Source organism: Pantherophis guttatus, chromosome 16 (assembly GCF_059756535.1).
Source record: "Pantherophis guttatus breed Tessera chromosome 16, ASM5975653v1, whole genome shotgun sequence".
Lineage (NCBI taxonomy): Eukaryota > Metazoa > Chordata > Lepidosauria > Squamata > Colubridae > Pantherophis > Pantherophis guttatus.
This window is the reverse complement of record NC_142078.1, coordinates 17,449,847-17,592,457: the sequence shown is the minus strand read 5'-3', so window position 1 is coordinate 17,592,457 and position 142,611 is coordinate 17,449,847.

Genomic DNA, 142,611 nt, shown 5'->3' with positions numbered 1-142,611 from the left:
CATTTGGTTTCAAAAAAAAAAATTTGGCTTCAAAATACATTTTGGTTCCTGGGCAGGATTTTTCCTGACCGTGGAGTAAAGCCTTTTCTTCTCCTGGCACCGAAAAGGCTTGATTTTTAAAAAGTTGAAGCAACACCATTTTTAGACATGGAATTTCATCCTGAAACTCATCCTGGTGTCCGTTTTTGCATTTGGTTTCAAAAAAAAAAATTTGGCTTCAAAAAACATTTTGGTTCCTGGGCAGGATTTTTCCTGACCGTGGAGTAAAGCCTTTTCTTCTCCTGGCACCGAAAAGGCTTGATTTTTAAAAAGTTGAAGCAACACCATTTTTAGACATGGAATTTCATCCTGAAACTCATCCTGGTGTCCGTTTTTGCATTTGGTTTCAAAAAAAACATTTGGCTTCAAAAAACATTTTGGTTCCTGGGCAGGATTTTTCCTGACCGTGGAGTAAAGCCTTTTCTTCTCCTGGCACCGAAAAGGCTTGATTTTTAAAAAGTTGAAGCAACACCATTTTTAGACATGGAATTTCATCCTGAAACTCATCCTGGTGTCCGTTTTTGCATTTGGTTTCAAAAAAAACATTTGGCTTCAAAAAACATTTTGGTTCCTGGGCAGGATTTTTCCTGACCGTGGAGTAAAGCCTTTTCTTCTCCTGGCACCGAAAAGGCTTGATTTTTAAAAAGTTGAAGCAACACCATTTTTAGACATGGAATTTCATCCTGAAACTCATCCTGGTGTCCGTTTTTGCATTTGGTTTCAAAAAAAAAATTTGGCTTCAAAAAACATTTTGGTTCTTGGGCAGGATTTTTCTTGACCGTGGAGTAAAGCCTTTTCTTCTCCTGGCACCGAAAAGGCTTGATTTTTAAAAAGTTGAAGCAACACCATTTTTAGACATGGAATTTCATCCTGAAACTCATCCTGGTGTCCGTTTTTGCATTTGGTTTCAAAAAAAAAATTTGGCTTCAAAAAACATTTTGGTTCCTGGGCAGGATTTTTCCTGACCGTGGAGTAAAGCCTTTTCTTCTCCTGGCACCGAAAAGGATTGATTTTTAAAAAGTTGAAGCAACTCCATTTTTAGACATGGAATTTCATCAGGAAACTCATCCTGGTGTCCATTTTTGTATTTGGTTTCAAAAAAAAAAATTGGCTTCAAAAAACATTTTGGTTCCTGGGCAGGATTTTTCCTGACCGTGGAGTAAAGCCTTTTCTTCTCCTGGCACCAAAAAGGCTTGATTTTTAAAAAGTTGAAGCAACACCATTTTTAGACATGGAATTTCATCCTGAAACTCATCCTGGTGTCCGTTTTTGCATTTGGTTTCAAAAAAAAAATTTGGCTTCAAAAAACATTTTGGTTCCTGGGCAGGATTTTTCCTGACTGTGGAGTAAAGCCTTTTCTTCTCCTGGCACCAAAAAGGCTTGATTTTTAAAAAGTTGAAGCAACACCATTTTTAGACATGGAATTTCATCCTGAAACTCATCCTGGTGTCCGTTTTTGCATTTGGTTTCAAAAAAAAAATTTGGCTTCAAAAAACATTTTGGTTCCTGGGCAGGATTTTTCCTGACCGTGGAGTAAAGCCTTTTCTTCTCCTGGCACCGAAAAGGCTTGATTTTTAAAAAGTTGAAGCAACACCATTTTTAGACATGGAATTTCATCCTGAAACTCATCCTGGTGTCCGTTTTTGCATTTGGTTTCAAAAAAAACATTTGGCTTCAAAAAACATTTTGGTTCCTGGGCAGGATTTTTCCTGACCGTGGAGTAAAGCCTTTTCTTCTCCTGGCACCGAAAAGGCTTGATTTTTAAAAAGTTGAAGCAACACCATTTTTAGACATGGAATTTCATCCTGAAACTCATCCTGGTGTCCGTTTTTGCATTTGGTTTCAAAAAAAAAATTTGGCTTCAAAAAACATTTTGGTTCTTGGGCAGGATTTTTCTTGACCGTGGAGTAAAGCCTTTTCTTCTCCTGGCACCGAAAAGGCTTGATTTTTAAAAAGTTGAAGCAACACCATTTTTAGACATGGAATTTCATCCTGAAACTCATCCTGGTGTCCGTTTTTGCATTTGGTTTCAAAAAAAAAATTTGGCTTCAAAAAACATTTTGGTTCCTGGGCAGGATTTTTCCTGATCGTGGAGTAAAAGCCTTTTCTTCTCCTGGCACCGAAAAGGCTTGATTTTTAAAAAGTTGAAGCAACACCATTTTTAGACATGGAATTTCATCAGGAAACTCATCCTGGTGTCCGTTTTTGCATTTGGTTTCAAAAAAAAAATTTGGCTTCAAAAAACATTTTGGTTCTTGGGCAGGATTTTTCTTGACCGTGGAGTAAAGCCTTTTCTTCTCCTGGCACCGAAAAGGCTTGATTTTTAAAAAGTTGAAGCAACACCATTTTTAGACATGGAATTTCATCCTGAAACTCATCCTGGTGTCCGTTTTTGCATTTGGTTTCAAAAAAAAAAATTTGGCTTCAAAATACATTTTGGTTCCTGGGCAGGATTTTTCCTGACCGTGGAGTAAAGCCTTTTCTTCTCCTGGCACCGAAAAGGCTTGATTTTTAAAAAGTTGAAGCAACACCATTTTTAGACATGGAATTTCATCCTGAAACTCATCCTGGTGTCCGTTTTTGCATTTGGTTTCAAAAAAAAAAATTTGGCTTCAAAAAACATTTTGGTTCCTGGGCAGGATTTTTCTTGACCGTGGAGTAAAGCCTTTTCTTCTCCTGGCACCAAAAAGGCTTGATTTTTAAAAAGTTGAAGCAACACCATTTTTAGACATGGAATTTCATCCTGAAACTCATCCTGGTGTCCGTTTTTGCATTTGGTTTCAAAAAAAAAAATTTGGCTTCAAAAAACATTTTGGTTCCTGGGCAGGATTTTTCCTGACCGTGGAGTAAAGCCTTTTCTTCTCCTGGCACCAAAAAGGCTTGATTTTTAAAAAGTTGAAGCAACACCATTTTTAGACATGGAATTTCATCCTGAAACTCATCCTGGTGTCTGTTTTTGCATTTGGTTTCAAAAAAAAAATTTGGCTTCAAAAAACATTTTTGTTCCTGGGCAGGATTTTTCCTGACCGTGGAGTAAAGCCTTTTCTTCTCCTGGCACCGAAAAGGCTTGATTTTTAAAAAGTTGAAGTAACACCATTTTTAGACAAAATTTCATCCTGAAACTCATCCTGGTGTCCGTTTTTGCATTTGGTTTCAAAAAAAACATTTGGCTTCAAAAAACATTTTGGTTCCTGGGCAGGATTTTTCCTGACCGTGGAGTAAAGCCTTTTCTTCTCCTGGCACCGAAAAGGCTTGATTTTTAAAAAGTTGAAGCAACACCATTTTTAGACATGGAATTTCATCCTGAAACTCATCCTGGTGTCCGTTTTTGCATTTGGTTTCAAAAAAAAAATTTGGCTTCAAAAAACATTTTGGTTCCTGGGCAGGATTTTTCCTGACCGTGGAGTAAAGCCTTTTCTTCTCCTGGCACCGAAAAGCCTTGATTTTTAAAAAGTTGAAGCAACACCATTTTTAGACATGGAATTTCATCCTGAAACTCATCCTGGTGTCCGTTTTTGCATTTGGTTTCAAAAAAAAAAATTTGGCTTCAAAAAACATTTTGGTTCCTGGGCAGGATTTTTCCTGACCGTGGAGTAAAGCCTTTTCTTCTCCTGGCACCAAAAAGGCTTGATTTTTAAAAAGTTGAAGCAACACCATTTTTAGACATGGAATTTCATCCTTAATCTCATCCTGGTGTCCGTTTTTGCATTTGGTTTCAAAAAAAAAATTTGGCTTCAAAAAACATTTTGGTTCCTGGGCAGGATTTTTCCTGACCGTGGAGTAAAGCCTTTTCTTCTCCTGGCACCAAAAAGGCTTGATTTTTAAAAAGTTGAAGCAACACCATTTTTAGACATGGAATTTCATCCTGAAACTCATCCTGGTGTCCGTTTTTGCATTTGGTTTCAAAAAAAAAAATTGGCTTCAAAAAACATTTTGGTTCCTGGGCAGGATTTTTCCTGACCGTGGAGTAAAGCCTTTTCTTCTCCTGGCACCGAAAGGCTTGATTTTTAAAAAGTTGAAGCAACACCAGTTTTAGACATGGAATTTCATCAGGAAACTCATCCTGGTGTCCGTTTTTGCATTTGGTTTCAAAAAAAAAATTTGGCTAAAAAAACATTTTGGTTCTTGGGCAGGATTTTTCTTGACCGTGGAGTAAAGCCTTTTCTTCTCCTGGCACCGAAAAGGCTTGATTTTTAAAAAGTTGAAGCAACACCATTTTTAGACATGGAATTTCATCCTGAAACTCATCCTGGTGTCCGTTTTTGTATTTGGTTTCAAAAAAAAAAATTTGGCTTCAAAAAACATTTTGGTTCCTGGGCAGGATTTTTCCTGACCGTGGAGTAAAGCCTTTTTTTCTCCCTGCACCAAAAAGGCTTGATTTTTAAAAAGTTGAAGCAACACCATTTTTAGACATGGAATTTCATCCTTAATCTCATCCTGGTGTCCGTTTTTGTATTTGGTTTCAAAAAAAAAAATTTGGCTTCAAAAAACATTTTGGTTCCTGGGCAGGATTTTTCCTGACCGTGGAGTAAAGCCTTTTCTTCTCCTGGCACCAAAAAGGCTTGATTTTTAAAAAGTTGAAGCAACACCATTTCTAGACATGGAATTTCATCCTGAAACTCATCCTGGTGTCCATTTTTGCATTTGGTTTCAAAAAAAAAAATTGGCTTCAAAAAACATTTTGGTTCCTGGGCAGGATTTTTCCTGACCGTGGAGTAAAGCCTTTTCTTCTCCTGGCACCGAAAAGGCTTGATTTTTAAAAAGTTGAAGCAACACCATTTTTAGACATGGAATTTCATCAGGAAACTCATCCTGGTGTCCATTTTTGTATTTGGTTTCAAAAAAAAAATTTGGCTTCAAAAAACATTTTGGTTCCTGGGCAGGATTTTTCCTGACCGCGGAGTAAAGCCTTTTCTTCTCCTGGCACCAAAAAGGCTTGATTTTTAAAAAGTTGAAGCAACACCATTTTTAGACATGGAATTTCATCCTGAAACTCATCCTGGTGTCCGTTTTTGCATTTGGTTTCAAAAAAAAAAATTGGCTTCAAAAAACATTTTGGTTCCTGGGCAGGATTTTTCCTGACCGTGGAGTAAAGCCTTTTCTTCTCCTGGCACCAAAAAGGCTTGATTTTTAAAAAGTTGAAGCAACACCATTTTTAGACATGGAATTTCATCCTGAAACTCATCCTGGTGTCCGTTTTTGCATTTGGTTTCAAAAAAAAAATTTGGCTTCAAAAAACATTTTGGTTCCTGGGCAGGATTTTTCCTGACCGTGGAGTAAAGCCTTTTCTTCTCCTGGCACCGAAAAGGCTTGATTTTTAAAAAGTTGAAGCAACACCATTTTTAGACATGGAATTTCATCCTGAAACTCATCCTGGTGTCCGTTTTTGCATTTGGTTTCAAAAAAAACATTTGGCTTCAAAAAACATTTTGGTTCCTGGGCAGGATTTTTCCTGACCGTGGAGTAAAGCCTTTTCTTCTCCTGGCACCAAAAAGGCTTGATTTTTAAAAAGTTGAAGCAACACCATTTTTAGACATGGAATTTCATCCTGAAACTCATCCTGGTGTCCGTTTTTGCATTTGGTTTCAAAAAAAACATTTGGCTTCAAAAAACATTTTGGTTCCTGGGCAGGATTTTTCCTGACCGTGGAGTAAAGCCTTTTCTTCTCCTGGCACCAAAAAGGCTTGATTTTTAAAAAGTTGAAGCAACACCATTTTTAGACATGGAATTTCATCCTGAAACTCATCCTGGTGTCCGTTTTTGCATTTGGTTTCAAAAAAAAAATTTGGCTTCAAAAAACATTTTGGTTCTTGGGCAGGATTTTTCTTGACCGTGGAGTAAAGCCTTTTCTTCTCCTGGCACCAAAAAGGCTTGATTTTTAAAAAGTTGAAGCAACACCATTTTTAGACATGGAATTTCATCCCGAAACTCATCCTGGTGTCCGTTTTTGCATTTGGTTTCAAAAAAAAAAATTTGGCTTCAAAAAACATTTTGGTTCCTGGGCAGGATTTTTCCTGACCGTGGAGTAAAGCCTTTTCTTCTCCTGGCACCAAAAAGGCTTGATTTTTAAAAAGTTGAAGCAACACCATTTTTAGACATGGAATTTCATCCTGAAACTCATCCTGGTGTCCGTTTTTGCATTTGGTTTCAAAAAAAAAAATTTGGCTTCAAAAAACATTTTGGTTCCTGGGCAGGATTTTTCTTGACCGTGGAGTAAAGCCTTTTCTTCTCCTGGCACCAAAAAGGCTTGATTTTTAAAAAGTTGAAGCAACACCATTTTTAGACATGGAATTTCATCCTGAAACTCATCCTGGTGTCCATTTTTGCATTTGGTTTCAAAAAAAAAAATTTGGCTTCAAAAAACATTTTGGTTCCTGGGCAGGATTTTTCCTGACCGTGGAGTAAAGCCTTTTCTTCTCCTGGCACCAAAAAGGCTTGATTTTTAAAAAGTTGAAGCAACACCATTTTTAGACATGGAATTTCATCCTGAAACTCATCCTGGTGTCCGTTTTTGCATTTGGTTTCAAAAAAAAAATTTGGCTTCAAAAAACATTTTGGTTCCTGGGCAGGATTTTTCCTGACCGTGGAGTAAAGCCTTTTCTTCTCCTGGCACCGAAAAGGCTTGATTTTTAAAAAGTTGAAGCAACACCATTTTTAGACATGGAATTTCATCCTGAAACTCATCCTGGTGTCCGTTTTTGCATTTGGTTTCAAAAAAAACATTTGGCTTCAAAAAACATTTTGGTTCAAGGGCAGGATTTTTCCTGACCGTGGAGTAAAGCCTTTTCTTCTCCTGGCACCAAAAAGGCTTGATTTTTAAAAAGTTGAAGCAACACCATTTTTAGACATGGAATTTCATCAGGAAACTCATCCTGGTGTCCATTTTTGTATTTGGTTTCAAAAAAAAAATTTGGCTTCAAAAAACATTTTGGTTCCTGGGCAGGATTTTTCCTGACCGTGGAGTAAAGCCTTTTCTTCTCCTGGCACCAAAAAGGCTTGATTTTTAAAAAGTTGAAGCAACACCATTTTTAGACATGGAATTTCATCCTGAAACTCATCCTGGTGTCCGTTTTTGCATTTGGTTTCAAAAAAAAAATTTGGCTTCAAAAAACATTTTGGTTCCTGGGCAGGATTTTTCCTGACCGTGGAGTAAAGCCTTTTCTTCTCCTGGCACCGAAAAGGCTTGATTTTTAAAAAGTTGAAGCAACACCATTTTTAGACATGGAATTTCATCCTGAAACTCATCCTGGTGTCCGTTTTTGCATTTGGTTTCAAAAAAAACATTTGGCTTCAAAAAACATTTTGGTTCCTGGGCAGGATTTTTCCTGACCGTGGAGTAAAGCCTTTTCTTCTCCTGGCACCGAAAAGGCTTGATTTTTAAAAAGTTAAAGCAACACCATTTTTAGACATGGAATTTCATCCTGAAACTCATCCTGGTGTCCTTTTTTGCATTTGGTTTCAAAAAAAACATTTGGCTTCAAAAAACATTTTGGTTCCTGGGCAGGATTTTTCCTGACCGTGGAGTAAAGCCTTTTCTTCTCCTGGCACCAAAAAGGCTTGATTTTTAAAAAGTTGAAGCAACACCATTTTTAGACATGGAATTTCATCCCGAAACTCATCCTGCTGTCCGTTTTTGCATTTGGTTTCAAAAAAAAAAATTTGGCTTCAAAAAACATTTTGGTTCCTGGGCAGGATTTTTCTTGACCGTGGAGTAAAGCCTTTTCTTCTCCTGGCACCAAAAAGGCTTGATTTTTAAAAAGTTGAAGCAACACCATTTTTAGACATGGAATTTCATCCTGAAACTCATCCTGGTGTCCATTTTTGCATTTGGTTTCAAAAAAAAAATTTGGCTTCAAAAAACATTTTGGTTCCTGGGCAGGATTTTTCCTGACCGTGGAGTAAAGCCTTTTCTTCTCCTGGCACCAAAAAGGCTTGATTTTTAAAAAGTTGAAGCAACACCATTTTTAGACATGGAATTTCATCCTGAAACTCATCCTGGTGTCCGTTTTTGCATTTGGTTTCAAAAAAAAAAATTTGGCTTCAAAAAACATTTTGGTTCCTGGGCAGGATTTTTCTTGACCGTGGAGTAAAGCCTTTTCTTCTCCTGGCACCAAAAAGGCTTGATTTTTAAAAAGTTGAAGCAACACCATTTTTAGACATGGAATTTCATCCTGAAACTCATCCTGGTGTCCATTTTTGCATTTGGTTTCAAAAAAAAAAATTTGGCTTCAAAAAACATTTTGGTTCCTGGGCAGGATTTTTCCTGACCGTGGAGTAAAGCCTTTTCTTCTCCTGGCACCAAAAAGGCTTGATTTTTAAAAAGTTGAAGCAACACCATTTTTAGACATGGAATTTCATCCTGAAACTCATCCTGGTGTCCGTTTTTGCATTTAGTTTCAAAAAAAAAATTTGGCTTCAAAAAACATTTTGGTTCCTGGGCAGGATTTTTCCTGACCGTGGAGTAAAGCCTTTTCTTCTCCTGGCACCGAAAAGGCTTGATTTTTAAAAAGTTGAAGCAACACCATTTTTAGACATGGAATTTCATCCTGAAACTCATCCTGGTGTCCGTTTTTGCATTTGGTTTCAAAAAAAACATTTGGCTTCAAAAAACATTTTGGTTCCAGGGCAGGATTTTTCCTGACCGTGGAGTAAAGCCTTTTCTTCTCCTGGCACCGAAAAGGCTTGATTTTTAAAAAGTTGAAGCAACACCATTTTTAGACATGGAATTTCATCCTGAAACTCATCCTGGTGTCCGTTTTTGCATTTGGTTTCAAAAAAAAAATTTGGCTTCAAAAAACATTTTGGTTCCTGGGCAGGATTTTTCCTGACCGTGGAGTAAAGCCTTTTCTTCTCCTGGCACCGAAAAGGCTTGATTTTTAAAAAGTTGAAGCAACACCATTTTTAGACATGGAATTTCATCCTGAAACTCATCCTGGTGTCCGTTTTTGCATTTGGTTTCAAAAAAAACATTTGGCTTCAAAAAACATTTTGGTTCCAGGGCAGGATTTTTCCTGACCGTGGAGTAAAGCCTTTTCTTCTCCTGGCACCAAAAAGGCTTGATTTTTAAAAAGTTGAAGCAACACCATTTTTAGACATGGAATTTCATCAGGAAACTCATCCTGGTGTCCATTTTTGTATTTGGTTTCAAAAAAAAAATTTGGCTTCAAAAAACATTTTGGTTCCTGGGCAGGATTTTTCCTGACCGTGGAGTAAAGCCTTTTCTTCTCCTGGCACCAAAAAGGCTTGATTTTTAAAAAGTTGAAGCAACACCATTTTTAGACATGGAATTTCATCCTGAAACTCATCCTGGTGTCCGTTTTTGCATTTGGTTTCAAAAAAAAAATTTGGCTTCAAAAAACATTTTGGTTCCTGGGCAGGATTTTTCCTGACCGTGGAGTAAAGCCTTTTCTTCTCCTGGCACCGAAAAGGCTTGATTTTTAAAAAGTTGAAGCAACACCATTTTTAGACATGGAATTTCATCCTGAAACTCATCCTGGTGTCCGTTTTTGCATTTGGTTTCAAAAAAAACATTTGGCTTCAAAAAACATTTTGGTTCCTGGGCAGGATTTTTCCTGACCGTGGAGTAAAGCCTTTTCTTCTCCTGGCACCGAAAAGGCTTGATTTTTAAAAAGTTAAAGCAACACCATTTTTAGACATGGAATTTCATCCTGAAACTCATCCTGGTGTCCGTTTTTGCATTTGGTTTCAAAAAAAACATTTGGCTTCAAAAAACATTTTGGTTCCTGGGCAGGATTTTTCCTGACCGTGGAGTAAAGCCTTTTCTTCTCCTGGCACCAAAAAGGCTTGATTTTTAAAAAGTTGAAGCAACACCATTTTTAGACATGGAATTTCATCCTGAAAGTCATCCTGGTGTCCGTTTTTGCATTTGGTTTCAAAAAAAACATTTGGCTTCAAAAAACATTTTGGTTCCTGGGCAGGATTTTTCCTGACCGTGGAGTAAAGCCTTTTCTTCTCCTGGCACCAAAAAGGCTTGATTTTTAAAAAGTTGAAGCAACACCATTTTTAGACATGGAATTTCATCCTGAAACTCATCCTGGTGTCCGTTTTTGCATTTGGTTTCAAAAAAAAAAATTTGGCTTCAAAAAACATTTTGGTTCCTGGGCAGGATTTTTCTTGACCGTGGAGTAAAGCCTTTTCTTCTCCTGGCACCAAAAAGGCTTGATTTTTAAAAAGTTGAAGCAACACCATTTTTAGACATGGAATTTCATCCTGAAACTCATCCTGGTGTCCATTTTTGCATTTGGTTTCAAAAAAAAAAATTTGGCTTCAAAAAACATTTTGGTTCCTGGGCAGGATTTTTCCTGACCGTGGAGTAAAGCCTTTTCTTCTCCTGGCACCAAAAAGGCTTGATTTTTAAAAAGTTGAAGCAACACCATTTTTAGACATGGAATTTCATCCTGAAACTCATCCTGGTGTCCGTTTTTGCATTTAGTTTCAAAAAAAAAATTTGGCTTCAAAAAACATTTTGGTTCCTGGGCAGGATTTTTCCTGACCGTGGAGTAAAGCCTTTTCTTCTCCTGGCACCGAAAAGGCTTGATTTTTAAAAAGTTGAAGCAACACCATTTTTAGACATGGAATTTCATCCTGAAACTCATCCTGGTGTCCGTTTTTGCATTTGGTTTCAAAAAAAAAATTTGGCTTCAAAAAACATTTTGGTTCCTGGGCAGGATTTTTCCTGACCGTGGAGTAAAGCCTTTTCTTCTCCTGGCACCGAAAAGGCTTGATTTTTAAAAAGTTAAAGCAACACCATTTTTAGACATGGAATTTCATCCTGAAACTCATCCTGGTGTCCGTTTTTGCATTTGGTTTCAAAAAAAACATTTGGCTTCAAAAAACATTTTGGTTCCTGGGCAGGATTTTTCCTGACCGTGGAGTAAAGCCTTTTCTTCTCCTGGCACCGAAAAGGCTTGATTTTTAAAAAGTTGAAGCAACACCATTTTTAGACATGGAATTTCATCCTGAAACTCATCCTGGTGTCCGTTTTTGCATTTGGTTTCAAAAAAAACATTTGGCTTCAAAAAACATTTTGGTTCCTGGGCAGGATTTTTCCTGACCGTGGAGTAAAGCCTTTTCTTCTCCTGGCACCAAAAAGGCTTGATTTTTAAAAAGTTGAAGCAACACCATTTTTAGACATGGAATTTCATCCTGAAACTCATCCTGGTGTCCGTTTTTGCATTTGGTTTCAAAAAAAAAAATTTGGCTTCAAAAAACATTTTGGTTCCTGGGCAGGATTTTTCTTGACCGTGGAGTAAAGCCTTTTCTTCTCCTGGCACCAAAAAGGCTTGATTTTTAAAAAGTTGAAGCAACACCATTTTTAGACATGGAATTTCATCCTGAAACTCATCCTGGTGTCCGTTTTTGCATTTGGTTTCAAAAAAAAAATTTGGCTTCAAAAAACATTTTGGTTCCTGGGCAGGATTTTTCCTGACCGTGGAGTAAAGCCTTTTCTTCTCCTGGCACCAAAAAGGCTTGATTTTTAAAAAGTTGAAGCAACACCATTTTTAGACATGGAATTTCATCCTGAAACTCATCCTGGTGTCCGTTTTTGCATTTAGTTTCAAAAAAAAAATTTGGCTTCAAAAAACATTTTGGTTCCTGGGCAGGATTTTTCCTGACCGTGGAGTAAAGCCTTTTCTTCTCCTGGCACCGAAAAGGCTTGATTTTTAAAAAGTTGAAGCAACACCATTTTTAGACATGGAATTTCATCCTGAAACTCATCCTGGTGTCCGTTTTTGCATTTGGTTTCAAAAAAAACATTTGGCTTCAAAAAACATTTTGGTTCCAGGGCAGGATTTTTCCTGACCGTGGAGTAAAGCCTTTTCTTCTCCTGGCACCGAAAAGGCTTGATTTTTAAAAAGTTGAAGCAACACCATTTTTAGACATGGAATTTCATCCTGAAACTCATCCTGGTGTCCGTTTTTGCATTTGGTTTCAAAAAAAAAATTTGGCTTCAAAAAACATTTTGGTTCCTGGGCAGGATTTTTCCTGACCGTGGAGTAAAGCCTTTTCTTCTCCTGGCACCGAAAAGCCTTGATTTTTAAAAAGTTGAAGCAACACCATTTTTAGACATGGAATTTCATCCTGAAACTCATCCTGGTGTCCGTTTTTGCATTTGGTTTCAAAAAAAAAAATTGGCTTCAAAAAACATTTTGGTTCCTGGGCAGGATTTTTCCTGACCGTGGAGTAAAGCCTTTTCTTCTCCTGGCACCGAAAACGCTTGATTTTTAAAAAGTTGAAGCAACACCATTTTTAGACATGGAATTTCATCCTTAATCTCATCCTGGTGTCCGTTTTTGCATTTGGTTTCAAAAAAAAAATTTGGCTTCAAAAAACATTTTGGTTCCAGGGCAGGATTTTTCCTGACCGTGGAGTAAAGCCTTTTCTTCTCCTGGCACCGAAAAGGCTTGATTTTTAAAAAGTTGAAGCAACACCATTTTTAGACATGGAATTTCATCCTGAAACTCATCCTGGTGTCCGTTTTTGCATTTGGTTTCAAAAAAAAAATTTGGCTTCAAAAAACATTTTGGTTCCTGGGCAGGATTTTTCCTGACCGTGGAGTAAAGCCTTTTCTTCTCCTGGCACCGAAAACGCTTGATTTTTAAAAAGTTGAAGCAACACCATTTTTAGACATGGAATTTCATCCTGAAACTCATCCTGGTGTCCGTTTTTGCATTTGGTTTCAAAAAAAAAATTTGGCTTCAAAAAACATTTTGGTTCCTGGGCAGGATTTTTCTTGACCGTGGAGTAAAGCCTTTTCTTCTCCTGGCACCAAAAAGGCTTGATTTTTAAAAAGTTGAAGCAACACCATTTTTAGACATGGAATTTCATCCTGAAACTCATCCTGGTGTCCGTTTTTGCATTTGGTTTCAAAAAAAAAATTTGGCTTCAAAAAACATTTTGGTTCCTGGGCAGGATTTTTCCTGACCGTGGAGTAAAGCCTTTTCTTCTCCTGGCACCGAAAAGGCTTGATTTTTAAAAAGTTGAAGCAACACCATTTTTAGACATGGAATTTCATCCTGAAACTCATCCTGGTGTCCGTTTTTGCATTTGGTTTCAAAAAAAAAATTTGGCTTCAAAAAACATTTTGGTTCCTGGGCAGGATTTTTCCTGACCGTTTAGTAAAGCCTTTTCTTCTCCTGGCACCGAAAAGGCTTGATTTTTAAAAAGTTGAAGCAACACCATTTTTAGACATGGAATTTCATCCTGAAACTCATCCTGGTGTCCGTTTTTGCATTTGGTTTCAAAAAAAAAATTTGGCTTCAAAAAACATTTTGGTTCCTGGGCAGGATTTTTCCTGACCGTGGAGTAAAGCCTTTTCTTCTCCTGGCACCGAAAAGGCTTGATTTTTAAAAAGTTGAAGCAACACCAGTTTTAGACATGGAATTTCATCAGGAAACTCATCCTGGTGTCCGTTTTTGCATTTGGTTTCAAAAAAAAAATTTGGCTTTAAAAAACATTTTGGTTCTTGGGCAGGATTTTTCTTGACCGTGGAGTAAAGCCTTTTCTTCTCCTGGCACCGAAAAGGCTTGATTTTTAAAAAGTTGAAGCAACACCATTTTTAGACATGGAATTTCATCCTGAAACTCATCCTGGTGTCCGTTTTTGCATTTGGATTCAAAAAAAAAAATTGGCTTCAAAAAACATTTTGGTTCCTGGGCAGGATTTTTCCTGACCGTGGAGTAAAGCCTTTTCTTCTCCTGGCACCGAAAACGCTTGATTTTTAAAAAGTTGAAGCAACACCATTTTTAGACATGGAATTTCATCCTTAATCTCATCCTGGTGTCCGTTTTTGCATTTGGTTTCAAAAAAAAAATTTGGCTTCAAAAAACATTTTGGTTCTTGGGCAGGATTTTTCTTGACCGTGGAGTAAAGCCTTTTCTTCTCCTGGCACCGAAAAGGCTTGATTTTTAAAAAGTTGAAGCAACACCATTTTTAGACATGGAATTTCATCCTGAAACTCATCCTGGTGTCCGTTTTTGCATTTGGTTTCAAAAAAAAAATTTGGCTTCAAAAAACATTTTGGTTCCTGGGCAGGATTTTTCCTGACCGTGGAGTAAAGCCTTTTCTTCTCCTGGCACCAAAAAGGCTTGATTTTTAAAAAGTTGAAGCAACACCATTTTTAGACATGGAATTTCATCCTGAAACTCATCCTGGTGTCCGTTTTTGCATTTGGTTTCAAAAAAAAAATTTGGCTTCAAAAAACATTTTGGTTCCTGGGCAGGATTTTTCCTGACCGTGGAGTAAAGCCTTTTCTTCTCCTGGCACCGAAAAGCCTTGATTTTTAAAAAGTTGAAGCAACACCATTTTTAGACATGGAATTTCATCCTGAAACTCATCCTGGTGTCCGTTTTTGCATTTGGTTTCAAAAAAAAAATTTGGCTTCAAAAAACATTTTGGTTCCTGGGCAGGATTTTTCCTGACCGTGGAGTAAAGCCTTTTCTTCTCCTGGCACCGAAAACGCTTGATTTTTAAAAAGTTGAAGCAACACCATTTTTAGACATGGAATTTCATCCTTAATCTCATCCTGGTGTCCGTTTTTGCATTTGGTTTCAAAAAAAAAATTTGGCTTCAAAAAACATTTTGGTTCCAGGGCAGGATTTTTCCTGACCGTGGAGTAAAGCCTTTTCTTCTCCTGGCACCGAAAAGGCTTGATTTTTAAAAAGTTGAAGCAACACCATTTTTAGACATGGAATTTCATCCTGAAACTCATCCTGGTGTCCGTTTTTGCATTTGGTTTCAAAAAAAAAATTTGGCTTCAAAAAACATTTTGGTTCCTGGGCAGGATTTTTCCTGACCGTGGAGTAAAGCCTTTTCTTCTCCTGGCACCGAAAAGGCTTGATTTTTAAAAAGTTGAAGCAACACCAGTTTTAGACATGGAATTTCATCAGGAAACTCATCCTGGTGTCCGTTTTTGCATTTGGTTTCAAAAAAAAAATTTGGCTTTAAAAAACATTTTGGTTCTTGGGCAGGATTTTTCTTGACCGTGGAGTAAAGCCTTTTCTTCTCCTGGCACCGAAAAGGCTTGATTTTTAAAAAGTTGAAGCAACACCATTTTTAGACATGGAATTTCATCCTGAAACTCATCCGGGTGTCCGTTTTTGCATTTGGATTCAAAAAAAAAAATTGGCTTCAAAAAACATTTTGGTTCCTGGGCAGGATTTTTCCTGACCGTGGAGTAAAGCCTTTTCTTCTCCTGGCACCGAAAAGGCTTGATTTTTAAAAAGTTGAAGCAACACCATTTTTAGACATGGAATTTCATCCTGAAACTCATCCTGGTGTCCGTTTTTGCATTTGGTTTCAAAAAAAAAATTTGGCTTCAAAAAACATTTTGGTTCCTGGGCAGGATTTTTCCTGACCGTGGAGTAAAGCCTTTTCTTCTCCTGGCACCAAAAAGGCTTGATTTTTAAAAAGTTGAAGCAACACCATTTTTAGACATGGAATTTCATCCTGAAACTCATCCTGGTGTCCGTTTTTGCATTTGGTTTCAAAAAAAAAATTTGGCTTCAAAAAACATTTTGGTTCTTGGGCAGGATTTTTCTTGACCGTGGAGTAAAGCCTTTTCTTCTCCTGGCACCGAAAAGGCTTGATTTTTAAAAAGTTGAAGCAACACCATTTTTAGACATGGAATTTCATCCTGAAACTCATCCTGGTGTCCGTTTTTGCATTTGGTTTCAAAAAAAAAATTTGGCTTCAAAAAACATTTTGGTTCCTGGGCAGGATTTTTCCTGACCGTGGAGTAAAGCCTTTTCTTCTCCTGGCACCAAAAAGGCTTGATTTTTAAAAAGTTGAAGCAACACCATTTTTAGACATGGAATTTCATCCTGAAACTCATCCTGGTGTCCGTTTTTGCATTTGGTTTCAAAAAAAAAAATTGGCTTCAAAAAACATTTTGGTTCCTGGGCAGGATTTTTCCTGACCGTGGAGTAAAGCCTTTTCTTCTCCTGGCACCGAAAAGCCTTGATTTTTAAAAAGTTGAAGCAACACCATTTTTAGACATGGAATTTCATCCTGAAACTCATCCTGGTGTCCGTTTTTGCATTTGGTTTCAAAAAAAAAATTTGGCTTCAAAAAACATTTTGGTTCCTGGGCAGGATTTTTCCTGACCGTGGAGTAAAGCCTTTTCTTCTCCTGGCACCGAAAAGCCTTGATTTTTAAAAAGTTGAAGCAACACCATTTTTAGACATGGAATTTCATCCTGAAACTCATCCTGGTGTCCGTTTTTGCATTTGGTTTCAAAAAAAAAATTTGGCTTCAAAAAACATTTTGGTTCCTGGGCAGGATTTTTCCTGACCGTGGAGTAAAGCCTTTTCTTCTCCTGGCACCGAAAACGCTTGATTTTTAAAAAGTTGAAGCAACACCATTTTTAGACATGGAATTTCATCCTTAATCTCATCCTGGTGTCCGTTTTTGCATTTGGTTTCAAAAAAAAAATTTGGCTTCAAAAAACATTTTGGTTCCAGGGCAGGATTTTTCCTGACCGTGGAGTAAAGCCTTTTCTTCTCCTGGCACCGAAAAGGCTTGATTTTTAAAAAGTTGAAGCAACACCATTTTTAGACATGGAATTTCATCCTGAAACTCATCCTGGTGTCCGTTTTTGCATTTGGTTTCAAAAAAAAAATTTGGCTTCAAAAAACATTTTGGTTCCTGGGCAGGATTTTTCCTGACCGTGGAGTAAAGCCTTTTCTTCTCCTGGCACCGAAAAGGCTTGATTTTTAAAAAGTTGAAGCAACACCAGTTTTAGACATGGAATTTCATCAGGAAACTCATCCTGGTGTCCGTTTTTGCATTTGGTTTCAAAAAAAAAATTTGGCTTTAAAAAACATTTTGGTTCTTGGGCAGGATTTTTCTTGACCGTGGAGTAAAGCCTTTTCTTCTCCTGGCACCGAAAAGGCTTGATTTTTAAAAAGTTGAAGCAACACCATTTTTAGACATGGAATTTCATCCTGAAACTCATCCTGGTGTCCGTTTTTGCATTTGGATTCAAAAAAAAAAATTGGCTTCAAAAAACATTTTGGTTCCTGGGCAGGATTTTTCCTGACCGTGGAGTAAAGCCTTTTCTTCTCCTGGCACCGAAAAGGCTTGATTTTTAAAAAGTTGAAGCAACACCATTTTTAGACATGGAATTTCATCCTGAAACTCATCCTGGTGTCCGTTTTTGCATTTGGTTTCAAAAAAAAAATTTGGCTTCAAAAAACATTTTGGTTCCTGGGCAGGATTTTTCCTGACCGTGGAGTAAAGCCTTTTCTTCTCCTGGCACCAAAAAGGCTTGATTTTTAAAAAGTTGAAGCAACACCATTTTTAGACATGGAATTTCATCCTGAAACTCATCCTGGTGTCCGTTTTTGCATTTGGTTTCAAAAAAAAAATTTGGCTTCAAAAAACATTTTGGTTCTTGGGCAGGATTTTTCTTGACCGTGGAGTAAAGCCTTTTCTTCTCCTGGCACCGAAAAGGCTTGATTTTTAAAAAGTTGAAGCAACACCATTTTTAGACATGGAATTTCATCCTGAAACTCATCCTGGTGTCCGTTTTTGCATTTGGTTTCAAAAAAAAAATTTGGCTTCAAAAAACATTTTGGTTCCTGGGCAGGATTTTTCCTGACCGTGGAGTAAAGCCTTTTCTTCTCCTGGCACCAAAAAGGCTTGATTTTTAAAAAGTTGAAGCAACACCATTTTTAGACATGGAATTTCATCCTGAAACTCATCCTGGTGTCCGTTTTTGCATTTGGTTTCAAAAAAAAAAATTGGCTTCAAAAAACATTTTGGTTCCTGGGCAGGATTTTTCCTGACCGTGGAGTAAAGCCTTTTCTTCTCCTGGCACCGAAAAGCCTTGATTTTTAAAAAGTTGAAGCAACACCATTTTTAGACATGGAATTTCATCCTGAAACTCATCCTGGTGTCCGTTTTTGCATTTGGTTTCAAAAAAAACATTTGGCTTCAAAAAACATTTTGGTTCCTGGGCAGGATTTTTCCTGACCGTGGAGTAAAGCCTTTTCTTCTCCTGGCACCGAAAACGCTTGATTTTTAAAAAGTTGAAGCAACACCATTTTTAGACATGGAATTTCATCCTTAATCTCATCCTGGTGTCCGTTTTTGCATTTGGTTTCAAAAAAAAAATTTGGCTTCAAAAAACATTTTGGTTCCAGGGCAGGATTTTTCCTGACCGTGGAGTAAAGCCTTTTCTTCTCCTGGCACCGAAAAGGCTTGATTTTTAAAAAGTTGAAGCAACACCATTTTTAGACATGGAATTTCATCCTGAAACTCATCCTGGTGTCCGTTTTTGCATTTGGTTTCAAAAAAAAAATTTGGCTTCAAAAAACATTTTGGTTCCTGGGCAGGATTTTTCCTGACCGTGGAGTAAAGCCTTTTCTTCTCCTGGCACCGAAAAGGCTTGATTTTTAAAAAGTTGAAGCAACACCAGTTTTAGACATGGAATTTCATCAGGAAACTCATCCTGGTGTCCGTTTTTGCATTTGGTTTCAAAAAAAAAATTTGGCTTTAAAAAACATTTTGGTTCTTGGGCAGGATTTTTCTTGACCGTGGAGTAAAGCCTTTTCTTCTCCTGGCACCGAAAAGGCTTGATTTTTAAAAAGTTGAAGCAACACCATTTTTAGACATGGAATTTCATCCTGAAACTCATCCTGGTGTCCGTTTTTGCATTTGGATTCAAAAAAAAAAATTGGCTTCAAAAAACATTTTGGTTCCTGGGCAGGATTTTTCCTGACCGTGGAGTAAAGCCTTTTCTTCTCCTGGCACCGAAAAGGCTTGATTTTTAAAAAGTTGAAGCAACACCATTTTTAGACATGGAATTTCATCCTGAAACTCATCCTGGTGTCCGTTTTTGCATTTGGTTTCAAAAAAAAAATTTGGCTTCAAAAAACATTTTGGTTCCTGGGCAGGATTTTTCCTGACCGTGGAGTAAAGCCTTTTCTTCTCCTGGCACCAAAAAGGCTTGATTTTTAAAAAGTTGAAGCAACACCATTTTTAGACATGGAATTTCATCCTGAAACTCATCCTGGTGTCCGTTTTTGCATTTGGTTTCAAAAAAAAAATTTGGCTTCAAAAAACATTTTGGTTCTTGGGCAGGATTTTTCTTGACCGTGGAGTAAAGCCTTTTCTTCTCCTGGCACCGAAAAGGCTTGATTTTTAAAAAGTTGAAGCAACACCATTTTTAGACATGGAATTTCATCCTGAAACTCATCCTGGTGTCCGTTTTTGCATTTGGTTTCAAAAAAAAAATTTGGCTTCAAAAAACATTTTGGTTCCTGGGCAGGATTTTTCCTGACCGTGGAGTAAAGCCTTTTCTTCTCCTGGCACCGAAAAGCCTTGATTTTTAAAAAGTTGAAGCAACACCATTTTTAGACATGGAATTTCATCCTGAAACTCATCCTGGTGTCCGTTTTTGCATTTGGTTTCAAAAAAAAAATTTGGCTTCAAAAAACATTTTGGTTCCTGGGCAGGATTTTTCCTGACCGTGGAGTAAAGCCTTTTCTTCTCCTGGCACCGAAAACGCTTGATTTTTAAAAAGTTGAAGCAACACCATTTTTAGACATGGAATTTCATCCTTAATCTCATCCTGGTGTCCGTTTTTGCATTTGGTTTCAAAAAAAAAATTTGGCTTCAAAAAACATTTTGGTTCCAGGGCAGGATTTTTCCTGACTGTGGAGTAAAGCCTTTTCTTCTCCTGGCACCGAAAAGGCTTGATTTTTAAAAAGTTGAAGCAACACCATTTTTAGACATGGAATTTCATCCTGAAACTCATCCTGGTGTCCGTTTTTGCATTTGGTTTCAAAAAAAACATTTGGCTTCAAAAAACATTTTGGTTCCAGGGCAGGATTTTTCCTGACCGTGGAGTAAAGCCTTTTCTTCTCCTGGCACCGAAAAGGCTTGATTTTTAAAAAGTTGAAGCAACACCATTTTTAGACATGGAATTTCATCCTGAAACTCATCCTGGTGTCCGTTTTTGCATTTGGTTTCAAAAAAAAAATTTGGCTTCAAAAAACATTTTGGTTCCTGGGCAGGATTTTTCCTGACCGTGGAGTAAAGCCTTTTCTTCTCCTGGCACCGAAAAGGCTTGATTTTTAAAAAGTTGAAGCAACACCATTTTTAGACATGGAATTTCATCCTGAAACTCATCCTGGTGTCCGTTTTTGCATTTGGTTTCAAAAAAAAAATTTGGCTTCAAAAAACATTTTGGTTCCTGGGCAGGATTTTTCCTGACCGTGGAGTAAAGCCTTTTCTTCTCCTGGCACCGAAAACGCTTGATTTTTAAAAAGTTGAAGCAACACCATTTTTAGACATGGAATTTCATCCTGAAACTCATCCTGGTGTCCGTTTTTGCATTTGGTTTCAAAAAAAAAATTTGGCTTCAAAAAACATTTTGGTTCCTGGGCAAGATTTTTCTTGACCGTGGAGTAAAGCCTTTTCTTCTCCTGGCACCAAAAAGGCTTGATTTTTAAAAAGTTGAAGCAACACCATTTTTAGACATGGAATTTCATCCTGAAACTCATCCTGGTGTCCGTTTTTGCATTTGGTTTCAAAAAAAAAATTTGGCTTCAAAAAACATTTTGGTTCCTGGGCAGGATTTTTCCTGACCGTGGAGTAAAGCCTTTTCTTCTCCTGGCACCGAAAAGGCTTGATTTTTAAAAAGTTGAAGCAACACCATTTTTAGACATGGAATTTCATCCTGAAACTCATCCTGGTGTCCGTTTTTGCATTTGGTTTCAAAAAAAAAATTTGGCTTCAAAAAACATTTTGGTTCCTGGGCAGGATTTTTCCTGACCGTTTAGTAAAGCCTTTTCTTCTCCTGGCACCAAAAAGGCTTGATTTTTAAAAAGTTGAAGCAACACCATTTTTAGACATGGAATTTCATCCTGAAACTCATCCTGGTGTCCGTTTTTGCATTTGGTTTCAAAAAAAACATTTGGCTTCAAAAAACATTTTGGTTCCTGGGCAGGATTTTTCCTGACCGTGGAGTAAAGCCTTTTCTTCTCCTGGCACCGAAAAGGCTTGATTTTTAAAAAGTTGAAGCAACACCATTTTTAGACATGGAATTTCATCCTGAAACTCATCCTGGTGTCCGTTTTTGCATTTGGTTTCAAAAAAAAAATTTGGCTTCAAAAAACATTTTGGTTCCTGGGCAGGATTTTTCCTGACCGTGGAGTAAAGCCTTTTCTTCTCCTGGCACCAAAAAGGCTTGATTTTTAAAAAGTTGAAGCAACACCATTTTTAGACATGGAATTTCATCCTGAAACTCATCCTGGTGTCCATTTTTGCATTTGGTTTCAAAAAAAAAAATTTGGCTTCAAAAAACATTTTGGTTCCTGGGCAGGATTTTTCCTGACCGTGGAGTAAAGCCTTTTCTTCTCCTGGCACCGAAAAGGCTTGATTTTTAAAAAGTTGAAGCAACACCATTTTTAGACATGGAATTTCATCCTGAAACTCATCCTGGTGTCCGTGTTTGCATTTGGTTTCAAAAAAAAAATTTGGCTTCAAAAAACGTTTTGGTTCCTGGGCAGGATTTTTCCTGACCGTGGAGTAAAGCCTTTTCTTCTCCTGGCACCGAAAAGGCTTGATTTTTAAAAAGTTGAAGCAACACCATTTTTAGACATGGAATTTCATCCTGAAACTCATCCTGGTGTCCGTTTTTGCATTTGGTTTCAAAAAAAAAATTTGGCTTCAAAAAACATTTTGGTTCTTGGGCAGGATTTTTCTTGACCGTGGAGTAAAGCCTTTTCTTCTCCTGGCACCGAAAAGGCTTGATTTTTAAAAAGTTGAAGCAACACCATTTTTAGACATGGAATTTCATCCTGAAACTCATCCTGGTGTCCGTTTTTGCATTTGGTTTCAAAAAAAAAATTTGGCTTCAAAAAACATTTTGGTTCCTGGGCAGGATTTTTCCTGACCGTGGAGTAAAGCCTTTTCTTCTCCTGGCACCGAAAAGGCTTGATTTTTAAAAAGTTGAAGCAACACCATTTTTAGACATGGAATTTCATCCTGAAACTCATCCTGGTGTCCGTTTTTGCATTTGGTTTCAAAAAAAACATTTGGCTTCAAAAAACATTTTGGTTCCTGGGCAGGATTTTTCCTGACCGTGGAGTAAAGCCTTTTCTTCTCCTGGCACCAAAAAGGCTTGATTTTTAAAAAGTTGAAGCAACACCATTTTTAGACATGGAATTTCATCCTGAAACTCATCCTGGTGTCCGTTTTTGCATTTGGTTTCAAAAAAAAAATTTGGCTTCAAAAAACATTTTGGTTCCTGGGCAGGATTTTTCCTGACCGTGGAGTAAAGCCTTTTCTTCTCCTGGCACCAAAAAGGCTTGATTTTTAAAAAGTTGAAGCAACACCATTTTTAGACATGGAATTTCATCCTGAAACTCATCCTGGTGTCCGTTTTTGCATTTGGTTTCAAAAAAAAAAATTGGCTTCAAAAAACATTTTGGTTCCTGGGCAGGATTTTTCCTGACCGTGGAGTAAAGCCTTTTCTTCTCCTGGCACCAAAAAGGCTTGATTTTTAAAAAGTTGAAGCAACACCATTTTTAGACATGGAATTTCATCCTGAAACTCATCCTGGTGTCCGTTTTTGCATTTGGTTTCAAAAAAAAAATTTGGCTTCAAAAAACATTTTGGTTCCTGGGCAGGATTTTTCCTGACCGTGGAGTAAAGCCTTTTCTTCTCCTGGCACCAAAAAGGCTTGATTTTTAAAAAGTTGAAGCAACACCATTTTTAGACATGGAATTTCATCCTGAAACTCATCCTGGTGTCCGTTTTTGCATTTGGTTTCAAAAAAAACATTTGGCTTCAAAAAACATTTTGGTTCCTGGGCAGGATTTTTCCTGACCGTGGAGTAAAGCCTTTTCTTCTCCTGGCACCGAAAAGCCTTGATTTTTAAAAAGTTGAAGCAACACCATTTTTAGACATGGAATTTCATCCTGAAACTCATCCTGGTGTCCGTTTTTGCATTTGGTTTCAAAAAAAAAAATTTGGCTTCAAAAAACATTTTGGTTCCTGGGCAGGATTTTTCCTGACCGTGGAGTAAAGCCTTTTCTTCTCCTGGCACCAAAAAGGCTTGATTTTTAAAAAGTTGAAGCAACACCATTTTTAGACATGGAATTTCATCCTGAAACTCATCCTGGTGTCCATTTTTGCATTTGGTTTCAAAAAAAAAATTTGGCTTCAAAAAACATTTTGGTTCCTGGGCAGGATTTTTCCTGACCGTGGAGTAAAGCCTTTTCTTCTCCTGGCACCAAAAAGGCTTGATTTTTAAAAAGTTGAAGCAACACCATTTTTAGACATGGAATTTCATCCTGAAACTCATCCTGGTGTCCGTTTTTGCATTTGGTTTCAAAAAAAAAAATTGGCTTCAAAAAACATTTTGGTTCCTGGGCAGGATTTTTCCTGACCGTGGAGTAAAGCCTTTTCTTCTCCTGGCACCGAAAAGGCTTGATTTTTAAAAAGTTGAAGCAACACCATTTTTAGACATGGAATTTCATCCTGAAACTCATCCTGGTGTCCGTTTTTGCATTTGGTTTCAAAAAAAAAATTTGGCTTCAAAAAACATTTTGGTTCCTGGGCAGGATTTTTCCTGACCGTGGAGTAAAGCCTTTTCTTCTCCTGGCACCGAAAAGGCTTGATTTTTAAAAAGTTGAAGCAACACCAGTTTTAGACATGGAATTTCATCAGGAAACTCATCCGGGTGTCCGTTTTTTGCATTTGGTTTCAAAAAAAAAATTTGGCTTCAAAAAACATTTTGGTTCTTGGGCAGGATTTTTCTTGACCGTGGAGTAAAGCCTTTTCTTCTCCTGGCACCGAAAAGGCTTGATTTTTAAAAAGTTGAAGCAACACCATTTTTAGACATGGAATTTCATCCTGAAACTCATCCTGGTGTCCGTTTTTGTATTTGGTTTCAAAAAAAAAAATTTGGCTTCAAAAAACATTTTGGTTCCTGGGCAGGATTTTTCCTGACCGTGGAGTAAAGCCTTTTCTTCTCCTGGCACCGAAAAGGCTTGATTTTTAAAAAGTTGAAGCAACACCATTTTTAGACATGGAATTTCATCCTGAAACTCATCCTGGTGTCCGTTTTTGCATTTGGTTTCAAAAAAAAAATTTGGCTTCAAAAAACATTTTGGTTCCTGGGCAGGATTTTTCCTGACCGTGGAGTAAAGCCTTTTCTTCTCCTGGCACCAAAAAGGCTTGATTTTTAAAAAGTTGAAGCAACACCATTTTTAGACATGGAATTTCACCCTGAAACTCATCCTGGTGTCCGTTTTTGCATTTGGTTTCAAAAAAAAAAATTTGGCTTCAAAAAACGTTTTGGTTCCTGGGCAGGATTTTTCCTGACCGTGGAGTAAAGCCTTTTCTTCTCCTGGCACCGAAAAGGCTTGATTTTTAAAAAGTTGAAGCAACACCATTTTTAGACATGGAATTTCATCCTGAAACTCATCCTGGTGTCCGTTTTTGCATTTGGTTTCAAAAAAAAAATTTGGCTTCAAAAAACATTTTGGTTCTTGGGCAGGATTTTTCTTGACCGTGGAGTAAAGCCTTTTCTTCTCCTGGCACCGAAAAGGCTTGATTTTTAAAAAGTTGAAGCAACACCATTTTTAGACATGGAATTTCATCCTTAATCTCATCCTGGTGTCCGTTTTTGCATTTGGTTTCAAAAAAAAAAATTTGGCTTCAAAAAACATTTTGGTTCCTGGGCAGGATTTTTCTTGACCGTGGAGTAAAGCCTTTTCTTCTCCTGGCACCAAAAAGGCTTGATTTTTAAAAAGTTGAAGCAACACCATTTTTAGACATGGAATTTCATCCTGAAACTCATCCTGGTGTCCGTTTTTGTATTTGGTTTCAAAAAAAACATTTGGCTTCAAAAAACATTTTAGTTCCTGGGCAGGATTTTTCCTGACCGTGGAGTAAAGCCTTTTCTTCTCCTGGCACCGAAAAGGCTTGATTTTTAAAAAGTTGAAGCAACACCATTTTTAGACATGGAATTTCATCCTGAAACTCATCCTGGTGTCCGTTTTTGTATTTGGTTTCAAAAAAAAAATTTGGCTTCAAAAAACATTTTGGTTCCTGGGCAGGATTTTTCCTGACCGTGGAGTAAAGCCTTTTCTTCTCCTGGCACCAAAAAGGCTTGATTTTTAAAAAGTTGAAGCAACACCATTTTTAGACATGGAATTTCATCCTGAAACTCATCCTGGTGTCCGTTTTTGCATTTGGTTTCAAAAAAAAAATTTGGCTTCAAAAAACATTTTGGTTCCTGGGCAGGATTTTTCCTGACCGTGGAGTAAAGCCTTTTCTTCTCCTGGCACCAAAAAGGCTTGATTTTTAAAAAGTTGAAGCAACACCATTTTTAGACATGGAATTTCACCCTGAAACTCATCCTGGTGTCCGTTTTTGCATTTGGTTTCAAAAAAAAAATTTGGCTTCAAAAAACATTTTGGTTCCTGGGCAGGATTTTTCCTGACCGTGGAGTAAAGCCTTTTCTTCTCCTGGCACCGAAAAGGCTTGATTTTTAAAAAGTTGAAGCAACACCATTTTTAGACATGGAATTTCATCCTGAAACTCATCCTGGTGTCCGTTTTTGCATTTGGTTTCAAAAAAAAAATTTGGCTTCAAAAAACATTTTGGTTCCTGGGCAGGATTTTTCCTGACCGTGTAGTAAAGCCTTTTCTTCTCCTGGCACCGAAAAGGCTTGATTTTTAAAAAGTTGAAGCAACACCATTTTTAGACATGGAATTTCATCCTGAAACTCATCCTGGTGTCCGTTTTTGCATTTGGTTTCAAAAAAAAAATTTGGCTTCAAAAAACCCTTTTTTTTCCTGGGCAGGATTTTTCCTGACCGTGGAGTAAAGCCTTTTCTTCTCCTGGCACCGAAAAGGCTTGATTTTTAAAAAGTTGAAGAAACACCATTTTTAGACATGGAATTTCATCCTGAAACTCATCCTGGTGTCCGTTTTTGCATTTGGTTTCAAAAAAAACATTTGGCTTCAAAAAACATTTTGGTTCCTGGGCAGGATTTTTCCTGACCGTGGAGTAAAGCCTTTTCTTCTCCTGGCACCGAAAAGGCTTGATTTTTAAAAAGTTGAAGCAACACCATTTTTAGACATGGAATTTCATCCTGAAACTCATCCTGGTGTCCGTTTTTGCATTTGGTTTCAAAAAAAAAATTTGGCTTCAAAAAACATTTTGGTTCCTGGGCAGGATTTTTCCTGACCGTGGAGTAAAACCTTTTCTTCTCCTGGCACCGAAAAGGCTTGATTTTTAAAAAGTTGAAGCAACACCATTTTTAGACATGGAATTTCATCCTGAAACTCATCCTGGTGTCCGTTTTTGCATTTGGTTTCAAAAAAAAAAATTGGCTTCAAAAAACATTTTGGTTCTTGGGCAGGATTTTTCTTGACCGTGGAGTAAAGCCTTTTCTTCTCCTGGCACCGAAAAGGCTTGATTTTTAAAAAGTTGAAGCAACACCATTTTTAGACATGGAATTTCATCCTGAAACTCATCCTGGTGTCCGTTTTTGCATTTGGTTTCAAAAAAAAAATTTGGCTTCAAAAAACATTTTGGTTCCTGGGCAGGATTTTTCCTGACCGTGGAGTAAAGCCTTTTCTTCTCCTGGCACCGAAAAGGCTTGATTTTTAAAAAGTTGAAGCAACACCATTTTTAGACATGGAATTTCATCAGGAAACTCATCCTGGTGTCCGTTTTTGCATTTGGTTTCAAAAAAAAAATTTGGCTTCAAAAAACATTTTGGTTCTTGGGCAGGATTTTTCTTGACCGTGGAGTAAAGCCTTTTCTTCTCCTGGCACCGAAAAGGCTTGATTTTTAAAAAGTTGAAGCAACACCATTTTTAGACATGGAATTTCATCCTGAAACTCATCCTGGTGTCCGTTTTTGCATTTGGTTTCAAAAAAAAAAATTTGGCTTCAAAAAACATTTTGGTTCCTGGGCAGGATTTTTCTTGACCGTGGATTAAAGCCTTTTCTTCTCCTGGCACCAAAAAGGCTTGATTTTTAAAAAGTTGAAGCAACACCATTTTTAGACATGGAATTTCATCCTGAAACTCATCCTGGTGTCCATTTTTGCATTTGGTTTCAAAAAAAAAAATTTGGCTTCAAAAAACTTTTTGGTTCCTGGGCAGGATTTTTCCTGACCGTGGAGTAAAGCCTTTTCTTCTCCTGGCACCGAAAAGGCTTGATTTTTAAAAAGTTGAAGCAACACCATTTTTAGACATGGAATTTCATCCTGAAACTCATCCTGGTGTCCGTTTTTGCATTTGGTTTCAAAAAAAAAATTTGGCTTCAAAAAACATTTTGGTTCCTGGGCAGGATTTTTCCTGACCGTGGAGTAAAGCCTTTTCTTCTCCTGGCACCAAAAAGGCTTGATTTTTAAAAAGTTGAAGCAACACCATTTTTAGACATGGAATTTCATCCTGAAACTCATCCTGGTGTCCGTTTTTGCATTTGGTTTCAAAAAAAAAATTTGGCTTCAAAAAACATTTTGGTTCCTGGGCAGGATTTTTCCTGACCGTGGAATAAAGCCTTTTCTTCTCCTGGCACCAAAAAGGCTTGATTTTTAAAAAGTTGAAGCAACACCATTTTTAGACATGGAATTTCATCCTGAAACTCATCCTGGTGTCCGTTTTTGCATTTGGTTTCAAAAAAAAAAATTTGGCTTCAAAAAACATTTTGGTTCCTGGGCAGGATTTTTCCTGTCCGTGGAGTAAAGCCTTTTCTTCTCCTGGCACCGAAAAGGCTTGATTTTTAAAAAGTTGAAGCAACACCATTTTTAGACATGGAATTTCATCCTGAAACTCATCCTGGTGTCCGTTTTTGCATTTGGTTTCAAAAAAAAAATTTGGCTTCAAAAAACATTTTGGTTCCTGGGCAGGATTTTTCCTGACCGTGTAGTAAAGCCTTTTCTTCTCCTGGCACCGAAAAGGCTTGATTTTTAAAAAGTTGAAGCAACACCATTTTTAGACATGGAATTTCATCCTGAAACTCATCCTGGTGTCCGTTTTTGCATTTGGTTTCAAAAAAAAAATTTGGCTTCAAAAAACATTTTGGTTCCTGGGCAGGATTTTTCCTGACCGTGGAGTAAAGCCTTTTCTTCTCCTGGCACCGAAAAGGCTTGATTTTTAAAAAGTTGAAGCAACACCATTTTTAGACATGGAATTTCATCCTGAAACTCATCCTGGTGTCCGTTTTTGCATTTGGTTTCAAAAAAAAAATTTGGCTTCAAAAAACATTTTGGTTCCTGGGCAGGATTTTTCCTGACCGTGGAGTAAAGCCTTTTCTTCTCCTGGCACCGAAAAGGCTTGATTTTTAAAAAGTTGAAGCAACACCATTTTTAGACATGGAATTTCATCCTGAAACTCATCCTGGTGTCCGTTTTTGCATTTGGTTTCAAAAAAAACATTTGGCTTCAAAAAACATTTTGGTTCCTGGGCAGGATTTTTCCTGACCGTGGAGTAAAGCCTTTTCTTCTCCTGGCACCGAAAAGGCTTGATTTTTAAAAAGTTGAAGCAACACCATTTTTAGACATGGAATTTCATCCTGAAACTCATCCTGGTGTCCGTTTTTGCATTTGGTTTCAAAAAAAAAATTTGGCTTCAAAAAACATTTTGGTTCCTGGGCAGGATTTTTCCTGACCGTGGAGTAAAGCCTTTTCTTCTCCTGGCACCGAAAAGGCTTGATTTTTAAAAAGTTGAAGCAACACCATTTTTAGACATGGAATTTCATCCTGAAACTCATCCTGGTGTCCGTTTTTGCATTTGGTTTCAAAAAAAAAAATTTGGCTTCAAAAAACATTTTGGTTCCTGGGCAGGATTTTTCTTGACCGTGGAGTAAAGCCTTTTCTTCTCCTGGCACCAAAAAGGCTTGATTTTTAAAAAGTTGAAGCAACACCATTTTTAGACATGGAATTTCATCCTGAAACTCATCCTGGTGTCCGTTTTTGCATTTGGTTTCAAAAAAAAAATTTGGCTTCAAAAAACATTTTGGTTCCTGGGCAGGATTTTTCCTGACCGTGGAGTAAAGCCTTTTCTTCTCCTGGCACCGAAAAGGCTTGATTTTTAAAAAGTTGAAGCAACACCATTTTTAGACATGGAATTTCATCCTGAAACTCATCCTGGTGTCCGTTTTTGCATTTGGTTTCAAAAAAAAAATTTGGCTTCAAAAAACATTTTGGTTCCTGGGCAGGATTTTTCCTGACCGTGGAGTATAGCCTTTTCTTCTCCTGGCACCAAAAAGGCTTGATTTTTAAAAAGTTGAAGCAACACCATTTTTAGACATGGAATTTCATCCTGAAACTCATCCTGGTGTCCGTTTTTGCATTTGGTTTCAAAAAAAAAATTTGGCTTCAAAAAACCCTTTTTTTTCCTGGGCAGGATTTTTCCTGACCGTGGAGTAAAGCCTTTTCTTCTCCTGACACCAAAAAGGCTTGATTTTTAAAAAGTTGAAGCAACACCATTTTTAGACATGGAATTTCATCCTTAATCTCATCCTGGTGTCCGTTTTTGCATTTGGTTTCAAAAAAAAAATTTGGCTTCAAAAAACATTTTGGTTCCTGGGCAGGATTTTTCCTGACCGTGGAGTAAAGCCTTTTCTTCTCCTGGCACCAAAAAGGCTTGATTTTTAAAAAGTTGAAGCAACACCATTTTTGGACATGGAATTTCATCCTTAATCTCATCCTGGTGTCCGTTTTTGCATTTGGTTTCAAAAAAAACATTTGGCTTCAAAAAACATTTTGGTTCCTGGGCAGGATTTTTCCTGACCGTGGAGTATAGCCTTTTCTTCTCCTGGCACCAAAAAGGCTTGATTTTTAAAAAGTTGAAGCAACACCATTTTTAGACATGGAATTTCATCCTGAAACTCATCCTGGTGTCCGTTTTTGCATTTGGTTTCAAAAAAAAAATTTGGCTTCAAAAAACATTTTGGTTCCTGGGCAGGATTTTTCCTGACCGTGGAGTAAAGCCTTTTCTTCTCCTGGCACCAAAAAGGCTTGATTTTTAAAAAGTTGAAGCAACACCATTTTTAGACATGGAATTTCATCCTTAATCTCATCCTGGTGTCCGTTTTTGCATTTGGTTTCAAAAAAAACATTTGGCTTCAAAAAACATTTTGGTTCCTGGGCAGGATTTTTCCTGACCGTGGAGTATAGCCTTTTCTTCTCCTGGCACCAAAAAGGCTTGATTTTTAAAAAGTTGAAGCAACACCATTTTTAGACATGGAATTTCATCCTTAATCTCATCCTGGTGTCCGTTTTTGCATTTGGTTTCAAAAAAAAATTTGGCTTAAAAAAACATTTTGGTTCCTGGGCAGGATTTTTCCTGACCGTGGAGTAAAGCCTTTTCTTCTCCTGGCACCAAAAAGGCTTGATTTTTAAAAAGTTGAAGCAACACCATTTTTAGACATGGAATTTCATCCTTAATCTCATCCTGGTGTCCGTTTTTGCATTTGGTTTCAAAAAAAAAATTTGGCTTCAAAAAACATTTTGGTTCCTGGGCAGGATTTTTCCTGACCGTGGAGTAAAGCCTTTTCTTCTCCTGGCACCAAAAAGGCTTGATTTTTAAAAAGTTGAAGCAACACCATTTTTAGACATGGAATTTCATCCTTAATCTCATCCTGGTGTCCGTTTTTGCATTTGGTTTCAAAAAAAACATTTGGCTTCAAAAAACATTTTGGTTCCTGGGCAGGATTTTTCCTGACCGTGGAGTATAGCCTTTTCTTCTCCTGGCACCAAAAAGGCTTGATTTTTAAAAAGTTGAAGCAACACCATTTTTAGACATGGAATTTCATCCTGAAACTCATCCTGGTGTCCGTTTTTGCATTTGGTTTCAAAAAAAAAATTTGGCTTCAAAAAACATTTTGGTTCCTGGGCAGGATTTTTCCTGACCGTGGAGTAAAGCCTTTTCTTCTCCTGGCACCAAAAAGGCTTGATTTTTAAAAAGTTGAAGCAACACCATTTTTAGACATGGAATTTCATCCTTAATCTCATCCTGGTGTCCGTTTTTGCATTTGGTTTCAAAAAAAACATTTGGCTTCAAAAAACATTTTGGTTCCTGGGCAGGATTTTTCCTGACCGTGGAGTATAGCCTTTTCTTCTCCTGGCACCAAAAAGGCTTGATTTTTAAAAAGTTGAAGCAACACCATTTTTAGACATGGAATTTCATCCTTAATCTCATCCTGGTGTCCGTTTTTGCATTTGGTTTCAAAAAAAAAATTTGGCTTCAAAAAACATTTTGGTTCTTGGTCAGGATTTTTCCTGACCGTGGAGTAAAGCCTTTTCTTCTCCTGGCACCAAAAAGGCTTGATTTTTAAAAAGTTGAAGCAACACCATTTTTAGACATGGAATTTCATCCTTAATCTCATCCTGGTGTCCGTTTTTGTATTTGGTTTCAAAAAAAAAATTTGGCTTCAAAAAACATTTTGGTTCCTGGGCAGGATTTTTCCTGACCGTGGAGTAAAGCCTTTTCTTCTCCTGGCACCAAAAAGGCTTGATTTTTAAAAAGTTGAAGCAACACCATTTTTAGACATGGAATTTCATCCTTAATCTCATCCTGGTGTCCGTTTTTGCATTTGGTTTCAAAAAAAACATTTGGCTTCAAAAAACATTTTGGTTCCTGGGCAGGATTTTTCCTGACCGTGGAGTAAAGCCTTTTCTTCTCCTGGCACCAAAAAGGCTTGATTTTTAAAAAGTTGAAGCAACACCATTTTTAGACATGGAATTTCATCCTTAATCTCATCCTGGTGTCCGTTTTTGCATTTGGTTTCAAAAAAAAAATTTGGCTTCAAAAAACATTTTGGTTCCTGGGCAGGATTTTTCCTGACCGTGGAGTAAAGCCTTTTCTTCTCCTGGCACCAAAAAGGCTTGATTTTTAAAAAGTTGAAGCAACACCATTTTTAGACATGGAATTTCATCCTGAAACTCATCCTGGTGTCCGTTTTTGCATTTGGTTTCAAAAAAAAAATTTGGCTTCAAAAAACATTTTGGTTCCTGGGCAGGATTTTTCCTGACCGTGGAGTAAAGCCTTTTCTTCTCCTGGCACCAAAAAGGCTTGATTTTTAAAAAGTTGAAGCAACACCATTTTTAGACATGGAATTTCATCCTTAATCTCATCCTGGTGTCCGTTTTTGCATTTGGTTTCAAAAAAAACATTTGGCTTCAAAAAACATTTTGGTTCCTGGGCAGGATTTTTCCTGACCGTGGAGTATAGCCTTTTCTTCTCCTGGCACCAAAAAGGCTTGATTTTTAAAAAGTTGAAGCAACACCATTTTTAGACATGGAATTTCATCCTGAAACTCATCCTGGTGTCCGTTTTTGCATTTGGTTTCAAAAAAAACATTTGGCTTAAAAAAACATTTTGGTTCCTGGGCAGGATTTTTCCTGACCGTGGAGTATAGCCTTTTCTTCTCCTGGCACCAAAAAGGCTTGATTTTTAAAAAGTTGAAGCAACACCATTTTTAGACATGGAATTTCATCCTTAATCTCATCCTGGTGTCCGTTTTTGCATTTGGTTTCAAAAAAAAATTTGGCTTAAAAAAACATTTTGGTTCCTGGGCAGGATTTTTCCTGACCGTGGAGTAAAGCCTTTTCTTCTCCTGGCACCAAAAAGGCTTGATTTTTAAAAAGTTGAAGCAACACCATTTTTAGACATGGAATTTCATCCTTAATCTCATCCTGGTGTCCGTTTTTGCATTTGGTTTCAAAAAAAAAATTTGGCTTCAAAAAACATTTTGGTTCCTGGGCAGGATTTTTCCTGACCGTGGAGTAAAGCCTTTTCTTCTCCTGGCACCAAAAAGGCTTGATTTTTAAAAAGTTGAAGCAACACCATTTTTAGACATGGAATTTCATCCTTAATCTCATCCTGGTGTCCGTTTTTGCATTTGGTTTCAAAAAAAACATTTGGCTTCAAAAAACATTTTGGTTCCTGGGCAGGATTTTTCCTGACCGTGGAGTATAGCCTTTTCTTCTCCTGGCACCAAAAAGGCTTGATTTTTAAAAAGTTGAAGCAACACCATTTTTAGACATGGAATTTCATCCTTAATCTCATCCTGGTGTCCGTTTTTGCATTTGGTTTCAAAAAAAAATTTGGCTTAAAAAAACATTTTGGTTCTTGGTCAGGATTTTTCCTGACCGTGGAGTAAAGCCTTTTCTTCTCCTGGCACCAAAAAGGCTTGATTTTTAAAAAGTTGAAGCAACACCATTTTTAGACATGGAATTTCATCCTTAATCTCATCCTGGTGTCCGTTTTTGCATTTGGTTTCAAAAAAAAAATTTGGCATCAAAAAACATTTTGGTTCCTGGGCAGGATTTTTCCTGACCGTGGAGTAAAGCCTTTTCTTCTCCTGGCACCAAAAAGGCTTGATTTTTAAAAAGTTGAAGCAACACCATTTTTAGACATGGAATTTCATCCTTAATCTCATCCTGGTGTCCGTTTTTGCATTTGGTTTCAAAAAAAAAATTTGGCTTCAAAAAACATTTTGGTTCTTGGTCAGGATTTTTCCTGACCGTGGAGTAAAGCCTTTTCTTCTCCTGGCACCAAAAAGGCTTGATTTTTAAAAAGTTGAAGCAACACCATTTTTAGACATGGAATTTCATCCTTAATCTCATCCTGGTGTCCGTTTTTGTATTTGGTTTCAAAAAAAAAATTTGGCTTCAAAAAACATTTTGGTTCCTGGGCAGGATTTTTCCTGACCGTGGAGTAAAGCCTTTTCTTCTCCTGGCACCAAAAAGGCTTGATTTTTAAAAAGTTGAAGCAACACCATTTTTAGACATGGAATTTCATCCTTAATCTCATCCTGGTGTCCGTTTTTGCATTTGGTTTCAAAAAAAACATTTGGCTTCAAAAAACATTTTGGTTCCTGGGCAGGATTTTTCCTGACCGTGGAGTAAAGCCTTTTCTTCTCCTGGCACCAAAAAGGCTTGATTTTTAAAAAGTTGAAGCAACACCATTTTTAGACATGGAATTTCATCCTTAATCTCATCCTGGTGTCCGTTTTTGCATTTGGTTTCAAAAAAAAAAATTGGCTTCAAAAAACATTTTGGTTCTTGGGCAGGATTTTTCCTGACCGTGGAGTAAAGCCTTTTCTTCTCCTGGCACCAAAAAGGCTTGATTTTTAAAAAGTTGAAGCAACACCATTTTTAGACATGGAATTTCATCCTTAATCTCATCCTGGTGTCCGTTTTTGCATTTGGTTTCAAAAAAAACATTTGGCTTCAAAAAACATTTTGGTTCCTGGGCAGGATTTTTCCTGACCGTGGAGTATAGCCTTTTCTTCTCCTGGCACCAAAAAGGCTTGATTTTTAAAAAGTTGAAGCAACACCATTTTTAGACATGGAATTTCATCCTGAAACTCATCCTGGTGTCCGTTTTTGCATTTGGTTTCAAAAAAAAAATTTGGCTTCAAAAAACCCTTTTTTTTCCTGGGCAGGATTTTTCCTGACCGTGGAGTAAAGCCTTTTCTTCTCCTGGCACCAAAAAGGCTTGATTTTTAAAAAGTTGAAGCAACACCATTTTTAGACATGGAATTTCATCCTTAATCTCATCCTGGTGTCCGTTTTTGCATTTGGTTTCAAAAAAAAATTTGGCTTCAAAAAACATTTTGGTTCCTGGGCAGGATTTTTCCTGACCGTGGAGTATAGCCTTTTCTTCTCCTGGCACCAAAAAGGCTTGATTTTTAAAAAGTTGAAGCAACACCATTTTTAGACATGGAATTTCATCCTGAAACTCATCCTGGTGTCCGTTTTTGCATTTGGTTTCAAAAAAAAAATTTGGCTTCAAAAAACATTTTGGTTCCTGGGCAGGATTTTTCCTGACCGTGGAGTAAAGCCTTTTCTTCTCCTGGCACCAAAAAGGCTTGATTTTTAAAAAGTTGAAGCAACACCATTTTTAGACATGGAATTTCATCCTTAATCTCATCCTGGTGTCCGTTTTTGCATTTGGTTTCAAAAAAAACATTTGGCTTCAAAAAACATTTTGGTTCCTGGGCAGGATTTTTCCTGACCGTGGAGTAAAGCCTTTTCTTCTCCTGGCACCAAAAAGGCTTGATTTTTAAAAAGTTGAAGCAACACCAATTTTAGACATGGAATTTCATCCTGAAACTCATCCTGGTGTCCGTTTTTGCATTTGGTTTCAAAAAAAAATTTGGCTTAAAAAAACATTTTGGTTCCTGGGCAGGATTTTTCCTGACCGTGGAGTAAAGCCTTTTCTTCTCCTGGCACCAAAAAGGCTTGATTTTTAAAAAGTTGAAGCAACACCATTTTTAGACATGGAATTTCATCCTTAATCTCATCCTGGTGTCCGTTTTTGCATTTGGTTTCAAAAAAAACATTTGGCTTCAAAAAACATTTTGGTTCCTGGGCAGGATTTTTCCTGACCGTGGAGTAAAGCCTTTTCTTCTCCTGGCACCAAAAAGGCTTGATTTTTAAAAAGTTGAAGCAACACCATTTTTAGACATGGAATTTCATCCTTAATCTCATCCTGGTGTCCGTTTTTGCATTTGGTTTCAAAAAAAAATTTGGCTTAAAAAAACATTTTGGTTCCTGGGCAGGATTTTTCCTGACCGTGGAGTAAAGCCTTTTCTTCTCCTGGCACCAAAAAGGCTTGATTTTTAAAAAGTTGAAGCAACACCATTTTTAGACATGGAATTTCATCCTTAATCTCATCCTGGTGTCCGTTTTTGCATTTGGTTTCAAAAAAAAAATTTGGCTTCAAAAAACATTTTGGTTCTTGGTCAGGATTTTTCCTGACCGTGGAGTAAAGCCTTTTCTTCTCCTGGCACCAAAAAGGCTTGATTTTTAAAAAGTTGAAGCAACACCATTTTTAGACATGGAATTTCATCCTTAATCTCATCCTGGTGTCCGTTTTTGTATTTGGTTTCAAAAAAAAAATTTGGCTTCAAAAAACATTTTGGTTCCTGGGCAGGATTTTTCCTGACCGTGGAGTAAAGCCTTTTCTTCTCCTGGCACCAAAAAGGCTTGATTTTTAAAAAGTTGAAGCAACACCATTTTTAGACATGGAATTTCATCCTTAATCTCATCCTGGTGTCCGTTTTTGCATTTGGTTTCAAAAAAAACATTTGGCTTCAAAAAACATTTTGGTTCCTGGGCAGGATTTTTCCTGACCGTGGAGTAAAAGCCTTTTCTTCTCCTGGCACCAAAAAGGCTTGATTTTTAAAAAGTTGAAGCAACACCATTTTTAGACATGGAATTTCATCCTTAATCTCATCCTGGTGTCCGTTTTTGCATTTGGTTTCAAAAAAAAATTTGGCTTAAAAAAACATTTTGGTTCCTGGGCAGGATTTTTCCTGACCGTGGAGTAAAGCCTTTTCTTCTCCTGGCACCAAAAAGGCTTGATTTTTAAAAAGTTGAAGCAACACCATTTTTAGACATGGAATTTCATCCTTAATCTCATCCTGGTGTCCGTTTTTGCATTTGGTTTCAAAAAAAAAATTTGGCTTCAAAAAACATTTTGGTTCTTGGTCAGGATTTTTCCTGACCGTGGAGTAAAGCCTTTTCTTCTCCTGGCACCAAAAAGGCTTGATTTTTAAAAAGTTGAAGCAACACCATTTTTAGACATGGAATTTCATCCTTAATCTCATCCTGGTGTCCGTTTTTGTATTTGGTTTCAAAAAAAAAATTTGGCTTCAAAAAACATTTTGGTTCCTGGGCAGGATTTTTCCTGACCGTGGAGTAAAGCCTTTTCTTCTCCTGGCACCAAAAAGGCTTGATTTTTAAAAAGTTGAAGCAACACCATTTTTAGACATGGAATTTCATCCTTAATCTCATCCTGGTGTCCGTTTTTGCATTTGGTTTCAAAAAAAACATTTGGCTTCAAAAAACATTTTGGTTCCTGGGCAGGATTTTTCCTGACCGTGGAGTAAAAGCCTTTTCTTCTCCTGGCACCAAAAAGGCTTGATTTTTAAAAAGTTGAAGCAACACCATTTTTAGACATGGAATTTCATCCTTAATCTCATCCTGGTGTCCGTTTTTGCATTTGGTTTCAAAAAAAAAAATTGGCTTCAAAAAACATTTTGGTTCTTGGGCAGGATTTTTCCTGACCGTGGAGTAAAGCCTTTTCTTCTCCTGGCACCAAAAAGGCTTGATTTTTAAAAAGTTGAAGCAACACCATTTTTAGACATGGAATTTCATCCTTAATCTCATCCTGGTGTCCGTTTTTGCATTTGGTTTCAAAAAAAAAATTTGGCTTCAAAAAACATTTTGGTTCCTGGGCAGGATTTTTCCTGACCGTGGAGTATAGCCTTTTCTTCTCCTGGCACCAAAAAGGCTTGATTTTTAAAAAGTTGAAGCAACACCATTTTTAGACATGGAATTTCATCCTGAAACTCATCCTGGTGTCCGTTTTTGCATTTGGTTTCAAAAAAAAAATTTGGCTTCAAAAAACCCTTTTTTTTCCTGGGCAGGATTTTTCCTGACCGTGGAGTAAAGCCTTTTCTTCTCCTGGCACCAAAAAGGCTTGATTTTTAAAAAGTTGAAGCAACACCATTTTTAGACATGGAATTTCATCCTTAATCTCATCCTGGTGTCCGTTTTTGCATTTGGTTTCAAAAAAAACATTTGGCTTCAAAAAACATTTTGGTTCCTGGGCAGGATTTTTCCTGACCGTGGAGTAAAGCCTTTTCTTCTCCTGGCACCAAAAAGGCTTGATTTTTAAAAAGTTGAAGCAACACCATTTTTAGACATGGAATTTTATCTTGAAACTCATCCTGGTGTCCGTTTTTGCATTTGGTTTCAAAAAAAAAATTTGGCTTCAAAAAACATTTTGGTGCCTAGGCAGGATTTTTCCTGACCGTGGAGTAAAGCCTTTCCTTCTCCTGGCACCAAAAAGGCTTGATTTTTAAAAAGTTGAAGCAACACCATTTTTAGACATGGAATTTCATCCTTAATCTCATCCTGGTGTCCGTTTTTGCATTTGGTTTCAAAAAAAAAATTTGGCTTCAAAAAACATTTTGGTTCCTGGGCAGGATTTTTCCTGACCGTGGAGTATAGGCTTTTCTTCTCCTGGCACCAAAAAGGCTTGATTTTTAAAAAGTTGAAGCAACACCATTTTTAGACATGGAATTTCATCCTTAATCTCATCCTGGTGTCCGTTTTTGCATTTGGTTTCAAAAAAAACATTTGGCTTCAAAAAACATTTTGGTTCCTGGGCAGGATTTTTCCTGACCGTGGAGTAAAGCCTTTTCTTCTCCTGGCACCAAAAAGGCTTGATTTTTAAAAAGTTGAAGCAACACCATTTTTAGACATGGAATTTCATCCTTAATCTCATCCTGGTGTCCGTTTTTGCATTTGGTTTCAAAAAAAACATTTGGCTTCAAAAAACATTTTGGTTCCTGGGCAGGATTTTTCCTGACCGTGGAGTAAAGCCTTTTCTTCTCCTGGCACCAAAAAGGCTTGATTTTTAAAAAGTTGAAGCAACACCATTTTTAGACATGGAATTTCATCCTTAATCTCATCCTGGTGTCCGTTTTTGCATTTGGTTTCAAAAAAAAAATTTGGCTTCAAAAAACATTTTGGTTCTTGGGCAGGATTTTTCCTGACCGTGGAGTAAAGCCTTTTCTTCTCCTGGCACCAAAAAGGCTTGATTTTTAAAAAGTTGAAGCAACACCATTTTTAGACATGGAATTTCATCCTTAATCTCATCCTGGTGTCCGTTTTTGCATTTGGTTTCAAAAAAAAAAATTGGCTTCAAAAAACATTTTGGTTCCTTGGCAGGATTTTTCCTGACCGTGGAGTATAGCCTTTTCTTCTCCTGGCACCAAAAAGGCTTGATTTTTAAAAAGTTGAAGCAACACCATTTTTAGACATGGAATTTCATCCTGAAACTCATCCTGGTGTCCGTTTTTGCATTTGGTTTCAAAAAAAAAATTTGGCTTCAAAAAACCCTTTTTTTTCCTGGGCAGGACTTTTCCTGACCGTGGAGTAAAGCCTTTTCTTCTCCTGGCACCAAAAAGGCTTGATTTTTAAAAAGTTGAAGCAACACCATTTTTAGACATGGAATTTCATCCTTAATCTCATCCTGGTGTCCGTTTTTGCATTTGGTTTCAAAAAAAACATTTGGCTTCAAAAAACATTTTGGTTCCTGGGCAGGATTTTTCCTGACCGTGGAGTAAAGCCTTTTCTTCTCCTGGCACCAAAAAGGCTTGATTTTTAAAAAGTTGAAGCAACACCATTTTTAGACATGGAATTTCATCTTGAAACTCATCCTGGTGTCCGTTTTTGCATTTGGTTTCAAAAAAAAAATTTGGCTTCAAAAAACATTTTGGTTCCTAGGCAGGATTTTTCCTGACCGTGGAGTATAGCCTTTTCTTCTGGCACCAAAAAGGCTTGATTTTTAAAAAGTTGAAGCAACACCATTTTTAGACATGGAATTTCATCCTTAATCTCATCCTGGTGTCCGTTTTTGCATTTGGTTTCAAAAAAAAAATTTGGCTTCAAAAAACATTTTGGTTCCTGGGCAGGATTTTTCCTGACCGTGGAGTAAAGCCTTTCCTTCTCCTGGCACCAAAAAGGCTTGATTTTTAAAAAGTTGAAGCAACACCATTTTTAGACATGGAATTTCATCCTTAATCTCATCCTGGTGTCCGTTTTTGCATTTGGTTTCAAAAAAAAAATTTGGCTTCAAAAAACATTTTGGTTCCTGGGCAGGATTTTTCCTGACCGTGGAGTAAAGCCTTTTCTTCTCCTGGCACCAAAAAGGCTTGATTTTTAAAAAGTTGAAGCAACACCATTTTTAGACATGGAATTTCATCCTTAATCTCATCCTGGTGTCCGTTTTTGCATTTGGTTTCAAAAAAAACATTTGGCTTCAAAAAACATTTTGGTTCCTGGGCAGGATTTTTCCTGACCGTGGAGTATAGCCTTTTCTTCTCCTGGCACCAAAAAGGCTTGATTTTTAAAAAGTTGAAGCAACACCATTTTTAGACATGGAATTTCATCCTGAAACTCATCCTGGTGTCCGTTTTTGCATTTGGTTTCAAAAAAAAAATTTGGCTTCAAAAAACATTTTGGTTCCTGGGCAGGATTTTTCCTGACCGTGGAGTAAAGCCTTTTCTTCTCCTGGCACCAAAAAGGCTTGATTTTTAAAAAGTTGAAGCAACACCATTTTTAGACATGGAATTTCATCCTTAATCTCATCCTGGTGTCCGTTTTTGCATTTGGTTTCAAAAAAAACATTTGGCTTCAAAAAACATTTTGGTTCCTGGGCAGGATTTTTCCTGACCGTGGAGTATAGCCTTTTCTTCTCCTGGCAGCAAAAAGGCTTGATTTTTAAAAAGTTGAAGCAACACCATTTTTAGACATGGAATTTCATCCTTAATCTCATCCTGGTGTCCGTTTTTGCATTTGGTTTCAAAAAAAAAATTTGTCTTCAAAAAACATTTTGGTTCTTGGGCAGGATTTTTCCTGACCGTGGAGTAAAGCCTTTTCTTCTCCTGGCACCAAAAAGGCTTGATTTTTAAAAAGTTGAAGCAACACCATTTTTAGACATGGAATTTCATCCTTAATCTCATCCTGGTGTCCGTTTTTGCATTTGGTTTCAAAAAAAAAAATTGGCTTCAAAAAACATTTTGGTTCCTGGGCAGGATTTTTCCTGACTGTGGAGTATAGCCTTTTCTTCTCCTGGCACCAAAAAGGCTTGATTTTTAAAAAGTTCAAGCAACACCATTTTTAGACATGGAATTTCATCCTGAAACTCATCCTGGTGTCCGTTTTTGCATTTGGTTTCAAAAAAAAATTTGGCTTCAAAAAACATTTTGGTTCCTGGGCAGGATTTTTCCTGACCGTGGAGTAAAGCCTTTTCTTCTCCTGGCACCAAAAAGGCTTGATTTTTAAAAAGTTGAAGCAACACCATTTTTAGACATGGAATTTCATCCTTAATCTCATCCTGGTGTCCGTTTTTGCATTTGGTTTCAAAAAAAAAATTTGGCTTCAAAAAACATTTTGGTTCCTGGGCAGGATTTTTCCTGACTGTGGAGTATAGCCTTTTCTTCTCCTGGCAACAAAAAGGCTTGATTTTTAAAAAGTTCAAGCAACACCATTTTTAGACATGGAATTTCATCCTGAAACTCATCCTGGTGTCCGTTTTTGCATTTGGTTTCAAAAAAAAATTTGGCTTCAAAAAACATTTTGGTTCCTGGGCAGGATTTTTCCTGACCGTGGAGTAAAGCCTTTTCTTCTCCTGGCACCAAAAAGGCTTGATTTTTAAAAAGTTGAAGCAACACCATTTTTAGACATGGAATTTCATCCTTAATCTCATCCTGGTGTCCGTTTTTGCATTTGGTTTCAAAAAAAAAATTTGGCTTCAAAAAACATTTTGGTTCCTGGGCAGGATTTTTCCTGACCGTGGAGTAAAGCCTTTTCTTCTCCTGGCACCAAAAAGGCTTGATTTTTAAAAAGTTGAAGCAACACCATTTTTAGACATGGAATTTCATCCTTAATCTCATCCTGGTGTCCGTTTTTGCATTTGGTTTCAAAAAAAACATTTGGCTTCAAAAAACATTTTGGTTCCTGGGCAGGATTTTTCCTGACCGTGGAGTATAGCCTTTTCTTCTCCTGGCACCAAAAAGGCTTGATTTTTAAAAAGTTGAAGCAACACCATTTTTAGACATGGAATTTCATCCTTAATCTCATCCTGGTGTCCGTTTTTGCATTTGGTTTCAAAAAAAAATTTGGCTTAAAAAAACATTTTGGTTCCTGGGCAGGATTTTTCCTGACCGTGGAGTAAAGCCTTTTCTTCTCCTGGCACCAAAAAGGCTTGATTTTTAAAAAGTTGAAGCAACACCATTTTTAGACATGGAATTTCATCCTTAATCTCATCCTGGTGTCCGTTTTTGCATTTGGTTTCAAAAAAAAAATTTGTCTTCAAAAAACATTTTGGTTCCTGGGCAGGATTTTTCCTGACCGTGGAGTATAGCCTTTTCTTCTCCTGGCACCAAAAAGGCTTGATTTTTAAAAAGTTGACGCAACACCATTTTTAGACATGGAATTTCATCCTGAAACTCATCCTGGTGTCCGTTTTTGCATTTGGTTTAAAAAAAAAAATTTGGCTTCAAAAAACATTTTGGTTCCTGGGCAGGATTTTTCCTGACCTTGGAGTAAAGCCTTTTCTTCTCCTGGCACCAAAAAGGCTTGATTTTTAAAAAGTTGAAGCAACACCATTTTTAGACATGGAATTTTATCCTTAATCTCATCCTGGTGTCCGTTTTTGCATTTGGTTTCAAAAAAAACATTTGGCTTCAAAAAACATTTTGGTTCCTGGGCAGGATTTTTCCTGACCGTGGAGTAAAGCCTTTTCTTCTCCTGGCACCAAAAAGGCTTGATTTTTAAAAAGTTGAAGCAACACCATTTTTAGACATGGAATTTCATCCTTAATCTCATCCTGGTGTCCGTTTTTGCATTTGGTTTCAAAAAAAACATTTGGCTTCAAAAAACATTTTGGTTCCTGGGCAGGATTTTTCCTGACCGTGGAGTATAGCCTTTTCTTCTCCTGGCACCAAAAAGGCTTGATTTTTAAAAAGTTGAAGCAACACCATTTTTAGACATGGAATTTCATCCTTAATCTCATCCTGGTGTCCGTTTTTGCATTTGGTTTCAAAAAAAAATTTGGCTTAAAAAAACATTTTGGTTCCTGGGCAGGATTTTTCCTGACCGTGGAGTAAAGCCTTTTCTTCTCCTGGCACCAAAAAGGCTTGATTTTTAAAAAGTTGAAGCAACACCATTTTTAGACATGGAATTTCATCCTTAATCTCATCCTGGTGTCCGTTTTTGCATTTGGTTTCAAAAAAAAAATTTGTCTTCAAAAAACATTTTGGTTCCTGGGCAGGATTTTTCCTGACCGTGGAGTATAGCCTTTTCTTCTCCTGGCACCAAAAAGGCTTGATTTTTAAAAAGTTGACGCAACACCATTTTTAGACATGGAATTTCATCCTGAAACTCATCCTGGTGTCCGTTTTTGCATTTGGTTTAAAAAAAAAAATTTGGCTTCAAAAAACATTTTGGTTCCTGGGCAGGATTTTTCCTGACCTTGGAGTAAAGCCTTTTCTTCTCCTGGCACCAAAAAGGCTTGATTTTTAAAAAGTTGAAGCAACACCATTTTTAGACATGGAATTTCATCCTTAATCTCATCCTGGTGTCCGTTTTTGTATTTGCTTTCAAAAAAAAAAATTTGGCTTCAAAAAACATTTTGGTTCCTGGGCAGGATTTTTCCTGACCGTGGAGTATAGCCTTTTCTTCTCCTGGCACCAAAAAGGCTTGATTTTTAAAAAGTTGAAGCAACACCATTTTTAGACATGGAATTTCATCCTGAAACTCATCCTGGTGTCCGTTTTTGCATTTGGTTTCAAAAAAAAAATTTGGCTTCAAAAAACATTTTGGTTCCTGGGCAGGATTTTTCCTGACCGTGGAGTAAAGCCTTTTCTTCTCCTGGCACCAAAAAGGCTTGATTTTTAAAAAGTTGAAGCAACACCATTTTTAGACATGGAATTTCATCAGGAAACTCATCCTGGTGTCCGTTTTTGCATTTGGTTTCAAAAAAAAAAATTGGCTTCAAAAAACATTTTGGTTCCTGGGCAGGATTTTTCCTGACCGTGGAGTATAGCCTTTTCTTCTCCTGGCACCAAAAAGGCTTGATTTTTAAAAAGTTGAAGCAACACCATTTTTAGACATGGAATTTCATCCTGAAACTCATCCTGGTGTCCGTTTTTGCATTTGGTTTCAAAAAAAAAATTTGGCTTCAAAAAACATTTTGGTTCCTGGGCAGGATTTTTCCTGACCGTGGAGTAAAGCCTTTTCTTCTCCTGGCACCAAAAAGGCTTGATTTTTAAAAAGTTGAAGCAACACCATTTTTAGACATGGAATTTCATCAGGAAACTCATCCTGGTGTCCGTTTTTGCATTTGGTTTCAAAAAAAAAAATTGGCTTCAAAAAACATTTTGGTTCCTGGGCAGGATTTTTCCTGACTGTGGAGTATAGCCTTTTCTTCTCCTGGCACCAAAAAGGCTTGATTTTTAAAAAGTTGAAGCAACACCATTTTTAGACATGGAATTTCATCCTGAAACTCATCCTGGTGTCCGTTTTTGCATTTGGTTTCAAAAAAAAAATTTGGCTTCAAAAAACATTTTGGTTCCTGGGCAGGATTTTTCCTGACCGTGGAGTAAAGCCTTTTCTTCTCCTGGCACCAAAAAGGCTTGATTTTTAAAAAGTTGAAGCAACACCATTTTTAGACATGGAATTTCATCCTTAATCTCATCCTGGTGTCCGTTTTTGCATTTGGTTTCAAAAAAAACATTTGGCTTCAAAAAACATTTTGGTTCCTGGGCAGGATTTTTCCTGACCGTGGAGTATAGCCTTTTCTTCTCCTGGCAGCAAAAAGGCTTGATTTTTAAAAAGTTGAAGCAACACAATTTTTAGACATGGAATTTCATCCTTAATCTCATCCTGGTGTCCGTTTTTGCATTTGGTTTCAAAAAAAACATTTGGCTTCAAAAAACATTTTGGTTCCTGGGCAGGATTTTTCCTGACTGTGGAGTATAGCCTTTTCTTCTCCTGGCACCAAAAAGGCTTGATTTTTAAAAAGTTGAAGCAACACCATTTTTAGACATGGAATTTCATCCTTAATCTCATCCTGGTGTCCGTTTTTGCATTTGGTTTCAAAAAAAAAATTTGGCTTCAAAAAACATTTTGGTTCCTGGGCAGGATTTTTCCTGACCGTGGAGTAAAGCCTTTTCTTCTCCTGGCACCAAAAAGGCTTGATTTTTAAAAAGTTGAAGCAACACCATTTTTAGACATGGAATTTCATCCTGAAACTCATCCTGGTGTCCGTTTTTGCATTTGGTTTCAAAAAAAAATTTGGCTTCAAAAAACATTTTGGTTCCTGGGCAGGATTTTTCCTGACCGTGGAGTAAAGCCTTTTCTTCTCCTGGCACCAAAAAGGCTTGATTTTTAAAAAGTTGAAGCAACACCATTTTTAGACATGGAATTTCATCCTTAATCTCATCCTGGTGTCCCTTTTTGCATTTGGTTTCAAAAAAAACTTTTGGCTTCAAAAAACATTTTGGTTCCTGGGCAGGATTTTTCCTGACCGTGGAGTAAAGCCTTTTCTTCTCCTGGCACCAAAAAGGCTTGATTTTTAAAAAGTTGAAGCAACACCATTTTTAGACATGGAATTTCATCAGGAAACTCATCCTGGGGTCCGTTTTTGCATTTGGTTTCAAAAAAAAAAATTGGCTTCAAAAAACCTTTTGGTTCCTGGGCAGGATTTTTCCTGACCGTGGAGTAAAGCCTTTTCTTCTCCTGGCACCAAAAAGGCTTGATTTTTAAAAAGTTGAAGCAACACCATTTTTAGACATGGAATTTCATCCTTAATCTCATCCTGGTGTCCGTTTTTGCATTTGGTTTCAAAAAAAACATTTGGCTTCAAAAAACATTTTGGTTCCTGGGCAGGATTTTTCCTGACCGTGGAGTATAGCCTTTTCTTCTCCTGGCACCAAAAAGGCTTGATTTTTAAAAAGTTGAAGCAACACCATTTTTAGACATGGAATTTCATCCTTAATCTCATCCTGGTGTCCGTTTTTGCATTTGGTTTCAAAAAAAAAATTTGGCTTCAAAAAACATTTTGGTTCCTGGGCAGGATTTTTCCTGACCGTGGAGTAAAGCCTTTTCTTCTCCTGGCACCAAAAAGGCTTGATTTTTAAAAAGTTGAAGCAACACCATTTTTAGACATGGAATTTCATCAGGAAACTCATCCTGGGGTCCGTTTTTGCATTTGGTTTCAAAAAAAAAAATTGGCTTCAAAAAACCTTTTGGTTCCTGGGCAGGATTTTTCCTGACCGTGGAGTATAGCCTTTTCTTCTCCTGGCACCAAAAAGGCTTGATTTTTAAAAAGTTGAAGCAACACCATTTTTAGACATGGAATTTCATCCTTAATCTCATCCTGGTGTCCGTTTTTGCATTTGGTTTCAAAAAAAACATTTGGCTTCAAAAAACATTTTGGTTCCTGGGCAGGATTTTTCCTGACCGTGGAGTATAGCCTTTTCTTCTCCTGGCACCAAAAAGGCTTGATTTTTAAAAAGTTGAAGCAACACCATTTTTAGACATGGAATTTCATCCTTAATCTCATCCTGGTGTCCGTTTTTGCATTTGGTTTCAAAAAAAACATTTGGCTTCAAAAAACATTTTGGTTCCTGGGCAGGATTTTTCCTGACCGTGGAGTATAGCCTTTTCTTCTCCTGGCACCAAAAAGGCTTGATTTTTAAAAAGTTGAAGCAACACCATTTTTAGACATGGAATTTCATCCTGAAACTCATCCTGGTGTCCGTTTTTGCATTTGGTTTCAAAAAAAAAATTTGGCTTCAAAAAACATTTTGGTTCCTGGGCAGGATTTTTCCTGACCGTGGAGTAAAGCCTTTTCTTCTACTGGCACCAAAAAGGCTTGATTTTTAAAAAGTTGAAGCAACACCATTTTTAGACATGGAATTTCATCCTTAATCTCATCCTGGTGTCCGTTTTTGCATTTGGTTTCAAAAAAAACATTTGGCTTCAAAAAACATTTTGGTTCCTGGGCAGGATTTTTCCTGACCGTGGAGTATAGCCTTTTCTTCTCCTGGCACCAAAAAGGCTTGATTTTTAAAAAGTTGAAGCAACACCATTTTTAGACATGGAATTTCATCCTGAAACTCATCCTGGTGTCCGTTTTTGCATTTGGTTTCAAAAAAAAAATTTGGCTTCAAAAAACATTTTGGTTCCTGGGCAGGATTTTTCCTGACCGTGGAGTAAAGCCTTTTCTTCTCCTGGCACCAAAAAGGCTTGATTTTTAAAAAGTTGAAGCAACACCATTTTTAGACATGGAATTTCATCCTTAATCTCATCCTGGTGTCCGTTTTTGCATTTGGTTTCAAAAAAAACATTTGGCTTCAAAAAACATTTTGGTTCCTGGGCAGGATTTTTCCTGACCGTGGAGTAAAGAAAGCCTTTTCTTCTCCTGGCACCAAAAAGGCTTGATTTTTAAAAAGTTGAAGCAACACCATTTTTAGACATGGAATTTCATCCTGAAACTCATCCTGGTGTCCGTTTTTGCATTTGGTTTCAAAAAAAACATTTGGCTTCAAAAAACATTTTGGTTCCTGGGCAGGATTTTTCCTGACCGTGGAGTATAGCCTTTTCTTCTCCTGGCACCAAAAAGGCTTGATTTTTAAAAAGTTGAAGCAACACCATTTTTAGACATGGAATTTCATCCTTAATCTCATCCTGGTGTCCGTTTTTGCATTTGGTTTCAAAAAAAACATTTGGCTTCAAAAAACATTTTGGTTCCTGGGCAGGATTTTTCCTGACCGTGGAGTAAAGCCTTTTCTTCTCCTGGCACCAAAAAGGCTTGATTTTTAAAAAGTTGAAGCAACACCATTTTTAGACATGGAATTTCATCCTTAATCTCATCCTGGTGTCCGTTTTTGCATTTGGTTTCAAAAAAAACATTTGGCTTCAAAAAACATTTTGGTTCCTGGGCAGGATTTTTCCTGACCGTGGAGTAAAGCCTTTTCTTCTCCTGGCACCAAAAAGGCTTGATTTTTAAAAAGTTGAAGCAACACCATTTTTAGACATGGAATTTCATCCTTAATCTCATCCTGGTGTCCGTTTTTGCATTTGGTTTCAAAAAAAACATTTGGCTTCAAAAAACATTTTGGTTCCTGGGCAGGATTTTTCCTGACCGTGGAGTAAAGCCTTTTCTTCTCCTGGCACCAAAAAGGCTTGATTTTTAAAAAGTTGAAGCAACACCATTTTTAGACATGGAATTTCATCCTGAAACTCATCCTGGTGTCCGTTTTTGCATTTGGTTTCAAAAAAAAATTTGGCTTCAAAAAACATTTTGGTTCCTGGGCAGGATTTTTCCTGACCGTGGAGTAAAGCCTTTTCTTCTCCTGGCACCAAAAAGGCTTGATTTTTAAAAAGTTGAAGCAACACCATTTTTAGACATGGAATTTCATCCTGAAACTCATCCTGGTGTCCGTTTTTGCATTTGGTTTCAAAAAAAAAATTTGGCTTCAAAAAACATTTTGGTTCCTGGGCAGGATTTTTCCTGACCGTGGAGTAAAGCCTTTTCTTCTCCTGGCACCAAAAAGGCTTGATTTTTAAAAAGTTGAAGCAACACCATTTTTAGACATGGAATTTCATCCTTAATCTCATCCTGGTGTCCGTTTTTGCATTTGGTTTCAAAAAAAACATTTGGCTTCAAAAAACATTTTGGTTCCTGGGCAGGATTTTTCCTGACCGTGGAGTATAGCCTTTTCTTCTCCTGGCACCAAAAAGGCTTGATTTTTAAAAAGTTGAAGGAACACCATTTTTAGACATGGAATTTCATCCTTAATCTCATCCTGGTGTCCGTTTTTGCATTTGGTTTCAAAAAAAAATTTGGCTTAAAAAAACATTTTGGTTCCTGGGCAGGATTTTTCCTGACCGTGGAGTAAAGCCTTTTCTTCTCCTGGCACCAAAAAGGCTTGATTTTTAAAAAGTTGAAGCAACATCATTTTTAGACATGGAATTTCATCCTTAATCTCATCCTGGTGTCCGTTTTTGCATTTGGTTTCAAAAAAAAAATTTGGCTTCAAAAAACATTTTGGTTCCTGGGCAGGATTTTTCCTGACCGTGGAGTAAAGCCTTTTCTTCTCCTGGCACCAAAAAGGCTTGATTTTTAAAAAGTTGAAGCAACACCATTTTTAGACATGGAATTTCATCCTGAAACTCATCCTGGTGTCCGTTTTTGCATTTGGTTTCAAAAAAAACATTTGGCTTCAAAAAACATTTTGGTTCCTGGGCAGGATTTTTCCTGACCGTGGAGTAAAGCCTTTTCTTCTCCTGGCACCAAAAAGGCTTGATTTTTAAAAAGTTGAAGCAACACCATTTTTAGAAATGGAATTTCATCCTTAATTTCATCCTGGTGTCCGTTTTTGCATTTGGTTTCAAAAAAAAAATTTGGCTTCAAAAAACAATTTGGTTCCTGGGCAGGATTTTTCCTGACCGTGGAGTAAAGCCTTTTCTTCTCCTGGCACCAAAAAGGCTTGATTTTTAAAAAGTTGAAGCAACACCATTTTTAGACATGGAATTTCATCCTTAATCTCATCCTGGTGTCCGTTTTTGCATTTGGTTTCAAAAAAAAAATTTGGCTTCAAAAAACATTTTGGTTCCTGGGCAGGATTTTTCCTGACCGTGGAGTATAGCCTTTTCTTCTCCTGGCACCAAAAAGGCTTGATTTTTAAAAAGTTGAAGCAACACCATTTTTAGACATGGAATTTCATCCTTAATCTCATCCTGGTGTCCGTTTTTGCATTTGGTTTCAAAAAAAAAATTTGGCTTCAAAAAACATTTTGGTTCCTGGGCAGGATTTTTCCTGACCGTGGAGTAAAGCCTTTTCTTCTCCTGGCACCAAAAAGGCTTGATTTTTAAAAAGTTGAAGCAACACCATTTTTAGACATGGAATTTCATCCTTAATCTCATCCTGGTGTCCGTTTTTGCATTTGGTTTCAAAAAAAAAATTTGGCTTCAAAAAACATTTTGGTTCCTGGGCAGGATTTTTCCTGACCGTGGAGTAAAGCCTTTTCTTCTCCTGGCACCAAAAAGGCTTGATTTTTAAAAAGTTGAAGCAACACCATTTTTAGACATGGAATTTCATCCTTAATCTCATCCTGGTGTCCGTTTTTGCATTTGGTTTCAAAAAAAAAAATTTGGCTTCAAAAAACATTTTGGTTCCTGGGCAGGATTTTTCCTGACCGTGGAGTAAAGCCTTTTCTTCTCCTGGCACCAAAAAGGCTTGATTTTTAAAAAGTTGAAGCAACACCATTTTGAGACATGGAATTTCATCCTTAATCTCATCCTGGTGTCCGTTTTTGCATTTGGTTTCAAAAAAAAAATTTGGCTTCAAAAAACATTTTGGTTCCTGGGCAGGATTTTTCCTGACCGTGGAGTATAGCCTTTTCTTCTCCTGGCACCAAAAAGGCTTGATTTTTAAAAAGTTGAAGCAACACCATTTTTAGACATGGAATTTCATCCTTAATCTCATCCTGGTGTCCGTTTTTGCATTTGGTTTCAAAAAAAACATTTGGCTTCAAAAAACATTTTGGTTCCTGGGCAGGATTTTTCCTGACCGTGGAGTAAAGCCTTTTCTTCTCCTGGCACCAAAAAGGCTTGATTTTTAAAAAGTTGAAGCAACACCATTTTTAGACATGGAATTTCATCCTTAATCTCATCCTGGTGTCCGTTTTTGCATTTGGTTTCAAAAAAAAAATTTGGCTTCAAAAAACATTTTGGTTCCTGGGCAGGATTTTTCCTGACCGTGGAGTAAAGCCTTTTCTTCTCCTGGCACCAAAAAGGCTTGATTTTTAAAAAGTTGAAGCAACACCATTTTTAGACATGGAATTTCATCCTTAATCTCATCCTGGTGTCCGTTTTTGCATTTGGTTTCAAAAAAAACATTTGGCTTCAAAAAACATTTTGGTTCCTGGGCAGGATTTTTCCTGACCGTGGAGTATAGCCTTTTCTTCTCCTGGCACCAAAAAGGCTTGATTTTTAAAAAGTTGAAGCAACACCATTTTTAGACATGGAATATCATCCTGAAACTCATCCTGGTGTCCGTTTTTGCATTTGGTTTCAAAAAAAAAATTTGGCTTCAAAAAACATTTTGGTTCCTGGGCAGGATTTTTCCTGACCGTGGAGTAAAGCCTTTTCTTCTCCTGGCACCAAAAAGGCTTGATTTTTAAAAAGTTGAAGCAACACCATTTTTAGACATGGAATTTCATCCTTAATCTCATCCTGGTGTCCGTTTTTGCATTTGGTTTCAAAAAAAACATTTGGCTTCAAAAAACATTTTGGTTCCTGGGCAGGATTTTTCCTGACCGTGGAGTATAGCCTTTTCTTCTCCTGGCACCAAAAAGGCTTGATTTTTAAAAAGTTGAAGGAACACCATTTTTAGACATGGAATTTCATCCTTAATCTCATCCTGGTGTCCGTTTTTGCATTTGGTTTCAAAAAAAAATTTGGCTTAAAAAAACATTTTGGTTCCTGGGCAGGATTTTTCCTGACCGTGGAGTAAAGCCTTTTCTTCTCCTGGCACCAAAAAGGCTTGATTTTTAAAAAGTTGAAGCAACATCATTTTTAGACATGGAATTTCATCCTTAATCTCATCCTGGTGTCCGTTTTTGCATTTGGTTTCAAAAAAAAAATTTGGCTTCAAAAAACATTTTGGTTCCTGGGCAGGATTTTTCCTGACCGTGGAGTAAAGCCTTTTCTTCTCCTGGCACCAAAAAGGCTTGATTTTTAAAAAGTTGAAGCAACACCATTTTTAGACATGGAATTTCATCCTGAAACTCATCCTGGTGTCCGTTTTTGCATTTGGTTTCAAAAAAAACATTTGGCTTCAAAAAACATTTTGGTTCCTGGGCAGGATTTTTCCTGACCGTGGAGTAAAGCCTTTTCTTCTCCTGGCACCAAAAAGGCTTGATTTTTAAAAAGTTGAAGCAACACCATTTTTAGACATGGAATTTCATCCTTAATCTCATCCTGGTGTCCGTTTTTGCATTTGGTTTCAAAAAAAAAATTTGGCTTCAAAAAACAATTTGGTTCCTGGGCAGGATTTTTCCTGACCGTGGAGTAAAGCCTTTTCTTCTCCTGGCACCAAAAAGGCTTGATTTTTAAAAAGTTGAAGCAACACCATTTTTAGACATGGAATTTCATCCTTAATCTCATCCTGGTGTCCGTTTTTGCATTTGGTTTCAAAAAAAAAATTTGGCTTCAAAAAACATTTTGGTTCCTGGGCAGGATTTTTCCTGACCGTGGAGTATAGCCTTTTCTTCTCCTGGCACCAAAAAGGCTTGATTTTTAAAAAGTTGAAGCAACACCATTTTTAGACATGGAATTTCATCCTTAATCTCATCCTGGTGTCCGTTTTTGCATTTGGTTTCAAAAAAAAAATTTGGCTTCAAAAAACATTTTGGTTCCTGGGCAGGATTTTTCCTGACCGTGGAGTAAAGCCTTTTCTTCTCCTGGCACCAAAAAGGCTTGATTTTTAAAAAGTTGAAGCAACACCATTTTTAGACATGGAATTTCATCCTTAATCTCATCCTGGTGTCCGTTTTTGCATTTGGTTTCAAAAAAAAAATTTGGCTTCAAAAAACATTTTGGTTCCTGGGCAGGATTTTTCCTGACCGTGGAGTAAAGCCTTTTCTTCTCCTGGCACCAAAAAGGCTTGATTTTTAAAAAGTTGAAGCAACACCATTTTTAGACATGGAATTTCATCCTTAATCTCATCCTGGTGTCCGTTTTTGCATTTGGTTTCAAAAAAAAAATTTGGCTTCAAAAAACATTTTGGTTCCTGGGCAGGATTTTTCCTGACCGTGGAGTAAAGCCTTTTCTTCTCCTGGCACCAAAAAGGCTTGATTTTTAAAAAGTTGAAGCAACACCATTTTTAGACATGGAATTTCATCCTTAATCTCATCCTGGTGTCCGTTTTTGCATTTGGTTTCAAAAAAAAAATTTGGCTTCAAAAAACATTTTGGTTCCTGGGCAGGATTTTTCCTGACCGTGGAGTAAAGCCTTTTCTTCTCCTGGCACCAAAAAGGCTTGATTTTTAAAAAGTTGACGCAACACCATTTTTAGACATGGAATTTCATCCTGAAACTCATCCTGGTGTCCGTTTTTGCATTTGGTTTCAAAAAAAACATTTGGCTTCAAAAAACATTTTGGTTCCTGGGCAGGATTTTTCCTGACCGTGGAGTAAAGCCTTTTCTTCTCCTGGCACCAAAAAGGCTTGATTTTTAAAAAGTTGACGCAACACCATTTTTAGACATGGAATTTCATCCTGAAACTCATCCTGGTGTCCGTTTTTGCATTTGGTTTCAAAAAAAAAATTTGGCTTCAAAAAACATTTTGGTTCCTGGGCAGGATTTTTCCTGACCTTGGAGTAAAGCCTTTTCTTCTCCTGGCACCAAAAAGGCTTGATTTTTAAAAAGTTGAAGCAACACCATTTTTAGACATGGAATTTTATCCTTAATCTCATCCTGGTGTCCGTTTTTGCATTTGGTTTCAAAAAAAACATTTGGCTTCAAAAAACATTTTGGTTCCTGGGCAGGATTTTTCCTGACGGTGGAGTATAGCCTTTTCTTCTCCTGGCACCAAAAAGGCTTGATTTTTAAAAAGTTGAAGCAACACCATTTTTAGACATGGAATTTCATCCTGAAACTCATCCTGGTGTCCGTTTTTGCATTTGGTTTCAAAAAAAAAATTTGGCTTCAAAAAACATTTTGGTTCCTGGGCAGGATTTTTCCTGACCGTGGAGTAAAGCCTTTTCTTCTCCTGGCACCAAAAAGGCTTGATTTTTAAAAAGTTGAAGCAACACCATTTTTAGACATGGAATTTCATCCTGAAACTCATCCTGGTGTCCGTTTTTGCATTTGGTTTCAAAAAAAAAATTTGGCTTCAAAAAACATTTTGGTTCCTGGGCAGGATTTTTCCTGACCGTGGAGTATAGCCTTTTCTTCTCCTGGCACCAAAAAGGCTTGATTTTTAAAAAGTTGAAGCAACACCATTTTTAGACATGGAATTTCATCCTGAAACTCATCCTGGTGTCCGTTTTTGCATTTGGTTTCAAAAAAAACATTTGGCTTCAAAATACATTTTGGTTCCTGGGCAGGATTTTTCCAGACCGTGGAGTATAGCCTTTTCTTCTCCTGGCACCAAAAAGTCTTGATTTTTAAAAAGTTGAAGCAACACCATTTTTAGACATGGAATTTCATCCTGAAACTCATCCTGGTGTCCGTTTTTGCATTTGGTTTCAAAAAAAAAATTTGGCTTCAAAAAACATTTTGGTTCCTGGGCAGGATTTTTCCTGACCGTGGAGTAAAGTCTTTTCTTCTCCTGGCACCAAAAAGGGTTGATTTTTAAAAAGTTGAAGCAACACCATTTTTAGACATGGAATTTCATCCTGAAACTCATCCTGGTGTCCGTTTTTGCATTTGGTTTAAAAAAAAACATTTGGCTTCAAAAAACATTTTGGTTCCTGGGCAGGATTTTTCCTGACCGTGGAGTAAAGCCTTTTCTTCTCCTGGCACCAAAAAGGCTTGATTTTTAAAAAGTTGAAGCAACACCATTTTTAGACATGGAATTTCATCCTTAATCTCATCCTGGTGTCCGTTTTTGCATTTGGTTTAAAAAAAAAATTTGGCTTCAAAAAACATTTTGGTTCCTGGGCAGGATTTTTCCTGACCGTGGAGTATAGCCTTTTCTTCTCCTGGCACCAAAAAGGCTTGATTTTTAAAAAGTTGAAGCAACACCATTTTTAGACATGGAATTTCATCCTTAATCTCATCCTGGTGTCCGTTTTTGCATTTGGTTTAAAAAAAAACATTTGGCTTCAAAAAACATTTTGGTTCCTGGGCAGGATTTTTCCTGACCGTGGAGTAAAGCCTTTTCTTCTCCTGGCACCAAAAAGGCTTGATTTTTAAAAAGTTGAAGCAACACCATTTTTAGACATGGAATTTCATCCTTAATCTCATCCTGGTGTCCGTTTTTGTATTTGGTTTCAAAAAAAAAATTTGGCTTCAAAAAACATTTTGGTTCCTGGGCAGGATTTTTCCTGACCGTGGAGTAAAGCCTTTTCTTCTCCTGGCACCAAAAAGGCTTGATTTTTAAAAAGTTGAAGCAACACCATTTTTAGACATGGAATTTCATCCTTAATCTCATCCTGGTGTCCGTTTTTGCATTTGGTTTCAAAAAAAAAATTTGGCTTCAAAAAACATTTTGGTTCCTGGGCAGGATTTTTCCTGACCGTGGAGTATAGCCTTTTCTTCTCCTGGCACCAAAAAGGCTTGATTTTTAAAAAGTTGAAGCAACACCATTTTTAGACATGGAATTTCATCCTGAAACTCATCCTGGTGTCCGTTTTTGCATTTGGTTTCAAAAAAAAAATTTGGCTTCAAAAAACATTTTGGTTCCTGGGCAGGATTTTTCCTGACCGTGGAGTAAAGTCTTTTCTTCTCCTGGCACCAAAAAGGGTTGATTTTTAAAAAGTTGAAGCAACACCATTTTTAGACATGGAATTTCATCCTGAAACTCATCCTGGTGTCCGTTTTTGCATTTGGTTTAAAAAAAAACATTTGGCTTCAAAAAACATTTTGGTTCCTGGGCAGGATTTTTCCTGACCGTGGAGTAAAGCCTTTTCTTCTCCTGGCACCAAAAAGGCTTGATTTTTAAAAAGTTGAAGCAACACCATTTTTAGACATGGAATTTCATCCTTAATCTCATCCTGGTGTCCGTTTTTGCATTTGGTTTAAAAAAAAAATTTGGCTTCAAAAAACATTTTGGTTCCTGGGCAGGATTTTTCCTGACCGTGGAGTATAGCCTTTTCTTCTCCTGGCACCAAAAAGGCTTGATTTTTAAAAAGTTGAAGCAACACCATTTTTAGACATGGAATTTCATCCTTAATCTCATCCTGGTGTCCGTTTTTGCATTTGGTTTAAAAAAAAACATTTGGCTTCAAAAAACATTTTGGTTCCTGGGCAGGATTTTTCCTGACCGTGGAGTAAAGCCTTTTCTTCTCCTGGCACCAAAAAGGCTTGATTTTTAAAAAGTTGAAGCAACACCATTTTTAGACATGGAATTTCATCCTTAATCTCATCCTGGTGTCCGTTTTTGTATTTGGTTTCAAAAAAAAAATTTGGCTTCAAAAAACATTTTGGTTCCTGGGCAGGATTTTTCCTGACCGTGGAGTAAAGCCTTTTCTTCTCCTGGCACCAAAAAGGCTTGATTTTTAAAAAGTTGAAGCAACACCATTTTTAGACATGGAATTTCATCCTTAATCTCATCCTGGTGTCCGTTTTTGCATTTGGTTTCAAAAAAAAAATTTGGCTTCAAAAAACATTTTGGTTCCTGGGCAGGATTTTTCCTGACCGTGGAGTATAGCCTTTTCTTCTCCTGGCACCAAAAAGGCTTGATTTTTAAAAAGTTGAAGCAACACCATTTTTAGACATGGAATTTCATCCTGAAACTCATCCTGGTGTCCGTTTTTGCATTTGGTTTCAAAAAAAAAATTTGGCTTCAAAAAACATTTTGGTTCCTGGGCAGGATTTTTCCTGACCGTGGAGTAAAGCCTTTTCTTCTCCTGGCACCAAAAAGGCTTGATTTTTAAAAAGTTGAAGCAACACCATTTTTAGACATGGAATTTCATCCTGAAACTCATCCTGGTGTCCGTTTTTGCATTTGGTTTCAAAAAAAACATTTGGCTTCAAAAAACTTTTTGGTTCCTGGGCAGGATTTTTCCCGACCGTGGAGTAAAGCCTTTTCTTCTCCTGGCACCAAAAAGGCTTGATTTTTAAAAAGTTGAAGCAACACCATTTTTAGACATGGAATTTCATCCTGAAACTCATCCTGGTGTCCGTTTTTGCATTTGGTTTCAAAAAAAAAATTTGGCTTCAAAAAACATTTTGGTTCCTGGGCAGGATTTTTCCTGACCGTGGAGTAAAGCCTTTTCTTCTCCTGGCACCAAAAAGGCTTGATTTTTAAAAAGTTGAAGCAACACCATTTTTAGACATGGAATTTCATCCTTAATCTCATCCTGGTGTCCGTTTTTGCATTTGGTTTCAAAAAAAACATTTGGCTTCAAAAAACATTTTGGTTCCTGGGCAGGATTTTTCCCGACCGTGGAGTAAAGCCTTTTCTTCTCCTGGCACCAAAAAGGCTTGATTTTTAAAAAGTTGAAGCAACACCATTTTTAGACATGGAATTTCATCCTTAATCTCATCCTGGTGTCCGTTTTTGCATTTGGTTTCAAAAAAAAATTTGGCTTCAAAAAACATTTTGGTTCCTGGGCAGGATTTTTCCTGACCGTGGAGTAAAGCCTTTTCTTCTCCTGGCACCAAAAAGGCTTGATTTTTAAAAAGTTGAAGCAACACCATTTTTAGACATGGAATTTCATCCTTAATCTCATCCTGGTGTCCGTTTTTGTATTTGGTTTCAAAAAAAAAATTTGGCTTCAAAAAACATTTTGGTTCCTGGGCAGGATTTTTCCTGACCGTGGAGTAAAGCCTTTTCTTCTCCTGGCACCAAAAAGGCTTGATTTTTAAAAAGTTGAAGCAACACCATTTTTAGACATGGAATTTCATCCTTAATCTCATCCTGGTGTCCGTTTTTGCATTTGGTTTCAAAAAAAAAATTTGGCTTCAAAAAACATTTTGGTTCCTGGGCAGGATTTTTCCTGACCGTGGAGTAAAGCCTTTTCTTCTCCTGGCACCAAAAAGGCTTGATTTTTAAAAAGTTGAAGCAACACCATTTTTAGACATGGAATTTCATCCTTAATCTCATCCTGGTGTCCGTTTTTGCATTTGGTTTCAAAAAAAAAAATTGGCTTCAAAAAACATTTTGGTTCCTGGGCAGGATTTTTCCTGACCGTGGAGTAAAGCCTTTTCTTCTCCTGGCACCAAAAAGGCTTGATTTTTAAAAAGTTGAAGCAACACCATTTTTAGACATGGAATTTCATCCTTAATCTCATCCTGGTGTCCGTTTTTGCATTTGGTTTCAAAAAAAAAATTTGGCTTCAAAAAACATTTTGGTTCCTGGGCAGGATTTTTCCTGACCGTGGAGTAAAGCCTTTTCTTCTCCTGGCACCAAAAAGGCTTGATTTTTAAAAAGTTGACGCAACACCATTTTTAGACATGGAATTTCATCCTGAAACTCATCCTGGTGTCCGTTTTTGCATTTGGTTTCAAAAAAAAAATTTGGCTTCAAAAAACATTTTGGTTCCTGGGCAGGATTTTTCCTGACCTTGGAGTAAAGCCTTTTCTTCTCCTGGCACCAAAAAGGCTTGATTTTTAAAAAGTTGAAGCAACACCATTTTTAGACATGGAATTTTATCCTTAATCTCATCCTGGTGTCCGTTTTTGCATTTGGTTTCAAAAAAAACATTTGGCTTCAAAAAACATTTTGGTTCCTGGGCAGGATTTTTCCTGACGGTGGAGTATAGCCTTTTCTTCTCCTGGCACCAAAAAGGCTTGATTTTTAAAAAGTTGAAGCAACACCATTTTTAGACATGGAATTTCATCCTGAAACTCATCCTGGTGTCCGTTTTTGCATTTGGTTTCAAAAAAAAAATTTGGCTTCAAAAAACATTTTGGTTCCTGGGCAGGATTTTTCCTGACCGTGGAGTAAAGCCTTTTCTTCTCCTGGCACCAACAAGGCTTGATTTTTAAAAAGTTGAAGCAACACCATTTTTAGACATGGAATTTCATCCTGAAACTCATCCTGGTGTCCGTTTTTGCATTTGGTTTCAAAAAAAAAATTTGGCTTCAAAAAACATTTTGGTTCCTGGGCAGGATTTTTCCTGACCGTGGAGTATAGCCTTTTCTTCTCCTGGCACCAAAAAGGCTTGATTTTTAAAAAGTTGAAGCAACACCATTTTTAGACATGGAATTTCATCCTGAAACTCATCCTGGTGTCCGTTTTTGCATTTGGTTTCAAAAAAAACATTTGGCTTCAAAATACATTTTGGTTCCTGGGCAGGATTTTTCCAGACCGTGGAGTATAGCCTTTTCTTCTCCTGGCACCAAAAAGTCTTGATTTTTAAAAAGTTGAAGCAACACCATTTTTAGACATGGAATTTCATCCTGAAACTCATCCTGGTGTCCGTTTTTGCATTTGGTTTCAAAAAAAAAATTTGGCTTCAAAAAACATTTTGGTTCCTGGGCAGGATTTTTCCTGACCGTGGAGTAAAGTCTTTTCTTCTCCTGGCACCAAAAAGGGTTGATTTTTAAAAAGTTGAAGCAACACCATTTTTAGACATGGAATTTCATCCTGAAACTCATCCTGGTGTCCGTTTTTGCATTTGGTTTAAAAAAAAACATTTGGCTTCAAAAAACATTTTGGTTCCTGGGCAGGATTTTTCCTGACCGTGGAGTAAAGCCTTTTCTTCTCCTGGCACCAAAAAGGCTTGATTTTTAAAAAGTTGAAGCAACACCATTTTTAGACATGGAATTTCATCCTTAATCTCATCCTGGTGTCCGTTTTTGCATTTGGTTTAAAAAAAAAATTTGGCTTCAAAAAACATTTTGGTTCCTGGGCAGGATTTTTCCTGACCGTGGAGTATAGCCTTTTCTTCTCCTGGCACCAAAAAGGCTTGATTTTTAAAAAGTTGAAGCAACACCATTTTTAGACATGGAATTTCATCCTTAATCTCATCCTGGTGTCCGTTTTTGCATTTGGTTTAAAAAAAAACATTTGGCTTCAAAAAACATTTTGGTTCCTGGGCAGGATTTTTCCTGACCGTGGAGTAAAGCCTTTTCTTCTCCTGGCACCAAAAAGGCTTGATTTTTAAAAAGTTGAAGCAACACCATTTTTAGACATGGAATTTCATCCTTAATCTCATCCTGGTGTCCGTTTTTGTATTTGGTTTCAAAAAAAAAATTTGGCTTCAAAAAACCTTTTGGTTCCTGGGCAGGATTTTTCCTGACCGTGGAGTAAAGCCTTTTCTTCTCCTGGCACCAAAAAGGCTTGATTTTTAAAAAGTTGAAGCAACACCATTTTTAGACATGGAATTTCATCCTTAATCTCATCCTGGTGTCCGTTTTTGCATTTGGTTTCAAAAAAAAAATTTGGCTTCAAAAAACATTTTGGTTCCTGGGCAGGATTTTTCCTGACCGTGGAGTATAGCCTTTTCTTCTCCTGGCACCAAAAAGGCTTGATTTTTAAAAAGTTGAAGCAACACCATTTTTAGACATGGAATTTCATCCTGAAACTCATCCTGGTGTCCGTTTTTGCATTTGGTTTCAAAAAAAAAATTTGGCTTCAAAAAACATTTTGGTTCCTGGGCAGGATTTTTCCTGACCGTGGAGTAAAGCCTTTTCTTCTCCTGGCACCAAAAAGGCTTGATTTTTAAAAAGTTGAAGCAACACCATTTTTAGACATGGAATTTCATCCTGAAACTCATCCTGGTGTCCGTTTTTGCATTTGGTTTCAAAAAAAACATTTGGCTTCAAAAAACTTTTTGGTTCCTGGGCAGGATTTTTCCCGACCGTGGAGTAAAGCCTTTTCTTCTCCTGGCACCAAAAAGGCTTGATTTTTAAAAAGTTGAAGCAACACCATTTTTAGACATGGAATTTCATCCTGAAACTCATCCTGGTGTCCGTTTTTGCATTTGGTTTCAAAAAAAAAATTTGGCTTCAAAAAACATTTTGGTTCCTGGGCAGGATTTTTCCTGACCGTGGAGTAAAGCCTTTTCTTCTCCTGGCACCAAAAAGGCTTGATTTTTAAAAAGTTGAAGCAACACCATTTTTAGACATGGAATTTCATCCTTAATCTCATCCTGGTGTCCGTTTTTGCATTTGGTTTCAAAAAAAACATTTGGCTTCAAAAAACATTTTGGTTCCTGGGCAGGATTTTTCCCGACCGTGGAGTAAAGCCTTTTCTTCTCCTGGCACCAAAAAGGCTTGATTTTTAAAAAGTTGAAGCAACACCATTTTTAGACATGGAATTTCATCCTTAATCTCATCCTGGTGTCCGTTTTTGCATTTGGTTTCAAAAAAAAATTTGGCTTCAAAAAACATTTTGGTTCCTGGGCAGGATTTTTCCTGACCGTGGAGTAAAGCCTTTTCTTCTCCTGGCACCAAAAAGGCTTGATTTTTAAAAAGTTGAAGCAACACCATTTTTAGACATGGAATTTCATCCTTAATCTCATCCTGGTGTCCGTTTTTGTATTTGGTTTCAAAAAAAAAATTTGGCTTCAAAAAACATTTTGGTTCCTGGGCAGGATTTTTCCTGACCGTGGAGTAAAGCCTTTTCTTCTCCTGGCACCAAAAAGGCTTGATTTTTAAAAAGTTGAAGCAACACCATTTTTAGACATGGAATTTCATCCTTAATCTCATCCTGGTGTCCGTTTTTGCATTTGGTTTCAAAAAAAAAATTTGGCTTCAAAAAACATTTTGGTTCCTGGGCAGGATTTTTCCTGACCGTGGAGTAAAGCCTTTTCTTCTCCTGGCACCAAAAAGGCTTGATTTTTAAAAAGTTGAAGCAACACCATTTTTAGACATGGAATTTCATCCTTAATCTCATCCTGGTGTCCGTTTTTGCATTTGGTTTCAAAAAAAAAATTTGGCTTCAAAAAACATTTTGGTTCCTGGTCAGGATTTTTCCCGACCGTGGAGTAAAGCCTTTTCTTCTCCTGGCACCAAAAAGGCTTGATTTTTAAAAAGTTGAAGCAACACCATTTTTAGACATGGAATTTCATCCTTAATCTCATCCTGGTGTCCGTTTTTGCATTTGGTTTCAAAAAAAAATTTGGCTTCAAAAAACATTTTGGTTCCTGGGCAGGATTTTTCCTGACCGTGGAGTAAAGCCTTTTCTTCTCCTGGCACCAAAAAGGCTTGATTTTTAAAAAGTTGAAGCAACACCATTTTTAGACATGGAATTTCATCCTTAATCTCATCCTGGTGTCCGTTTTTGTATTTGGTTTCAAAAAAAAAATTTGGCTTCAAAAAACATTTTGGTTCCTGGGCAGGATTTTTCCTGACCGTGGAGTAAAGCCTTTTCTTCTCCTGGCACCAAAAAGGCTTGATTTTTAAAAAGTTGAAGCAACACCATTTTTAGACATGGAATTTCATCCTTAATCTCATCCTGGTGTCCGTTTTTGCATTTGGTTTCAAAAAAAAAATTTGGCTTCAAAAAACATTTTGGTTCCTGGGCAGGATTTTTCCTGACCGTGGAGTAAAGCCTTTTCTTCTCCTGGCACCAAAAAGGCTTGATTTTTAAAAAGTTGAAGCAACACCATTTTTAGACATGGATTTCATCCTTAATCTCATCCTGGTGTCCGTTTTTGCATTTGGTTTCAAAAAAAAAATTTGGCTTCAAAAAACATTTTGGTTCCTGGTCAGGATTTTTCCCGACCGTGGAGTAAAGCCTTTTCTTCTCCTGGCACCAAAAAGGCTTGATTTTTAAAAAGTTGAAGCAACACCATTTTTAGACATGGAATTTCATCCTTAATCTCATCCTGGTGTCCGTTTTTGCATTTGGTTTCAAAAAAAAATTTGGCTTCAAAAAACATTTTGGTTCCTGGGCAGGATTTTTCCTGACCGTGGAGTAAAGCCTTTTCTTCTCCTGGCACCAAAAAGGCTTGATTTTTAAAAAGTTGAAGCAACACCATTTTTAGACATGGAATTTCATCCTTAATCTCATCCTGGTGTCCGTTTTTGTATTTGGTTTCAAAAAAAAAATTTGGCTTCAAAAAACATTTTGGTTCCTGGGCAGGATTTTTCCTGACCGTGGAGTAAAGCCTTTTCTTCTCCTGGCACCAAAAAGGCTTGATTTTTAAAAAGTTGAAGCAACACCATTTTTAGACATGGAATTTCATCCTTAATCTCATCCTGGTGTCCGTTTTTGCATTTGGTTTCAAAAAAAAAATTTGGCTTCAAAAAACATTTTGGTTCCTGGGCAGGATTTTTCCTGACCGTGGAGTAAAGCCTTTTCTTCTCCTGGCACCAAAAAGGCTTGATTTTTAAAAAGTTGAAGCAAGACCATTTTTAGACATGGAATTTCATCCTTAATCTCATCCTGGTGTCCGTTTTTGCATTTGGTTTCAAAAAAAAAAATTGGCTTCAAAAAACATTTTGGTTCCTGGTCAGGATTTTTCCCGACCGTGGAGTAAAGCCTTTTCTTCTCCTGGCACCAAAAAGGCTTGATTTTTAAAAAGTTGAAGCAACACCATTTTTAGACATGGAATTTCATCCTTAATCTCATCCTGGTGTCCGTTTTTGCATTTGGTTTCAAAAAAAAATTTGGCTTCAAAAAACATTTTGGTTCCTGGGCAGGATTTTTCCTGACCGTGGAGTAAAGCCTTTTCTTCTCCTGGCACCAAAAAGGCTTGATTTTTAAAAAGTTGAAGCAACACCATTTTTAGACATGGAATTTCATCCTTAATCTCATCCTGGTGTCCGTTTTTGTATTTGGTTTCAAAAAAAAATTTGGCTTCAAAAAACATTTTGGTTCCTGGGCAGGATTTTTCCTGACCGTGGAGTAAAGCCTTTTCTTCTCCTGGCACCAAAAAGGCTTGATTTTTAAAAAGTTGAAGCAACACCATTTTTAGACATGGAATTTCATCCTTAATCTCATCCTGGTGTCCGTTTTTGCATTTGGTTTCAAAAAAAAAATTTGGCTTCAAAAAACATTTTGGTTCCTGGGCAGGATTTTTCCTGACCGTGGAGTATAGCCTTTTCTTCTCCTGGCACCAAAAAGGCTTGATTTTTAAAAAGTTGAAGCAACACCATTTTTAGACATGGAATTTCATCCTGAAACTCATCCTGGTGTCCGTTTTTGCATTTGGTTTCAAAAAAAAAATTTGGCTTCAAAATACATTTTGGTTCCTGGGCAGGATTTTTCCAGACCGTGGAGTATAGCCTTTTCTTCTCCTGGCACCAAAAAGTCTTGATTTTTAAAAAGTTGAAGCAACACCATTTTTAGACATGGAATTTCATCCTGAAACTCATCCTGGTGTCCGTTTTTGCATTTGGTTTCAAAAAAAAAATTTGGCTTCAAAAAACATTTTGGTTCCTGGGCAGGATTTTTCCTGACCGTGGAGTAAAGTCTTTTCTTCTCCTGGCACCAAAAAGGGTTGATTTTTAAAAAGTTGAAGCAACACCATTTTTAGACATGGAATTTCATCCTGAAACTCATCCTGGTGTCCGTTTTTGCATTTGGTTTAAAAAAAAACATTTGGCTTCAAAAAACATTTTGGTTCCTGGGCAGGATTTTTCCTGACCGTGGAGTAAAGCCTTTTCTTCTCCTGGCACCAAAAAGGCTTGATTTTTAAAAAGTTGAAGCAACACCATTTTTAGACATGGAATTTCATCCTTAATCTCATCCTGGTGTCCGTTTTTGCATTTGGTTTCAAAAAAAAAATTTGGCTTCAAAAAACATTTTGGTTCCTGGGCAGGATTTTTCCTGACCATGGAGTAAAGCCTTTTCTTCTCCTGGCACCAAAAAGGCTTGATTTTTAAAAAGTTGAAGCAACACCATTTTCAGACATGGAATTTCATCCTTAATCTCATCCTGGTGTCCGTTTTTGCATTTGGTTTAAAAAAAAAATTTGGCTTCAAAAAACATTTTGGTTCCTGGGCAGGATTTTTCCTGACCGTGGAGTATAGCCTTTTCTTCTCCTGGCACCAAAAAGGCTTGATTTTTAAAAAGTTGAAGCAACACCATTTTTAGACATGGAATTTCATCCTTAATCTCATCCTGGTGTCCGTTTTTGCATTTGGTTTAAAAAAAAACATTTGGCTTCAAAAAACATTTTGGTTCCTGGGCAGGATTTTTCCTGACCGTGGAGTAAAGCCTTTTCTTCTCCTGGCACCAAAAAGGCTTGATTTTTAAAAAGTTGAAGCAACACCATTTTTAGACATGGAATTTCATCCTTAATCTCATCCTGGTGTCCGTTTTTGTATTTGGTTTCAAAAAAAAAATTTGGCTTCAAAAAACATTTTGGTTCCTGGGCAGGATTTTTCCTGACCGTGGAGTAAAGCCTTTTCTTCTCCTGGCACCAAAAAGGCTTGATTTTTAAAAAGTTGAAGCAACACCATTTTTAGACATGGAATTTCATCCTTAATCTCATCCTGGTGTCCGTTTTTGCATTTGGTTTCAAAAAAAAAATTTGGCTTCAAAAAACATTTTGGTTCCTGGGCAGGATTTTTCCTGACCGTGGAGTAAAGTCTTTTCTTCTCCTGGCACCAAAAAGGGTTGATTTTTAAAAAGTTGAAGCAACACCATTTTTAGACATGGAATTTCATCCTGAAACTCATCCTGGTGTCCGTTTTTGCATTTGGTTTAAAAAAAAACATTTGGCTTCAAAAAACATTTTGGTTCCTGGGCAGGATTTTTCCTGACCGTGGAGTAAAGCCTTTTCTTCTCCTGGCACCAAAAAGGCTTGATTTTTAAAAAGTTGAAGCAACACCATTTTTAGACATGGAATTTCATCCTTAATCTCATCCTGGTGTCCGTTTTTGCATTTGGTTTCAAAAAAAAAATTTGGCTTCAAAAAACATTTTGGTTCCTGGGCAGGATTTTTCCTGACCATGGAGTAAAGCCTTTTCTTCTCCTGGCACCAAAAAGGCTTGATTTTTAAAAAGTTGAAGCAACACCATTTTTAGACATGGAATTTCATCCTTAATCTCATCCTGGTGTCCGTTTTTGCATTTGGTTTAAAAAAAAAATTTGGCTTCAAAAAACATTTTGGTTCCTGGGCAGGATTTTTCCTGACCGTGGAGTATAGCCTTTTCTTCTCCTGGCACCAAAAAGGCTTGATTTTTAAAAAGTTGAAGCAACACCATTTTTAGACATGGAATTTCATCCTTAATCTCATCCTGGTGTCCGTTTTTGCATTTGGTTTAAAAAAAAACATTTGGCTTCAAAAAACATTTTGGTTCCTGGGCAGGATTTTTCCTGACCGTGGAGTAAAGCCTTTTCTTCTCCTGGCACCAAAAAGGCTTGATTTTTAAAAAGTTGAAGCAACACCATTTTTAGACATGGAATTTCATCCTTAATCTCATCCTGGTGTCCGTTTTTGTATTTGGTTTCAAAAAAAAAATTTGGCTTCAAAAAACATTTTGGTTCCTGGGCAGGATTTTTCCTGACCGTGGAGTAAAGCCTTTTCTTCTCCTGGCACCAAAAAGGCTTGATTTTTAAAAATTGAAGCAACACCATTTTTAGACATGGAATTTCATCCTTAATCTCATCCTGGTGTCCGTTTTTGCATTTGGTTTCAAAAAAAAAATTTGGCTTCAAAAAACATTTTGGTTCCTGGGCAGGATTTTTCCTGACCGTGGAGTATAGCCTTTTCTTCTCCTGGCACCAAAAAGGCTTGATTTTTAAAAAGTTGAAGCAACACCATTTTTAGACATGGAATTTCATCCTGAAACTCATCCTGGTGTCCGTTTTTGCATTTGGTTTCAAAAAAAAAATTTGGCTTCAAAAAACATTTTGGTTCCTGGGCAGGATTTTTCCTGACCGTGGAGTAAAGCCTTTTCTTCTCCTGGCACCAAAAAGGCTTGATTTTTAAAAAGTTGAAGCAACACCATTTTTAGACATGGAATTTCATCCTGAAACTCATCCTGGTGTCCGTTTTTGCATTTGGTTTCAAAAAAAACATTTGGCTTCAAAAAACATTTTGGTTCCTGGGCAGGATTTTTCCCGACCGTGGAGTAAAGCCTTTTCTTCTCCTGGCACCAAAAAGGCTTGATTTTTAAAAAGTTGAAGCAACACCATTTTTAGACATGGAATTTCATCCTTAATCTCATCCTGGTGTCCGTTTTTGCATTTGGTTTCAAAAAAAACATTTGGCTTCAAAAAACATTTTGGTTCCTGGGCAGGATTTTTCCCGACCGTGGAGTAAAGCCTTTTCTTCTCCTGGCACCAAAAAGGCTTGATTTTTAAAAAGTTGAAGCAACACCATTTTTAGACATGGAATTTCATCCTTAATCTCATCCTGGTGTCCGTTTTTGCATTTGGTTTCAAAAAAAACATTTGGCTTCAAAAAACATTTTGGTTCCTGGGCAGGATTTTTCCCGACCGTGGAGTAAAGCCTTTTCTTCTCCTGGCACCAAAAAGGCTTGATTTTTAAAAAGTTGAAGCAACACCATTTTTAGACATGGAATTTCATCCTTAATCTCATCCTGGTGTCCGTTTTTGCATTTGGTTTCAAAAAAAAATTTGGCTTCAAAAAACATTTTGGTTCCTGGGCAGGATTTTTCCTGACCGTGGAGTAAAGCCTTTTCTTCTCCTGGCACCAAAAAGGCTTGATTTTTAAAAAGTTGAAGCAACACCATTTTTAGACATGGAATTTCATCCTTAATCTCATCCTGGTGTCCGTTTTTGCATTTGGTTTCAAAAAAAACATTTGGCTTCAAAAAACATTTTGGTTCCTGGGCAGGATTTTTCCTGACCGTGGAGTATAGCCTTTTCTTCTCCTGGCACCAAAAAGGCTTGATTTTTAAAAAGTTGAAGCAACACCATTTTTAGACATGGAATTTCATCCTTAATCTCATCCTGGTGTCCGTTTTTGCATTTGGTTTCAAAAAAAAAATTTGGCTTCAAAAAACATTTTGGTTCCTGGGCAGGATTTTTCCTGACCGTGGAGTAAAGCCTTTTCTTCTCCTGGCACCAAAAAGTCTTGATTTTTAAAAAGTTGAAGCAACACCATTTTTAGACATGGAATTTCATCCTGAAACTCATCCTGGTGTCCGTTTTTGCATTTGGTTTCAAAAAAAAAATTTGGCTTCAAAAAACATTTTGGTTCCTGGGCAGGATTTTTCCTGACCGTGGAGTAAAGTCTTTTCTTCTCCTGGCACCAAAAAGGCTTGATTTTTAAAAAGTTGAAGCAACACCATTTTTAGACATGGAATTTCATCCTGAAACTCATCCTGGTGTCCGTTTTTGCATTTGGTTTAAAAAAAAACATTTGGCTTCAAAAAACATTTTGGTTCCTGGGCAGGATTTTTCCTGACCGTGGAGTAAAGCCTTTTCTTCTCCTGGCACCAAAAAGGCTTGATTTTTAAAAAGTTGAAGCAACACCATTTTTAGACATGGAATTTCATCCTTAATCTCATCCTGGTGTCCGTTTTTGCATTTGGTTTCAAAAAAAAAATTTGGCTTCAAAAAACATTTTGGTTCCTGGGCAGGATTTTTCCTGACCGTGGAGTAAAGCCTTTTCTTCTCCTGGCACCAAAAAGGCTTGATTTTTAAAAAGTTGAAGCAACACCATTTTTAGACATGGAATTTCATCCTTAATCTCATCCTGGTGTCCGTTTTTGCATTTGGTTTAAAAAAAAAATTTGGCTTCAAAAAACATTTTGGTTCCTGGGCAGGATTTTTCCTGACCGTGGAGTATAGCCTTTTCTTCTCCTGGCACCAAAAAGGCTTGATTTTTAAAAAGTTGAAGCAACACCATTTTTAGACATGGAATTTCATCCTTAATCTCATCCTGGTGTCCGTTTTTGCATTTGGTTTAAAAAAAAACATTTGGCTTCAAAAAACATTTTGGTTCCTGGGCAGGATTTTTCCTGACCGTGGAGTAAAGCCTTTTCTTCTCCTGGCACCAAAAAGGCTTGATTTTTAAAAAGTTGAAGCAACACCATTTTTAGACATGGAATTTCATCCTTAATCTCATCCTGGTGTCCGTTTTTGCATTTGGTTTCAAAAAAAAAATTTGGCTTCAAAAAACATTTTGGTTCCTGGGCAGGATTTTTCCTGACCTTGGAGTAAAGCCTTTTCTTCTCCTGGCACCAAAAAGGCTTGATTTTTAAAAATTGAAGCAACACCATTTTTAGACATGGAATTTCATCCTTAATCTCATCCTGGTGTCCGTTTTTGCATTTGGTTTCAAAAAAAAAATTTGGCTTCAAAAAACATTTTGGTTCCTGGGCAGGATTTTTCCTGACCGTGGAGTATAGCCTTTTCTTCTCCTGGCACCAAAAAGGCTTGATTTTTAAAAAGTTGAAGCAACACCATTTTTAGACATGGAATTTCATCCTGAAACTCATCCTGGTGTCCGTTTTTGCATTTGGTTTCAAAAAAAAAATTTGGCTTCAAAAAACATTTTGGTTCCTGGGCAGGATTTTTCCTGACCGTGGAGTAAAGCCTTTTCTTCTCCTGGCACCAAAAAGGCTTGATTTTTAAAAAGTTGAAGCAACACCATTTTTAGACATGGAATTTCATCCTGAAACTCATCCTGGTGTCCGTTTTTGCATTTGGTTTCAAAAAAAACATTTGGCTTCAAAAAACATTTTGGTTCCTGGGCAGGATTTTTCCCGACCGTGGAGTAAAGCCTTTTCTTCTCCTGGCACCAAAAAGGCTTGATTTTTAAAAAGTTGAAGCAACACCATTTTTAGACATGGAATTTCATCCTGAAACTCATCCTGGTGTCCGTTTTTGCATTTGGTTTCAAAAAAAAAATTTGGCTTCAAAAAACATTTTGGTTCCTGGGCAGGATTTTTCCTGACCGTGGAGTAAAGCCTTTTCTTCTCCTGGCACCAAAAAGGCTTGATTTTTAAAAAGTTGAAGCAACACCATTTTTAGACATGGAATTTCATCCTTAATCTCATCCTGGTGTCCGTTTTTGCATTTGGTTTCAAAAAAAACATTTGGCTTCAAAAAACATTTTGGTTCCTGGGCAGGATTTTTCCCGACCGTGGAGTAAAGCCTTTTCTTCTCCTGGCACCAAAAAGGCTTGATTTTTAAAAAGTTGAAGCAACACCATTTTTAGACATGGAATTTCATCCTTAATCTCATCCTGGTGTCCGTTTTTGCATTTGGTTTCAAAAAAAAAATTTGGCTTCAAAAAACATTTTGGTTCCTGGGCAGGATTTTTCCTGACCGTGGAGTAAAGCCTTTTCTTCTCCTGGCACCAAAAAGGCTTGATTTTTAAAAAGTTGAAGCAACACCATTTTTAGACATGGAATTTCATCCTGAAACTCATCCTGGTGTCCGTTTTTGCATTTGGTTTCAAAAAAAACATTTGGCTTCAAAAAACATTTTGGTTCCTGGGCAGGATTTTTCCCGACCGTGGAGTAAAGCCTTTTCTTCTCCTGGCACCAAAAAGGCTTGATTTTTAAAAAGTTGAAGCAACACCATTTTTAGACATGGAATTTCATCCTGAAACTCATCCTGGTGTCCGTTTTTGCATTTGGTTTCAAAAAAAAAAATTGGCTTCAAAAAACATTTTGGTTCCTGGGCAGGATTTTTCCTGACCGTGGAGTAAAGCCTTTTCTTCTCCTGGCACCAAAAAGGCTTGATTTTTAAAAAGTTGAAGCAACACCATTTTTAGACATGGAATTTCATCCTTAATCTCATCCTGGTGTCCGTTTTTGCATTTGGTTTCAAAAAAAACATTTGGCTTCAAAAAACATTTTGGTTCCTGGGCAGGATTTTTCCCGACCGTGGAGTAAAGCCTTTTCTTCTCCTGGCACCAAAAAGGCTTGATTTTTAAAAAGTTGAAGCAACACCATTTTTAGACATGGAATTTCATCCTTAATCTCATCCTGGTGTCCGTTTTTGCATTTGGTTTCAAAAAAAAATTTGGCTTCAAAAAACATTTTGGTTCCTGGGCAGGATTTTTCCCGACCGTGGAGTAAAGCCTTTTCTTCTCCTGGCACCAAAAAGGCTTGATTTTTAAAAAGTTGAAGCAACACCATTTTTAGACATGGAATTTCATCCTTAATCTCATCCTGGTGTCCGTTTTTGCATTTGGTTTCAAAAAAAAATTTGGCTTCAAAAAACATTTTGGTTCCTGGGCAGGATTTTTCCTGACCGTGGAGTAAAGCCTTTTCTTCTCCTGGCACCAAAAAGGCTTGATTTTTAAAAAGTTGAAGCAACACCATTTTTAGACATGGAATTTCATCCTTAATCTCATCCTGGTGTCCGTTTTTGCATTTGGTTTCAAAAAAAAAATTTGGCTTCAAAAAACATTTTGGTTCCTGGGCAGGATTTTTCCTGACCGTGGAGTATAGCCTTTTCTTCTCCTGGCACCAAAAAGGCTTGATTTTTAAAAAGTTGAAGCAACACCATTTTTAGACATGGAATTTCATCCTTAATCTCATCCTGGTGTCCGTTTTTGCATTTGGTTTCAAAAAAAAAATTTGGCTTCAAAAAACATTTTGGTTCCTGGGCAGGATTTTTCCTGACCGTGGAGTAAAGCCTTTTCTTCTCCTGGCACCAAAAAGGCTTGATTTTTAAAAAGTTGAAGCAACACCATTTTTAGACATGGAATTTCATCCTGAAACTCATCCTGGTGTCCGTTTTTGCATTTGGTTTCAAAAAAAACATTTGGCTTCAAAATACATTTTGGTTCCTGGGCAGGATTTTTCCAGACCGTGGAGTATAGCCTTTTCTTCTCCTGGCACCAAAAAGTCTTGATTTTTAAAAAGTTGAAGCAACACCATTTTTAGACATGGAATTTCATCCTGAAACTCATCCTGGTGTCCGTTTTTGCATTTGGTTTCAAAAAAAAAATTTGGCTTCAAAAAACATTTTGGTTCCTGGGCAGGATTTTTCCTGACCGTGGAGTAAAGTCTTTTCTTCTCCTGGCACCAAAAAGGGTTGATTTTTAAAAAGTTGAAGCAACACCATTTTTAGACATGGAATTTCATCCTGAAACTCATCCTGGTGTCCGTTTTTGCATTTGGTTTAAAAAAAAACATTTGGCTTCAAAAAACATTTTGGTTCCTGGGCAGGATTTTTCCTGACCGTGGAGTAAAGCCTTTTCTTCTCCTGGCACCAAAAAGGCTTGATTTTTAAAAAGTTGAAGCAACACCATTTTTAGACATGGAATTTCATCCTTAATCTCATCCTGGTGTCCGTTTTTGCATTTGGTTTCAAAAAAAAAATTTGGCTTCAAAAAACATTTTGGTTCCTGGGCAGGATTTTTCCTGACCGTGGAGTAAAGCCTTTTCTTCTCCTGGCACCAAAAAGGCTTGATTTTTAAAAAGTTGAAGCAACACCATTTTTAGACATGGAATTTCATCCTTAATCTCATCCTGGTGTCCGTTTTTGCATTTGGTTTAAAAAAAAAATTTGGCTTCAAAAAACATTTTGGTTCCTGGGCAGGATTTTTCCTGACCGTGGAGTATAGCCTTTTCTTCTCCTGGCACCAAAAAGGCTTGATTTTTAAAAAGTTGAAGCAACACCATTTTTAGACATGGAATTTCATCCTTAATCTCATCCTGGTGTCCGTTTTTGCATTTGGTTTCAAAAAAAAAATTTGGCTTCAAAAAACATTTTGGTTCCTGGGCAGGATTTTTCCTGACCGTGGAGTAAAGCCTTTTCTTCTCCTGGCACCAAAAAGGCTTGATTTTTAAAAAGTTGAAGCAACACCATTTTTAGACATGGAATTTCATCCTGAAACTCATCCTGGTGTCCGTTTTTGCATTTGGTTTCAAAAAAAACATTTGGCTTCAAAATACATTTTGGTTCCTGGGCAGGATTTTTCCAGACCGTGGAGTATAGCCTTTTCTTCTCCTGGCACCAAAAAGTCTTGATTTTTAAAAAGTTGAAGCAACACCATTTTTAGACATGGAATTTCATCCTGAAACTCATCCTGGTGTCCGTTTTTGCATTTGGTTTCAAAAAAAAAATTTGGCTTCAAAAAACATTTTGGTTCCTGGGCAGGATTTTTCCTGACCGTGGAGTAAAGTCTTTTCTTCTCCTGGCACCAAAAAGGGTTGATTTTTAAAAAGTTGAAGCAACACCATTTTTAGACATGGAATTTCATCCTGAAACTCATCCTGGTGTCCGTTTTTGCATTTGGTTTAAAAAAAAACATTTGGCTTCAAAAAACATTTTGGTTCCTGGGCAGGATTTTTCCTGACCGTGGAGTAAAGCCTTTTCTTCTCCTGGCACCAAAAAGGCTTGATTTTTAAAAAGTTGAAGCAACACCATTTTTAGACATGGAATTTCATCCTTAATCTCATCCTGGTGTCCGTTTTTGCATTTGGTTTCAAAAAAAAAATTTGGCTTCAAAAAACATTTTGGTTCCTGGGCAGGATTTTTCCTGACCGTGGAGTAAAGCCTTTTCTTCTCCTGGCACCAAAAAGGCTTGATTTTTAAAAAGTTGAAGCAACACCATTTTTAGACATGGAATTTCATCCTTAATCTCATCCTGGTGTCCGTTTTTGCATTTGGTTTAAAAAAAAAATTTGGCTTCAAAAAACATTTTGGTTCCTGGGCAGGATTTTTCCTGACCGTGGAGTATAGCCTTTTCTTCTCCTGGCACCAAAAAGGCTTGATTTTTAAAAAGTTGAAGCAACACCATTTTTAGACATGGAATTTCATCCTTAATCTCATCCTGGTGTCCGTTTTTGCATTTGGTTTAAAAAAAAACATTTGGCTTCAAAAAACATTTTGGTTCCTGGGCAGGATTTTTCCTGACCGTGGAGTAAAGCCTTTTCTTCTCCTGGCACCAAAAAGGCTTGATTTTTAAAAAGTTGAAGCAACACCATTTTTAGACATGGAATTTCATCCTTAATCTCATCCTGGTGTCCGTTTTTGTATTTGGTTTCAAAAAAAAAATTTGGCTTCAAAAAACATTTTGGTTCCTGGGCAGGATTTTTCCTGACCGTGGAGTAAAGCCTTTTCTTCTCCTGGCACCAAAAAGGCTTGATTTTTAAAAAGTTGAAGCAACACCATTTTTAGACATGGAATTTCATCCTGAAACTCATCCTGGTGTCCGTTTTTGCATTTGGTTTCAAAAAAAAAATTTGGCTTCAAAAAACATTTTGGTTCCTGGGCAGGATTTTTCCTGACCGTGGAGTATAGCCTTTTCTTCTCCTGGCACCAAAAAGGCTTGATTTTTAAAAAGTTGAAGCAACACCATTTTTAGACATGGAATTTCATCCTGAAACTCATCCTGGTGTCCGTTTTTGCATTTGGTTTCAAAAAAAACATTTGGCTTCAAAATACATTTTGGTTCCTGGGCAGGATTTTTCCAGACCGTGGAGTATAGCCTTTTCTTCTCCTGGCACCAAAAAGTCTTGATTTTTAAAAAGTTGAAGCAACACCATTTTTAGACATGGAATTTCATCCTGAAACTCATCCTGGTGTCCGTTTTTGCATTTGGTTTCAAAAAAAAAATTTGGCTTCAAAAAACATTTTGGTTCCTGGGCAGGATTTTTCCTGACCGTGGAGTAAAGTCTTTTCTTCTCCTGGCACCAAAAAGGGTTGATTTTTAAAAAGTTGAAGCAACACCATTTTTAGACATGGAATTTCATCCTGAAACTCATCCTGGTGTCCGTTTTTGCATTTGGTTTAAAAAAAAACATTTGGCTTCAAAAAACATTTTGGTTCCTGGGCAGGATTTTTCCTGACCGTGGAGTAAAGCCTTTTCTTCTCCTGGCACCAAAAAGGCTTGATTTTTAAAAAGTTGAAGCAACACCATTTTTAGACATGGAATTTCATCCTTAATCTCATCCTGGTGTCCGTTTTTGCATTTGGTTTCAAAAAAAAAATTTGGCTTCAAAAAACATTTTGGTTCCTGGGCAGGATTTTTCCTGACCGTGGAGTAAAGCCTTTTCTTCTCCTGGCACCAAAAAGGCTTGATTTTTAAAAAGTTGAAGCAACACCATTTTTAGACATGGAATTTCATCCTTAATCTCATCCTGGTGTCCGTTTTTGCATTTGGTTTAAAAAAAAAATTTGGCTTCAAAAAACATTTTGGTTCCTGGGCAGGATTTTTCCTGACCGTGGAGTATAGCCTTTTCTTCTCCTGGCACCAAAAAGGCTTGATTTTTAAAAAGTTGAAGCAACACCATTTTTAGACATGGAATTTCATCCTTAATCTCATCCTGGTGTCCGTTTTTGCATTTGGTTTAAAAAAAAACATTTGGCTTCAAAAAACATTTTGGTTCCTGGGCAGGATTTTTCCTGACCGTGGAGTAAAGCCTTTTCTTCTCCTGGCACCAAAAAGGCTTGATTTTTAAAAAGTTGAAGCAACACCATTTTTAGACATGGAATTTCATCCTTAATCTCATCCTGGTGTCCGTTTTTGTATTTGGTTTCAAAAAAAAAATTTGGCTTCAAAAAACATTTTGGTTCCTGGGCAGGATTTTTCCTGACCGTGGAGTATAGCCTTTTCTTCTCCTGGCACCAAAAAGGCTTGATTTTTAAAAAGTTGAAGCAACACCATTTTTAGACATGGAATTTCATCCTGAAACTCATCCTGGTGTCCGTTTTTGCATTTGGTTTCAAAAAAAAAATTTGGCTTCAAAAAACATTTTGGTTCCTGGGCAGGATTTTTCCTGACCGTGGAGTAAAGCCTTTTCTTCTCCTGGCACCAAAAAGGCTTGATTTTTAAAAAGTTGAAGCAACACCATTTTTAGACATGGAATTTCATCCTGAAACTCATCCTGGTGTCCGTTTTTGCATTTGGTTTCAAAAAAAAAATTTGGCTTCAAAAAACATTTTGGTTCCTGGGCAGGATTTTTCCTGACCGTGGAGTAAAGCCTTTTCTTCTCCTGGCACCAAAAAGGCTTGATTTTTAAAAAGTTGAAGCAACACCATTTTTAGACATGGAATTTCATCCTTAATCTCATCCTGGTGTCCGTTTTTGCATTTGGTTTCAAAAAAAACATTTGGCTTCAAAAAACATTTTGGTTCCTGGGCAGGATTTTTCCCGACCGTGGAGTAAAGCCTTTTCTTCTCCTGGCACCAAAAAGGCTTGATTTTTAAAAAGTTGAAGCAACACCATTTTTAGACATGGAATTTCATCCTTAATCTCATCCTGGTGTCCGTTTTTGCATTTGGTTTCAAAAAAAAATTTGGCTTCAAAAAACATTTTGGTTCCTGGGCAGGATTTTTCCTGACCGTGGAGTAAAGCCTTTTCTTCTCCTGGCACCAAAAAGGCTTGATTTTTAAAAAGTTGAAGCAACACCATTTTTAGACATGGAATTTCATCCTTAATCTCATCCTGGTGTCCGTTTTTGTATTTGGTTTCAAAAAAAAAATTTGGCTTCAAAAAACATTTTGGTTCCTGGGCAGGATTTTTCCTGACCGTGGAGTAAAGCCTTTTCTTCTCCTGGCACCAAAAAGGCTTGATTTTTAAAAAGTTGAAGCAACACCATTTTTAGACATGGAATTTCATCCTTAATCTCATCCTGGTGTCCGTTTTTGCATTTGGTTTCAAAAAAAAAATTTGGCTTCAAAAAACATTTTGGTTCCTGGGCAGGATTTTTCCTGACCGTGGAGTAAAGCCTTTTCTTCTCCTGGCACCAAAAAGGCTTGATTTTTAAAAAGTTGAAGCAACACCATTTTTAGACATGGAATTTCATCCTTAATCTCATCCTGGTGTCCGTTTTTGCATTTGGTTTCAAAAAAAAAATTTGGCTTCAAAAAACATTTTGGTTCCTGGGCAGGATTTTTCCTGACCGTGGAGTATAGCCTTTTCTTCTCCTGGCACCAAAAAGGCTTGATTTTTAAAAAGTTGAAGCAACACCATTTTTAGACATGGAATTTCATCCTGAAACTCATCCTGGTGTCCGTTTTTGCATTTGGTTTCAAAAAAAAAATTTGGCTTCAAAAAACATTTTGGTTCCTGGGCAGGATTTTTCCTGACCGTGGAGTAAAGCCTTTTCTTCTCCTGGCACCAAAAAGGCTTGATTTTTAAAAAGTTGAAGCAACACCATTTTTAGACATGGAATTTCATCCTGAAACTCATCCTGGTGTCCGTTTTTGCATTTGGTTTCAAAAAAAAAATTTGGCTTCAAAAAACATTTTGGTTCCTGGGCAGGATTTTTCCTGACCGTGGAGTAAAGCCTTTTCTTCTCCTGGCACCAAAAAGGCTTGATTTTTAAAAAGTTGAAGCAACACCATTTTTAGACATGGAATTTCATCCTTAATCTCATCCTGGTGTCCGTTTTTGCATTTGGTTTCAAAAAAAACATTTGGCTTCAAAAAACATTTTGGTTCCTGGGCAGGATTTTTCCCGACCGTGGAGTAAAGCCTTTTCTTCTCCTGGCACCAAAAAGGCTTGATTTTTAAAAAGTTGAAGCAACACCATTTTTAGACATGGAATTTCATCCTTAATCTCATCCTGGTGTCCGTTTTTGCATTTGGTTTCAAAAAAAAATTTGGCTTCAAAAAACATTTTGGTTCCTGGGCAGGATTTTTCCTGACCGTGGAGTAAAGCCTTTTCTTCTCCTGGCACCAAAAAGGCTTGATTTTTAAAAAGTTGAAGCAACACCATTTTTAGACATGGAATTTCATCCTTAATCTCATCCTGGTGTCCGTTTTTGTATTTGGTTTCAAAAAAAAAATTTGGCTTCAAAAAACATTTTGGTTCCTGGGCAGGATTTTTCCTGACCGTGGAGTAAAGCCTTTTCTTCTCCTGGCACCAAAAAGGCTTGATTTTTAAAAAGTTGAAGCAACACCATTTTTAGACATGGAATTTCATCCTTAATCTCATCCTGGTGTCCGTTTTTGCATTTGGTTTCAAAAAAAAAATTTGGCTTCAAAAAACATTTTGGTTCCTGGGCAGGATTTTTCCTGACCGTGGAGTAAAGCCTTTTCTTCTCCTTGCACCAAAAAGGCTTGATTTTTAAAAAGTTGAAGCAACACCATTTTTAGACATGGAATTTCATCCTTAATCTCATCCTGGTGTCCGTTTTTGCATTTGGTTTCAAAAAAAAAATTTGGCTTCAAAAAACATTTTGGTTCCTGGTCAGGATTTTTCCCGACCGTGGAGTAAAGCCTTTTCTTCTCCTGGCACCAAAAAGGCTTGATTTTTAAAAAGTTGAAGCAACACCATTTTTAGACATGGAATTTCATCCTTAATCTCATCCTGGTGTCCGTTTTTGCATTTGGTTTCAAAAAAAAATTTGGCTTCAAAAAACATTTTGGTTCCTGGGCAGGATTTTTCCTGACCGTGGAGTAAAGCCTTTTCTTCTCCTGGCACCAAAAAGGCTTGATTTTTAAAAAGTTGAAGCAACACCATTTTTAGACATGGAATTTCATCCTTAATCTCATCCTGGTGTCCGTTTTTGTATTTGGTTTCAAAAAAAAAATTTGGCTTCAAAAAACATTTTGGTTCCTGGGCAGGATTTTTCCTGACCGTGGAGTAAAGCCTTTTCTTCTCCTGGCACCAAAAAGGCTTGATTTTTAAAAAGTTGAAGCAACACCATTTTTAGACATGGAATTTCATCCTTAATCTCATCCTGGTGTCCGTTTTTGCATTTGGTTTCAAAAAAAAAATTTGGCTTCAAAAAACATTTTGGTTCCTGGGCAGGATTTTTCCTGACCGTGGAGTAAAGCCTTTTCTTCTCCTGGCACCAAAAAGGCTTGATTTTTAAAAAGTTGAAGCAACACCATTTTTAGACATGGAATTTCATCCTTAATCTCATCCTGGTGTCCGTTTTTGCATTTGGTTTCAAAAAAAAAATTTGGCTTCAAAAAACATTTTGGTTCCTGGTCAGGATTTTTCCCGACCGTGGAGTAAAGCCTTTTCTTCTCCTGGCACCAAAAAGGCTTGATTTTTAAAAAGTTGAAGCAACACCATTTTTAGACATGGAATTTCATCCTTAATCTCATCCTGGTGTCCGTTTTTGCATTTGGTTTCAAAAAAAAAATTTGGCTTCAAAAAACATTTTGGTTCCTGGGCAGGATTTTTCCTGACCGTGGAGTATAGCCTTTTCTTCTCCTGGCACCAAAAAGGCTTGATTTTTAAAAAGTTGAAGCAACACCATTTTTAGACATGGAATTTCATCCTTAATCTCATCCTGGTGTCCGTTTTTGCATTTGGTTTCAAAAAAAAAATTTGGCTTCAAAAAACATTTTGGTTCCTGGTCAGGATTTTTCCCGACCGTGGAGTAAAGCCTTTTCTTCTCCTGGCACCAAAAAGGCTTGATTTTTAAAAAGTTGAAGCAACACCATTTTTAGACATGGAATTTCATCCTTAATCTCATCCTGGTGTCCGTTTTTGCATTTGGTTTCAAAAAAAAATTTGGCTTCAAAAAACATTTTGGTTCCTGGGCAGGATTTTTCCTGACCGTGGAGTAAAGCCTTTTCTTCTCCTGGCACCAAAAAGGCTTGATTTTTAAAAAGTTGAAGCAACACCATTTTTAGACATGGAATTTCATCCTTAATCTCATCCTGGTGTCCGTTTTTGCATTTGGTTTCAAAAAAAAAATTTGGCTTCAAAAAACATTTTGGTTCCTGGGCAGGATTTTTCCTGACCGTGGAGTAAAGCCTTTTCTTCTCCTGGCACCAAAAAGGCTTGATTTTTAAAAAGTTGAAGCAACACCATTTTTAGACATGGAATTTCATCCTTAATCTCATCCTGGTGTCCGTTTTTGCATTTGGTTTCAAAAAAAAAATTTGGCTTCAAAAAACATTTTGGTTCCTGGGCAGGATTTTTCCTGACCGTGGAGTAAAGCCTTTTCTTCTCCTGGCACCAAAAAGGCTTGATTTTTAAAAAGTTGAAGCAACACCATTTTTAGACATGGAATTTCATCCTTAATCTCATCCTGGTGTCCGTTTTTGCATTTGGTTTCAAAAAAAAAATTTGGCTTCAAAAAACATTTTGGTTCCTGGTCAGGATTTTTCCCGACCGTGGAGTAAAGCCTTTTCTTCTCCTGGCACCAAAAAGGCTTGATTTTTAAAAAGTTGAAGCAACACCATTTTTAGACATGGAATTTCATCCTTAATCTCATCCTGGTGTCCGTTTTTGCATTTGGTTTCAAAAAAAAATTTGGCTTCAAAAAACATTTTGGTTCCTGGGCAGGATTTTTCCTGACCGTGGAGTAAAGCCTTTTCTTCTCCTGGCACCAAAAAGGCTTGATTTTTAAAAAGTTGAAGCAACACCATTTTTAGACATGGAATTTCATCCTTAATCTCATCCTGGTGTCCGTTTTTGCATTTGGTTTCAAAAAAAAAATTTGGCTTCAAAAAACATTTTGGTTCCTGGTCAGGATTTTTCCCGACCGTGGAGTAAAGCCTTTTCTTCTCCTGGCACCAAAAAGGCTTGATTTTTAAAAAGTTGAAGCAACACCATTTTTAGACATGGAATTTCATCCTTAATCTCATCCTGGTGTCCGTTTTTGCATTTGGTTTCAAAAAAAAATTTGGCTTCAAAAAACATTTTGGTTCCTGGGCAGGATTTTTCCTGACCGTGGAGTAAAGCCTTTTCTTCTCCTGGCACCAAAAAGGCTTGATTTTTAAAAAGTTGAAGCAACACCATTTTTAGACATGGAATTTCATCCTTAATCTCATCCTGGTGTCCGTTTTTGTATTTGGTTTCAAAAAAAAAATTTGGCTTCAAAAAACATTTTGGTTCCTGGGCAGGATTTTTCCTGACCGTGGAGTAAAGCCTTTTCTTCTCCTGGCACCAAAAAGGCTTGATTTTTAAAAAGTTGAAGCAACACCATTTTTAGACATGGAATTTCATCCTTAATCTCATCCTGGTGTCCGTTTTTGCATTTGGTTTCAAAAAAAAAATTTGGCTTCAAAAAACATTTTGGTTCCTGGGCAGGATTTTTCCTGACCGTGGAGTAAAGCCTTTTCTTCTCCTGGCACCAAAAAGGCTTGATTTTTAAAAAGTTGAAGCAACACCATTTTTAGACATGGAATTTCATCCTTAATCTCATCCTGGTGTCCGTTTTTGCATTTGGTTTCAAAAAAAAAATTTGGCTTCAAAAAACATTTTGGTTCCTGGTCAGGATTTTTCCCGACCGTGGAGTAAAGCCTTTTCTTCTCCTGGCACCAAAAAGGCTTGATTTTTAAAAAGTTGAAGCAACACCATTTTTAGACATGGAATTTCATCCTTAATCTCATCCTGGTGTCCGTTTTTGCATTTGGTTTCAAAAAAAAATTTGGCTTCAAAAAACATTTTGGTTCCTGGGCAGGATTTTTCCTGACCGTGGAGTAAAGCCTTTTCTTCTCCTGGCACCAAAAAGGCTTGATTTTTAAAAAGTTGAAGCAACACCATTTTTAGACATGGAATTTCATCCTTAATCTCATCCTGGTGTCCGTTTTTGCATTTGGTTTCAAAAAAAAAATTTGGCTTCAAAAAACATTTTGGTTCCTGGGCAGGATTTTTCCTGACCGTGGAGTATAGCCTTTTCTTCTCCTGGCACCAAAAAGGCTTGATTTTTAAAAAGTTGAAGCAACACCATTTTTAGACATGGAATTTCATCCTGAAACTCATCCTGGTGTCCGTTTTTGCATTTGGTTTCAAAAAAAAAATTTGGCTTCAAAATACATTTTGGTTCCTGGGCAGGATTTTTCCAGACCGTGGAGTATAGCCTTTTCTTCTCCTGGCACCAAAAAGTCTTGATTTTTAAAAAGTTGAAGCAACACCATTTTTAGACATGGAATTTCATCCTGAAACTCATCCTGGTGTCCGTTTTTGCATTTGGTTTCAAAAAAAAAATTTGGCTTCAAAAAACATTTTGGTTCCTGGGCAGGATTTTTCCTGACCGTGGAGTAAAGTCTTTTCTTCTCCTGGCACCAAAAAGGGTTGATTTTTAAAAAGTTGAAGCAACACCATTTTTAGACATGGAATTTCATCCTGAAACTCATCCTGGTGTCCGTTTTTGCATTTGGTTTAAAAAAAAACATTTGGCTTCAAAAAACATTTTGGTTCCTGGGCAGGATTTTTCCTGACCGTGGAGTAAAGCCTTTTCTTCTCCTGGCACCAAAAAGGCTTGATTTTTAAAAAGTTGAAGCAACACCATTTTTAGACATGGAATTTCATCCTTAATCTCATCCTGGTGTCCGTTTTTGCATTTGGTTTCAAAAAAAAAATTTGGCTTCAAAAAACATTTTGGTTCCTGGGCAGGATTTTTCCTGACCATGGAGTAAAGCCTTTTCTTCTCCTGGCACCAAAAAGGCTTGATTTTTAAAAAGTTGAAGCAACACCATTTTTAGACATGGAATTTCATCCTTAATCTCATCCTGGTGTCCGTTTTTGCATTTGGTTTAAAAAAAAAATTTGGCTTCAAAAAACATTTTGGTTCCTGGGCAGGATTTTTCCTGACCGTGGAGTATAGCCTTTTCTTCTCCTGGCACCAAAAAGGCTTGATTTTTAAAAAGTTGAAGCAACACCATTTTTAGACATGGAATTTCATCCTTAATCTCATCCTGGTGTCCGTTTTTGCATTTGGTTTAAAAAAAAACATTTGGCTTCAAAAAACATTTTGGTTCCTGGGCAGGATTTTTCCTGACCGTGGAGTAAAGCCTTTTCTTCTCCTGGCACCAAAAAGGCTTGATTTTTAAAAAGTTGAAGCAACACCATTTTTAGACATGGAATTTCATCCTTAATCTCATCCTGGTGTCCGTTTTTGTATTTGGTTTCAAAAAAAAAATTTGGCTTCAAAAAACATTTTGGTTCCTGGGCAGGATTTTTCCTGACCGTGGAGTAAAGCCTTTTCTTCTCCTGGCACCAAAAAGGCTTGATTTTTAAAAAGTTGAAGCAACACCATTTTTAGACATGGAATTTCATCCTTAATCTCATCCTGGTGTCCGTTTTTGCATTTGGTTTCAAAAAAAAAATTTGGCTTCAAAAAACATTTTGGTTCCTGGGCAGGATTTTTCCTGACCGTGGAGTATAGCCTTTTCTTCTCCTGGCACCAAAAAGGCTTGATTTTTAAAAAGTTGAAGCAACACCATTTTTAGACATGGAATTTCATCCTGAAACTCATCCTGGTGTCCGTTTTTGCATTTGGTTTCAAAAAAAAAATTTGGCTTCAAAAAACATTTTGGTTCCTGGGCAGGATTTTTCCTGACCGTGGAGTAAAGCCTTTTCTTCTCCTGGCACCAAAAAGGCTTGATTTTTAAAAAGTTGAAGCAACACCATTTTTAGACATGGAATTTCATCCTGAAACTCATCCTGGTGTCCGTTTTTGCATTTGGTTTCAAAAAAAACATTTGGCTTCAAAAAACATTTTGGTTCCTGGGCAGGATTTTTCCCGACCGTGGAGTAAAGCCTTTTCTTCTCCTGGCACCAAAAAGGCTTGATTTTTAAAAAGTTGAAGCAACACCATTTTTAGACATGGAATTTCATCCTGAAACTCATCCTGGTGTCCGTTTTTGCATTTGGTTTCAAAAAAAAAATTTGGCTTCAAAAAACATTTTGGTTCCTGGGCAGGATTTTTCCTGACCGTGGAGTAAAGCCTTTTCTTCTCCTGGCACCAAAAAGGCTTGATTTTTAAAAAGTTGAAGCAACACCATTTTTAGACATGGAATTTCATCCTTAATCTCATCCTGGTGTCCGTTTTTGCATTTGGTTTCAAAAAAAACATTTGGCTTCAAAAAACATTTTGGTTCCTGGGCAGGATTTTTCCCGACCGTGGAGTAAAGCCTTTTCTTCTCCTGGCACCAAAAAGGCTTGATTTTTAAAAAGTTGAAGCAACACCATTTTTAGACATGGAATTTCATCCTTAATCTCATCCTGGTGTCCGTTTTTGCATTTGGTTTCAAAAAAAAATTTGGCTTCAAAAAACATTTTGGTTCCTGGGCAGGATTTTTCCTGACCGTGGAGTAAAGCCTTTTCTTCTCCTGGCACCAAAAAGGCTTGATTTTTAAAAAGTTGAAGCAACACCATTTTTAGACATGGAATTTCATCCTTAATCTCATCCTGGTGTCCGTTTTTGTATTTGGTTTCAAAAAAAAAATTTGGCTTCAAAAAACATTTTGGTTCCTGGGCAGGATTTTTCCTGACCGTGGAGTAAAGCCTTTTCTTCTCCTGGCACCAAAAAGGCTTGATTTTTAAAAAGTTGAAGCAACACCATTTTTAGACATGGAATTTCATCCTTAATCTCATCCTGGTGTCCGTTTTTGCATTTGGTTTCAAAAAAACATTTGGCTTCAAAAAACATTTTGGTTCCTGGGCAGGATTTTTCCCGACCGTGGAGTAAAGCCTTTTCTTCTCCTGGCACCAAAAAGGCTTGATTTTTAAAAAGTTGAAGCAACACCATTTTTAGACATGGAATTTCATCCTTAATCTCATCCTGGTGTCCGTTTTTGCATTTGGTTTCAAAAAAAAATTTGGCTTCAAAAAACATTTTGGTTCCTGGGCAGGATTTTTCCTGACCGTGGAGTAAAGCCTTTTCTTCTCCTGGCACCAAAAAGGCTTGATTTTTAAAAAGTTGAAGCAACACCATTTTTAGACATGGAATTTCATCCTTAATCTCATCCTGGTGTCCGTTTTTGTATTTGGTTTCAAAAAAAAAATTTGGCTTCAAAAAACATTTTGGTTCCTGGGCAGGATTTTTCCTGACCGTGGAGTAAAGCCTTTTCTTCTCCTGGCACCAAAAAGGCTTGATTTTTAAAAAGTTGAAGCAACACCATTTTTAGACATGGAATTTCATCCTTAATCTCATCCTGGTGTCCGTTTTTGCATTTGGTTTCAAAAAAAAAATTTGGCTTCAAAAAACATTTTGGTTCCTGGGCAGGATTTTTCCTGACCGTGGAGTAAAGCCTTTTCTTCTCCTGGCACCAAAAAGGCTTGATTTTTAAAAAGTTGAAGCAACACCATTTTTAGACATGGAATTTCATCCTTAATCTCATCCTGGTGTCCGTTTTTGCATTTGGTTTCAAAAAAAACATTTGGCTTCAAAAAACATTTTGGTTCCTGGGCAGGATTTTTCCCGACCGTGGAGTAAAGCCTTTTCTTCTCCTGGCACCAAAAAGGCTTGATTTTTAAAAAGTTGAAGCAACACCATTTTTAGACATGGAATTTCATCCTTAATCTCATCCTGGTGTCCGTTTTTGCATTTGGTTTCAAAAAAAAATTTGGCTTCAAAAAACATTTTGGTTCCTGGTCAGGATTTTTCCCGACCGTGGAGTAAAGCCTTTTCTTCTCCTGGCACCAAAAAGGCTTGATTTTTAAAAAGTTGAAGCAACACCATTTTTAGACATGGAATTTCATCCTTAATCTCATCCTGGTGTCCGTTTTTGTATTTGGTTTCAAAAAAAAAATTTGGCTTCAAAAAACATTTTGGTTCCTGGGCAGGATTTTTCCTGACCGTGGAGTAAAGCCTTTTCTTCTCCTGGCACCAAAAAGGCTTGATTTTTAAAAAGTTGAAGCAACACCATTTTTAGACATGGAATTTCATCCTTAATCTCATCCTGGTGTCCGTTTTTGCATTTGGTTTCAAAAAAAAAATTTGGCTTCAAAAAACATTTTGGTTCCTGGGCAGGATTTTTCCTGACCGTGGAGTAAAGCCTTTTCTTCTCCTGGCACCAAAAAGGCTTGATTTTTAAAAAGTTGAAGCAACACCATTTTTAGACATGGAATTTCATCCTTAATCTCATCCTGGTGTCCGTTTTTGCATTTGGTTTCAAAAAAAAAATTTGGCTTCAAAAAACATTTTGGTTCCTGGGCAGGATTTTTCCTGACCGTGGAGTAAAGCCTTTTCTTCTCCTGGCACCAAAAAGGCTTGATTTTTAAAAAGTTGAAGCAACACCATTTTTAGACATGGAATTTCATCCTGAAACTCATCCTGGTGTCCGTTTTTGCATTTGGTTTCAAAAAAAAAATTTGGCTTCAAAAAACATTTTGGTTCCTGGGCAGGATTTTTCCTGACCGTGGAGTAAAGCCTTTTCTTCTCCTGGCACCAAAAAGGCTTGATTTTTAAAAAGTTGAAGCAACACCATTTTTAGACATGGAATTTCATCCTGAAACTCATCCTGGTGTCCGTTTTTGCATTTGGTTTCAAAAAAAACATTTGGCTTCAAAAAACATTTTGGTTCCTGGGCAGGATTTTTCCTGACCGTGGAGTAAAGCCTTTTCTTCTCCTGGCACCAAAAAGGCTTGATTTTTAAAAAGTTGAAGCAACACCATTTTTAGACATGGAATTTCATCCTTAATCACATCCTGGTGTCCGTTTTTGTATTTGGTTTCAAAAAAAAAAATTGGCTTCAAAAAACATTTTGGTTCCTGGGCAGGATTTTTCCTGACCGTGGAGTAAAGCCTTTTCTTCTCCTGGCACCAAAAAGGCTTGATTTTTAAAAAGTTGAAGCAACACCATTTTTAGACATGGAATTTCATCCTTAATCTCATCCTGGTGTCCGTTTTTGCATTTGGTTTCAAAAAAAAAATTTGGCTTCAAAAAACATTTTGGTTCCTGGGCAGGAGTTTTCCTGACCGTGGAGTAAAGCCTTTTCTTCTCCTGGCACCAAAAAGGCTTGATTTTTAAAAAGTTGAAGCAACACCATTTTTAGACATGGAATTTCATCCTGAAACTCATCCTGGTGTCCGTTTTTGCATTTGGTTTCAAAAAAAAAATTTGGCTTCAAAAAACATTTTGGTTCCTGGGCAGGATTTTTCCTGACCGTGGAGTAAAGCCTTTTCTTCTCCTGGCACCAAAAAGGCTTGATTTTTAAAAAGTTGAAGCAACACCATTTTTAGACATGGAATTTCATCCTTAATCTCATCCTGGTGTCCGTTTTTGTATTTGGTTTCAAAAAAAAAATTTGGCTTCAAAAAACATTTTGGTTCCTGGGCAGGATTTTTCCTGACCGTGGAGTAAAGCCTTTTCTTCTCCTGGCACCAAAAAGGCTTGATTTTTAAAAAGTTGAAGCAACACCATTTTTAGACATGGAATTTCATCCTTAATCTCATCCTGGTGTCCGTTTTTGCATTTGGTTTCAAAAAAAAAATTTGGCTTCAAAAAACATTTTGGTTCCTGGGCAGGATTTTTCCTGACCGTGGAGTAAAGCCTTTTCTTCTCCTGGCACCAAAAAGGCTTGATTTTTAAAAAGTTGAAGCAACACCATTTTTAGACATGGAATTTCATCCTTAATCTCATCCTGGTGTCCGTTTTTGCATTTGGTTTCAAAAAAAAAATTTGGCTTCAAAAAACATTTTGGTTCCTGGGCAGGATTTTTCCTGACCGTGGAGTAAAGCCTTTTCTTCTCCTGGCACCAAAAAGGCTTGATTTTTAAAAAGTTGAAGCAACACCATTTTTAGACATGGAATTTCATCCTTAATCTCATCCTGGTGTCCGTTTTTGTATTTGGTTTCAAAAAAAAAATTTGGCTTCAAAAAACATTTTGGTTCCTGGGCAGGATTTTTCCTGACCGTGGAGTATAGCCTTTTCTTCTCCTGGCACCAAAAAGGCTTGATTTTTAAAAAGTTGAAGCAACACCATTTTTAGACATGGAATTTCATCCTGAAACTCATCCTGGTGTCCGTTTTTGCATTTGGTTTCAAAAAAAAAAATTTGGCTTCAAAAAACATTTTGGTTCCTGGGCAGGATTTTTCCTGACCGTGGAGTAAAGCCTTTTCTTCTCCTGGCACCAAAAAGGCTTGATTTTTAAAAAGTTGAAGCAACACCATTTTTAGACATGGAATTTCATCCTTAATCTCATCCTGGTGTCCGTTTTTGTATTTGGTTTCAAAAAAAAAATTTGGCTTCAAAAAACATTTTGGTTCCTGGGCAGGATTTTTCCTGACCGTGGAGTAAAGCCTTTTCTTCTCCTGGCACCAAAAAGGCTTGATTTTTAAAAAGTTGAAGCAACACCATTTTTAGACATGGAATTTCATCCTTAATCTCATCCTGGTGTCCGTTTTTGCATTTGGTTTCAAAAAAAACATTTGGCTTCAAAAAACATTTTGGTTCCTGGGCAGGATTTTTCCTGACCGTGGAGTATAGCCTTTTCTTCTCCTGGCACCAAAAAGGCTTGATTTTTAAAAAGTTGAAGCAACACCATTTTTAGACATGGAATTTCATCCTGAAACTCATCCTGGTGTCCGTTTTTGCATTTGGTTTCAAAAAAAAAATTTGGCTTCAAAAAACATTTTGGTTCCTGGGCAGGATTTTTCCTGACCGTGGAGTAAAGCCTTTTCTTCTCCTGGCACCAAAAAGGCTTGATTTTTAAAAAGTTGAAGCAACACCATTTTTAGACATGGAATTTCATCCTGAAACTCATCCTGGTGTCCGTTTTTGCATTTGGTTTCAAAAAAAAAATTTGGCTTCAAAAAACATTTTGGTTCCTGGGCAGGATTTTTCCTGACCGTGGAGTATAGCCTTTTCTTCTCCTGGCACCAAAAAGGCTTGATTTTTAAAAAGTTGAAGCAACACCATTTTTAGACATGGAATTTCATCCTGAAACTCATCCTGGTGTCCGTTTTTGCATTTGGTTTCAAAAAAAAAATTTGGCTTCAAAAAACATTTTGGTTCCTGGGCAGGATTTTTCCTGACCGTGGAGTAAAGCCTTTTCTTCTCCTGGCACCAAAAAGGCTTGATTTTTAAAAAGTTGAAGCAACACCATTTTTAGACATGGAATTTCATCCTTAATCTCATCCTGGTGTCCGTTTTTGCATTTGGTTTCAAAAAAAAAATTTGGCTTCAAAAAACATTTTGGTTCCTGGGCAGGATTTTTCCTGACCGTGGAGTATAGCCTTTTCTTCTCCTGGCACCAAAAAGGCTTGATTTTTAAAAAGTTGAAGCAACACCATTTTTAGACATGGAATTTCACCCTGAAACTCATCCTGGTGTCCGTTTTTGCATTTGGTTTCAAAAAAAAAATTTGGCTTCAAAAAACATTTTGGTTCCTGGGCAGGATTTTTCCTGACCGTGGAGTAAAGCCTTTTCTTCTCCTGGCACCAAAAAGGCTTGATTTTTAAAAAGTTGAAGCAACACCATTTTTAGACATGGAATTTCATCCTTAATCTCATCCTGGTGTCCGTTTTTGCATTTGGTTTCAAAAAAAACATTTGGCTTCAAAAAACATTTTGGTTCCTGGGCAGGATTTTTCCTGACCGTGGAGTATAGCCTTTTCTTCTCCTGGCACCAAAAAGGCTTGATTTTTAAAAAGTTGAAGCAACACCATTTTTAGACATGGAATTTCATCCTGAAACTCATCCTGGTGTCCGTTTTTGCATTTGGTTTCAAAAAAAAAATTTGGCTTCAAAAAACATTTTGGTTCCTGGGCAGGATTTTTCCTGACCGTGGAGTAAAGCCTTTTCTTCTCCTGGCACCAAAGAGGCTTGATTTTTAAAAAGTTGAAGCAACACCATTTTTAGACATGGAATTTCATCCTTAATCTCATCCTGGTGTCCGTTTTTGCATTTGGTTTCAAAAAAAACATTTGGCTTCAAAAAACATTTTGGTTCCTGGGCAGGATTTTTCCTGACCGTGGAGTATAGCCTTTTCTTCTCCTGGCACCAAAAAGGCTTGATTTTTAAAAAGTTGAAGCAACACCATTTTTAGACATGGAATTTCATCCTTAATCTCATCCTGGTGTCCGTTTTTGCATTTGGTTTCAAAAAAAAAATTTGGCTTCAAAAAACATTTTGGTTCCTGGGCAGGATTTTTCCTGACCGTGGAGTAAAGCCTTTTCTTCTCCTGGCACCAAAAAGGCTTGATTTTTAAAAAGTTGAAGCAACACCATTTTTAGACATGGAATTTCATCCTGAAACTCATCCTGGTGTCCGTTTTTGCATTTGGTTTCAAAAAAAAAAATTTGGCTTCAAAAAACATTTTGGTTCCTGGGCAGGATTTTTCCTGACCGTGGAGTAAAGCCTTTTCTTCTCCTGGCACCAAAAAGGCTTGATTTTTAAAAAGTTGAAGCAACACCATTTTTAGACATGGAATTTCATCCTTAATCTCATCCTGGTGTCCGTTTTTGTATTTGGTTTCAAAAAAAAAATTTGGCTTCAAAAAACATTTTGGTTCCTGGGCAGGATTTTTCCTGACCGTGGAGTAAAGCCTTTTCTTCTCCTGGCACCAAAAAGGCTTGATTTTTAAAAAGTTGAAGCAACACCATTTTTAGACATGGAATTTCATCCTGAAACTCATCCTGGTGTCCGTTTTTGCATTTGGTTTCAAAAAAAAAATTTGGCTTCAAAAAACATTTTGGTTCCTGGGCAGGATTTTTCCTGACCGTGGAGTAAAGCCTTTTCTTCTCCTGGCACCAAAAAGGCTTGATTTTTAAAAAGTTGAAGCAACACCATTTTTAGACATGGAATTTCATCCTTAATCTCATCCTGGTGTCCGTTTTTGCATTTGGTTTCAAAAAAAAAATTTGGCTTCAAAAAACATTTTGGTTCCTGGGCAGGATTTTTCCTGACCGTGGAGTATAGCCTTTTCTTCTCCTGGCACCAAAAAGGCTTGATTTTTAAAAAGTTGAAGCAACACCATTTTTAGACATGGAATTTCATCCTGAAACTCATCCTGGTGTCCGTTTTTGCATTTGGTTTCAAAAAAAAAATTTGGCTTCAAAAAACATTTTGGTTCCTGGGCAGGATTTTTCCTGACCGTGGAGTAAAGCCTTTTCTTCTCCTGGCACCAAAAAGGCTTGATTTTTAAAAAGTTGAAGCAACACCATTTTTAGACATGGAATTTCATCCTTAATCTCATCCTGGTGTCCGTTTTTGTATTTGGTTTCAAAAAAAAAATTTGGCTTCAAAAAACATTTTGGTTCCTGGGCAGGATTTTTCCTGACCGTGGAGTAAAGCCTTTTCTTCTCCTGGCACCAAAAAGGCTTGATTTTTAAAAAGTTGAAGCAACACCATTTTTAGACATGGAATTTCATCCTTAATCTCATCCTGGTGTCCGTTTTTGCATTTGGTTTCAAAAAAAAAATTTGGCTTCAAAAAACATTTTGGTTCCTGGGCAGGATTTTTCCTGACCGTGGAGTATAGCCTTTTCTTCTCCTGGCACCAAAAAGGCTTGATTTTTAAAAAGTTGAAGCAACACCATTTTTAGACATGGAATTTCATCCTGAAACTCATCCTGGTGTCCGTTTTTGCATTTGGTTTCAAAAAAAAAATTTGGCTTCAAAAAACATTTTGGTTCCTGGGCAGGATTTTTCCTGACCGTGGAGTAAAGCCTTTTCTTCTCCTGGCACCAAAAAGGCTTGATTTTTAAAAAGTTGAAGCAACACCATTTTTAGACATGGAATTTCATCCTTAATCTCATCCTGGTGTCCGTTTTTGCATTTGGTTTCAAAAAAAACATTTGGCTTCAAAAAACATTTTGGTTCCTGGGCAGGATTTTTCCTGACCGTGGAGTATAGCCTTTTCTTCTCCTGGCACCAAAAAGGCTTGATTTTTAAAAAGTTGAAGCAACACCATTTTTAGACATGGAATTTCATCCTGAAACTCATCCTGGTGTCCGTTTTTGCATTTGGTTTCAAAAAAAAAATTTGGCTTCAAAAAACATTTTGGTTCCTGGGCAGGATTTTTCCTGACCGTGGAGTAAAGCCTTTTCTTCTCCTGGCACCAAAGAGGCTTGATTTTTAAAAAGTTGAAGCAACACCATTTTTAGACATGGAATTTCATCCTTAATCTCATCCTGGTGTCCGTTTTTGCATTTGGTTTCAAAAAAAACATTTGGCTTCAAAAAACATTTTGGTTCCTGGGCAGGATTTTTCCTGACCGTGGAGTATAGCCTTTTCTTCTCCTGGCACCAAAAAGGCTTGATTTTTAAAAAGTTGAAGCAACACCATTTTTAGACATGGAATTTCATCCTTAATCTCATCCTGGTGTCCGTTTTTGCATTTGGTTTCAAAAAAAACATTTGGCTTCAAAAAACATTTTGGTTCCTGGGCAGGATTTTTCCTGACCGTGGAGTAAAGCCTTTTCTTCTCCTGGCACCAAAAAGGCTTGATTTTTAAAAAGTTGAAGCAACACCATTTTTAGACATGGAATTTCATCCTTAATCTCATCCTGGTGTCCGTTTTTGTATTTGGTTTCAAAAAAAAAATTTGGCTTCAAAAAACATTTTGGTTCCTGGGCAGGATTTTTCCTGACCGTGGAGTATAGCCTTTTCTTCTCCTGGCACCAAAAAGGCTTGATTTTTAAAAAGTTCAAGCAACACCATTTTTAGACATGGAATTTCATCCTGAAACTCATCCTGGTGTCCGTTTTTGCATTTGGTTTCAAAAAAAAAAATTTGGCTTCAAAAAACATTTTGGTTCCTGGGCAGGATTTTTCCTGACCGTGGAGTAAAGCCTTTTCTTCTCCTGGCACCAAAAAGGCTTGATTTTTAAAAAGTTGAAGCAACACCATTTTTAGACATGGAATTTCATCCTTAATCTCATCCTGGTGTCCGTTTTTGTATTTGGTTTCAAAAAAAAAATTTGGCTTCAAAAAACATTTTGGTTCCTGGGCAGGATTTTTCCTGACCGTGGAGTAAAGCCTTTTCTTCTCCTGGCACCAAAAAGGCTTGATTTTTAAAAAGTTGAAGCAACACCATTTTTAGACATGGAATTTCATCCTTAATCTCATCCTGGTGTCCGTTTTTGCATTTGGTTTCAAAAAAAAAATTTGGCTTCAAAAAACATTTTGGTTCCTGGGCAGGATTTTTCCTGACCGTGGAGTATAGCCTTTTCTTCTCCTGGCACCAAAAAGGCTTGATTTTTAAAAAGTTGAAGCAACACCATTTTTAGACATGGAATTTCATCCTGAAACTCATCCTGGTGTCCGTTTTTGCATTTGGTTTCAAAAAAAAAATTTGGCTTCAAAAAACATTTTGGTTCCTGGGCAGGATTTTTCCTGACCGTGGAGTAAAGCCTTTTCTTCTCCTGGCACCAAAAAGGCTTGATTTTTAAAAAGTTGAAGCAACACCATTTTTAGACATGGAATTTCATCCTTAATCTCATCCTGGTGTCCGTTTTTGCATTTGGTTTCAAAAAAAACATTTGGCTTCAAAAAACATTTTGGTTCCTGGGCAGGATTTTTCCTGACCGTGGAGTATAGCCTTTTCTTCTCCTGGCACCAAAAAGGCTTGATTTTTAAAAAGTTGAAGCAACACCATTTTTAGACATGGAATTTCATCCTGAAACTCATCCTGGTGTCCGTTTTTGCATTTGGTTTCAAAAAAAACATTTGGCTTCAAAAAACATTTTGGTTCCTGGGCAGGATTTTTCCTGACCGTTGAGTATAGCCTTTTCTTCTCCTGGCACCAAAAAGGCTTGATTTTTAAAAAGTTGAAGCAACACCATTTTTAGACATGGAATTTCATCCTGAAACTCATCCTGGTGTCCGTTTTTGCATTTGGTTTCAAAAAAAAAATTTGGCTTCAAAAAACATTTTGGTTCCTGGGCAGGATTTTTCCTGACCGTGGAGTAAAGCCTTTTCTTCTCCTGGCACCAAAAAGGCTTGATTTTTAAAAAGTTGAAGCAACACCATTTTTAGACATGGAATTTCATCCTTAATCTCATCCTGGTGTCCGTTTTTGCATTTGGTTTCAAAAAAAAAATTTGGCTTCAAAAAACATTTTGGTTCCTGGGCAGGATTTTTCCTGACCGTGGAGTATAGCCTTTTCTTCTCCTGGCACCAAAAAGGCTTGATTTTTAAAAAGTTGAAGGAACACCATTTTTAGACATGGAATTTCATCAGGAAACTCATCCTGGTGTCCGTTTTTGCATTTGGTTTCAAAAAAAAAATTTGGCTTCAAAAAACATTTTGGTTCCTGGGCAGGATTTTTCCTGACCGTGGAGTAAAGCCTTTTCTTCTCCTGGCACCAAAAAGGCTTGATTTTTAAAAAGTTGAAGCAACACCATTTTTAGACATGGAATTTCATCCTTAATCTCATCCTGGTGTCCGTTTTTGCATTTGGTTTCAAAAAAAACATTTGGCTTCAAAAAACATTTTGGTTCCTGGGCAGGATTTTTCCTGACCGTGGAGTATAGCCTTTTCTTCTCCTGGCACCAAAAAGGCTTGATTTTTAAAAATTTGAAGCAACACCATTTTTAGACATGGAATTTCATCCTGAAACTCATCCTGGTGTCCGTTTTTGCATTTGGTTTCAAAAAAAAAATTTGGCTTCAAAAAACATTTTGGTTCCTGGGCAGGATTTTTCCTGACCGTGGAGTAAAGCCTTTTCTTCTCCTGGCACCAAAAAGGCTTGATTTTTAAAAAGTTGAAGCAACACCATTTTTAGACATGGAATTTCATCCTTAATCTCATCCTGGTGTCCATTTTTGCATTTGGTTTCAAAAAAAATTTTTGGCTTCAAAAAACATTTTGGTTCCTGGGCAGGATTTTTCCTGACCGTGGAGTAAAGCCTTTTCTTCTCCTGGCACCAAAAAGGCTTGATTTTTAAAAAGTTGAAGCAACACCATTTTTAGACATGGAGTTTCATCCTTAATCTCATCCTGGTGTCAGTTTTTGCATTTGGTTTCAAAAAAAAAATTTGGCTTCAAAAAACATTTTGGTTCCTGGGCAGGATTTTTCCTGACCGTGGAGTATAGCCTTTTCTTCTCCTGGCACCAAAAAGGCTTGATTTTTAAAAAGTTGAAGCAACACCATTTTTAGACATGGAATTTCATCAGGAAACTCATCCTGGTGTCCGTTTTTGCATTTGGTTTCAAAAAAAAAATTTGGCTTCAAAAAACATTTTGGTTCCTGGGCAGGATTTTTCCTGACCGTGGAGTATAGCCTTTTCTTCTCCTGGCACCAAAAAGGCTTGATTTTTAAAAAGTTGAAGCAACACCATTTTTAGACATGGAATTTCATCCTTAATCTCATCCTGGTGTCCGTTTTTGTATTTGGTTTCAAAAAAAAAATTTGGCTTCAAAAAACATTTTGGTTCCTGGGCAGGATTTTTCCTGACCGTGGAGTAAAGCCTTTTCTTCTCCTGGCACCAAAAAGGCTTGATTTTTAAAAAGTTGAAGCAACACCATTTTTAGACATGGAATTTCATCCTTAATCTCATCCTGGTGTCCGTTTTTGCATTTGGTTTCAAAAAAAAAATTTGGCTTCAAAAAACATTTTGGTTCCTGGGCAGGATTTTTCCTGACCGTGGAGTATAGCCTTTTCTTCTCCTGGCACCAAAAAGGCTTGATTTTTAAAAAGTTGAAGCAACACCATTTTTAGACATGGAATTTCATCCTGAAACTCATCCTGGTGTCCGTTTTTGCATTTGGTTTCAAAAAAAAAATTTGGCTTCAAAAAACATTTTGGTTCCTGGGCAGGATTTTTCCTGACCGTGGAGTAAAGCCTTTTCTTCTCCTGGCACCAAAAAGGCTTGATTTTTAAAAAGTTGAAGCAACACCATTTTTAGACATGGAATTTCATCCTTAATCTCATCCTGGTGTCCGTTTTTGCATTTGGTTTCAAAAAAAACATTTGGCTTCAAAAAACATTTTGGTTCCTGGGCAGGATTTTTCCTGACCGTGGAGTATAGCCTTTTCTTCTCCTGGCACCAAAAAGGCTTGATTTTTAAAAAGTTGAAGCAACACCATTTTTAGACATGGAATTTCATCCTGAAACTCATCCTGGTGTCCGTTTTTGCATTTGGTTTCAAAAAAAAAATTTGGCTTCAAAAAAACATTTTGGTTCCTGGGCAGGATTTTTCCTGACCGTGGAGTAAAGCCTTTTCTTCTCCTGGCACCAAAAAGGCTTGATTTTTAAAAAGTTGAAGCAACACCATTTTTAGACATGGAATTTCATCCTTAATCTCATCCTGGTGTCCGTTTTTGCATTTGGTTTCAAAAAAAACATTTGGCTTCAAAAAACATTTTGGTTCCTGGGCAGGATTTTTCCTGACCGTTGAGTATAGCCTTTTCTTCTCCTGGCACCAAAAAGGCTTGATTTTTAAAAAGTTGAAGCAACACCATTTTTAGACATGGAATTTCATCCTGAAACTCATCCTGGTGTCCGTTTTTGCATTTGGTTTCAAAAAAAAAATTTGGCTTCAAAAAACATTTTGGTTCCTGGGCAGGATTTTTCCTGACCGTGGAGTAAAGCCTTTTCTTCTCCTGGCACCAAAAAGGCTTGATTTTTAAAAAGTTGAAGCAACACCATTTTTAGACATGGAATTTCATCCTTAATCTCATCCTGGTGTCCGTTTTTGCATTTGGTTTCAAAAAAAAAATTTGGCTTCAAAAAACATTTTGGTTCCTGGGCAGGATTTTTCCTGACCGTGGAGTATAGCCTTTTCTTCTCCTGGCACCAAAAAGGCTTGATTTTTAAAAAGTTGAAGGAACACCATTTTTAGACATGGAATTTCATCAGGAAACTCATCCTGGTGTCCGTTTTTGCATTTGGTTTCAAAAAAAAAATTTGGCTTCAAAAAACATTTTGGTTCCTGGGCAGGATTTTTCCTGACCGTGGAGTAAAGCCTTTTCTTCTCCTGGCACCAAAAAGGCTTGATTTTTAAAAAGTTGAAGCAACACCATTTTTAGACATGGAATTTCATCCTTAATCTCATCCTGGTGTCCGTTTTTGCATTTGGTTTCAAAAAAAACATTTGGCTTCAAAAAACATTTTGGTTCCTGGGCAGGATTTTTCCTGACCGTGGAGTATAGCCTTTTCTTCTCCTGGCACCAAAAAGGCTTGATTTTTAAAAATTTGAAGCAACACCATTTTTAGACATGGAATTTCATCCTGAAACTCATCCTGGTGTCCGTTTTTGCATTTGGTTTCAAAAAAAAAATTTGGCTTCAAAAAACATTTTGGTTCCTGGGCAGGATTTTTCCTGACCGTGGAGTAAAGCCTTTTCTTCTCCTGGCACCAAAAAGGCTTGATTTTTAAAAAGTTGAAGCAACACCATTTTTAGACATGGAATTTCATCCTTAATCTCATCCTGGTGTCCATTTTTGCATTTGGTTTCAAAAAAAATTTTTGGCTTCAAAAAACATTTTGGTTCCTGGGCAGGATTTTTCCTGACCGTGGAGTAAAGCCTTTTCTTCTCCTGGCACCAAAAAGGCTTGATTTTTAAAAAGTTGAAGCAACACCATTTTTAGACATGGAATTTCATCAGGAAACTCATCCTGGTGTCCGTTTTTGCATTTGGTTTCAAAAAAAAAATTTGGCTTCAAAAAACATTTTGGTTCCTGGGCAGGATTTTTCCTGACCGTGGAGTATAGCCTTTTCTTCTCCTGGCACCAAAAAGGCTTGATTTTTAAAAAGTTGAAGCAACACCATTTTTAGACATGGAATTTCATCCTTAATCTCATCCTGGTGTCCGTTTTTGCATTTGGTTTCAAAAAAAACATTTGGCTTCAAAAAACATTTTGGTTCCTGGGCAGGATTTTTCCTGACCGTGGAGTAAAGCCTTTTCTTCTCCTGGCACCAAAAAGGCTTGATTTTTAAAAAGTTGAAGCAACACCATTTTTAGACATGGAATTTCATCCTTAATCTCATCCTGGTGTCCGTTTTTGTATTTGGTTTCAAAAAAAAAATTTGGCTTCAAAAAACATTTTGGTTCCTGGGCAGGATTTTTCCTGACCGTGGAGTATAGCCTTTTCTTCTCCTGGCACCAAAAAGGCTTGATTTTTAAAAAGTTGAAGCAACACCATTTTTAGACATGGAATTTCATCCTGAAACTCATCCTGGTGTCCGTTTTTGCATTTGGTTTCAAAAAAAAAATTTGGCTTCAAAAAACATTTTGGTTCCTGGGCAGGATTTTTCCTGACCGTGGAGTAAAGCCTTTTCTTCTCCTGGCACCAAAAAGGCTTGATTTTTAAAAAGTTGAAGCAACACCATTTTTAGACATGGAATTTCATCCTTAATCTCATCCTGGTGTCCGTTTTTGCATTTGGTTTCAAAAAAAAAATTTGGCTTCAAAAAACATTTTGGTTCCTGGGCAGGATTTTTCCTGACCGTGGAGTATAGCCTTTTCTTCTCCTGGCACCAAAAAGGCTTGATTTTTAAAAAGTTGAAGCAACACCATTTTTAGACATGGAATTTCATCCTGAAACTCATCCTGGTGTCCGTTTTTGCATTTGGTTTCAAAAAAAAAATTTGGCTTCAAAAAACATTTTGGTTCCTGGGCAGGATTTTTCCTGACCGTGGAGTAAAGCCTTTTCTTCTCCTGGCACCAAAAAGGCTTGATTTTTAAAAAGTTGAAGCAACACCATTTTTAGACATGGAATTTCATCCTTAATCTCATCCTGGTGTCCGTTTTTGCATTTGGTTTCAAAAAAAACATTTGGCTTCAAAAAACATTTTGGTTCCTGGGCAGGATTCTTCCTGACCGTGGAGTAAAGCCTTTTCTTCTCCTGGCACCAAAAAGGCTTGATTTTTAAAAAGTTGAAGCAACACCATTTTTAGACATGGAATTTCATCCTTAATCTCATCCTGGTGTCCGTTTTTGCATTTGGTTTCAAAAAAAACATTTGGCTTCAAAAAACATTTTGGTTCCTGGGCAGGATTTTTCCTGACCGTTGAGTATAGCCTTTTCTTCTCCTGGCACCAAAAAGGCTTGATTTTTAAAAAGTTGAAGCAACACCATTTTTAGACATGGAATTTCATCCTGAAACTCATCCTGGTGTCCGTTTTTGCATTTGGTTTCAAAAAAAAAATTTGGCTTCAAAAAACATTTTGGTTCCTGGGCAGGATTTTTCCTGACCGTGGAGTAAAGCCTTTTCTTCTCCTGGCACCAAAAAGGCTTGATTTTTAAAAAGTTGAAGCAACACCATTTTTAGACATGGAATTTCATCCTTAATCTCATCCTGGTGTCCGTTTTTGCATTTGGTTTCAAAAAAAACATTTGGCTTCAAAAAACATTTTGGTTCCTGGGCAGGATTTTTCCTGACCGTGGAGTATAGCCTTTTCTTCTCCTGGCACCAAAAAGGCTTGATTTTTAAAAATTTGAAGCAACACCATTTTTAGACATGGAATTTCATCCTGAAACTCATCCTGGTGTCCGTTTTTGCATTTGGTTTCAAAAAAAAAATTTGGCTTCAAAAAACATTTTGGTTCCTGGGCAGGATTTTTCCTGACCGTGGAGTAAAGCCTTTTCTTCTCCTGGCACCAAAAAGGCTTGATTTTTAAAAAGTTGAAGCAACACCATTTTTAGACATGGAATTTCATCCTTAATCTCATCCTGGTGTCCATTTTTGCATTTGGTTTCAAAAAAAAATTTTGGCTTCAAAAAACATTTTGGTTCCTGGGCAGGATTTTTCCTGACCGTGGAGTAAAGCCTTTTCTTCTCCTGGCACCAAAAAGGCTTGATTTTTAAAAAGTTGAAGCAACACCATTTTTAGACATGGAATTTCATCCTTAATCTCATCCTGGTGTCAGTTTTTGCATTTGGTTTCAAAAAAAAATTTGGCTTCAAAAAACATTTTGGTTCCTGGGCAGGATTTTTCCTGACCGTGGAGTATAGCCTTTTCTTCTCCTGGCACCAAAAAGGCTTGATTTTTAAAAAGTTGAAGCAACACCATTTTTAGACATGGAATTTCATCAGGAAACTCATCCTGGTGTCCGTTTTTGCATTTGGTTTCAAAAAAAAAATTTGGCTTCAAAAAACATTTTGGTTCCTGGGCAGGATTTTTCCTGACCGTGGAGTATAGCCTTTTCTTCTCCTGGCACCAAAAAGGCTTGATTTTTAAAAAGTTGAAGCAACACCATTTTTAGACATGGAATTTCATCCTTAATCTCATCCTGGTGTCCGTTTTTGCATTTGGTTTCAAAAAAAACATTTGGCTTCAAAAAACATTTTGGTTCCTGGGCAGGATTTTTCCTGACCGTGGAGTAAAGCCTTTTCTTCTCCTGGCACCAAAAAGGCTTGATTTTTAAAAAGTTGAAGCAACACCATTTTTAGACATGGAATTTCATCCTTAATCTCATCCTGGTGTCCGTTTTTGCATTTGGTTTCAAAAAAAACATTTGGCTTCAAAAAACATTTTTGTTCCTGGGCAGGATTTTTCCTGACCGTGGAGTATAGCCTTTTCTTCTCCTGGCACCAAAAAGGCTTGATTTTTAAAAAGTTGAAGCAACACCATTTTTAGACATGGAATTTCATCCTGAAACTCATCCTGGTGTCCGTTTTTGCATTTGGTTTCAAAAAAAACATTTGGCTTCAAAAAACATTTTGGTTACTGGGCAGGATTTTTCCTGACTGTGGAGTATAGCCTTTTCTTCTCCTGGCACCAAAAAGGCTTGATTTTTAAAAAGTTGAAGCAACACCATTTTTAGACATGGAATTTCATCCTGAAACTCATCCTGGTGTCCGTTTTTGCATTTGGTTTCAAAAAAAAAATTTGGCTTCAAAAAACATTTTGGTTCCTGGGCAGGATTTTTCCTGACCGTGGAGTAAAGCCTTTTCTTCTCCTGGCACCAAAAAGGCTTGATTTTTAAAAAGTTGAAGCAACACCATTTTTAGACATGGAATTTCATCCTTAATCTCATCCTGGTGTCCGTTTTTGCATTTGGTTTCAAAAAAAACATTTGGCTTCAAATACATTTTGGTTCCTGGGCAGGATTTTTCCTGACCGTGGAGTATAGCCTTTTCTTCTCCTGGCACCAAAAAGGCTTGATTTTTAAAAATTTGAAGCAACACCATTTTTAGACATGGAATTTCATCCTGAAACTCATCCTGGTGTCCGTTTTTGCATTTGGTTTCAAAAAAAAAATTTGGCTTCAAAAAACATTTTGGTTCCTGGGCAGGATTTTTCCTGACCGTGGAGTAAAGCCTTTTCTTCTCCTGGCACCAAAAAGGCTTGATTTTTAAAAAGTTGAAGCAACACCATTTTTAGACATGGAATTTCATCCTTAATCTCATCCTGGTGTCCGTTTTTGCATTTGGTTTCAAAAAAAAAATTTGGCTTCAAAAAACATTTTGGTTCCTGGGCAGGATTTTTCCTTACCGTGGAGTAAAGCCTTTTCTTCTCCTGGCCCCCAAAAGGCTTAATTTTTAAAAAGTTGAAGCAACACCATTTTTAGACATGGAATTTCATCCTTAATCTCATCCTGGTGTCCGTTTTTGCATTTGGTTTCAAAAAAAAAATTTGGCTTCAAAAAACATTTTGGTTCCTGGGCAGGATTTTTCCTGACCGTGGAGTAAAGCCTTTTCTTCTCCTGGCACCAAAAAGGCTTGATTTTTAAAAAGTTGAAGCAACACCATTTTTAGACATGGAATTTCATCCTTAATCTCATCCTGGTGTCCGTTTTTACATTTGGTTTCAAAAAAAAAATTTGGCTTCCAAAAACATTTTGGTTCCTGGGCAGGATTTTTCCTGACCGTGGAGTAAAGCCTTTTCTTCTCCTGGCACCAAAAAGGCTTGATTTTTAAAAAGTTGAAGCAACACCATTTTTAGACATGGAATTTCATCCTTAATCTCATCCTGGTGTCCGTTTTTGCATTTGGTTTCAAAAAAAACATTTGGCTTCAAAAAACATTTTGGTTACTGGGCAGGATTTTTCCTGACTGTGGAGTATAGCCTTTTCTTCTCCTGGCACCAAAAAGGCTTGATTTTTAAAAAGTTGAAGCAACACCATTTTTAGACATGGAATTTCATCCTGAAACTCATCCTGGTGTCCGTTTTTGCATTTGGTTTCAAAAAAAAAATTTGGCTTCAAAAAACATTTTGGTTCCTGGGCAGGATTTTTCCTGACCGTGGAGTAAAGCCTTTTCTTCTCCTGGCACCAAAAAGGCTTGATTTTTAAAAAGTTGAAGCAACACCATTTTTAGACATGGAATTTCATCCTTAATCTCATCCTGGTGTCCGTTTTTGCATTTGGTTTCAAAAAAAACATTTGGCTTCAAAAAACATTTTGGTTCCTGGGCAGGATTTTTCCTGACCGTGGAGTATAGCCTTTTCTTCTCCTGGCACCAAAAAGGCTTGATTTTTAAAAATTTGAAGCAACACCATTTTTAGACATGGAATTTCATCCTGAAACTCATCCTGGTGTCCGTTTTTGCATTTGGTTTCAAAAAAAAAATTTGGCTTCAAAAAACATTTTGGTTCCTGGGCAGGATTTTTCCTGACCGTGGAGTAAAGCCTTTTCTTCTCCTGGCACCAAAAAGGCTTGATTTTTAAAAAGTTGAAGCAACACCATTTTTAGACATGGAATTTCATCCTTAATCTCATCCTGGTGTCCGTTTTTGCATTTGGTTTCAAAAAAAAAATTTGGCTTCAAAAAACATTTTGGTTCCTGGGCAGGATTTTTCCTTACCGTGGAGTAAAGCCTTTTCTTCTCCTGGCCCCCAAAAGGCTTAATTTTTAAAAAGTTGAAGCAACACCATTTTTAGACATGGAATTTCATCCTTAATCTCATCCTGGTGTCCGTTTTTGCATTTGGTTTCAAAAAAAAAATTTGGCTTCAAAAAACATTTTGGTTCCTGGGCAGGATTTTTCCTGACCGTGGAGTAAAGCCTTTTCTTCTCCTGACACCAAAAAGGCTTGATTTTTAAAAAGTTGAAGCAACACCATTTTTAGACATGGAATTTCATCCTTAATCTCATCCTGGTGTCCGTTTTTACATTTGGTTTCAAAAAAAAAATTTGGCTTCCAAAAACATTTTGGTTCCTGGGCAGGATTTTTCCTGACCGTGGAGTAAAGCCTTTTCTTCTCCTGGCACCAAAAAGGCTTGATTTTTAAAAAGTTGAAGCAACACCATTTTTAGACATGGAATTTCATCCTTAATCTCATCCTGGTGTCCGTTTTTGCATTTGGTTTCAAAAAAAACATTTGGCTTCAAAAAACATTTTTGTTCCTGGGCAGGATTTTTCCTGACCGTGGAGTATAGCCTTTTCTTCTCCTGGCACCAAAAAGGCTTGATTTTTAAAAAGTTGAAGCAACACCATTTTTAGACATGGAATTTCATCCTGAAACTCATCCTGGTGTCCGTTTTTGCATTTGGTTTCAAAAAAAAATTTGGCTTCAAAAAACATTTTGGTTCCTGGGCAGGATTTTTCCTGACCGTGGAGTAAAGCCTTTTCTTCTCCTGGCACCAAAAAGGCTTGATTTTTAAAAAGTTGAAGCAACACCATTTTTAGACATGGAATTTCATCCTTAATCTCATCCTGGTGTCCGTTTTTGCATTTGGTTTCAAAAAAAACATTTGGCTTCAAAAAACATTTTGGTTCCTGGGCAGGATTTTTCCTGACCGTGGAGTATAGCCTTTTCTTCTCCTGGCACCAAAAAGGCTTGATTTTTAAAAAGTTGAAGCAACACCATTTTTAGACATGGAATTTCATCCTGAAACTCATCCTGGTGTCCGTTTTTGCATTTGGTTTCAAAAAAAAAATTTGGCTTCAAAAAACATTTTGGTTCCTGGGCAGGATTTTTCCTGACCGTGGAGTATAGCCTTTTCTTCTCCTGGCACCAAAAAGGCTTGATTTTTAAAAAGTTGAAGCAACACCATTTTTAGACATGGAATTTCATCCTTAATCTCATCCTGGTGTCCGTTTTTGCATTTGGTTTCAAAAAAAAATTTGGCTTCAAAAAACATTTTGGTTCCTGGGCAGGATTTTTCCTGACCGTGGAGTAAAGCCTTTTCTTCTCCTGGCACCAAAAAGGCTTGATTTTTAAAAAGTTGAAGCAACACCATTTTTAGACATGGAATTTCATCCTTAATCTCATCCTGGTGTCCGTTTTTGCATTTGGTTTCAAAAAAAACATTTGGCTTCAAAAAACATTTTGGTTCCTGGGCAGGATTTTTCCTGACCGTGGAGTAAAGCCTTTTCTTCTCCTGGCACCAAAAAGGCTTGATTTTTAAAAAGTTGAAGCAACACCATTTTTAGACATGGAATTTCATCCTTAATCTCATCCTGGTGTCCGTTTTTGCATTTGGTTTCAAAAAAAACATTTGGCTTCAAAAAACATTTTGGTTCCTGGGCAGGATTTTTCCTGACCGTGGAGTAAAGTCTTTTCTTCTCCTGGCACCAAAAAGGCTTGATTTTTAAAAAGTTGAAGCAACACCATTTTTAGACATGGAATTTCATCCTTAATCTCATCCTGGTGTCCGTTTTTGCATTTGGTTTCAAAAAAAACATTTGGCTTCAAAAAACATTTTGGTTCCTGGGCAGGATTTTTCCTGACCGTGGAGTATAGCCTTTTCTTCTCCTGGCACCAAAAAGGCTTGATTTTTAAAAAGTTGAAGCAACACCATTTTTAGACATGGAATTTCATCCTGAAACTCATCCTGGTGTCCGTTTTTGCATTTGGTTTCAAAAAAAAAATTTGGCTTCAAAAAACATTTTGGTTCCTGGGCAGGATTTTTCCTGACCGTGGAGTAAAGCCTTTTCTTCTCCTGGCACCAAAAAGGCTTGATTTTTAAAAAGTTGAAGCAACACCATTTTTAGACATGGAATTTCATCCTTAATCTCATCCTGGTGTCCGTTTTTGCATTTGGTTTCAAAAAAAACATTTGGCTTCAAAAAACATTTTGGTTCCTGGGCAGGATTTTTCCTGACCGTGGAGTATAGCCTTTTCTTCTCCTGGCACCAAAAAGGCTTGATTTTTAAAAAGTTGAAGCAACACCATTTTTAGACATGGAATTTCATCCTTAATCTCATCCTGGTGTCCGTTTTTGCATTTGGTTTCAAAAAAAAATTTGGCTTCAAAAAACATTTTGGTTCCTGGGCAGGATTTTTCCTGACCGTGGAGTAAAGCCTTTTCTTCTCCTGGCACCAAAAAGGCTTGATTTTTAAAAAGTTGAAGCAACACCATTTTTAGACATGGAATTTCATCCTTAATCTCATCCTGGTGTCCGTTTTTGCATTTGGTTTCAAAAAAAACATTTGGCTTCAAAAAACATTTTGGTTCCTGGGCAGGATTTTTCCTGACCGTGGAGTAAAGCCTTTTCTTCTCCTGGCACCAAAAAGGCTTGATTTTTAAAAAGTTGAAGCAACACCATTTTTAGACATGGAATTTCATCCTTAATCTCATCCTGGTGTCCGTTTTTGCATTTGGTTTCAAAAAAAACATTTGGCTTCAAAAAACATTTTGGTTCCTGGGCAGGATTTTTCCTGACCGTGGAGTATAGCCTTTTCTTCTCCTGGCACCAAAAAGGCTTGATTTTTAAAAAGTTGAAGCAACACCATTTTTAGACATGGAATTTCATCCTGAAACTCATCCAGGTGTCCGTTTTTGCATTTGGTTTCAAAAAAAAAATTTGGCTTCAAAAAACATTTTGGTTCCTGGGCAGGATTTTTCCTGACCGTGGAGTAAAGCCTTTTCTTCTCCTGGCACCAAAAAGGCTTGATTTTTAAAAAGTTGAAGCAACACCATTTTTAGACATGGAATTTCATCCTTAATCTCATCCTGGTGTCCGTTTTTGCATTTGGTTTCAAAAAAAACATTTGGCTTCAAAAAACATTTTGGTTCCTGGGCAGGATTTTTCCTGACCGTGGAGTATAGCCTTTTCTTCTCCTGGCACCAAAAAGGCTTGATTTTTAAAAAGTTGAAGCAACACCATTTTTAGACATGGAATTTCATCCTGAAACTCATCCTGGTGTCCGTTTTTGCATTTGGTTTCAAAAAAAAAATTTGGCTTCAAAAAACATTTTGGTTCCTGGGCAGGATTTTTCCTGACCGTGGAGTAAAGCCTTTTCTTCTCCTGGCACCAAAAAGGCTTGATTTTTAAAAAGTTGAAGCAACACCATTTTTAGACATGGAATTTCATCCTTAATCTCATCCTGGTGTCCGTTTTTGCATTTGGTTTAAAAAAAAACATTTGGCTTCAAAAAACATTTTGGTTCCTGCGCAGGATTTTTCCTGACCGTGGAGTAAAGCCTTTTCTTCTCCTGGCACCAAAAAGGCTTGATTTTTAAAAAGTTGAAGCAACACCATTTTTAGACATGGAATTTCATCAGGAAACTCATCCTGGTGTCCGTTTTTGCATTTGGTTTCAAAAAAAAAATTTGGCTTCAAAAAACATTTTGGTTCCTGGGCAGGATTTTTCCTGACCATGGAGTAAAGCCTTTTCTTCTCCTGGCACCAAAAAGGCTTGATTTTTAAAAAGTTGAAGCAACACCATTTTTAGACATGGAATTTCATCCTTAATCTCATCCTGGTGTCCGTTTTTGCATTTGGTTTCAAAAAAAAAATTTGGCTTCAAAAAACATTTTGGTTCCTGGGCAGGATTTTTCCTGACCGTGGAGTATAGCCTTTTCTTCTCCTGGCACCAAAAAGGCTTGATTTTTAAAAAGTTGAAGCAACACCATTTTTAGACATGGAATTTCATCCTTAATCTCATCCTGGTGTCCGTTTTTGCATTTGGTTTCAAAAAAAACATTTGGCTTCAAAAAACATTTTGGTTCCTGGGCAGGATTTTTCCTGACCATGGAGTATAGCCTTTTCTTCTCCTGGCACCAAAAAGGCTTGATTTTTAAAAAGTTGAAGCAACACCATTTTTAGACATGGAATTTCATCCTGAAACTCATCCTGGTGTCCGTTTTTGCATTTGGTTTCAAAAAAAAAATTTGGCTTCAAAAAACATTTTGGTTCCTGGGCAGGATTTTTCCTGACCGTGGAGTAAAGCCTTTTCTTCTCCTGGCACCAAAAAGGCTTGATTTTTAAAAAGTTGAAGCAACACCATTTTTAGACATGGAATTTCATCCTTAATCTCATCCTGGTGTCCGTTTTTGCATTTGGTTTCAAAAAAAACATTTGGCTTCAAAAAACATTTTGGTTCCTGGGCAGGATTTTTCCTGACCGTGGAGTATAGCCTTTTCTTCTCCTGGCACCAAAAAGGCTTGATTTTTAAAAAGTTGAAGCAACACCATTTTTAGACATGGAATTTCATCCTGAAACTCATCCTGGTGTCCGTTTTTGCATTTGGTTTCAAAAAAAAAATTTGGCTTCAAAAAACATTTTGGTTCCTGGGCAGGATTTTTCCTGACCGTGGAGTAAAGCCTTTTCTTCTCCTGGCACCAAAAAGGCTTGATTTTTAAAAAATTGAAGCAACACCATTTTTAGACATGGAATTTCATCCTTAATCTCATCCTGGTGTCCGTTTTTGTATTTGGTTTCAAAAAAAAAATTTGGCTTCAAAAAACATTTTTGTTCCTGGGCAGGATTTTTCCTGACCGTGGAGTAAAGCCTTTTCTTCTCCTGGCACCAAAAAGGCTTGATTTTTTAAAAGTTGAAGCAACACCATTTTTAGACATGGAATTTCATCCTGAAACTCATCCTGGTGTCCGTTTTTGCATTTGGTTTCAAAAAAAAAATTTGGCTTCAAAAAACATTTTGGTTCCTGGGCAGGATTTTTCCTGACCGTGGAGTAAAGCCTTTTCTTCTCCTGGCACCAAAAAGGCTTGATTTTTAAAAAGTTGAAGCAACACCATTTTTAGACATGGAATTTCATCCTTAATCTCATCCTGGTGTCCGTTTTTGCATTTGGTTTCAAAAAAAACATTTGGCTTCAAAAAACATTTTGGTTCCTGGGCAGGATTTTTCCTGACCGTGGAGTATAGCCTTTTCTTCTCCTGGCACCAAAAAGGCTTGATTTTTAAAAAGTTGAAGCAACACCATTTTTAGACATGGAATTTCATCCTGAAACTCATCCTGGTCTCCGTTTTTGCATTTGGTTTCAAAAAAAAAAATTGGCTTCAAAAAACATTTTGGTTCCTGGGCAGGATTTTTCCTGACCGTGGAGTAAAGCCTTTTCTTCTCCTGGCACCAAAAAGGCTTGATTTTTGAAAAGTTGAAGCAACACCATTTTTAGACATGGAATTTCATCCTTAATCTCATCCTGGTGTCCGTTTTTGTATTTGGTTTCAAAAAAAAAATTTGGCTTCAAAAAACATTTTGGTTCCTGGGCAGGATTTTTCCTGACCGTGGAGTAAAGCCTTTTCTTCTCCTGGCACCAAAAAAGATTGATTTTTAAAAAGTTGAAGCAACACCATTTTTAGACATGGAATTTCATCCTTAATCTCATCCTGGTGTCCGTTTTTGCATTTGGTTTCAAAAAAAACATTTGGCTTCAAAAAACATTTTGGTTCCTGGGCAGGATTTTTCCTGACCGTGGAGTATAGCCTTTTCTTCTCCTGGCACCAAAAAGGCTTGATTTTTAAAAAGTTGAAGCAACACCATTTTTAGACATGGAATTTCATCCTGAAACTCATCCTGGTGTCCGTTTTTGCATTTGGTTTCAAAAAAAAAATTTGGCTTCAAAAAACATTTTGGTTCCTGGGCAGGATTTTTCCTGACCGTGGAGTAAAGCCTTTTCTTCTCCTGGCACCAAAAAGGCTTGATTTTTAAAAAGTTGAAGCAACACCATTTTTAGACATGGAATTTCATCCTTAATCTCATCCTGGTGTCCGTTTTTGTATTTGGTTTCAAAAAAAAAATTTGGCTTCAAAAAACATTTTGGTTCCTGGGCAGGATTTTTCCTGACCGTGGAGTAAAGCCTTTTCTTCTCCTGGCACCAAAAAGGCTTGATTTTTAAAAAGTTGAAGCAACACCATTTTTAGACATGGAATTTCATCCTGAAACTCATCCTGGTGTCCGTTTTTGCATTTGGTTTCAAAAAAAAAATTTGGCTTCAAAAAACATTTTGGTTCCTGGGCAGGATTTTTCCTGACCGTGGAGTAAAGCCTTTTCTTCTCCTGGCACCAAAAAGGCTTGATTTTTAAAAAGTTGAAGCAACACCATTTTTAGACATGGAATTTCATCCTGAAACTCATCCTGGTGTCCGTTTTTGCATTTGGTTTCAAAAAAAAAAATTGGCTTCAAAAAACATTTTGGTTCCTGGGCAGGATTTTTCCTGACCGTGGAGTAAAGCCTTTTCTTCTCCTGGCACCAAAAAAGCTTGATTTTTAAAAAGTTGAAGCAACACCATTTTTAGACATGGAATTTCATCCTTAATCTCATCCTGGTGTCCGTTTTTGCATTTGGTTTCAAAAAAAAAATTTGGCTTCAAAAAACATTTTGGTTCCTGGGCAGGATTTTTCCTGACCGTGGAGTATAGCGTTTTCTTCTCCTGGCACCAAAAAGGCTTGATTTTTAAAAAGTTGAAGCAACACCATTTTTAGACATGGAATTTCATCCTTAATCTCATCCTGGTGTCGGTTTTTGCATTTGGTTTCAAAAAAAACATTTGGCTTCAAAAAACATTTTGGTTCCTGGGCAAGATTTTTCCTGACCGTGGAGTATAGCCTTTTCTTCTCCTGGCACCAAAAAGGCTTGATTTTTAAAAAGTTGAAGCAACACCATTTTTAGACATGGAATTTCATCCTGAAACTCATCCTGGTGTCCGTTTTTGCATTTGGTTTCAAAAAAAAAATTTGGCTTCAAAAAACATTTTGGTTCCTGGGCAGGATTTTTCCTGACCGTGGAGTAAAGCCTTTTCTTCTCCTGGCACCAAAAAGGCTTGATTTTTAAAAAGTTCAAGCAACACCATTTTTAGACATGGAATTTCATCCTTAATCTCATCCTGGTGTCCGTTTTTGCATTTGGTTTCAAAAAAAACATTTGGCTTCAAAAAACATTTTGGTTCCTGGGCAGGATTTTTCCTGACCGTGGAGTATAGCCTTTTCTTCTCCTGGCACCAAAAAGGCTTGATTTTTAAAAAGTTGAAGCAACACCATTTTTAGACATGGAATTTCATCCTGAAACTCATCCTGGTGTCCGTTTTTGCATTTGGTTTCAAAAAAAAAATTTGGCTTCAAAAAACATTTTGGTTCCTGGGCAGGATTTTTCCTGACCGTGGAGTAAAGCGTTTTCTTCTCCTGGCACCAAAAAGGCTTGATTTTTAAAAAGTTGAAGCAACACCATTTTTGGACATGGAATTTCATCCTTAATCTCATCCTGGTGTCCGTTTTTGCATTTGGTTTCAAAAAAAACATTTGGCTTCAAAAAACATTTTGGTTCCTGGGCAGGATTTTTCCTGACCGTGGAGTAAAGCCTTTTCTTCTCCTGGCACCAAAAAGGCTTGATTTTTAAAAAGTTGAAGCAACACCATTTTTAGACATGGAATTTCATCCTTAATCTCATCCTGGTGTCCGTTTTTGCATTTGGTTTCAAAAAAAAAAATTGGCTTCAAAAAACATTTTGGTTCCTGGGCAGGATTTTTCCTGACCGTGGAGTAAAGCCTTTTCTTCTCCTGGCACCAAAAAGGCTTGATTTTTAAAAAGTTGAAGCAACACCATTTTTAGACATGGAATTTCATCCTTAATCTCATCCTGGTGTCCGTTTTTGCATTTGGTTTCAAAAAAAAAATTTGGCTTCAAAAAACATTTTGGTTCCTGGGCAGGATTTTTCCTGACCGTGGAGTATAGCCTTTTCTTCTCCTGGCACCAAAAAGGCTTGATTTTTAAAAAGTTGAAGCAACACCATTTTTAGACATGGAATTTCATCCTTAATCTCATCCTGGTGTCCGTTTTTGCATTTGGTTTCAAAAAAAACATTTGGCTTCAAAAAACATTTTGGTTCCTGGGCAGGATTTTTCCTGACCGTGGAGTAAAGCCTTTTCTTCTCCTGGCACCAAAAAGGCTTGATTTTTAAAAAGTTGAAGCAACACCATTTTTAGACATGGAATTTCATCCTTAATCTCATTCTGGTGTCCGTTTTTGCATTTGGTTTCAAAAAAAACATTTGGCTTCAAAAAACATTTTGGTTCCTGGGCAGGATTTTTCCTGACCGTGGAGTAAAGCCTTTTCTTCTCCTGGCACCAAAAAGGCTTGATTTTTAAAAAGTTGAAGCAACACCATTTTTAGACATGGAATTTCATCCTTAATCTCATCCTGGTGTCCGTTTTTGTATTTGGTTTCAAAAAAAAAATTTGGCTTCAAAAAACATTTTGGTTCCTGGGCAGGATTTTTCCTGACCGTGGAGTAAAGCCTTTTCTTCTCCTGGCACCAAAAAGGCATGATTTTTAAAAAGTTGAAGCAACACCATTTTTAGACATGGAATTTCATCCTTAATCTCATCCTGGTGTCCGTTTTTGCATTTGGTTTCAAAAAAAAAAATTGGCTTCAAAAAACATTTTGGTTCCTGGGCAGGATTTTTCCTGACCGTGGAGTATAGCCTTTTCTTCTCCTGGCACCAAAAAGGCTTGATTTTTAAAAAGTTGAAGCAACACCATTTTTAGACATGGAATTTCATCCTGAAACTCATCCAGGTGTCCGTTTTTGCATTTGGTTTCAAAAAAAAAATTTGGCTTCAAAAAACATTTTGGTTCCTGGGCAGGATTTTTCCTGACCGTGGAGTAAAGCCTTTTCTTCTCCTGGCACCAAAAAGGCTTGATTTTTAAAAAGTTGAAGCAACACCATTTTTAGACATGGAATTTCATCCTTAATCTCATCCTGGTGTCCGTTTTTGCATTTGGTTTCAAAAAAAACATTTGGCTTCAAAAAACATTTTGGTTCCTGGGCAGGATTTTTCCTGACCGTGGAGTAAAGCCTTTTCTTCTCCTGGCACCAAAAAGGCTTGATTTTTAAAAAGTTGAAGCAACACCATTTTTAGACATGGAATTTCATCCTGAAACTCATCCTGGTGTCCGTTTTTGCATTTGGTTTCAAAAAAAAAATTTGGCTTCAAAAAACATTTTGGTTCCTGGGCAGGATTTTTCCTGACCGTGGAGTAAAGCCTTTTCTTCTCCTGGCACCAAAAAGGCTTGATTTTTAAAAAGTTGAAGCAACACCATTTTTAGACATGGAATTTCATCCTTAATCTCATCCTGGTGTCCGTTTTTGCATTTGGTTTCAAAAAAACCATTTGGCTTCAAAAAACATTTTGGTTCCTGGGCAGGATTTTTCCTGACCGTGGAGTATAGCCTTTTCTTCTCCTGGCACCAAAAAGGCTTGATTTTTAAAAAGTTGAAGCAACACCATTTTTAGACATGGAATTTCATCAGGAAACTCATCCTGGTGTCCGTTTTTGCATTTGGTTTCAAAAAAAAAATTTGGCTTCAAAAAACATTTTGGTTCCTGGGCAGGATTTCTCCTGACCGTGGAGTATAGCCTTTTCTTCTCCTGGCACCAAAAAGGCTTGATTTTTAAAAAGTTGAAGCAACACCATTTTTAGACATGGAATTTCATCCTTAATCTCATCCTGGTGTCCGTTTTTGCATTTGGTTTCAAAAAAAAATTTGGCTTCAAAAAACATTTTGGTTCCTGGGCAGGATTTTTCCTGACCGTGGAGTAAAGACTTTTCTTCTCCTGGCACCAAAAAGGCTTGATTTTTAAAAAGTTGAAGCAACACCATTTTTAGACATGGAATTTCATCCTTAATCTCATCCTGGTGTCCGTTTTTGCATTTGGTTTCAAAAAAAACATTTGGCTTCAAAAAACATTTTGGTTCCTGGGCAGGATTTTTCCTGACCGTGGAGTAAAGCCTTTTCTTCTCCTGGCACCAAAAAGGCTTGATTTTTAAAAAGTTGAAGCAACACCATTTTTAGACATGGAATTTCATCCTTAATCTCATCCTGGTGTCCGTTTTTGCATTTGGTTTCAAAAAAAAAATTTGGCTTCAAAAAACATTTTGGTTCCTGGGCAGGATTTTTCCTGACCGTGGAGTATAGCGTTTTCTTCTCCTGGCACCAAAAAGGCTTGATTTTTAAAAAGTTGAAGCAACACCATTTTTAGACATGGAATTTCATCCTTAATCTCATCCTGGTGTCCGTTTTTGCATTTGGTTTCAAAAAAAACATTTGGCTTCAAAAAACATTTTTGTTCCTGGGCAGGATTTTTCCTGACCGTGGAGTAAAGCCTTTTCTTCTCCTGGCACCAAAAAGGCTTGATTTTTAAAAAGTTGAAGCAACACCATTTTTAGACATGGAATTTCATCCTGAATCTCATCCTGGTGTCCGTTTTTGCATTTGGTTTCAAAAAAAACATTTGGCTTCAAAAAACATTTTGGTTCCTGGGCAGGATTTTTCCTGACCGTGGAGTAAAGCCTTTTCTTCTCCTGGCACCAAAAAGGCTTGATTTTTAAAAAGTTGAAGCAACACCATTTTTAGACATGGAATTTCATCCTTAATCTCATCCTGGTGTCCGTTTTTGCATTTGGTTTCAAAAAAAAAATTTGGCTTCAAAAAACATTTTGGTTCCTGGGCAGGATTTTTCCTGACCGTGGAGTAAAGCCTTTTCTTCTCCTGGCACCAAAAAGGCTTGATTTTTAAAAAGTTGAAGCAACACCATTTTTAGACATGGAATTTCATCCTTAATCTCATCCTGGTGTCCGTTTTTGCATTTGGTTTCAAAAAAACCATTTGGCTTCAAAAAACATTTTGGTTCCTGGGCAGGATTTTTCCTGACCGTGGAGTAAAGCCTTTTCTTCTCCTGGCACCAAAAAGGCTTGATTTTTAAAAAGTTGAAGCAACACCATTTTTAGACATGGAATTTCATCCTTAATCTCATCCTGGTGTCCGTTTTTGCATTTGGTTTCAAAAAAAACATTTGGCTTCAAAAAACATTTTGGTTCCTGGGCAGGATTTTTCCTGACCGTGGAGTAAAGCCTTTTCTTCTCCTGGCACCAAAAAGGCTTGATTTTTAAAAAGTTGAAGCAACACCATTTTTAGACATGGAATTTCATCCTTAATCTCATCCTGGTGTCCGTTTTTGCATTTGGTTTCAAAAAAAAAATTTGGCTTCAAAAAACATTTTGGTTCCTGGGCAGGATTTTTCCTGACCGTGGAGTATAGCGTTTTCTTCTCCTGGCACCAAAAAGGCTTGATTTTTAAAAAGTTGAAGCAACACCATTTTTAGACATGGAATTTCATCCTTAATCTCATCCTGGTGTCCGTTTTTGCATTTGGTTTCAAAAAAAACATTTGGCTTCAAAAAACATTTTTGTTCCTGGGCAGGATTTTTCCTGACCGTGGAGTAAAGCCTTTTCTTCTCCTGGCACCAAAAAGGCTTGATTTTTAAAAAGTTGAAGCAACACCATTTTTAGACATGGAATTTCATCCTTAATCTCATCCTGGTGTCCGTTTTTGCATTTGGTTTCAAAAAAAACATTTGGCTTCAAAAAACATTTTGGTTCCTGGGCAGGATTTTTCCTGACCGTGGAGTAAAGCCTTTTCTTCTCCTGGCACCAAAAAGGCTTGATTTTTAAAAAGTTGAAGCAACACCATTTTTAGACATGGAATTTCATCCTTAATCTCATCCTGGTGTCCGTTTTTGCATTTGGTTTCAAAAAAAAAATTTGGCTTCAAAAAACATTTTGGTTCCTGGGCAGGATTTTTCCTGACGGTGGAGTATAGCCTTTTCTTCTCCTGGCACCAAAAAGGCTTGATTTTTAAAAAGTTGAAGCAACACCATTTTTAGACATGGAATTTCATCCTGAAACTCATCAAGGTGTCCGTTTTTGCATTTGGTTTCAAAAAAAAATTTGGCTTCAAAAAACATTTTGGTTCCTGGGCAGGATTTTTCCTGACCGTGGAGTAAAGCCTTTTCTTCTCCTGGCACCAAAAAGGCTTGATTTTTAAAAAGTTGAAGCAACACCATTTTTAGACATGGAATTTCATCCTTAATCTCATTCTGGTGTCCGTTTTTGCATTTGGTTTCAAAAAAAACATTTGGCTTCAAAAAACATTTTGGTTCCTGGGCAGGATTTTTCCTGACCGTGGAGTAAAGCCTTTTCTTCTCCTGGCACCAAAAAGGCTTGATTTTTAAAAAGTTGAAGCAACACCATTTTTAGACATGGAATTTCATCCTTAATCTCATCCTGGTGTCCGTTTTTGTATTTGGTTTCAAAAAAAAAATTTGGCTTCAAAAAACATTTTGGTTCCTGGGCAGGATTTTTCCTGACCGTGGAGTAAAGCCTTTTCTTCTCCTGGCACCAAAAAGGCATGATTTTTAAAAAGTTGAAGCAACACCATTTTTAGACATGGAATTTCATCCTTAATCTCATCCTGGTGTCCGTTTTTGCATTTGGTTTCAAAAAAAAAATTTGGCTTCAAAAAACATTTTGGTTCCTGGGCAGGATTTTTCCTGACCGTGGAGTATAGCCTTTTCTTCTCCTGGCACCAAAAAGGCTTGATTTTTAAAAAGTTGAAGCAACACCATTTTTAGACATGGAATTTCATCCTGAAACTCATCCAGGTGTCCGTTTTTGCATTTGGTTTCAAAAAAAAAATTTGGCTTCAAAAAACATTTTGGTTCCTGGGCAGGATTTTTCCTGACCGTGGAGTAAAGCCTTTTCTTCTCCTGGCACCAAAAAGGCTTGATTTTTAAAAAGTTGAAGCAACACCATTTTTAGACATGGAATTTCATCCTTAATCTCATCCTGGTGTCCGTTTTTGCATTTGGTTTCAAAAAAAACATTTGGCTTCAAAAAACATTTTGGTTCCTGGGCAGGATTTTTCCTGACCGTGGAGTAAAGCCTTTTCTTCTCCTGGCACCAAAAAGGCTTGATTTTTAAAAAGTTGAAGCAACACCATTTTTAGACATGGAATTTCATCCTTAATCTCATTCTGGTGTCCGTTTTTGCATTTGGTTTCAAAAAAAACATTTGGCTTCAAAAAACATTTTGGTTCCTGGGCAGGATTTTTCCTGACCGTGGAGTAAAGCCTTTTCTTCTCCTGGCACCAAAAAGGCTTGATTTTTAAAAAGTTGAAGCAACACCATTTTTAGACATGGAATTTCATCCTTAATCTCATCCTGGTGTCCGTTTTTGTATTTGGTTTCAAAAAAAAAATTTGGCTTCAAAAAACATTTTGGTTCCTGGGCAGGATTTTTCCTGACCGTGGAGTAAAGCCTTTTCTTCTCCTGGCACCAAAAAGGCATGATTTTTAAAAAGTTGAAGCAACACCATTTTTAGACATGGAATTTCATCCTTAATCTCATCCTGGTGTCCGTTTTTGCATTTGGTTTCAAAAAAAAAATTTGGCTTCAAAAAACATTTTGGTTCCTGGGCAGGATTTTTCCTGACCGTGGAGTATAGCCTTTTCTTCTCCTGGCACCAAAAAGGCTTGATTTTTAAAAAGTTGAAGCAACACCATTTTTAGACATGGAATTTCATCCTGAAACTCATCCAGGTGTCCGTTTTTGCATTTGGTTTCAAAAAAAAAATTTGGCTTCAAAAAACATTTTGGTTCCTGGGCAGGATTTTTCCTGACCGTGGAGTAAAGCCTTTTCTTCTCCTGGCACCAAAAAGGCTTGATTTTTAAAAAGTTGAAGCAACACCATTTTTAGACATGGAATTTCATCCTTAATCTCATCCTGGTGTCCGTTTTTGCATTTGGTTTCAAAAAAAACATTTGGCTTCAAAAAACATTTTGGTTCCTGGGCAGGATTTTTCCTGACCGTGGAGTAAAGCCTTTTCTTCTCCTGGCACCAAAAAGGCTTGATTTTTAAAAAGTTGAAGCAACACCATTTTTAGACATGGAATTTCATCCTGAAACTCATCCTGGTGTCCGTTTTTGCATTTGGTTTCAAAAAAAAAATTTGGCTTCAAAAAACATTTTGGTTCCTGGGCAGGATTTTTCCTGACCGTGGAGTAAAGCCTTTTCTTCTCCTGGCACCAAAAAGGCTTGATTTTTAAAAAGTTGAAGCAACACCATTTTTAGACATGGAATTTCATCCTTAATCTCATCCTGGTGTCCGTTTTTGCATTTGGTTTCAAAAAAACCATTTGGCTTCAAAAAACATTTTGGTTCCTGGGCAGGATTTTTCCTGACCGTGGAGTATAGCCTTTTCTTCTCCTGGCACCAAAAAGGCTTGATTTTTAAAAAGTTGAAGCAACACCATTTTTAGACATGGAATTTCATCAGGAAACTCATCCTGGTGTCCGTTTTTGCATTTGGTTTCAAAAAAAAAATTTGGCTTCAAAAAACATTTTGGTTCCTGGGCAGGATTTTTCCTGACCGTGGAGTATAGCCTTTTCTTCTCCTGGCACCAAAAAGGCTTGATTTTTAAAAAGTTGAAGCAACACCATTTTTAGACATGGAATTTCATCCTTAATCTCATCCTGGTGTCCGTTTTTGCATTTGGTTTCAAAAAAAAATTTGGCTTCAAAAAACATTTTGGTTCCTGGGCAGGATTTTTCCTGACCGTGGAGTAAAGCCTTTTCTTCTCCTGGCACCAAAAAGGCTTGATTTTTAAAAAGTTGAAGCAACACCATTTTTAGACATGGAATTTCATCCTTAATCTCATCCTGGTGTCCGTTTTTGTATTTGGTTTCAAAAAAAACATTTGGCTTCAAAAAACATTTTGGTTCCTGGGCAGGATTTTTCCTGACCGTGGAGTAAAGCCTTTTCTTCTCCTGGCACCAAAAAGGCTTGATTTTTAAAAAGTTGAAGCAACACCATTTTTAGACATGGAATTTCATCCTTAATCTCATCCTGGTGTCCGTTTTTGCATTTGGTTTCAAAAAAAAAATTTGGCTTCAAAAAACATTTTGGTTCCTGGGCAGGATTTTTCCTGACCGTGGAGTATAGCGTTTTCTTCTCCTGGCACCAAAAAGGCTTGATTTTTAAAAAGTTGAAGCAACACCATTTTTAGACATGGAATTTCATCCTTAATCTCATCCTGGTGTCCGTTTTTGCATTTGGTTTCAAAAAAAACATTTGGCTTCAAAAAACATTTTTGTTCCTGGGCAGGATTTTTCCTGACCGTGGAGTAAAGCCTTTTCTTCTCCTGGCACCAAAAAGGCTTGATTTTTAAAAAGTTGAAGCAACACCATTTTTAGACATGGAATTTCATCCTTAATCTCATCCTGGTGTCCGTTTTTGCATTTGGTTTCAAAAAAAACATTTGGCTTCAAAAAACATTTTGGTTCCTGGGCAGGATTTTTCCTGACCGTGGAGTAAAGCCTTTTCTTCTCCTGGCACCAAAAAGGCTTGATTTTTAAAAAGTTGAAGCAACACCATTTTTAGACATGGAATTTCATCCTTAATCTCATCCTGGTGTCCGTTTTTGCATTTGGTTTCAAAAAAAAAATTTGGCTTCAAAAAACATTTTGGTTCCTGGGCAGGATTTTTCCTGACGGTGGAGTATAGCCTTTTCTTCTCCTGGCACCAAAAAGGCTTGATTTTTAAAAAGTTGAAGCAACACCATTTTTAGACATGGAATTTCATCCTGAAACTCATCAAGGTGTCCGTTTTTGCATTTGGTTTCAAAAAAAAAATTTGGCTTCAAAAAACATTTTGGTTCCTGGGCAGGATTTTTCCTGACCGTGGAGTAAAGCCTTTTCTTCTCCTGGCACCAAAAAGGCTTGATTTTTAAAAAGTTGAAGCAACACCATTTTTAGACATGGAATTTCATCCTGAAACTCATCCTGGTGTCCGTTTTTGCATTTGGTTTCAAAAAAAAAAATTGGCTTCAAAAAACATTTTGGTTCCTGGGCAGGATTTTTCCTGACCGTGGAGTAAAGCCTTTTCTTCTCCTGGCACCAAAAAGGCTTGATTTTTAAAAAGTTCAAGCAACACCATTTTTAGACATGGAATTTCATCCTTAATCTCATCCTGGTGTCCGTTTTTGCATTTGGTTTCAAAAAAAACATTTGGCTTCAAAAAACATTTTGGTTCCTGGGCAGGATTTTTCCTGACCGTGGAGTAAAGCCTTTTCTTCTCCTGGCACCAAAAAGGCTTGATTTTTAAAAAGTTGAAGCAACACTATTTTTAGACATGGAATTTCATCCTTAATCTCATCCTGGTGTCCGTTTTTGCATTTGGTTTCAAAAAAAACATTTGGCTTCAAAAAACATTTTGGTTCCTGGGCAGGATTTTTCCTGACCGTGGAGTATAGCCTTTTCTTCTCCTGGCACCAAAAAGGCTTGATTTTTAAAAAGTTGAAGCAACACCATTTTTAGACATGGAATTTCATCCTTAATCTCATCCTGGTGTCCGTTTTTGCATTTGGTTTCAAAAAAAAATTTGGCTTCAAAAAACATTTTGGTTCCTGGGCAGGATTTTTCCTGACCGTGGAGTAAAGCCTTTTCTTCTCCTGGCACCAAAAAGGCTTGATTTTTAAAAAGTTGAAGCAACACCATTTTTAGACATGGAATTTCATCCTTAATCTCATCCTGGTGTCCGTTTTTGCATTTGGTTTCAAAAAAAACATTTGGCTTCAAAAAACATTTTGGTTCCTGGGCAGTATTTTTCCTGACCGTGGAGTAAAGCCTTTTCTTCTCCTGGCACCAAAAAGGCTTGATTTTTAAAAAGTTGAAGCAACACCATTTTTAGACATGGAATTTCATCCTTAATCTCATCCTGGTGTCCGTTTTTGCATTTGGTTTCAAAAAAAAAATTTGGCTTCAAAAAACATTTTGGTTCCTGGGCAGGATTTTTCCTGACCGTGGAGTATAGCGTTTTCTTCTCCTGGCACCAAAAAGGCTTGATTTTTAAAAAGTTGAAGCAACACCATTTTTAGACATGGAATTTCATCCTTAATCTCATCCTGGTGTCCGTTTTTGCATTTGGTTTCAAAAAAAACATTTGGCTTCAAAAAACATTTTTGTTCCTGGGCAGGATTTTTCCTGACCGTGGAGTAAAGCCTTTTCTTCTCCTGGCACCAAAAAGGCTTGATTTTTAAAAAGTTGAAGCAACACCATTTTTAGACATGGAATTTCATCCTTAATCTCATCCTGGTGTCCGTTTTTGCATTTGGTTTCAAAAAAAACATTTGGCTTCAAAAAACATTTTGGTTCCTGGGCAGGATTTTTCCTGACGGTGGAGTATAGCCTTTTCTTCTCCTGGCACCAAAAAGGCTTGATTTTTAAAAAGTTGAAGCAACACCATTTTTAGACATGGAATTTCATCCTGAAACTCATCAAGGTGTCCGTTTTTGCATTTGGTTTCAAAAAAAAAATTTGGCTTCAAAAAACATTTTGGTTCCTGGGCAGGATTTTTCCTGACCGTGGAGTAAAGCCTTTTCTTCTCCTGGCACCAAAAAGGCTTGATTTTTAAAAAGTTGAAGCAACACCATTTTTAGACATGGAATTTCATCCTGAAACTCATCCTGGTGTCCGTTTTTGCATTTGGTTTCAAAAAAAAAAATTGGCTTCAAAAAACATTTTGGTTCCTGGGCAGGATTTTTCCTGACCGTGGAGTAAAGCCTTTTCTTCTCCTGGCACCAAAAAGGCTTGATTTTTAAAAAGTTCAAGCAACACCATTTTTAGACATGGAATTTCATCCTTAATCTCATCCTGGTGTCCGTTTTTGCATTTGGTTTCAAAAAAAACATTTGGCTTCAAAAAACATTTTGGTTCCTGGGCAGGATTTTTCCTGACCGTGGAGTAAAGCCTTTTCTTCTCCTGGCACCAAAAAGGCTTGATTTTTAAAAAGTTGAAGCAACACTATTTTTAGACATGGAATTTCATCCTTAATCTCATCCTGGTGTCCGTTTTTGCATTTGGTTTCAAAAAAAACATTTGGCTTCAAAAAACATTTTGGTTCCTGGGCAGGATTTTTCCTGACCGTGGAGTATAGCCTTTTCTTCTCCTGGCACCAAAAAGGCTTGATTTTTAAAAAGTTGAAGCAACACCATTTTTAGACATGGAATTTCATCCTGAAACTCATCCTGGTGTCCGTTTTTGCATTTGGTTTCAAAAAAAAAAATTTGGCTTCAAAAAACATTTTGGTTCCTGGGCAGGATTTTTCCTGATCGTGGAGTAAAGCCTTTTCTTCTCCTGGCACCAAAAAGGCTTGATTTTTAAAAAGTTGAAGCAACACCATTTTTAGACATGGAATTTCATCCTTAATCTCATCCTGGTGTCCGTTTTTGCATTTGGTTTCAAAAAAAAAATTTGGCTTCAAAAAACATTTTGGTTCCTGGGCAGGATTTTTCCTGACCGTGGAGTATAGCCTTTTCTTCTCCTGGCACCAAAAAGGCTTGATTTTTAAAAAGTTGAAGCAACACCATTTTTAGACATGGAATTTCATCAGGAAACTCGTCCTGGTGTCCGTTTTTGCATTTGGTTTCAAAAAAAAAAATTGGCTTCAAAAAACATTTTGGTTCCTGGGCAGGATTTTATCTGACCGTGGAGTATAGCCTTTTCTTCTCCTGGCACCAAAAAGGCTTGATTTTTAAAAAGTTGAAGCAACACCATTTTTAGACATGGAATTTCATCCTTAATCTCATCCTGGTGTCCGTTTTTGCATTTGGTTTCAAAAAAAACATTTGGCTTCAAAAAACATTTTTGTTCCTGGGCAGGATTTTTCCTGACCGTGGAGTAAAGCCTTTTCTTCTCCTGGCACCAAAAAGGCTTGATTTTTAAAAAATTGAAGCAACACCATTTTTAGACATGGAATTTCATCCTTAATCTCATCCTGGTGTCCGTTTTTGCATTTGGTTTCAAAAAAAACATTTGGCTTCAAAAAACATTTTGGTTCCTGGGCAGGATTTTTCCTAACCGTGGAGTAAAGCCTTTTCTTCTCCTGGCACCAAAAAGGCTTGATTTTTAAAAAGTTGAAGCAACACCATTTTTAGACATGGAATTTCATCCTTAATCTCATCCTGGTGTCCGTTTTTGCATTTGGTTTCAAAAAAAAAATTTGGCTTCAAAAAACATTTTGGTTCCTGGGCAGGATTTTTCCTGACCGTGGAGTATAGCCTTTTCTTCTCCTGGCACCAAAAAGGCTTGATTTTTAAAAAGTTGAAGCAACACCATTTTTAGACATGGAATTTCATCCTGAAACTCATCAAGGTGTCCGTTTTTGCATTTGGTTTCAAAAAAAAAATTTGGGTTCAAAAAACATTTTGGTTCCTGGGCAGGATTTTTCCTGACCGTGGAGTAAAGCCTTTTCTTCTCCTGGCACCAAAAAGGCTTGATTTTTAAAAAGTTCAAGCAACACCATTTTTAGACATGGAATTTCATCCTTAATCTCATCCTGGTGTCCGTTTTTGCATTTGGTTTCAAAAAAAACATTTGGCTTCAAAAAACATTTTGGTTCCTGGGCAGGATTTTTCCTGACCGTGGAGTAAAGCCTTTTCTTCTCCTGGCACCAAAAAGGCTTGATTTTTAAAAAGTTGAAGCAACACCATTTTTAGACATGGAATTTCATCCTTAATCTCATCCTGGTGTCCGTTTTTGCATTTGGTTTCAAAAAAAACATTTGGCTTCAAAAAACATTTTGGTTCCTGGGCAGGATTTTTCCTGACCGTGGAGTATAGCCTTTTCTTCTCCTGGCACCAAAAAGGCTTGATTTTTAAAAAGTTGAAGCAACACCATTTTTAGACATGGAATTTCATCCTGAAACTCATCCTGGTGTCCGTTTTTGCATTTGGTTTCAAAAAAAAAATTTGGCTTCAAAAAACATTTTGGTTCCTGGGCAGGATTTTTCCTGACCGTGGAGTAAAGCCTTTTCTTCTCCTGGCACCAAAAAGGCTTGATTTTTAAAAAGTTGAAGCAACACCATTTTTAGACATGGAATTTCATCCTTAATCTCATCCTGGTGTCCGTTTTTGCATTTGGTTTCAAAAAAAAAATTTGGCTTCAAAAAACATTTTGGTTCCTGGGCAGGATTTTTCCTGACCGTGGAGTATAGCCTTTTCTTCTCCTGGCACCAAAAAGGCTTGATTTTTAAAAAGTTGAAGCAACACCATTTTTAGACATGGAATTTCATCAGGAAACTCGTCCTGGTGTCCGTTTTTGCATTTGGTTTCAAAAAAAAAATTTGGCTTCAAAAAACATTTTGGTTCCTGGGCAGGATTTTTCCTGACCGTGGAGTATAGCCTTTTCTTCTCCTGGCACCAAAAAGGCTTGATTTTTAAAAAGTTGAAGCAACACCATTTTTAGACATGGAATTTCATCCTTAATCTCATCCTGGTGTCCGTTTTTGCATTTGGTTTCAAAAAAAAATTTGGCTTCAAAAAACATTTTGGTTCCTGGGCAGGATTTTTCCTGACCGTGGAGTAAAGCCTTTTCTTCTCCTGGCACCAAAAAGGCTTGATTTTTAAAAAGTTGAAGCAACACCATTTTTAGACATGGAATTTCATCCTTAATCTCATCCTGGTGTCCGTTTTTGCATTTGGTTTCAAAAAAAAAATTTGGCTTCAAAAAACATTTTGGTTCCTGGGCAGGATTTTTCCTGACCGTGGAGTATAGCCTTTTCTTCTCCTGGCACCAAAAAGGCTTGATTTTTAAAAAGTTGAAGCAACACCATTTTTAGACATGGAATTTCATCCTGAAACTCATCCTGGTGTCCGTTTTTGCATTTGGTTTCAAAAAAAACATTTGGCTTCAAAAAACATTTTGGTTCCTGGGCAGGATTTTTCCTGACCGTGGAGTATAGCCTTTTCTTCTCCTGGCACCAAAAAGGCTTGATTTTTAAAAAGTTGAAGCAACACCATTTTTAGACATGGAATTTCATCCTTAATCTCATCCTGGTGTCCGTTTTTGCATTTGGTTTCAAAAAAAACATTTGGCTTCAAAAAACATTTTGGTTCCTGGGCAGGATTTTTCCTGACCGTGGAGTAAAGCCTTTTCTTCTCCTGGCACCAAAAAGGCTTGATTTTTAAAAAGTTGAAGCAACACCATTTTTAGACATGGAATTTCATCCTTAATCTCATCCTGGTGTCCGTTTTTGCATTTGGTTTCAAAAAAAACATTTGGCTTCAAAAAACATTTTGGTTCCTGGGCAGGATTTTTCCTGACCGTGGAGTATAGCCTTTTCTTCTCCTGGCACCAAAAAGGCTTGATTTTTAAAAAGTTGAAGCAACACCATTTTTAGACATGGAATTTCATCCTGAAACTCATCCTGGTGTCCGTTTTTGCATTTGGTTTCAAAAAAAAAATTTGGCTTCAAAAAACATTTTGGTTCCTGGGCAGGATTTTTCCTGACCGTGGAGTAAAGCCTTTTCTTCTCCTGGCACCAAAAAGGCTTGATTTTTAAAAAGTTGAAGCAACACCATTTTTAGACATGGAATTTCATCCTTAATCTCATCCTGGTGTCCGTTTTTGCATTTGGTTTCAAAAAAAAAAATTGGCTTCAAAAAACATTTTGGTTCCTGGGCAGGATTTTTCCTGACCGTGGAGTATAGCCTTTTCTTCTCCTGGCACCAAAAAGGCTTGATTTTTAAAAAGTTGAAGCAACACCATTTTTAGACATGGAATTTCATCAGGAAACTCGTCCTGGTGTCCGTTTTTGCATTTGGTTTCAAAAAAAAAATTTGGCTTCAAAAAACATTTTGGTTCCTGGGCAGGATTTTTCCTGACCGTGGAGTATAGCCTTTTCTTCTCCTGGCACCAAAAAGGCTTGATTTTTAAAAAGTTGAAGCAACACCATTTTTAGACATGGAATTTCATCCTTAATCTCATCCTGGTGTCCGTTTTTGCATTTGGTTTCAAAAAAAAATTTGGCTTCAAAAAACATTTTGGTTCCTGGGCAGGATTTTTCCTGACCGTGGAGTAAAGCCTTTTCTTCTCCTGGCACCAAAAAGGCTTGATTTTTAAAAAGTTGAAGCAACACCATTTTTAGACATGGAATTTCATCCTTAATCTCATCCTGGTGTCCGTTTTTGCATTTGGTTTCAAAAAAAAAATTTGGCTTCAAAAAACATTTTGGTTCCTGGGCAGGATTTTTCCTGACCGTGGAGTATAGCCTTTTCTTCTCCTGGCACCAAAAAGGCTTGATTTTTAAAAAGTTGAAGCAACACCATTTTTAGACATGGAATTTCATCCTGAAACTCATCCTGGTGTCCGTTTTTGCATTTGGTTTCAAAAAAAACATTTGGCTTCAAAAAACATTTTGGTTCCTGGGCAGGATTTTTCCTGACCGTGGAGTATAGCCTTTTCTTCTCCTGGCACCAAAAAGGCTTGATTTTTAAAAAGTTGAAGCAAAACCATTTTTAGACATGGAATTTCATCAGGAAACTCATCCTGGTGTCCGTTTTTGCATTTGGTTTCAAAAAAAAAATTTGGCTTCAAAAAACATTTTGGTTCCTGGGCAGGATTTTTCCTGACCGTGGAGTATAGCCTTTTCTTCTCCTGGCACCAAAAAGGCTTGATTTTTAAAAAGTTGAAGCAACACCATTTTTAGACATGGAATTTCATCCTTAATCTCATCCTGGTGTCCGTTTTTGCATTTGGTTTCAAAAAAAAATTTGGCTTCAAAAAACATTTTGGTTCCTGGGCAGGATTTTTCCTGACCGTGGAGTAAAGCCTTTTCTTCTCCTGGCACCAAAAAGGCTTGATTTTTCAAAAGTTGAAGCAACACCATTTTTAGACATGGAATTTCATCCTTAATCTCATCCTGGTGTCCGTTTTTGCATTTGTTTTCAAAAAAAAAATTGGCTTCAAAAAACATTTTGGTTCCTGGGCAGGATTTTTCCTGACCGTGGAGTATAGCCTTTTCTTCTCCTGGCACCAAAAAGGCTTGATTTTTAAAAAGTTGAAGCAACAGCATTTTTAGACATGGAATTTCATCCTGAAACTCATCCTGGTGTCCGTTTTTGCATTTGGTTTCAAAAAAAAAATTTGGCTTCAAAAAACATTTTGGTTCCTGGGCAGGATTTTTCCTGACCGTGGAGTAAAGCCTTTTCTTCTCCTGGCACCAAAAAGGCTTGATTTTTAAAAAGTTGAAGCAACACCATTTTTAGACATGGAATTTCATCCTTAATCTCATCCTGGTGTCCGTTTTTGCATTTGGTTTCAAAAAAAACATTTGGCTTCAAAAAACATTTTGGTTCCTGGGCAGGATTTTTCCTGACCGTGGAGTATAGCCTTTTCTTCTCCTGGCACCAAAAAGGCTTGATTTTTAAAAAGTTGAAGCAACACCATTTTTAGACATGGAATTTCATCAGGAAACTCATCCTGGTGTCCGTTTTTGCATTTGGTTTCAAAAAAAAAATTTGGCTTCAAAAAACATTTTGGTTCCTGGGCAGGATTTTTCCTGACCGTGGAGTATAGCCTTTTCTTCTCCTGGCACCAAAAAGGCTTGATTTTTAAAAAGTTGAAGCAACACCATTTTTAGACATGGAATTTCATCCTTAATCTCATCCTGGTGTCCGTTTTTGCATTTGGTTTCAAAAAAAAATTTGGCTTCAAAAAACATTTTGGTTCCTGGGCAGGATTTTTCCTGACCGTGGAGTAAAGCCTTTTCTTCTCCTGGCACCAAAAAGGCTTGATTTTTAAAAAGTTGAAGCAACACCATTTTTAGACATGGAATTTCATCCTTAATCTCATCCTGGTGTCCGTTTTTGCATTTGTTTTCAAAAAAAAAATTGGCTTCAAAAAACATTTTGGTTCCTGGGCAGGATTTTTCCTGACCGTGGAGTATAGCCTTTTCTTCTCCTGGCACCAAAAAGGCTTGATTTTTAAAAAGTTGAAGCAACAGCATTTTTAGACATGGAATTTCATCCTGAAACTCATCCTGGTGTCCGTTTTTGCATTTGGTTTCAAAAAAAAAATTTGGCTTCAAAAAACATTTTGGTTCCTGGGCAGGATTTTTCCTGACCGTGGAGTAAAGCCTTTTCTTCTCCTGGCACCAAAAAGGCTTGATTTTTAAAAAGTTGAAGCAACACCATTTTTAGACATGGAATTTCATCCTTAATCTCATCCTGGTGTCCGTTTTTGCATTTGGTTTCAAAAAAAACATTTGGCTTCAAAAAACATTTTGGTTCCTGGGCAGGATTTTTCCTGACCGTGGAGTATAGCCTTTTCTTCTCCTGGCACCAAAAAGGCTTGATTTTTAAAAAGTTGAAGCAACACCATTTTTAGACATGGAATTTCATCAGGAAACTCATCCTGGTGTCCGTTTTTGCATTTGGTTTCAAAAAAAAAATTTGGCTTCAAAAAACATTTTGGTTCCTGGGCAGGATTTTTCCTGACCGTGGAGTATAGCCTTTTCTTCCCCTGGCACCAAAAAGGCTTGATTTTTAAAAAGTTGAAGCAACACCATTTTTAGACATGGAATTTCATCAGGAAACTCATCCTGGTGTCCGTTTTTGCATTTGGTTTCAAAAAAAAAATTTGGCTTCAAAAAACATTTTGGTTCCTGGGCAGGATTTTTCCTGACCGTGGAGTATAGCCTTTTCTTCTCCTGGCACCAAAAAGGCTTGATTTTTAAAAAGTTGAAGCAACACCATTTTTAGACATGGAATTTCATCCTTAATCTCATCCTGGTGTCCGTTTTTGCATTTGGTTTCAAAAAAAAATTTGGCTTCAAAAAACATTTTGGTTCCTGGGCAGGATTTTTCCTGACCGTGGAGTAAAGCCTTTTCTTCTCCTGGCACCAAAAAGGCTTGATTTTTAAAAAGTTGAAGCAACACCATTTTTAGACATGGAATTTCATCCTTAATCTCATCCTGGTGTCCGTTTTTGCATTTGGTTTCAAAAAAAACATTTGGCTTCAAAAAACATTTTGGTTCCTGGGCAGGATTTTTCCTGACCGTGGAGTAAAGCCTTTTCTTCTCCTGGCACCAAAAAGGCTTGATTTTTAAAAAGTTGAAGCAACACCATTTTTAGACATGGAATTTCATCCTGAAACTCATCCTGGTGTCCGTTTTTGCATTTGGTTTCAAAAAAAACATTTGGCTTCAAAAAACATTTTGGTTCCTGGGCAGGATTTTTCCTGACCGTGGAGTCAAGCCTTTTCTTCTCCTGGCACCAAAAAGGCTTGATTTTTAAAAAGTTGAAGCAACACCATTTTTAGACATGGAATTTCATCAGGAAACTCATCCTGGTGTCCGTTTTTGCATTTGGTTTCAAAAAAAAAATTTGGCTTCAAAAAACATTTTGGTTCCTGGGCAGGATTTTTCCTGACCGTGGAGTATAGCCTTTTCTTCTCCTGGCACCAAAAAGGCTTGATTTTTAAAAAGTTGAAGCAACACCATTTTTAGACATGGAATTTCATCCTGAAACTCATCCTGGTGTCCGTTTTTGCATTTGGTTTCAAAAAAAAAATTTGGCTTCAAAAAACATTTTGGTTCCTGGGCAGGATTTTTCCTGACCGTGGAGTAAAGCCTTTTCTTCTCCTGGCACCAAAAAGGCTTGATTTTTAAAAAGTTGAAGCAACACCATTTTTAGACATGGAATTTCATCCTTAATCTCATCCTGGTGTCCGTTTTTGCATTTGGTTTCAAAAAAAAAATTTGGCTTCAAAAAACATTTTGGTTCCTGGGCAGGATTTTTCCTGACCGTGGAGTATAGCCTTTTCTTCTCCTGGCACCAAAAAGGCTTGATTTTTAAAAAGTTGAAGCAACACCATTTTTAGACATGGAATTTCATCCTGAAACTCATCCTGGTGTCCGTTTTTGCATTTGGTTTCAAAAAAAAAATTTGGCTTCAAAAAACATTTTGGTTCCTGGGCAGGATTTTTCCTGACCGTGGAGTAAAGCCTTTTCTTCTCCTGGCACCAAAAAGGCTTGATTTTTAAAAAGTTGAAGCAACACCATTTTTAGACATGGAATTTCATCCTTAATCTCATCCTGGTGTCCGTTTTTGCATTTGGTTTCAAAAAAAACATTTGGCTTCAAAAAACATTTTGGTTCCTGGGCAGGATTTTTCCTGACCGTGGAGTATAGCCTTTTCTTCTCCTGGCACCAAAAAGGCTTGATTTTTAAAAACTTGAAGCAACACCATTTTTAGACATGGAATTTCATCCTGAAACTCATCCTGGTGTCCGTTTTTGCATTTGGTTTCAAAAAAAACATTTGGCTTCAAAAAACATTTTGGTTCCTGGGCAGGATTTTTCCTGACCGTGGAGTAAAGCCTTTTCTTCTCCTGGCACCAAAAAGGCTTGATTTTTAAAAAGTTGAAGCAACACCATTTTTAGACATGGAATTTCATCCTGAAACTCATCCTGGTGTCCGTTTTTGCATTTGGTTTCAAAAAAAAAATTTGGCTTCAAAAAACATTTTGGTTCCTGGGCAGGATTTTTCCTGACCGTGGAGTAAAGCCTTTTCTTCTCCTGGCACCAAAAAGGCTTGATTTTTAAAAAGTTGAAGCAACACCATTTTTAGACATGGAATTTCATCCTTAATCTCATCCTGGTGTCCGTTTTTGCATTTGGTTTCAAAAAAAACATTTGGCTTCAAAAAACATTTTGGTTCCTGGGCAGGATTTTTCCTGACCGTGGAGTATAGCCTTTTCTTCTCCTGGCACCAAAAAGGCTTGATTTTTAAAAAGTTGAAGCAACACCATTTTTAGACATGGAATTTCATCAGGAAACTCATCCTGGTGTCCGTTTTTGCATTTGGTTTCAAAAAAAAAATTTGGCTTCAAAAAACATTTTGGTTCCTGGGCAGGATTTTTCCTGACCGTGGAGTATAGCCTTTTCTTCTCCTGGCACCAAAAAGGCTTGATTTTTAAAAAGTTGAAGCAACACCATTTTTAGACATGGAATTTCATCCTTAATCTCATCCTGGTGTCCGTTTTTGCATTTGGTTTCAAAAAAAAATTTGGCTTCAAAAAACATTTTGGTTCCTGGGCAGGATTTTTCCTGACCGTGGAGTAAAGCCTTTTCTTCTCCTGGCACCAAAAAGGCTTGATTTTTAAAAAGTTGAAGCAACACCATTTTTAGACATGGAATTTCATCCTTAATCTCATCCTGGTGTCCGTTTTTGCATTTGGTTTCAAAAAAAAAATTTGGCTTCAAAAAACATTTTGGTTCCTGGGCAGGATTTTTCCTGACCGTGGAGTATAGCCTTTTCTTCTCCTGGCACCAAAAAGGCTTGATTTTTAAAAAGTTGAAGCAACACCATTTTTAGACATGGAATTTCATCAGGAAACTCATCCTGGTGTCCGTTTTTGCATTTGGTTTCAAAAAAAAAATTTGGCTTCAAAAAACATTTTGGTTCCTGGGCAGGATTTTTCCTGACCGTGGAGTAAAGCCTTTTCTTCTCCTGGCACCAAAAAGGCTTGATTTTTAAAAAGTTGAAGCAACACCATTTTTAGACATGGAATTTCATCCTTAATCTCATCCTGGTGTCCGTTTTTGCATTTGGTTTCAAAAAAAACATTTGGCTTCAAAAAACATTTTGGTTCCTGGGCAGGATTTTTCCTGACCGTGGAGTATAGCCTTTTCTTCTCCTGGCACCAAAAAGGCTTGATTTTTAAAAAGTTGAAGCAACACCATTTTTAGACATGGAATTTCATCAGGAAACTCATCCTGGTGTCCGTTTTTGCATTTGGTTTCAAAAAAAAAATTTGGCTTCAAAAAACATTTTGGTTCCTGGGCAGGATTTTTCCTGACCGTGGAGTATAGCCTTTTCTTCTCCTGGCACCAAAAAGGCTTGATTTTTAAAAAGTTGAAGCAACACCATTTTTAGACATGGAATTTCATCAGGAAACTCATCCTGGTGTCCGTTTTTGCATTTGGTTTCAAAAAAAAAATTTGGCTTCAAAAAACATTTTGGTTCCTGGGCAGGATTTTTCCTGACCGTGGAGTAAAGCCTTTTCTTCTCCTGGCACCAAAAAGGCTTGATTTTTAAAAAGTTGAAGCAACACCATTTTTAGACATGGAATTTCATCCTTAATCTCATCCTGGTGTCCGTTTTTGCATTTGGTTTCAAAAAAAAATTTGGCTTCAAAAAACATTTTGGTTCCTGGGCAGGATTTTTCCTGACCGTGGAGTAAAGCGTTTTCTTCTCCTGGCACCAAAAAGGCTTGATTTTTAAAAAGTTGAAGCAACACCATTTTTAGACATGGAATTTCATCCTTAATCTCATCCTGGTGTCCGTTTTTGCATTTGGTTTCAAAAAAAAAATTTGGCTTCAAAAAACATTTTGGTTCCTGGGCAGGATTTTTCCTGACCGTGGAGTATAGCCTTTTCTTCTCCTGGCACCAAAAAGGCTTGATTTTTAAAAAGTTGAAGCAACACCATTTTTAGACATGGAATTTCATCCTTAATCTCATCCTGGTGTCCGTTTTTGCATTTGGTTTCAAAAAAAAATTTGGCTTCAAAAAACATTTTGGTTCCTGGGCAGGATTTTTCCTGACCGTGGAGTAAAGCCTTTTCTTCTCCTGGCACCAAAAAGGCTTGATTTTTAAAAAGTTGAAGCAACACCATTTTTAGACATGGAATTTCATCCTTAATCTCATCCTGGTGTCCGTTTTTGCATTTGGTTTCAAAAAAAAAATTTGGCTTCAAAAAACATTTTGGTTCCTGGGCAGGATTTTTCCTGACCGTGGAGTATAGCCTTTTCTTCTCCTGGCACCAAAAAGGCTTGATTTTTAAAAAGTTGAAGCAACACCATTTTTAGACATGGAATTTCATCCTGAAACTCATCCTGGTGTCCGTTTTTGCATTTGGTTTCAAAAAAAACATTTGGCTTCAAAAAACATTTTGGTTCCTGGGCAGGATTTTTCCTGACCGTGGAGTATAGCCTTTTCTTCTCCTGGCACCAAAAAGGCTTGATTTTTAAAAAGTTGAAGCAACACCATTTTTAGACATGGAATTTCATCCTTAATCTCATCCTGGTGTCCGTTTTTGCATTTGGTTTCAAAAAAAACATTTGGCTTCAAAAAACATTTTGGTTCCTGGGCAGGATTTTTCCTGACCGTGGAGTAAAGCCTTTTCTTCTCCTGGCACCAAAAAGGCTTGATTTTTAAAAAGTTGAAGCAACACCATTTTTAGACATGGAATTTCATCCTTAATCTCATCCTGGTGTCCGTTTTTGCATTTGGTTTCAAAAAAAACATTTGGCTTCAAAAAACATTTTGGTTCCTGGGCAGGATTTTTCCTGACCGTGGAGTATAGCCTTTTCTTCTCCTGGCACCAAAAAGGCTTGATTTTTAAAAAGTTGAAGCAACACCATTTTTAGACATGGAATTTCATCCTGAAACTCATCCTGGTGTCCGTTTTTGCATTTGGTTTCAAAAAAAAAATTTGGCTTCAAAAAACATTTTGGTTCCTGGGCAGGATTTTTCCTGACCGTGGAGTAAAGCCTTTTCTTCTCCTGGCACCAAAAAGGCTTGATTTTTAAAAAGTTGAAGCAACACCATTTTTAGACATGGAATTTCATCCTTAATCTCATCCTGGTGTCCGTTTTTGCATTTGGTTTCAAAAAAAAAAATTGGCTTCAAAAAACATTTTGGTTCCTGGGCAGGATTTTTCCTGACCGTGGAGTATAGCCTTTTCTTCTCCTGGCACCAAAAAGGCTTGATTTTTAAAAAGTTGAAGCAACACCATTTTTAGACATGGAATTTCATCAGGAAACTCGTCCTGGTGTCCGTTTTTGCATTTGGTTTCAAAAAAAAAATTTGGCTTCAAAAAACATTTTGGTTCCCTGGCAGGATTTTTCCTGACCGTGGAGTATAGCCTTTTCTTCTCCTGGCACCAAAAAGGCTTGATTTTTAAAAAGTTGAAGCAACACCATTTTTAGACATGGAATTTCATCCTTAATCTCATCCTGGTGTCCGTTTTTGCATTTGGTTTCAAAAAAAAATTTGGCTTCAAAAAACATTTTGGTTCCTGGGCAGGATTTTTCCTGACCGTGGAGTAAAGCCTTTTCTTCTCCTGGCACCAAAAAGGCTTGATTTTTAAAAAGTTGAAGCAACACCATTTTTAGACATGGAATTTCATCCTTAATCTCATCCTGGTGTCCGTTTTTGCATTTGGTTTCAAAAAAAAAATTTGGCTTCAAAAAACATTTTGGTTCCTGGGCAGGATTTTTCCTGACCGTGGAGTATAGCCTTTTCTTCTCCTGGCACCAAAAAGGCTTGATTTTTAAAAAGTTGAAGCAACACCATTTTTAGACATGGAATTTCATCCTGAAACTCATCCTGGTGTCCGTTTTTGCATTTGGTTTCAAAAAAAACATTTGGCTTCAAAAAACATTTTGGTTCCTGGGCAGGATTTTTCCTGACCGTGGAGTATAGCCTTTTCTTCTCCTGGCACCAAAAAGGCTTGATTTTTAAAAAGTTGAAGCAACACCATTTTTAGACATGGAATTTCATCAGGAAACTCATCCTGGTGTCCGTTTTTGCATTTGGTTTCAAAAAAAAAATTTGGCTTCAAAAAACATTTTGGTTCCTGGGCAGGATTTTTCCTGACCGTGGAGTATAGCCTTTTCTTCTCCTGGCACCAAAAAGGCTTGATTTTTAAAAAGTTGAAGCAACACCATTTTTAGACATGGAATTTCATCCTTAATCTCATCCTGGTGTCCGTTTTTGCATTTGGTTTCAAAAAAAAATTTGGCTTCAAAAAACATTTTGGTTCCTGGGCAGGATTTTTCCTGACCGTGGAGTAAAGCCTTTTCTTCTCCTGGCACCAAAAAGGCTTGATTTTTAAAAAGTTGAAGCAACACCATTTTTAGACATGGAATTTCATCCTTAATCTCATCCTGGTGTCCGTTTTTGCATTTGTTTTCAAAAAAAAAATTGGCTTCAAAAAACATTTTGGTTCCTGGGCAGGATTTTTCCTGACCGTGGAGTATAGCCTTTTCTTCTCCTGGCACCAAAAAGGCTTGATTTTTAAAAAGTTGAAGCAACAGCATTTTTAGACATGGAATTTCGTCCTGAAACTCATCCTGGTGTCCGTTTTTGCATTTGGTTTCAAAAAAAAAATTTGGCTTCAAAAAACATTTTGGTTCCTGGGCAGGATTTTTCCTGACCGTGGAGTAAAGCCTTTTCTTCTCCTGGCAACAAAAAGGCTTGATTTTTAAAAAGTTGAAGCAACACCATTTTTAGACATGGAATTTCATCAGGAAACTCATCCTGGTGTCCGTTTTTGCATTTGGTTTCAAAAAAAAAATTTGGCTTCAAAAAACATTTTGGTTCCTGGGCAGGATTTTTCCTGACCGTGGAGTAAAGCCTTTTCTTCTCCTGGCACCAAAAAGGCTTGATTTTTAAAAAGTTGAAGCAACACCATTTTTAGACATGGAATTTCATCCTTAATCTCATCCTGGTGTCCGTTTTTGCATTTGTTTTCAAAAAAAAAATTGGCTTCAAAAAACATTTTGGTTCCTGGGCAGGATTTTTCCTGACCGTGGAGTATAGCCTTTTCTTCTCCTGGCACCAAAAAGGCTTGATTTTTAAAAAGTTGAAGCAACAGCATTTTTAGACATGGAATTTCGTCCTGAAACTCATCCTGGTGTCCGTTTTTGCATTTGGTTTCAAAAAAAAAATTTGGCTTCAAAAAACATTTTGGTTCCTGGGCAGGATTTTTCCTGACCGTGGAGTAAAGCCTTTTCTTCTCCTGGCACCAAAAAGGCTTGATTTTTAAAAAGTTGAAGCAACACCATTTTTAGACATGGAATTTCATCCTTAATCTCATCCTGGTGTCCGTTTTTGCATTTGGTTTCAAAAAAAACATTTGGCTTCAAAAAACATTTTGGTTCCTGGGCAGGATTTTTCCTGACCGTGGAGTATAGCCTTTTCTTCTCCTGGCACCAAAAAGGCTTGATTTTTAAAAAGTTGAAGCAACACCATTTTTAGACATGGAATTTCATCAGGAAACTCATCCTGGTGTCCGTTTTTGCATTTGGTTTCAAAAAAAAAATTTGGCTTCAAAAAACATTTTGGTTCCTGGGCAGGATTTTTCCTGACCGTGGAGTATAGCCTTTTCTTCCCCTGGCACCAAAAAGGCTTGATTTTTAAAAAGTTGAAGCAACACCATTTTTAGACATGGAATTTCATCAGGAAACTCATCCTGGTGTCCGTTTTTGCATTTGGTTTCAAAAAAAAAATTTGGCTTCAAAAAACATTTTGGTTCCTGGGCAGGATTTTTCCTGACCGTGGAGTATAGCCTTTTCTTCTCCTGGCACCAAAAAGGCTTGATTTTTAAAAAGTTGAAGCAACACCATTTTTAGACATGGAATTTCATCCTTAATCTCATCCTGGTGTCCGTTTTTGCATTTGGTTTCAAAAAAAAATTTGGCTTCAAAAAACATTTTGGTTCCTGGGCAGGATTTTTCCTGACCGTGGAGTAAAGCCTTTTCTTCTCCTGGCACCAAAAAGGCTTGATTTTTAAAAAGTTGAAGCAACACCATTTTTAGACATGGAATTTCATCCTTAATCTCATCCTGGTGTCCGTTTTTGCATTTGGTTTCAAAAAAAAAATTTGGCTTCAAAAAACATTTTGGTTCCTGGGCAGGATTTTTCCTGACCGTGGAGTAAAGCCTTTTCTTCTCCTGGCACCAAAAAGGCTTGATTTTTAAAAAGTTGAAGCAACACCATTTTTAGATATGGAATTTCATCCTTAATCTCATCCTGGTGTCCGTTTTTGCATTTGGTTTCAAAAAAAACATTTGGCTTCAAAAAACATTTTGGTTCCTGGGCAGGATTTTTCCTGACCGTGGAGTAAAGCCTTTTCTTCTCCTGGCACCAAAAAGGCTTGATTTTTAAAAAGTTGAAGCAACACCATTTTTAGACATGGAATTTCATCCTGAAACTCATCCTGGTGTCCGTTTTTGCATTTGGTTTCAAAAAAAAAATTTGGCTTCAAAAAACATTTTGGTTCCTGGGCAGGATTTTTCCTGACCGTGGAGTAAAGCCTTTTCTTCTCCTGGCACCAAAAAGGCTTGATTTTTAAAAAGTTGAAGCAACACCATTTTTAGACATGGAATTTCATCCTTAATCTCATCCTGGTGTCCGTTTTTGCATTTGGTTTCAAAAAAAACATTTGGCTTCAAAAAACATTTTGGTTCCTGGGCAGGATTTTTCCTGACCGTGGAGTCAAGCCTTTTCTTCTCCTGGCACCAAAAAGGCTTGATTTTTAAAAAGTTGAAGCAACACCATTTTTAGACATGGAATTTCATCAGGAAACTCATCCTGGTGTCCGTTTTTGCATTTGGTTTCAAAAAAAAAATTTGGCTTCAAAAAACATTTTGGTTCCTGGGCAGGATTTTTCCTGACCGTGGAGTATAGCCTTTTCTTCTCCTGGCACCAAAAAGGCTTGATTTTTAAAAAGTTGAAGCAACACCATTTTTAGACATGGAATTTCATCCTGAAACTCATCCTGGTGTCCGTTTTTGCATTTGGTTTCAAAAAAAAAATTTGGCTTCAAAAAACATTTTGGTTCCTGGGCAGGATTTTTCCTGACCGTGGAGTAAAGCCTTTTCTTCTCCTGGCACCAAAAAGGCTTGATTTTTAAAAAGTTGAAGCAACACCATTTTTAGACATGGAATTTCATCCTTAATCTCATCCTGGTGTCCGTTTTTGCATTTGGTTTCAAAAAAAAAATTTGGCTTCAAAAAACATTTTGGTTCCTGGGCAGGATTTTTCCTGACCGTGGAGTATAGCCTTTTCTTCTCCTGGCACCAAAAAGGCTTGATTTTTAAAAAGTTGAAGCAACACCATTTTTAGACATGGAATTTCATCCTGAAACTCATCCTGGTGTCCGTTTTTGCATTTGGTTTCAAAAAAAAAATTTGGCTTCAAAAAACATTTTGGTTCCTGGGCAGGATTTTTCCTGACCGTGGAGTAAAGCCTTTTCTTCTCCTGGCACCAAAAAGGCTTGATTTTTAAAAAGTTGAAGCAACACCATTTTTAGACATGGAATTTCATCCTTAATCTCATCCTGGTGTCCGTTTTTGCATTTGGTTTCAAAAAAAACATTTGGCTTCAAAAAACATTTTGGTTCCTGGGCAGGATTTTTCCTGACCGTGGAGTATAGCCTTTTCTTCTCCTGGCACCAAAAAGGCTTGATTTTTAAAAAGTTGAAGCAACACCATTTTTAGACATGGAATTTCATCCTGAAACTCATCCTGGTGTCCGTTTTTGCATTTGGTTTCAAAAAAAACATTTGGCTTCAAAAAACATTTTGGTTCCTGGGCAGGATTTTGCCTGACCGTGGAGTAAAGCCTTTTCTTCTCCTGGCACCAAAAAGGCTTGATTTTTAAAAAGTTGAAGCAACACCATTTTTAGACATGGAATTTCATCCTTAATCTCATCCTGGTGTCCGTTTTTGCATTTGGTTTCAAAAAAAACATTTGGCTTCAAAAAACATTTTGGTTCCTGGGCAGGATTTTTCCTGACCGTGGAGTATAGCCTTTTCTTCTCCTGGCACCAAAAAGGCTTGATTTTTAAAAAGTTGAAGCAACACCATTTTTAGACATGGAATTTCATCAGGAAACTCATCCTGGTGTCCGTTTTTGCATTTGGTTTCAAAAAAAAAATTTGGCTTCAAAAAACATTTTGGTTCCTGGGCAGGATTTTTCCTGACCGTGGAGTATAGCCTTTTCTTCTCCTGGCACCAAAAAGGCTTGATTTTTAAAAAGTTGAAGCAACACCATTTTTAGACATGGAATTTCATCCTTAATCTCATCCTGGTGTCCGTTTTTGCATTTGGTTTCAAAAAAAAATTTGGCTTCAAAAAACATTTTGGTTCCTGGGCAGGATTTTTCCTGACCGTGGAGTAAAGCCTTTTCTTCTCCTGGCACCAAAAAGGCTTGATTTTTAAAAAGTTGAAGCAACACCATTTTTAGACATGGAATTTCATCCTTAATCTCATCCTGGTGTCCGTTTTTGCATTTGGTTTCAAAAAAAAAATTTGGCTTCAAAAAACATTTTGGTTCCTGGGCAGGATTTTTCCTGACCGTGGAGTATAGCCTTTTCTTCTCCTGGCACCAAAAAGGCTTGATTTTTAAAAAGTTGAAGCAACACCATTTTTAGACATGGAATTTCATCAGGAAACTCATCCTGGTGTCCGTTTTTGCATTTGGTTTCAAAAAAAAAATTTGGCTTCAAAAAACATTTTGGTTCCTGGGCAGGATTTTTCCTGACCGTGGAGTAAAGCCTTTTCTTCTCCTGGCACCAAAAAGGCTTGATTTTTAAAAAGTTGAAGCAACACCATTTTTAGACATGGAATTTCATCCTTAATCTCATCCTGGTGTCCGTTTTTGCATTTGGTTTCAAAAAAAACATTTGGCTTCAAAAAACATTTTGGTTCCTGGGCAGGATTTTTCCTGACCGTGGAGTATAGCCTTTTCTTCTCCTGGCACCAAAAAGGCTTGATTTTTAAAAAGTTGAAGCAACACCATTTTTAGACATGGAATTTCATCAGGAAACTCATCCTGGTGTCCGTTTTTGCATTTGGTTTCAAAAAAAAAATTTGGCTTCAAAAAACATTTTGGTTCCTGGGCAGGATTTTTCCTGACCGTGGAGTATAGCCTTTTCTTCTCCTGGCACCAAAAAGGCTTGATTTTTAAAAAGTTGAAGCAACACCATTTTTAGACATGGAATTTCATCAGGAAACTCATCCTGGTGTCCGTTTTTGCATTTGGTTTCAAAAAAAAAATTTGGCTTCAAAAAACATTTTGGTTCCTGGGCAGGATTTTTCCTGACCGTGGAGTGAAGCCTTTTCTTCTCCTGGCACCAAAAAGGCTTGATTTTTAAAAAGTTGAAGCAACACCATTTTTAGACATGGAATTTCATCCTTAATCTCATCCTGGTGTCCGTTTTTGCATTTGGTTTCAAAAAAAAATTTGGCTTCAAAAAACATTTTGGTTCCTGGGCAGGATTTTTCCTGACCGTGGAGTAAAGCCTTTTCTTCTCCTGGCACCAAAAAGGCTTGATTTTTAAAAAGTTGAAGCAACACCATTTTTAGACATGGAATTTCATCCTTAATCTCATCCTGGTGTCCGTTTTTGCATTTGGTTTCAAAAAAAAAATTTGGCTTCAAAAAACATTTTGGTTCCTGGGCAGGATTTTTCCTGACCGTGGAGTATAGCCTTTTCTTCTCCTGGCACCAAAAAGGCTTGATTTTTAAAAAGTTGAAGCAACACCATTTTTAGACATGGAATTTCATCCTGAAACTCATCCTGGTGTCCGTTTTTGCATTTGGTTTCAAAAAAAAAATTTGGCTTCAAAAAACATTTTGGTTCCTGGGCAGGATTTTTCCTGACCGTGGAGTAAAGCCTTTTCTTCTCCTGGCACCAAAAAGGCTTGATTTTTAAAAAGTTGAAGCAACACCATTTTTAGACATGGAATTTCATCCTTAATCTCATCCTGGTGTCCGTTTTTGCATTTGGTTTCAAAAAAAACATTTGGCTTCAAAAAACATTTTGGTTCCTGGGCAGGATTTTTCCTGACCGTGGAGTCAAGCCTTTTCTTCTCCTGGCACCAAAAAGGCTTGATTTTTAAAAAGTTGAAGCAACACCATTTTTAGACATGGAATTTCATCAGGAAACTCATCCTGGTGTCCGTTTTTGCATTTGGTTTCAAAAAAAAAATTTGGCTTCAAAAAACATTTTGGTTCCTGGGCAGGATTTTTCCTGACCGTGGAGTATAGCCTTTTCTTCTCCTGGCACCAAAAAGGCTTGATTTTTAAAAAGTTGAAGCAACACCATTTTTAGACATGGAATTTCATCCTGAAACTCATCCTGGTGTCCGTTTTTGCATTTGGTTTCAAAAAAAAAATTTGGCTTCAAAAAACATTTTGGTTCCTGGGCAGGATTTTTCCTGACCGTGGAGTAAAGCCTTTTCTTCTCCTGGCACCAAAAAGGCTTGATTTTTAAAAAGTTGAAGCAACACCATTTTTAGACATGGAATTTCATCCTTAATCTCATCCTGGTGTCCGTTTTTGCATTTGGTTTCAAAAAAAAAATTTGGCTTCAAAAAACATTTTGGTTCCTGGGCAGGATTTTTCCTGACCGTGGAGTATAGCCTTTTCTTCTCCTGGCACCAAAAAGGCTTGATTTTTAAAAAGTTGAAGCAACACCATTTTTAGACATGGAATTTCATCCTGAAACTCATCCTGGTGTCCGTTTTTGCATTTGGTTTCAAAAAAAAAATTTGGCTTCAAAAAACATTTTGGTTCCTGGGCAGGATTTTTCCTGACCGTGGAGTAAAGCCTTTTCTTCTCCTGGCACCAAAAAGGCTTGATTTTTAAAAAGTTGAAGCAACACCATTTTTAGACATGGAATTTCATCCTTAATCTCATCCTGGTGTCCGTTTTTGCATTTGGTTTCAAAAAAAACATTTGGCTTCAAAAAACATTTTGGTTCCTGGGCAGGATTTTTCCTGACCGTGGAGTATAGCCTTTTCTTCTCCTGGCACCAAAAAGGCTTGATTTTTAAAAACTTGAAGCAACACCATTTTTAGACATGGAATTTCATCCTGAAACTCATCCTGGTGTCCGTTTTTGCATTTGGTTTCAAAAAAAACATTTGGCTTCAAAAAACATTTTGGTTCCTGGGCAGGATTTTTCCTGACCGTGGAGTAAAGCCTTTTCTTCTCCTGGCACCAAAAAGGCTTGATTTTTAAAAAGTTGAAGCAACACCATTTTTAGACATGGAATTTCATCCTGAAACTCATCCTGGTGTCCGTTTTTGCATTTGGTTTCAAAAAAAAAATTTGGCTTCAAAAAACATTTTGGTTCCTGGGCAGGATTTTTCCTGACCGTGGAGTAAAGCCTTTTCTTCTCCTGGCACCAAAAAGGCTTGATTTTTAAAAAGTTGAAGCAACACCATTTTTAGACATGGAATTTCATCCTTAATCTCATCCTGGTGTCCGTTTTTGCATTTGGTTTCAAAAAAAACATTTGGCTTCAAAAAACATTTTGGTTCCTGGGCAGGATTTTTCCTGACCGTGGAGTAAAGCCTTTTCTTCTCCTGGCACCAAAAAGGCTTGATTTTTAAAAAGTTGAAGCAACACCATTTTTAGACATGGAATTTCATCCTGAAACTCATCCTGGTGTCCGTTTTTGCATTTGGTTTCAAAAAAAAAATTTGGCTTCAAAAAACATTTTGGTTCCTGGGCAGGATTTTTCCTGACCGTGGAGTAAAGCCTTTTCTTCTCCTGGCACCAAAAAGGCTTGATTTTTAAAAAGTTGAAGCAACACCATTTTTAGACATGGAATTTCATCCTTAATCTCATCCTGGTGTCCGTTTTTGCATTTGGTTTCAAAAAAAAAATTTGGCTTCAAAAAACATTTTGGTTCCTGGGCAGGATTTTTCCTGACCGTGGAGTATAGCCTTTTCTTCTCCTGGCACCAAAAAGGCTTGATTTTTAAAAAGTTGAAGCAACACCATTTTTAGACATGGAATTTCATCCTGAAAGTCATCCTGGTGTCCGTTTTTGCATTTGGTTTCAAAAAAAAAATTTGGCTTCAAAAAACATTTTGGTTCCTGGGCAGGATTTTTCCTGACCGTGGAGTAAAGCCTTTTCTTCTCCTGGCACCAAAAAGGCTTGATTTTTAAAAAGTTGAAGCAACACCATTTTTAGACATGGAATTTCATCCTTAATCTCATCCTGGTGTCCGTTTTTGCATTTGGTTTCAAAAAAAACATTTGGCTTCAAAAAACATTTTGGTTCCTGGGCAGGATTTTTCCTGACCGTGGAGTATAGCCTTTTCTTCTCCTGGCACCAAAAAGGCTTGATTTTTAAAAACTTGAAGCAACACCATTTTTAGACATGGAATTTCATCCTGAAACTCATCCTGGTGTCCGTTTTTGCATTTGGTTTCAAAAAAAACATTTGGCTTCAAAAAACATTTTGGTTCCTGGGCAGGATTTTTCCTGACCGTGGAGTAAAGCCTTTTCTTCTCCTGGCACCAAAAAGGCTTGATTTTTAAAAAGTTGAAGCAACACCATTTTTAGACATGGAATTTCATCCTGAAACTCATCCTGGTGTCCGTTTTTGCATTTGGTTTCAAAAAAAAAATTTGGCTTCAAAAAACATTTTGGTTCCTGGGCAGGATTTTTCCTGACCGTGGAGTAAAGCCTTTTCTTCTCCTGGCACCAAAAAGGCTTGATTTTTAAAAAGTTGAAGCAACACCATTTTTAGACATGGAATTTCATCCTTAATCTCATCCTGGTGTCCGTTTTTGTATTTGGTTTCAAAAAAAAAATTTGGCTTCAAAAAACATTTTGGTTCCTGGGCAGGATTTTTCCTGACCGTGGAGTAAAGCCTTTTCTTCTCCTGGCACCAAAAAGGCTTGATTTTTAAAAAGTTGAAGCAACACCATTTTTAGACATGGAATTTCATCCTTAATCTCATCCTGGTGTCCGTTTTTGCATTTGGTTTCAAAAAAAAAATTTGGCTTCAAAAAACATTTTGGTTCCTGGGCAGGATTTTTCCTGACCGTGGAGTCTAGCCTTTTCTTCTCCTGGCACCAAAAAGGCTTGATTTTTAAAAAGTTGAAGCAACACCATTTTTAGACATGGAATTTCATCCTGAAACTCATCCTGGTGTCCGTTTTTGCATTTGGTTTCAAAAAAAAAATTTGGCTTCAAAAAACATTTTGGTTCCTGGGCAGGATTTTTCCTGACCGTGGAGTAAAGCCTTTTCTTCTCCTGGCACCAAAAAGGCTTGATTTTTAAAAAGTTGAAGCAACACCATTTTTAGACATGGAATTTCATCCTTAATCTCATCCTGGTGTCCGTTTTTGCATTTGGTTTCAAAAAAAACATTTGGCTTCAAAAAACATTTTGGTTCCTGGGCAGGATTTTTCCTGACCGTGGAGTAAAGCCTTTTCTTCTCCTGGCACCAAAAAGGCTTGATTTTTAAAAAGTTGAAGCAACACCATTTTTAGACATGGAATTTCATCCTTAATCTCATCCTGGTGTCCGTTTTTGCATTTGGTTTCAAAAAAAACATTTGGCTTCAAAAAACATTTTGGTTCCTGGGCAGGATTTTTCCTGACCGTGGAGTAAAGCCTTTTCTTCTCCTGGCACCAAAAAGGCTTGATTTTTAAAAAGTTGAAGCAACACCATTTTTAGACATGGAATTTCATCCTGAAACTCATCCTGGTGTCCGTTTTTGCATTTGGTTTCAAAAAAAAAATTTGGCTTCAAAAAACATTTTGGTTCCTGGGCAGGATTTTTCCTGACCGTGGAGTATAGCCTTTTCTTCTCCTGGCACCAAAAAGGCTTGATTTTTAAAAACTTGAAGCAACACCATTTTTAGACATGGAATTTCATCCTGAAACTCATCCTGGTGTCCGTTTTTGCATTTGGTTTCAAAAAAAACATTTGGCTTCAAAAAACATTTTGGTTCCTGGGCAGGATTTTTCCTGACCGTGGAGTAAAGCCTTTTCTTCTCCTGGCACCAAAAAGGCTTGATTTTTAAAAAGTTGAAGCAACACCATTTTTAGACATGGAATTTCATCCTTAATCTCATCCTGGTGTCCGTTTTTGCATTTGGTTTCAAAAAAAACATTTGGCTTCAAAAAACATTTTGGTTCCTGGGCAGGATTTTTCCTGACCGTGGAGTAAAGCCTTTTCTTCTCCTGGCACCAAAAAGGCTTGATTTTTAAAAAGTTGAAGCAACACCATTTTTAGACATGGAATTTCATCCTTAATCTCATCCTGGTGTCCGTTTTTGCATTTGGTTTCAAAAAAAACATTTGGCTTCAAAAAACATTTTGGTTCCTGGGCAGGATTTTTCCTGACCGTGGAGTAAAGCCTTTTCTTCTCCTGGCACCAAAAAGGCTTGATTTTTAAAAAGTTGAAGCAACACCATTTTTAGACATGGAATTTCATCCTTAATCTCATCCTGGTGTCCGTTTTTGCATTTGGTTTCAAAAAAAAAATTTGGCTTCAAAAAACATTTTGGTTCCTGGGCAGGATTTTTCCTGACCGTGGAGTATAGCCTTTTCTTCTCCTGGCACCAAAAAGGCTTGATTTTTAAAAACTTGAAGCAACACCATTTTTAGACATGGAA